The 122,562-nt window shown below is 41.0% G+C and overlaps 2 protein-coding genes across 4 annotated transcripts; both read right to left on the minus strand.

Moving 5' to 3' along the window:
* Positions 1–26,436: 26,436 nt before the first annotated feature.
* On the minus strand, positions 26,437–62,624 carry Ostgamma (oligosaccharide transferase gamma subunit). The gene is made up of 8 exons (XM_071656667.1): positions 62,484–62,624; positions 52,923–53,092; positions 51,010–51,127; positions 50,367–50,507; positions 46,619–46,759; positions 37,028–37,178; positions 36,321–36,486; positions 26,437–27,001 (listed from the first exon to the last, which is right to left on the minus strand). The coding sequence occupies exons 1-8, from the start codon at positions 62,559–62,561 to the stop codon at positions 26,986–26,988; spliced, it is 981 nt and encodes a 326-aa protein (XP_071512768.1). The 5' UTR covers positions 62,562–62,624; the 3' UTR covers positions 26,437–26,985.
* A 10,181-nt stretch (positions 62,625–72,805) lies between these two features.
* On the minus strand, positions 72,806–120,192 carry LOC139746015 (integrin beta-2-like protein). 3 transcript variants are annotated; one of them, XM_071656813.1, is made up of 10 exons: positions 117,347–120,192; positions 115,168–115,417; positions 92,113–92,205; positions 88,248–88,428; positions 82,377–82,533; positions 79,732–79,952; positions 79,053–79,244; positions 76,987–77,132; positions 76,346–76,452; positions 72,806–73,399 (listed from the first exon to the last, which is right to left on the minus strand). In XM_071656813.1, exons 3-10 carry the CDS (start codon positions 92,186–92,188, stop codon positions 73,376–73,378), a joined length of 1,104 nt encoding a protein of 367 aa, XP_071512914.1. In that variant the 5' UTR covers positions 92,189–92,205; positions 115,168–115,417; positions 117,347–120,192; the 3' UTR covers positions 72,806–73,375. The 3 variants fall into 3 exon arrangements, with proteins under 3 accessions (XP_071512914.1, XP_071512915.1, XP_071512916.1); XM_071656814.1 differs by lacking the exons at positions 115,168–115,417; positions 117,347–120,192 and adding exons at positions 92,421–92,491; positions 97,806–97,864; XM_071656815.1 differs by lacking the exons at positions 115,168–115,417; positions 117,347–120,192 and adding an exon at positions 97,806–97,846.
* Positions 120,193–122,562: the final 2,370 nt, after the last annotated feature.

The following is a 122,562-nucleotide window of genomic DNA, read 5'->3' on the forward strand; positions in this document are numbered from 1 at the left end:
ATTCTCTCTACCTTTGACTTGTATATCCTCTTCATCAATCTTTCCTCTCATTCCTTCCATGTGACCAAACCATTTCAAAACACCCTCTTCTGCTCTCTCAACCACACTCTTTTTATTACCACACATCTCCCTTACCCTTTCATTACTTAATCAAACCACCTCACACTACATATTGTCCTCAAACATATCATTTTTAATGCATCCACCCTCCTCCGCACAACCCTATCTATAGCCCATGCCTCACAACCATATACTTACTTATTTCCTGCCCTCTGAGTACCTTCTATTTTTACTGGGCTCCTGTAACACTCTGAGGGCCACCTACAACCACTGTTTGAGACCAAAGATCATACAATGTGGTGTGTATCTATGGGGGGAGGGGGTGATTCAAGGCAACTGATGAAGTGTAACGTCTTCCCTAGCATGTAGGCATGACGGGTCTTTGCATGTGATGAACTACAATTTATACATATATAAATTTATATTTATGTATATATTTTGCTTTGTTGCTGTCTCCCGCGTTTGCGAGGTAGCGCAAGGAAACAGACAAAAGAATGGCCCAACCCACCCACATACACATGTATATACATACACGTCCACACACGCAAATATACATACCTATACATCTAAACGTATACATATATGTACACACACAGACATATACATATATACAGATGTACATAATTCATACTGTCTGCCTTTATTCATTCCCATCGCCACCTCACCACACATGGAATAACAACCCCCTCCCCCCTCATGTGTGCGAGTGAACACTAGGAAAAGACAACAAAGGCCCCATTCGTTCACACTCAGTCTCTAGCTGTCATGTAATAATGCACCGAAACCACAGCTCCCTTTCCACATCCACGCCCCACACAACTTTCCATGGTTTACCCCAGACGCTTCACATGCCCTGGTTCAATCCATTGACAGCACGTCGACCCCGGTATACCACATCGTTCCAATTCACCCGATTCCTTACACGCATTTCACCCTCCTGCATGTTCAGGCCCGGATCACTCAAAATCTTTTTCACTACATCTTTCCACCTCCAATTTGGTCTCCCACTTCTCCTTGTTCCCTCCACCTCTGACACATGTATCCTCTTGGTCAATCTTTCCTCACTCTTTCTCTCCATGTAACCAAACCATTTCAAAACACCCTCTTCTACTCTCTCAACCACACTCTTTTTATTACCACACATCTCTCTTACCCTATTATTACTTACTCAATCAAACCACCTCACACCACATATTGTCCTCAAACATCTCATTTTCAGCACATCCCCCCTCCACCACACAAATCTATCCATAGCCCACGCCTCGCAACCGTACAACATGGTTGGAACCACTATTCCTTCAAACATACCCATTTTTGCTTTCCAAGATAATATTCTCGACTTCCACTTATTCTTCAAGGCTCCCAGAATTTTCGCCCCCTCCCCCACCCTATGATTCACTTCCGCTTCCATGGTTCCATCCGCTGCCAAATCCACTCCCAGATATCTAAAACACTTCACTTCCTCCAGTTGTTCTCCATTCAACCTTACCTCCCAATTGACTTGACCCTCACCCCTACTGTACCTAATAACCATGCTCTTATTCACATTTACTCTCAACTTTCTTCTTTCACACACTTTACCAAACTCTGTCACCAGCTTCTGCAGTTTCTCACCCAAATCAGCTACCAGCACTGTATCATCAGTGAACAACAACTGACTCACTTCCCAGGCTCTCTCATCCACAACAGACTGCATACTTGCCCCTCTTACCAAAACTCTTGCATTCATCTCCCTAACAACCCCATCCATAAATAAATTAAACTAAACAACCATGGAGGCATCACACACCCCTGCCACAAACCTACATTCACTGAGAACCAATCACTTTCCTCTCTTCCTAAACGTACACATACCTTACATCCTCGATAAAAACTTTTCACTGCTTCTAATAACTTGCCTCCCACACCATATATTCTTAATACCTTCCACAAAGCATCTCTATCAACTCTATCATATGCCTTCTCCAGATCCATAAATGCTACATACAAATCCATTTGCTTTTCTAAGTATTTCTCACATACATTCTTCAAAGCAAACATCTGATCCACACATCCTCTACCACTTCTGAAACCACACTGCTCTTCACCATTCTGATGCTCTGTATATCCCTTCACCCTCTCAATCAATACCTTCCCATATAATTTACCAGGAATACTCAACAAACTTATACCTCTGTAATTTGAGCTCTCACTCTTATCCCCTTTGCCTTTGTACAATGGCACTATGCAAGCATTCCGCCAATCCTCAGGCACCTCGCCATGAATCATACATACATTAAATAACTTTACCAACCAGTGAACAATAGTCACCCCCTTTTTTAATAAATTCCAGTGCAATACCATTCAAACCCGCTGCCTTGCCAGCTTTCATCTTCCGCAATGCTTTTACTACCTCCTCTCTGTTTACCAGATCATTTTCCCTAACCCTCTCACTTTGCACACCACCTCGACCAAAACACCCTATGTCTGCCACTCTATCGTCAAACACATTCAATAAACCTTCAAAATACATCACCTCCCCATTAGCCCCCTTCACTGAAGTTCCCATTTGTTCCCTTGTCTTTCACACTTTATTTAACTCCTTCCAAAACGTCTTTTTATTCTCCCTAAGATTTAATGATACTCTCTCACCCCATCTCTCATTTGCCCTCTTTTTCACCTCTTGCACATTTCTCTTGACCTCCTGCCTCTTTCTTTTATACATCTCCCACTCATTTGCATTATTTCCCTGCAAAAATCGTCCAAATGCCTCTCTTTCTCTTTCACTAATAATCTTACTTCTTCATCCCACCACTCACTACCCTTTCTAATCTGCCCACCTCACACACTTCTCATGCCACAAGTATCTTTTGTGCAAGCTATCACTGCTTCCCTAAATACATCCCATTCCTCCCCCACTCCCCTTACCTCCTTTGTTCTCACCCTTTTCCATTCTGCACTCAGTCTCTCCTGGTATTTCCTCACAGAAGTCTCCTTCCCAAGCTCGCTTACTCTCACCACTCTCTTCACCCCAACATTCTCTCTTCTGAAAACCTCTACAAATCTTCACCTTTGCCTCCACAAGATAATGATCAGACATCCCTCCAGTTGCACCTCTCAGCACATTAACATCCAAAAGTCTCTCTCGCGCGCCTATCAATTCACATGTAATCCAATAACACTCTCTAGCCATCTCTCCTACTTACATACGTATACTTATGTACATCTCTCTTTTTAAACCAGGTATTCCCAATCACCAGTCCTTTTTCAGCTTGTAGCTCTACACCATTTCCATTTACAACACTGAAGACCCCATGTACACCAATTATTCCCTTAACTGCCACATTATTCACCTTTGCATTCAAATCACCCATCACTATAACCCGGTCTCGTGCATCAAAACCACTAACATACTCATTCAGCTGCTCCCAAAACACTTGCCTCTCATGATCTTTCTTCTCATGCCCAGGTGCATATGCACCAAAAATCACCCATCTCTCTCCATCAACTTTCAGTTTTACCCATATCAATCTAGAATTTACTCTCTTACACTCTATCACATACACCACCACTCTGTTTCAATAGTGCTACTCCTTCCCTTGCTCTTGTCCCCTCACTAACCCCTGACTTTACTCCCAAGACATTCCCAAACCACTCTTCCCCTTTACCCTTGAGCTTCGTTTCACTCAAGAGTCAAAACATCCAGCTTCCTTTCCTCAAACATACTACCTATCTCTCCTTTTTTCTCATCTTGGTCACGTCCACACACATTTAGACACCCCAATCTGAGCCTTCGAGGAGGATAAGCACTCCCCGCGTGACTCCTTCTTCTGTTTCCCCTTTTAGAAAGTTAAAATACAAGGAGGGGAAGGTTTCTAGCCCCCCGCTCCCATCCCCTTTAGTCCCCTTGTACGACACATGGGGAATGCGTGGAAAGTATTCTTTCTCCCCTATCCCCAGGGATATATAATGAGTCACGCAGGGAGTGCTCATCCTCCTCGAAGGCTCAGATTGGGGTGTAGTATATTTGAGGAAAGGAACCTGGATGTTTTGGCTCTGAGTGAAATGAAGCTCAAGGGTAAAGGGGAAGAGTGGTTTGGGAATGTCTTGGGAGTAAAGTCAGGAGTTAGTGAGAGGACAAGAGCAAGGGAAGGAGCAGCACTACTCCTGAAACAGGAGCTGTGGGAGTATGTGATAGAGTGTAAGAAAGTAAATTCTAGATTGATATGGGTAAAACTGAAAGTTGATGGAGAGAGATGGGTGATTATTGGTGCATATGCACCTGGGCACCTGGGCATGAGAAGAAAGATCATGAGAGGCAAATGTTTTGGGAGCAGCTAAATCAGTGTGTCAGTGGTTTTGATGCACAAGACCGGGTTATAGTGATGGGTGATTTGAATGCAAAGGTGAGTAATGTGACAGTTGAGGGAATAATTGTTATACATGGGGTCTTCTGTGTTGTAAATGGAAATGGTGTAGAGCTTGTAGATTTAAGTGCTGAAAAAGGACTGGTGATTGGGAATACCTGGTTTAAAAAGCGAGAGATACATAAGTATACATAATGTAAGTAGGAGAGATGGCCAGAGAGTGTTATTGGATTACATGTTAATTGATAGGCGCGCGAAAGAGAGACTTTTGGATGTTAATGTGCAGAGAGGTGCAACTGGAGGGATGTCTGATCATTACCTTGTGGAGGCGAAGGTGAAGATTTGTAGGGGTTTTCAGAAAAGAAGAGAGAATGTTGGGGTGAAGAGAGTGGTGAGAGTGAGTGAGCTTGGGAAGGAGACTTGTGTGAGGAAGTACTAGGAGAGACTGTGTACAGAATGGAAAAAGGTGAGAACAAAGGAGGTAAGGGGAGTGGGGGAGGAATGGGATGTATTCAGGGTAGCAGTGATGGCTTGTGCAAAAGATGCTTGTGGCATGAGAAGCGTGGGAGGTGGGTTGATTAGAAAGGGTAGTGAGTGGTGGGATGAAGAAGTAAGATTATCAGTGAAAGAGAAGAGAGAGGCATTTGGATGATTTTTGCAGGGAAAAAATGCAAATGAGTGGGAGATGTATAAAATAAAGAGGCAGGAGGTCAAGAGAAAGGTGCAAGAGGTGAAAAAGAGGGCAAATGAGAGTTAGGGTGAGAGAGTATCATTAAATTTTAGGGAGAATAAAAAGATCCACTCCCAGATATCTAAAACACTTCACTTCCTCCAGTTTTTCTCCATTGAAACTCACCTCCCAATTGACTTGACCCTCAACCCTACTGTACCTAATAACCTTGCTCTTATTCACATTTACTCTTAACTTTCTTCTTTCACACACTTTACCAAACTCAGTCACCAGCTTCTGCAGTTTCTCACATGAATCAGCCACCAGCGCTGTATCATCAGCGAACAACAACTGACTCACTTCCCAAGCTCTCTCATCCCCAACAGACTTCATACTTGCCCCTCTTTCCAAAACTCTTGCATTCACCTCCCTAACCACCCCATCCATAAACAAATTAAACAACCATGGAGACATCACACACCCCTGCCGCAAACCTACATTCACTGAGAACCAATCACTTTCCTCTCTTCCTACACGTACACATGCCTTACATCCTCGATAAAAACTCTTCACTGCTTCTAACAACTTGCCTCCCACACCATATATTCTTAATACCTTCCACAGAGCATCTCTATCAACTCTATCATATGCCTTCTCCAGATCCATAAATGCTACATACAAATCCATTTTCTTTTCTAAGTATTTCTCACATACATTCTTCAAAGCAAACACCTGATCCACACATCCTCTACCACTTCTGAAACCACACTGCTCTTCCCCAATCTGATGCTCTGTACATGCCTTCACCCTCTCAATCAATATCCTCCCATATAATTTACCAGGAATACTCAACAAACTTATACCTCTGTAATTTGAGCACTCACTCTTATCCCCTTTGCCTTTGTACAATGGCACTATGCACGCATTCCGCCAATCCTCAGGCACCTCACCATGAGTCATTTTTTTTTTTTTTTTTTTTTTTTTTTTTATACTTTGTCGCTGTCTCCCGCGTTTGCGAGGTAGCGCAAGGAAACAGACGAAAGAAATGGCCCAACCCCCCCCCATACACATGTACATACACACGTCCACACACACAAATATACATACCTACACAGCTTTCCATGGTTTACCCCGGACGCTTCACATGCCTTGATTCAATCCACTGACAGCACGTCAACCCCTGTATACCACATCGCTCCAATTCACTCTATTCCTTGCCCTCCTTTCACCCTCCTGCATGTTCAGGCCCCGATCACACAAAATCTTTTTCACTCCATCTTTCCACCTCCAATTTGGTCTCCCTCTTCTCCTCGTTCCCTCCACCTCCGACACATATATCCTCTTGGTCAATCTTTCCTCACTCATTCTCTCCATGTGCCCAAACCATTTTAAAACACCCTCTTCTGCTCTCTCAACCACGCTCTTTTTATTTCCACACATCTCTCTTACCCTTACGTTACTTACTCGATCAAACCACCTCACACCACACATTATCCTCAAACATCTCATTTCCAGCACATCCATCCTCCTGCGCACAACTCTATCCATAGCCCACGCCTCGCAACCATACAACATTGTTGGAACTACTATTCCTTCAAACATACCCATTTTTGCTTTCCGGGATAATGTTCTCGACTTCCACACATTTTTCAAGGCTCCCAAAATTTTCGCCCCCTCCCCCACCCTATGATCCACTTCCGCTTCCATGGTTCCATCCGCTGACAGATCCACTCCCAGATATCTAAAACACTTCACTTCCTCCAGTTTTTCACCATACAAACTCACCTCCCAATTGACTTGACCCTCAACCCTACTGTACCTAATAACCTTGCTCTTATTCACATTTACTCTTAACTTTCTTCTTCCACACACTTTACCAAACTCAGTCACCAGCTTCTGCAGTTTCTCACATGAATCCGCCACCAGCGCTGTATCATCAGCGAACAACAACTGACTCACTTCCCAAGCTCTCTCATCCCCAACAGACTTCATACTTGCCCCTCTTTCCAAGACTCTTGCATTTACCTCCCTAACAACCCCATCCATAAACAAATTAAACAACCATGGAGACATCACACACCCCTGCCGCAAACCTACATTCACTGAGAACCAATCACTTTCCTCTCTTCCTACACGTACACATGCCTTACATCCTCGATAAAAACTTTTCACTGCTTCTAACAACTTGCCTCCCACACCATATATTCTTAATACCTTCCACAGAGCATCTCTATCAACTCTATCATATGCCTTCTCCAGATCCATAAATGCTACATACAAATCCATTTGCTTTTCTAAGTATTTCTCACATACATTCTTCAAAGCAAACACCTGATCCACACATCCTCTACCACTTCTGAAACCACACTGCTCTTCCCCAATCTGATGCTCTGTACATGCCTTCACCCTCTCAATCAATACCCTCCCATATAATTTACCAGGAATACTCAACAAACTTATACCTCTGTAATTTGAGCACTCACTCTTATCCCCTTTGCCTTTGTACAATGGCACTATGCACGCATTCCGCCAATCCTCAGGCACCTCACCATGAGTCATACATACATTAAATAACCTTACCAACCAGTCAACAATACAGTCACCCCCTTTTTTAATAAATTCCACTGCAATACCATCCAAACCTGCTGCCTTGCCGGCTTTCATCTTCCGCAAAGCTCTCTCTACCTCTTCTCTGTTGACCAAATCATTTTCCCTAACCCTCTCACTTTGCACACCACCTCGACCAAAACACCCTATATCTGCCACTCTATCATCAAACACATTCAACAAACCTTCAAAATACTCACTCCATCTCCTTCTCACATCACCACTACTTGTTATCACCTGGCAGCGGATGGAACCATGGAAGCGGAAGTGGATCATAGGGTAGGGGAGGGGGCGAAAATTCTGGGAGCCTTGAAGAATGTGTGGAAGTCGAGAACATTATCTCGGAAAGCGAAAATGGGTATGTTTGAAGGAATAGTGGTTCCAACAATGTTGTATGGTTGTGAGGCGTGGGCTATGGATAGAGTTGTGCGCAGGAGGATGGATGTGCTGGAAATGAGATGTTTGAGGACAATGTGTGGTGTGAGGTGGTTTGATCGAGTAAGTAACGTAAGGGTAAGAGAGATGTGTGGAAATAAAAAGAGCGTGGTTGAGAGAGCAGAAGAGGGTGTTTTGAAATGGTTCGGGCACATGGAGAGAATGAGTGAGGAAAGATTGACCAAGAGGATATATGTGTCGGAGGTGGAGGGAACGAGAAGAGGGAGACCAAATTGGAGGTGGAAAGATGGAGTGAAAAAGATTTTGGGTGATCGGGGCCTGAACATGCAGGAGGGTGAAAGGAGGGCAAGGAATAGAGTGAATTGGAGCGATGTGGTATACCGGGGTTGACGTGCTGTCAGTGGATTGAATCAAGGCATGTGAAGCGTCTGGGGTAAACCATGGAAAGCTGTGTAGGTATGTATATTTGCGTGTGTGGACGTATGTATATACATGTGTATGGGGGTGGGTTGGGCCATTTCTTTCGTCTGTTTCCTTGCGCTACCTCGCAAACGCGGGAGACAGCGAAAAAAAAAAAAAAAAAAAAAAAGATGTTTTGGAGGGAGGTAAATAAAGCGCGTAAGACAAGGGAACAAAAGGGAATTTCAGTGAAGGGGGCTAATGGGGAGGTGATAAATAGTGGTGATGTGAGAAAGAGATGGAGTGAGTATTTTGAAGGTTTGTTGAATGTGTTTGATGATAGAGTGGCAGATATAGGGTGTTTTGGTCGAGGTGGTGTGCAAAGTGAGAGGGTTAGGGAAAATTATTTGGTAATCAGAGAAGAGGTAGTAAAAGCTTTGCGGAAGAGAAAGCCGGCAAGGCAGCAGGTTTGGATGGTATTGCATTGGAATTCATTAAAAAAGAGGGTGACTGTATTGTTGACTGGTTGGTAAGGTTATTTAATGTATGTATGACTCATGGTGAGTTGCCTGAGGATTGGCGGAATGCTTGCATAGTGTGCCATTGTACAAAGGCAAAGGGGATAAGAGTGAGTGCTCAAATTACAGAGGTATAAGTTTGTTGAGTATTCCTGGGAAATTATATGGGAGGGTATTGATTGAGAGGGTAAAGGCATGTACAGAGCATCAGACTGGGGAAGAGCAGTGTGGTTTCAGAAGTGGTAGAGGATGTGTGGATCAGGTGTTCGCTTTGAAGAATGTATGTGAGAAATACTTAGAAAAGCAAATGGATTTGTATGTAGCATTTATGCATCTGGAGAAGGCATATGATAGAGTTGATAAGAGATGCTCTGTGGAAGGTATTAAGAATATATGGTGTGAGAGGCAAGTTGTTAGAAGCAGTGAAAAGTTTTTATCGAGGATGTAAGGCATGTGTACGTGTAGGAAGAGAGGAAAGTGATTGGTTCTCAGTGAATGTAGGTTTGCGGCAATGGTGTGTGATCTGTCCGTGGTTGTTTAATTTGTTTATGGATGGGGTTGTTAGGGAGGTGAATGCAAGAGTTTTGGAAAGAGGGGCAAGTATGTAGTCTGTTGTGGATGAGAGAGCTTGGGACGTGAGTCAGTTGTTGTTCGCTGATGATACAGCGCTGGTGGCTGATTCATGTAAGAAACTGCAGAAGCTGGTGACTGAGTTTGGTAAAGTGTGAGAAAGAAGAAAGTTGAGAGTAAATGTGAATAAGAGCAAGGTTATTAGGTACAGTAGGGTTGAGGGTCAAGTCAATTGGAAGGTAAGTTTGAATGGAGAAAAACTGGAGGAAGTAAAGTGTTTTAGATATCTGGGAGTGGATCTGGCAGCGGATGGAACCATGGAAGCGGAAGTGAATCATAGGGTGGGGGAGGGGGCAAAAATTCTTGGAGCCTTGAAGAATGTTTGGAAGTCGAGAACATTATCTCGGAAAGCAAAAATGGGTATGTTTGAAGGAATAATGGTTCCAACAATGTTGTATGGTTGCGAGGCGTGGGCTATGGATAGAGTTGTGCGCAGGAGGGTGGATGTGCTGGAAATGAGATGTTTGAGGACAATATGTGGTGTGAGGTGGTTTGATTGAGTAAGTAATGTAAGGGTAAGAGAGATGTGTGGAAATAAAAAGAGTGTGGTTGAGAGAGCAGAAGAGGGTGTTTTGAAATGGTTTGGCCACATGGAGAGAATGAGTGAGGAAAGATTGACCATGAGGATATATGTGTCAGAGGTGGAGGGATTGAAGTGAAGTGGGAGACCAAATTGGAGGTGGAAAGATGGAGTGAAAAAGATTTGGAGTGATCGGGCCTGAACATGCAGGAGGGCGAAAGGTGTGCAAGGAATAGTGAATTGGAACGATGTGGTATACCGGGGTCAACGTGCTGTCAATGGATTGAACCAGGGCATGTGAAGCGTCTTGGGTAAACCATGGAAAGTTGTGTGGGGCCCGGATGTGGAAAGGGAGCTGTGGTTTCGGTGCATTATTACATGACAGCTAGAGACTGAGTGTGAACAAATGGGGCCTTTGGTGTCTTTTCCTAGTGCCACCTCGCACACATGAGGGGGGAGGGGGTTGTTATTCCATGTGTGGCGAGGTGGCGATGGGAACAAATAAAGGCAGACAGTATGAATTATGTACATGTGTATATATGTATATGTCTGTGTGTGTATATATATGTGTACATTGAGATGTATAGGGTATGTATATTTGCGTGTGTGGACGTGTATGTATATACATATGTATGTGGGTGGGTTGGGCCATTCTTTCGTCGTCTGCTTCCTTGCGCTACCTCACTAACGCTGGAGACAGCGACAAAGCAAAATATATATATATATATATATATGTTATTTATTTTGCTTTGTCGCTGTCTCCCTAGTTAGCGAGGTAGCGCAAGGAAACAGACGAAATAGTGGCCCAACCCACCCACATACACATGTATATACATACACGTCCACACACGCAAATATATATACCTATACATTTCAATGTACACATATATATACACACACAGACATATACATATATACACATGTACATAATTCATACTGTGTGCCCTTATTTATTCCCATCGCCACCTTGCCACACATGGAATAACAACCCCCTCCCCCCTCATGTGTGCGAGGTAGCGCTAGGAAAAGAACAACAAGGACCCCATTCGTTCACACTCAGTCTCTAGCCGTCATGTAAAAATGCACCGAAACCACAGCTCCCTTTCCACATCCAGGCCCCACAGAACTTTCCGTGGCTTACCCCAGATGCTTCACATGCCCTGGTTCAATCCACTGACAGCACGTCGACCCCGGTATACCACATCGTTCCAATTCACTCTATTCCTTGCACGCCTTTCACCTTCCTGCATGTTCAGGCCCCGATCACTCAAAATCTTTTTCACTCCATCTTTCCTCCTCCAATTTGGTCTCACACTTCTCCTCATTCCCTCCACCTCTGACACATATATCCTCTTGGTCAATCTATCCTCACTCATTCTCTCCATGTGACCAAACCATTTCAAAACACCCTCTTCTGCTCTCTCAACCACACTCTTTTTATTCCCACACATCTCTGTTACCCTTACATAACTTATTCGATCAAACCACCTCACACCACATATTGTCCTCAACCATCTCATTTGCAGCACATCCACCCTCCTGCACACAGCTCTATCCATAGCCCACACCTCGCAACCATACAACATTGTTGGAACCACTATTCCTTCAAACATACCCATTTTTGCTTCCCGAGATAATGTTCTCGACTTCCAAACATTCTTCTAGGCTCCAAGAATTTTCGCCCCCTCCCCCACCCTATGATTCACTTCCGCTTCCATGGTTCCATCCGCTGCCAGATCCACTCCCAGATATCTAAAGCACTTCACTTCCTCCAGTTGTTCTCCATTCAAACTTACCTCCCAATTGACTTGAACCTCAACCCTACTGTACCTAATAACCTTGCTCTTATTCACATTTACTCTCAACTTTCTTCTTTCACACACTTTACCAAACTCAGTCACCAGCTTGTGCAGTTTCTCACATGAATCAGCCACCAGCGCTGTATTGTCAGCGAACAACAACTGACTCACTTCCCAAGCTCTCTCATCCACAACAGACTGCATACTTGCCCCTCTTTCCAAAACTCTTGCATTCACCTCCCTAACAACCCCATCCATAAACAAATTAAACAACCATGGAGACATCATACACCCCTGCCACAAACCTACATTCACTGAGAACCAATCACTTTCCTCTCTTCCTACACGTACACATGCCTTACGTCCTCGATAAAAACTTTTCACTGCTTCTAACAACTTGCCTCCCACACCATATATTCTTAATACCTTCCACAGAGCATCTCTATCAACTCTATCATATGCGTTCTCCAGATGCATAAATGCTACATACAAATCCATTTGCTTTTCTAAGTATTTCTCACATACATCCTTCAAAGCAAACACCTGATCCACACATCCTCTACCACTTCTGAAACCACATTGCTCTTCCCCAATCTGATGCTCTGTACATGCCTTTACCCTCTCAATCAATACCCTCCCATATAATTTACCAGGAATACTCAACAAACTTATACCTCTGTAATTTGAGCACTCACTCTTATCCCCTTTGCCTTTGTACAATGGCACTATGCAAGCATTCCGCCAATCCTCAGGCACCTCACCATGAATCATACATACATTAAATAACCTTACCAGCCAGTCAACAATAGTCACACCCTTTTTCAATAAATTCCACTGCAATACCATCCAAACCTGCTGCCTTGCTGGCTTTCATCTTCCGCAAAGCTTTTACTACCTCTTCTCTGTTTACCAAATCATTTTCCCTAACCCTCTCACTTTGCACACCACCTCGACCAAAACACCCTATATCTGCCACTCTATCATCAAACACATTCAACTAACCTTCAAAATACTCACTCCATCTCCTTCTCACATCACCACTACTTGTTATCACCTCCCCTTTAGTCCCTTTCACTGAAGTTCCCATTTGTTCCCTTGTCTTACACACTTTATTTACCTCCTTCCAAACCATTTTTTATTCTCCCTAAAATTTAATGATACTCTCTCATTTGTCCTCTTTTTCACCTCTTGCACATTTCTCTTGACCTCCTGCCTCTTTCTTTTATACATCTCCCGCTCATTTGCATTATTTCCCTGCAAAAATAGTCCAAATGCATCTCTCTTCTCTTTCACTAATAATCTTACTTTTTCATCCCACCACTCACTACCCTTTTTAATCAACCCACCTCCCACGCTTCTCATGCCACAAGCATCTTTTGCGCAAGCCATCGCTGCTTCCCTAAATACATCCCATTCCTCCCCCACTCCCCTTACCTCCTTTGTTCTCACCTTTTTCCATTCTGTGCTCAGTCTCTCCTGGTACTTCCTCACACAAGTCTCCTTCCCAAGCTCACTTACTCTCACCCCAACATTCTCTCTTTTCCCGAAAACCCCTACAAATCTTCACCTTCACCTCCACAAGATAATGATCAGACATCCCTCCAGTTGCACCTCTCAGCACATTAACATCCAAAAGTCTCTCTTTCGCGCGCCTATCAATTAACACATAATCCAATATATATATATATATATATATATATATATATATATATATATATATATATATATATATATATATATACATATATATATACATATATATATATATATATATATATATACATATATATATATTGGATTTCCAGCCTCCCGCTCCCTTCCCTTTTAGTCGCCTTCTACGACACGCAGGGAATACGTGGGAAGTATTCTTTCTCCCCTATCCCCAGGGATAATATACATATATATCTTTTTCTTTTTCTTTCAAACTATTCGCCATTTCCCGCATTAGCAAGGTAGCGTTAAGAACAGAGGACTGGGCCTTTGCGGGAATATCCTCACCTGGCCCCCTTCTCTGTTCCTTCTTTTGGAAAAAAAAAAAACGAGAGGGGAGGATTTCCAGCCCCTCGCTCCCTCCCCTTTTAGTCGCCTTCTACGACACGCAGGGAATACGTGGGAAGTATTCTTTCTCCCCTATATATATATATATATATATATATATATATATATATATATATATATATTTTTTTTTTTTTTTTTACCTCGTCGCTGTCTCCCGCGTTTGCGAGGTAGCACAAGGAAACAGACGAAAGAAATGGCCCAACCCCCCCCATACACATGTACATACGTCCACACACGCAAATATACATACCTACACAGCTTTCCATGGTTTACCCCGGACGCTTCACATGCCTTGATTCAATCCACTGACAGCACGTCAACCCCTGTATACCACATCGCTCCAATTCACTCTATTCCTTGCCCTCCTTTCACCCTCCTGCATGTTCAGGCCCCGATCACACAAAATCCTTTTCACTCCATCTTTCCACCTCCAATTTGGTCTCCCTCTTCTCCTCGTTCCCTCCACCTCCGACACATATATCCTCTTGGTCAATCTTTCCTCACTCATTCTCTCCATGTGCCCAAACCATTTCAAAACACCCTCTTCTGCTCTCTCAACCACGCTCTTTTTATTTCCACACATCTCTCTTACCCTTACGTTACTTACTCGATCAAACCACCTCACACCACACATTGTCCTCAAACATCTCATTTCCAGCACATCCATCCTCCTGCGCACAACTCTATCCATAGCCCACGCCTCGCAACCATACAACATTGTTGGAACCACTATTCCTTCAAACATACCCATTTTTGCTTTCCGAGATAATGTTCTCGACTTCCACACATTTTTCAAGGCTCCCAAAATTTTCGCCCCCTCCCCCACCCTATGATCCACTTCCGCTTCCATGGTTCCATCCGCTGACAGATCCACTCCCAGATATCTAAAACACTTCACTTCCTCCAGTTTTTCTCCATTCAAACTCACCTCCCAATTGACTTGACCCTCAACCCTACTGTACCTAATAACCTTGCTCTTATTCACATTTACTCTTAACTTTCTTCTTCCACACACTTTACCAAACTCCGTCACCAGCTTCTGCAGTTTCTCACATGAATCCGCCACCAGCGCTGTATCATCAGCGAACAACAACTGACTCACTTCCCAAGCTCTCTCATCCCCAACAGACTTCATACTTGCCCCTCTTTCCAAGACTCTTGCATTTACCTCCCTAACAACCCCATCCATAAACAAATTAAACAACCATGGAGACATCACACACCCCTGCCGCAAACCTACATTCACTGAAAACCAATCACTTTCCTCTCTTCCTACACGTACTCATGCCTTACATCCTCGATAAAAACTTTTCACTGCTTCTAACATATATATATATATATATATATATATATATATATATATATATATTTTTTTGCTTTGTCGCTGTCTCCCGCGTTTGCGAGGTAGCGCAAGGAAACAGACGAAAGAAATGGCCCAACCCACCCCCATACACATGTATATACATACGTCCACACACGCAAATATACATACCTACACAGTTTTCCATGCTTTACCCCAGACGCTTCACATGCCCTGATTCAATCCACTGACAGCACGTCAACCCCGGTATACCACATCGCTCCAATCCACTCTATTCCTTGCCCTCCTTTCACCCTCCTGCATGTTCAGGCCCCGATCACACAAAATCTTTTTCACTCCATCTTTCCACCTCCAATTTGGTCTCCCTCTTCTCCTCGTTCCCTCCAATATATATATTCATTTATTTTATTTATTTTGCTTTCTCGCTGTCTCCCGCATCTGCGAGGTAGCGCAAGGAAACAGACAAAAGAAATGGCCCATCCCACCCCCATACACATGTATATACATACACGTCCACACACGCAAATATACATACCTATACATCTCAATGTACACATATATATGCACACACAGACACATACATATATACCCATGCACACAATTCACACTGTCTGCCTTTATTCATTCCCATCGCCACCTCGCCACACATGGAATACCATCCCCCTACCCCCTCATGTGTGCGACGTAGCGCTAGGAAAAGACAACAAAGGCCCCATTCGTTCACATTCAGTCTCTAGCTGTCATGCAATAATGCCCGAAACCACAGTTCCCTTTCCACATCCAGGCCCCACACTACTTTCCCTGGTTTACCCCAGACGCTTCATATGCCCTGATTCAATCCACTGACAGCACGTCAACCCCGGTATACCACATCGATCCAATTCACTCTATTCCTTGCCCGCCTTTGACCCTCCTGCATGTTCAGACCCCAATCACTCAAAATCTTTTTCACTCCATCTTTCCACCTCCAATTTGGTCTCCCACTTCTCCTCGTTCCCTCCACCTCCGACACATATATCCTCTTGGTCAATCTTTCCTCACTCATTCTCTCCATGTGCCCAAACCATTTCAAAACACCCTCTTCTGCTCTCTCAACCACGCTCTTTTTATTTCCACACATCTCTCTTACCCTCACATTACTTACTCGATCAAACCACCTCACACCACATATTGTCCTAAAACATCTCATTTCCAGCACATCCACCCTCCTGCGCACAATCTATCCATAGCCCACGCCTCGCAACCATACAACATTGTTGGAACCACTATTCCTTCAAACATACCCATTTTTGCTTTCCACGATAATGTTCTCGACTTCCACACATTCTTCAAGGCTCCCAGGATTTTCGCCCCCTTCCCCACCCTATGATTCACTTCCGCTTCCATGGCTCCATCCGCTGCCAGATCCACTCCCAGATATCTAAAACACTTTACTTCCTCCAGTTTTTCTCCATTCAAACTTACCTCCTAATTGACTTGACCCTCAACCCTACTGTACCTAATAACCTTGCTCTTATTCACATTTACTCTTAACTTTCTTCTTTCACACACTTTACCAAACTCAGTCACCAGCTTCTGCAGTTTCTCACATGAATCAGCCACCAGCGCTGTATCATCAGCGAACAACAACTGACTCACTTCCAAAGCTCTCTCATTCACAACAGACTTCATACTTGCCCCTCTTTCCAAAACTCTTGCATTCACCTCCCTAACAACCCCATCCATGAACAAATTAAACAACCATGGAGACATCACACACCCCTGCCGCAAACCTACATTCATTGAGAACCAATCACTTTCCTCTCTTCCTACACGTACACATGCCTTACATCCTCGATAAAAACTTTTCACTGCTTCTAACAACTTGCCTCCCACACCATATATTCTTAATACCTTCCACAGAGCATCTCTATCAACTCTATCATATGCGTTCTCCAGATCCATAAATGCTACATACAAATCCATTTGCTTTTCTAAGTATTTCTCACATACATTCTTCAAAGCAAACACCTGATCCACACATCCTCTACCACTTCTGAAACCACACTGCTCTTCCCCAATCTGATGCTCTGTACATGCCTTCACCCTCTCAATCAATACCCTCCCATATAATTTACCAGGAATACTCAACAAACTTATACCTCTGTAATTTGAGCACTCACTCTTATACCCCTTCAGAGAAGAAGAGTGAATGTTGGGGTGAAGAGGGTGGTGAGAGTAAGTGAGCTTGGGAAGGAGACTGGTGTGAGGAAGTACCAGGAGAGACTGAGTACAGAATGGAAAAAGGTGAGAACAATGGAAGTAAGGGGAGTGGGGGAGAAATGGGATGTATTTAGGGAACCAGTGATGGATTGCGCAAAAGATGCTTGTGGCATGAGAAGTGTGGGAGGTGGGTTGATTATAAAGGGTAGTGAGTGGTGGGATGAAGAAGTAAGATTATTAGTGAAAGAGAAGAGAGAGGCATTTGGACGATTTTTGCAGGGAAAAAATGAAATTGAGTGGGAGATGTATAAAAGAAAGAGACAGGAGGTCAAGAGAAAGGTGCAAAAGGTGAAAAAGAGGGCAAATGAGAGTTGGGATGAGAGAGTATCATTAAATTTTAGGGAGAATAAAAAGATGTTCTGGAAGGAGGTAAATAAAGTGCGTAAGACAAGGGAGGAAATGGGAACTTCAGTGAAGGGCGCTAATGGGGAGGTGATGATAAGTGGTGGTGATGTGAGAAAGAGATGGAGTGAGTATTTTGAAGGTTTGTTGAATGTGTTTGATGATAGAGTGGCAGATATAGGGTGTTTTGGTCGAGGTGGTGTGCAAAGTGAGAGGGTTAGGGAAAATGATTTGGTAAACAGAGAGAGAGAGAAAGGTGCAAGAGAAAGGTGCAAGAGGTGAAAAAGAGGGCAAATGAGAGTTGGGGTGAGAGAGTATCATTAAATTTTAGGGAGAATAAAAAGATGTTCTGGAAGGAGGTAAATAAAGTGCGTAAGACAAGGGAGCAAATGGGAACTTCAGTGAAGGGCGCTAATGGGGAGGTGATAACAAGTAGTGGTGATGTGAGAAAGAGATGGAGTGAGTATTTTGAAGGTTTGTTGAATGTGTTTGATGATAGAGTGGCAGATATAGGGTGTTTTGGTCGAGGTTGTGTGCAAAGTGAGAGGGTTAGGGAAAATGATTTGGTAAACAGAGAGGTAGTAAAAACTTTGCGGAAGATGAAAGCCGGCAAGGCAGCAGGTTTGGATGGTATTGCAGTGGAATGTATTAAAAAAGGGGGTGACTGTATTGTTGACTGGTTGGTAAGGTTATTTAATGTATGTATCACTCATGGTGAGGTGCCTGAGGATTGGTGGAATGCGTGCATAGTGCCATTGTACAAAGGCAAAGGGGATAAGAGTGAGTGCTCAAATTACACATATATATATTTTTTTTTTTTTTTTATATACTTTGTCGCTGTCTCCCGCGTTTGCGAGGTAGCGCAAGGAAACAGACGAAAGAAATGGCCCAACCCCCCCCCCATACACATGTACATACACACGTCCACACACGCAAATATACATACCTACACAGCTTTCCATGGTTTACCCCGGACGCTTCACATGCCTTGATTCAATCCACTGACAGCACGTCAACCCCTGTATACCACATCGCTCCAATTCACTCTATTTCTTGCCCTCCTTTCACCCTCCTGCATGTTCAGGCCCCGATCACACAAAATCCTTTTCACTCCATCTTTCCACCTCCAATTTGGTCTCCCTCTTCTCCTCGTTCCCTCCACCTCCGACACATATATCCTCTTGGTCAATCTTTCCTCACTCATTCTCTCCATGTGCCCAAACCATTTCAAAACACCCTCTTCTGCTCTCTCAACCAAGCTCTTTTTATTTCCACACATCTCTCTTACCCTTACATTACTTACTCGATCAAACCACCTCACACCACACACTGTCCTCAAACATCTCATTTCCAGCACATCCACCCTCCTGCGCACAACTCTATCCATAGCCCATGCCTCGCAACCATACAACATTGTTGGAACTACTATTCCTTCAAACATACCCATTTTTGCTTTCCGAGATAATGTTCTCAACTTCCACACATTCTTCAAGGCTCCCAGGATTTTCGTCCCCTCCCCCACCCTATGATTCACTTCCGCTTCCATGGTTCCATCCGCTGCCAGATCCACTCCGAGATATCTAAAACACTTTACTTCCTCCAGTTTTTCTCCATTTAAACTTACCTCCCAATTGACTTGACCCTCAACCCTACTGTACCTAATAACCTTGCTCTTATTCACATTTACTCTTAACTTTCTTCTTTCCCACACTTTACCAACTCAGTCACCAGCTTCTGCAGTTTCTCACATGAATCAGCCACCAGCGCTGTATCATCAGCGAACAACAACTGACTCACTTCCCAAGCTCTCTCATCCACAACAGACTTCATACTTGCTCCTCTTTCCAAAACTCTTGCATTCACATCCCTAACAACCCCATCCATAAACAAATTAACAACCATGGAGACATGACACACCCCTGCCGCAAACCTACATTCACTGAGAACCAATCACTTTCCTCTCTTCCTACACGTACACATGCCTTACATCCTCGATAAAAACTTTTCACTGCTTCTAACAATTTGCCTCCCACACCATATATTCTTAATACCTTCCACAAAGCATCTCTATCAACTCTTATCATATGCCTTCTCCAGATCCATAAATGCTACATACAAATCCATTTGCTTTTCTAAGTATTTCTCACATACATTCTTCAAAGCAAACACCTGATCCACACATCCTCTACCACTTCTGAAACCACACTGCTCTTCCCCAATCTGATGCTCTGTACATGCCTTCACCCTCTCAATCAATACCCTCCCATATAATTTGCCAGGAATACTCAACAAACTTATACCTCTGTAATTTGAGCACTCACTCTTATCCCCTTTGCCTTTGTACAATGGCACTATGCACGCATTCCGCCAATCCTCAGGTACCTCACCAAGAGTCATACATACATTAAATAACCTTACCAACCAGTCAACAATACAGTCACCCACTTTTTTAATAAATTCCACTGCAATACCATCCAAACCTGCTGCCTTGGACGATTTTTGCAGGGAAAAAATGCAATTGAGTGGGAGACGTATAAAAGAAAGAGAAAGGAGGTCAAGAGAAAGGTGCAAGAGGTGAAAAAAAGGGCAAATGAGAGTTGGGGTGAGAGAGTATCATTAAATTTTAGGGAGGATAAAAAGATGTTCTGGAAGGAGGTAAATAAAGTGCATAAGACAAGGGAGCAAATGGGAACTTCAGTGAAGGGCGCAAATGGGGAGCTGATAACAAGTAGTGGTGATGTGAGAAGGAGATGGAGTGAGTATTTTGAAGGTTTGTTGAATGTGTTTGATGATAGAGTGGCAGATATAGGGTGTTTTGGTCGAGGTGGTGTGGAAAGTGCGAGGGTTAGGGAAAATGATTTGGTAAACAGAGAAGAGGTAGTAAAAGCTTTGCGGAAGATGAAAATAAATATATATATATATATTTTTTTCTTTCAAACTATTCGCCATTTCCCGCATTAGCGAGGTAGCGTTAAGAACAGAGGACTGGGCCTTTGAGGGAATACCCTCACCTGGCCCAATTCTCTGTTCCTTCTTTTGGAAAATTGAAAAAAAAAAAAAAAAAAAAACGAGAGGGGAGGATTTCCAGCCCCCCGCTCCCTCCCCTTTTAGTCGCCTTCTACGACACGCAGGGAATACGTGGGAAGTATTCTTAATCCCCTATCCCCAGGGATAATATATATATATATATATATATATATATATATATATATATATATATATATATATATATATATATTCTGCCAATCCTCAGGCACCTCACCATGAGTCATACATACATTAAATAACCTTACCAACCAGTCAACAATACAGTCACCCCCTTTTTTAATAAATTCCACTGCAATACCATCCAAACCTGCTGCCTTGCCGGCTTTCATCTTCCGCAAAGCTTTCACTACCTCTTCTCTGTTTACCAAATCATTTTCCCTAACCCTCTCACTTTGCACACCACCTCGACCAAAACACCCTATATCTGCCACTCTATCATCAAACACATTCAACAAACCTTCAAAATACTCACTCCATCTCCTTCTCACATCACCACTACTTGTTATCACCTCCCCATTTGCACCCTTCACTGAAGTTCCCATTTGCTCCCTTGTCTTACGCACTTTATTTACCTCCTTCCAGAACATCTTTTTATTCTCCCTAAAATTTAATGATACTCTCTCACCCCAACTCTCATTTGCGTGCATAGTGCCATTGTACAAAGGCAAAGGGGATAAGAGTGAGTGCTCAAATTACAGAGGTATAAGTTTGTTGAGTATTCCTGGTAAATTATATGGGAGGGTATTGATTGAGAGGGTGAAGGCATGTACAGAGCATCAGATTGGGGAAGAGCAGTGTGGTTTCAGAAGTGGTAGAGGATGTGTGGATCAGGTGTTTGCTTTGAAGAATGTATGTGAGAAATACTTAGAAAAGCAAATGGATTTGTATGAAGCATTTATGGATCTGGAGAAGGCATATGATAGAGTTGATAGAGATGCTCTGTGGAAGGTATTAAGAATATATGGTGTGGGAGGAAAGTTGTTAGAAGCAGTGAAAAGTTTTTATCGAGGATGTAAGGCATGTGTACGTGTAGGAAGAGAGGAAAGTGATTGGTTCTCAGTGAATGTAGGTTTGCGGCAGGGGTGTGTGATGTCTCCATGGTTGTTTAATTTGTTTATGGATGGGGTTGTTAGGGAGGTAAATGCAAGAGTTTTGGAAAGAGGGGCAAGTATGAAGTCTGTTGGGGATGAGAGAGCTTGGGAAGTGAGTCAGTTGTTGTTCGCTGATGATACAGCGCTGCTGGCTGATTCATGTGAGAAACTGCAGAAGTTGGTGACTGAGTTTGGTAAAGTGTGTGGAAGAAGAAAGTTAAGAGTAAATGTGAATAAGAGCAAGGTTATTAGGTACAGTAGGGTTGAGGGTCAAGTCAATTGGGAGGTGAGTTTGAATGGAGAAAAACTGGAGGAAGTGAAGTATTTTAGATATCTGGGAGTGGATCTGGCAGCGGATGGAACCATGGAAGCGGAAGTGGATCATAGGGTGGGGGAGGGGGCAAAAATTCTGGGGGCCTTGAAGAATGTGTGGAAGTCGAGAACATTATCTCGGAAAGCAAAAATGGGTATGTTTGAAGGAATAGTGGTTCCAACAATGTTGTATGGTTGCGAGGCGTGGGCTATGGATAGAGTTGTGCGCAGGAGGATGGATGTGCTGGAAATGAGATATTTGAGGACAATGTGTGGTGTGAGGTGGTTTGATCGAGTGAGTAACGTAAGGGTAAGAGAGATGTGTGGAAATAAAAAGAGCGTGGTTGAGAGAGCAGAAGAGGGTGTTTTGAAGTGGTTTGGGCACATGGAGAGGATGAGTGAGGAAAGATTGACCAAGAGGATATATGTGTCGGAGGTGGAGGGAACAAGGAGAAGAGGGAGACCAAATTGGAGGTGGAAAGATGGAGTGAAAAAGATTTTGTGTGATCGGGGCCTGAACATGCAGGAGGGTGAAAGGAGGGCAAGGAATAGAGTGAATTGGAGCGATGTGGTATACCGGGGTTGACGTGCTGTCAGTGGATTGAATCAAGGCATGTGAAGCGTCTGGGGTAAGCTATGGAAAGCTGTGTAGGTATGTATATTTGCGTGTGTGGACGTATGTATATACATGTGTATGGGGGGGGTTGGGCCATTTCTTTCGTCTGTTTCCTTGCGCTACCTCGCAAACGCGGGAGACAGCGACAAAGTATAATATATATATATATATATAATATATATATATATATATATTTTAATCTATAAAAAATGCAATCTAATCCATAGGGACCAAAGACAACTTAAGGACTAAGAAGCAAGACAAACTCATTGAACCATAATGCTTTAAGATTACATATGTTCAAAAATCCAACACCAAGTGAATATGGAATAGCTAACATACAAACTGGGATGACAGACAATAAATATAATCACAAAGCAAATTAGAGGTTATATATGACAGCTGCCTGAGCACCGTGTAGGTGGTTGCCACGACAAGAAAAGGACACCTGAACTGGTGAAGCCAGCATTTTGCCACCATGATTTCACTGTTATATTGAAAATGTTGGGTATCTTGGGTGTGGGAATTGCATTAGCTTTGTTGACTTGAGACTAGGATCAGCGAGGAAAGGGTGGCTGTGCTGCTCTTGGCATATATAAATTTATTTATTTATTTTGCTTTGTCGCTGTCTCCCGCGTTAGCGAGGTAGCACAAGGAAACAGACAAAAGAAATGGCCCAACCCACCCACATACACATGTATATACATACATATCCACACACGCAAATATACATACCTATACATCTCAACGTATACATATATATACACACACAGACAGATACACATGTACATAATTCATACTGTCTGCCCTTATTCATTCCCATCGCCACCCCGCCACACATGAAATAACACCCCCCTCCCCCAAATGTGCACAAGGTAGCGCTAGGAAATGACAACAAAGGGCACATTCGTTCACACTCAGTCTCTAGCTGTCATGTAATGATGCACCGAAACCACAGCTCCCTTTCCACATCCAGGCCCCACACAACTTTCCATGGTTTACCCCAGACGCTTCACATGCCCTGGTTCAATCCATTAACAGCACGTCGACCCCGGTATACCACATCGTTCCAATTCACTCTATTCCTTGCACGCCTTTCACCCTCCTGCATGTTCAGGCCCCAATCACTGAAAATCTTTTTCACTCCATCTTTCCACCTCCAATTTGGTCTCCCACTTCTCCTCGTTCCCTCCACCTCTGACACATATATCCTCTTGGTCAAGCTTTCCTCACTCATTCTCTCCATGTGACCAAACAATTTCAAAACACCCTCTTCTGCTCTCTCGACCACACTCTTTTTATTACCACACATCTCTCTTACCCTATTATTACTTACTCGATCAAACCATCTCACACCACATATTGTCCTCAAACATCTCATTTCCAGCACATCCACCCTCCTGCGCACAACTCTATCCATAGCCCATGCCTCGCAACCATATAACATTGTTGGAACCACTATTCCTTCAAACATACCCATTTTTGCTTTCCGAGATAATGTTCTCGACTTCCACACATTCTTCAACGCTCCCAGAACTTTCGCCCCCTCCCCCACCCTATCATTCACTTCCACTTCCATGGTTGCATCCGCTGCCAAATCCACTCCCAGATATCTAAAACACTTCACTTCCTCCAGCTTTTCTCTATTCAAACTTACCTCCCACTTGACTTGTCCCTCAACCCTACTCTACCTAATAACCTTGCTCTTATTCACATTTACTCTCAGCTTTCTTCTTTCACACACTTTACCAAACTCAGTCACCAGCTTCTGCAGTTTCTCACACAAATCAGCCACCAGTGCTGTATCATCAGCGAACAACAACTGACTCACTTCCCAAGCTCTCTCATCCACAACAGACTGCATACTTGCCCCTCTTTCCAAAACTTTATTCCCTTTGCCTTCATACAATGGCATAATAATGCAATCTGCCAATCCTCAGGCACCTCACCATAATCCATACGTGCATTGTAAATCCTGACTAACCAATCAACCACACAGTCACCCCATTTCTTACTAAATTTGACAGGAATGCCATCCATTCCGGCTGCCTTGCCAAATTTAATCCTATGTACAGCTTTCACCATCTCTTCTCTCTTCACCAAACCACATACCATCCCAACCCAGGTAGCCTACATCTGCCACCCTATCATTAAACACATTCAACAATCCTTCAAAATACTCATTCCGTCTCGTGCTCACTTCATCACTATCTATTACCACTTTCCTTTTGCCCCCTTCATGGATGATCCTATTTGTTCTCTTGATTTTTTCAGTCGTGGACAAAAGTCCATGTCAAGGCCAAGCCTTAATTGAAATATAGAGAAAATTATGAAACGGAAAAAGAAAAGACAAGGGAAAATATTTACAAATTATGGAAAGTGAAAAACCCCAACCCTCATTTGCCCTCTTTTTCAACCCCAACACATTCTTGACCTCCTAAAACTTCCTCTTCAACATCCCCCAATCATTTGCGCTCCTTCCTTGTAAGTACTGCCCAAATGCCTCACTTGTCAAGTTAATTACCTATGATTTGATTAAACTTTTATACTTACTTGTTGACATGTTATAATCCATTATAAGTAATGGTGACTGATTACAGCATGAACCAAAAGACAAAACACTGTCAACTGAAAGCAGATTAGACAAGAGATATTAGTACAATGTAATACAGTATGATGATCCTTTATTAATTACAGTGCACATCATGTTAAACATATTGTACTGATAACATTACAAGGCTTAAATTATTCCATACTTGAAATGGTGTCTGGTTACAAAAAAATGGTCTTCACCTTCATTCTTTGGTATTCGTATCAGCATGCATCACCTAAAATTATTTAATTATAAAATCTGAAGCTGAAAATATTACATGAACCTGAGCAATATAGAAACTATGAATGTTAAAATCATATAAAAATATTTTCACTCCATTATGTACATCATTTCCTTTTCAGCCACTTTCAAACATGGTGAGTTAGAAGAATCACAGTCATATTATGCACTTCTTATGATTTCAAGTGAGCTCAAGTATCTATACCATGAAAGCTGGAAATGGAGTTCATTATAATAAAGAGAAAGATAGATTACCTTTAACTACAGCACTATGAACAATCTTGCCAGTTCAGTGACTGTTGAGAGATTGTCATGAATGTTGGCTGAGGTGGGGAAGTTTGAGAGATTGTCATGAATGTTGGCTAAGGTGGGGAGGTTTGGTGGTGTATTTCACAACTAGTTGCATGAGATAGTTATGACTAAGCCAATGTTTACAGCCCATCCTTTGAACACACTAGTTACTTTTCTACTTGCATTAAGCTTGACTATATCAGTAATAATGCTCTTGGCTACAATAACTCAATGGTCCATGAAAGAACTTCAGTAAAGTTAATGGCAATTAAGGTTGCTTGAAACTACCAAAAGTTAGGTAAAAAAAGAAAAAGAAATCTGATGTATTCCTTTTATTATAGCATTTTAATTACAAAGTTGACCAGCTTACCTTTAAATTTACAAGTCACAATTTGGACAGAACAAAACTTAACTGATTTCTCAAAACTATAATAAGCTTCTGGTAAAATCAAACCTCTAAATCACACACTGATATCACACAGCAAACTGTGATATATTTGTATTCTAAGAGACTGCAATTACCTTATAAATGCTACAATAGGGTAAGCTGTCACCTTAATATCTGGAATACAGTGACTAACAGTAGTAAATATCCTCTTGAATCATGTATCCATCATTACAAAAGAAAGACTTGTAGTTATATTAGGAATATATTTACATCAGCCGTGAGTAGATGATGAATAAAAATACACTTGATCAAAATAAAACTGTCATTAATGAAAAGAGGTTCTTTTTAGATCTAAAGTGAAATGATTCAATGGCTCAGTGTAATGTCCTTACCTATATAAAATTCACACTTTAACCAGGTTAGAAACATTCTTTGAAGGAAACAGTCAGTAGGCTTCCCTTCCTTCCTCTCCCAGTATCTATTTAAAGAGAAAGCTGAAACATAAGAAAAAAATACCTTCAGAAAATCATAATAATTTCTCTGTTACATTGCCTTTTCCTACATTCAGAGCAGGGTTGTGCATGCAGATTATTCAGAAAAAAAGCAAACTAAAGTCCCTCTCCATATACATTTTTTAAGAACTACCATCAACATTTGAAAGACATACCAACCTCTTAAAATCCTACCAAGTTTTCCTTCCAACAAAAAAAATTCACAAATCATAAGTTATCTAAGAAAATGTATTTAACCTGATGATTTCATAGGTGTGAGCAGGGGCTGGAAATCCTACCCTCCAGTTTTTACTTTTCCAAAAGAGGGACCAAAGAAGGGGGCCAAGAGAGGATTTTTTCTCTAAGACTCAGTCCTCTGTTCTAAACACTACCTTGCTAATGCAGGAGATGACAAACATGTATAGAAAAAAAAAATCATATGTAATCATAAAATAATGAAATCAGTTTTTTCTTTCACTATAATAACATGGAAGTTCTGTAGATGTTTCACCACAATCACTAAAATGTGCCACCATGCATGTTATATCGTTTATTTCACCTACACCAAAATACTGACTATGGGTTATTAGTATGTTACCCAGTACAATAAATTTTTTCTTGTACCAATTAATGCCTCATTGATAATCATTTCATAACACAAAAACCATACAAGTTTGTAAAATTACCAGCAGCATTAGTTTGGCTCACTATTGCCAAGGTAAGCCAGGCATTGCCACACTCTGCATCCACTTTGGCTAGAAAACCTTCTGCTTCATCTTGGTTAACTTAGAGTGCTGAAAGAGTCAAGGTCCATAAAATTGCTCCGCACATGATCCAAAGAGAGATCATCATCGTCAAATAATTCAGGGTTACCTTCTGCCTGGTCTTCTAAATCTAGCTAAATACCGGTCAATTTCCTTCCCAGAAAACTTAAGAAAATGCACTCTCATTGGCTTGGCTGGAAGATGACTGATGGTAGGCAGAAATTACTGCACACTACCACTACAGCCACCATCTAAGCTTGGTGTACAGCCTTGAAACAAACTCACAAAACTATACATAAATATCCATCTAGAGGTGTCACGGCATGCATAAATATCCATGTGAATACTTGCCTAACATAAGAAAGAATAATTTGCAAAGTAGAAATACCTCAACAAGTACATAAGGAAATAAGAAAAATTAAGAAAGCCACGAAGTCTGGCAAATAGTAACTGTTAAATATACTTTGGATAAGTGAGGCCATCAAGTGAAATGGTTAGTAAATACAGTAAAAATAATCCTACAATGATGCAAGAAGAGATATCTTACAGTATCTGGCAGTTATGTGCCAATCGCCATTCTCTGTTCCTCACTAATGATATTGTTAATAATATAAAAGACTTTGATCCCTGGGGATAGGGGAGAAAGAATACTTCCCATGTTTTCCCTGCGTGTCGTAGAAGGCAACTAAAAGGGGAGGCAGCGGGGGGCTGGAAATCCTTCCCTCTCATTTTTTTTTTAATTTTCCAAAAGGGGAGCAGAGAAGGGGGCCATGTGAGGATATTCCCTCAAAGGCTCAGTCCTCTGTTCTTAGTGCTACCTCGCTAATGCAAGAAATGGCAAATAGTGTGAAAAAAAATAAAATAGAAGACTTGGGGATAGGGGAGAAGGAATACATCCCACACATTCCTCACGTGTCGTAGAAGGTGACTAAAGGGGATGGGAGCAGGGGGCTGGAAACCCTCCCCTCCTTGCATTTTAACTTCCTAAAAGGGGAAACAGAAGAAGGAGTCACGCAGGGAGTGCTCATCCTCCTCGAAGGCTCAGATTGGGGTGTCTAAATGTGTGTGGATGTAACCAAGATGAGAAAAAAGGAGAGATAGGTAGTATGTTTGAGGAGAGGAACCTGGATGTTTTGGCTCTGAGTGAAATGAAGCTCAAGAGTAAAGGGGAAGAGTGGTTTGGGAATGTCTTGGGAGTAAAGTCAGGGGTTAGTGTGGGGACAAGAGCAAGGGAAGGAGTAGCACTACTCCTGAAACAGGAGTGGTGGTGTATGTGATAGAGTGTAAAAAAGTAAACTCTAGATTGATATGGGTAAAACTGAAAGTTGATGGAGAGAGATGAGTGATTATTGGTGCATATGCACCTGGGCATGAGAAGAAAGATCATGAGAGGCAAGTGTTTTGGGAGCAACTGAGTGAGTGTGTTAGTAGTTTTGATGCATGAGACCAGGTTATAGTGATGGGTGATTTGAATGCAAAGGTGAGTAATGTGGCAGCTGAGGGAATAATTGGTGTACATGGGGTGTTCAGTGTTGTAAATGGAAATGGTGAAGAGCCTGTAGATTTATGTGCTGAAAAAGGACTGGTGACTGGGAATACCTGGTTTAAAAAGAGAGATATACATAAGTACACGTATGTAAGTAAGAGAGATGGCCAGAGAGCGTTATTGGATTACGTGTTAATTGACAGGCGTGTGAAAGAGAGACTTTTGGATGTTAATGTGCTGAGAGGTGCAACTGGAGGGATGTCTGATCATTATCTTGTGGAGGTGAAGGTGAAGATTTGTAGAGGTTTTCAGAAAAGAAGAGAGAATGTTGGGGTGAAAAGAGTGGTGAGAGTAAGTGAGCTTGGGAAGGAGACTTGTGTGAGGAAGGACCAGGAGAGACTGAGTACAGAATGGAAAAAGGTGAGAACAAAGGAGGTAAGGGGAGTGGGGGAGGAATGGGATGTATTTAGGGAAGCAGTGATGGTTTGTACAGAAGATGCTTGTGGCATGAGAAGCGTGGGAGGTGGGCAGATTAGAAAGGGTAGTGAGTGGTGGGATGAAGAAGTAAGATTATAAGTGAAAGAGAAGAGAAAGGCATTTGGACGATTTTTGCAGGGAAATAATGCAAATGAGTGGGAGATGTATAAAAGAAAGAGGCAGGACGTCAAGAGAAAGGTGCAAGAGGTGAAAAAGAGGGCAAATGAGAGTTGGGGTGAGAGAGTATCATCAAATTTTAGGGAGAATAAAAAGATGTTTTGGAAGGAGGTAAATAAAGTACTTAAAACAAGGGAACAAATGGGAACTTCAGTGAAGGGGGCAAGTGGGGAGGTGATAACAAGTAATGGTGATGTGAAAAGGAGATGGAGTGTGTTTTGAAGGTTTGTTGAATGCGTTTGATGATAGAGTGGCAGATATAGGGTGTTTTGGTCGAGGTGATGTGCAAAGTAAGAGGGTTAGGGAAAATGATTGGTAAACAGAGAAGAGGTAGTAAAAGCTTTGCAGAAGATGAAAGCTGGCAAGGCAGCGGGTTTGGATGGTACTGCAGTGGAATTTGTTAAAAAAGGGGGTGACTGTATTGTTGCCTGGTTGGTAAGGTTATTTCATGTATGTATGACTCATGGTGAGGTGCCTGAGGATTGGCAGAATGCTTGCATAGTGCCTGCCATTGTACAAAGGTAAAGGGGATAAAAGTGAGTGGTCAAATTACTGAGGTATAAGTTTGTTGAGTATTCCTGGGAAATTATATGGGAGGGTATTGATTGAGAGGGTGAAGGCATGTACAGAGCATCAGATTGGGGAAGAGCAGTGTGGTTTCAGAAGTGGTAGAGGGTGTGTGGATCAGGTGTTTGTTTTGAAGAATGTATGTGAGAAATACTTAGAAAAGCAAATGGATTTGTATGTAGCATTTATGGATCTGGAGAAGGCATACAATAGAGTTGATAGAGATGCTCTGTGGAAGGTATTAAGAATATATGGTGTGGGAGGCAAGTTGTTAGAAGCAGTGAAAAGTTTTTATCGAGGATGTAAGGCATGTGTACGTGTAGGAAGAGAGGAAAGTGATTGGTTCTCAGTGAATGTAGGTTTGCGCCAGAGGTGTGTGATGTCTCCATGGTTGTTTAATTTGTTTAAGGATGGGGTTGTTAGGGAGGTGAATGAAGGAGTTTTGCAAAGAGGGGCAAGTATGAAGTCTGTTGTGGATGAGAGAGCTTGGGAAGTGAGTCAGTTGTTGTTCGCTGATGATACAGCGCTGGTGGCTGATTCGTGTGAGAAACTGCAGAAGCTGGTGACTGAGTTTGGTAAAGTGGGTGAAAGAAGAAAGCTGAAACTAAATGTGAATAACAGCAAGGTTATTAGGTACAGTAGGGTTGAGGGACAAGTCAATTGGGAGGTAAGTTTGAATGGAAAAAACTGGAGGAAGTAAAGTGTTTTAGATATCTGGGAGTGGATTTGGCAGCGGATGGAACCATGGAAGCGGAAGTGAATCATAGGGTGGGGGAGGGGGCAACAGTTCTGGGAGCGTTGAAGAATGTGCGGAAGTCGAGAACATGATCTTGGAAAGCAAAAATGGGTATTTTTGAAGGAAAAGTGGTTCCAACAATGTTATATGGTTGCGAGGTGTGGGCTATAGATAGAGTTGTGCAGAAGATGGTGGATGTGCTGGAAATGAGATGTTTAAGGACAATATGTGGTGTGAGGTGGTTTGATCAAGTAAGTAATAATAGGGTAAGAGAGATGTGTGGTAATAAAAAGAGTGTGGTTGAGAGAGCAGAAGAGGGTGTGTTGAAATGGTTTGATCACATGGAGAGAATGAGTGAGGAAAGATTAACCAAGAGGATATATGTGTCAGAGGTGGAGGGAACGAGGAGAAGTGGGAGACCAAATTGGAGGTGGAAAGATGGAGAGAAAGATTTTGAGTGATCGGGGCCTGAACATGCAGGAGGGTGAAAGGCATGCAAGGAATAGAGTGAATTGGAACGATGTGGTATACCGGGGTCAACGTGCTGTCAATGGATTGAACCAGGGCATGGTGAAGGGTCTGGGGTAAACCATGGAAAGTTCTGTGGGGCCTGGATGTGGAAAGGGAGCTGTGGTTTCTGTGTATTATTACACGACAGCTAGAGACTGAATGTGAACGAAAGTGGCCTTTGTTGTCTTTTCATAGCGCGACCTCACGCACATTTGGGGGGAGGGGGTGGTTATTTTCATGTGTGGCAGGTTGGCGATGGAAATGAATAAAGGCAGACAGCATGAATTATGTACATGTGTATATATGTATATGTATTTTTTTTTTTTTTATTATACTTTGTCGCTGTCTCCCGCGTTTGCGAGGTAGCGCAAGGAAACAGACGAAAGAAATGGCCCAACCCCCCCCCATACACATGTATATACATACGTCCACACACGCAAATATACATACCTACACAGCTTTCCATGGTTTACCCCAGACGCTTCACATGCCTTGCTTCAATCCACTGACAGCACGTCAACCCCGGTATACCACATCGCTCCAATTCACTCTATCCCTTGCCCTTGCCCTATGTATATGTATTTGTGTGTATATATATGTATACGTTGAGATGTATAGGTATGTATATTTGCGTGTGTGGATGTGTATGTACATACATGTGTATGTGGGTGGGTTGGGCCATTTTTTCGTCTGTTTTTTTGTGCTACCTCGGTAACGCGGGAGACAGCGACAAAGCAAAATAAATAAATAAAAAAATAAATAGGAGACTTGGGATATCAAGGATATTAAGTACAGGTTGTACCTCCCTAATCTTGTGATCTGTGGTCTGGCAACTACTATGGTCCAGCACATTTTGAATTTGCTGCCATCAATTATTGTGGATCTACCACCAGGGCGGCACTGTTAGCAACACTAAGGTGCCAAAATGTTTACACTGCAGCTGAGCTAATTAACAGTCCTTTAATTTCTTATATTCAACTGTATTTTAGCCCTTCATCTAAGAGACTATGAGGTGCAGAAGGGGTGCTAGTGCTAATAAGCATAAGCATAAATCATTACCTATGCTTGAAAAGGTGGAGTTACAGAAAAAATCAGACAAAGGAACTTCTGTAAAGACTGTTTTCTGGCATTTTCTCTGGTCTGGCAATGGCCAGGTCCCAAGGTTGCCGGATTAAAGAGATACAACCTGTATAATAAAAGGCCAAAGCTTATCAAGCATTCACAATAAATTAATATCATTTTGATTCATTCCAATATCAAGTATCAATTTTAACAAAAGGAAGGACCAAACAATAAGTTTACATGTCAATCATACCTTTGAAAAAAGGATAGAAGTATACAATATATACTAATGAAGACTCACAAAACAGACTTTGGTTTAAGAGACATGAAAAAATATTCATTTCATAATTACAGGTTCTGGAAGCACTGAAGAATGTATGAAAAAGAGACATTGTTACCTGGAGAACAAAAATGAGTATGTATGGATGTGAAGCACAGGCTATGGAGAAGGATGTGCATGGAGGGGTGGATGTGTTGGAAGTGAAATGTTTGCAGACAATACATGGTGTGAGGTAGTTTAATCAAATAAGTAATCAAGTAAGTAATAACAGGGTAAGAATCATTATCTGGGAAGGCAAAAATGAGTCTGTATGGATATGATGCATGGGCTATAGATAAGGATGTGCAGAGAAGGGTGGATGTGTTGGAAATAAAATATTTGAAGACAATATGTGGTGTGAGGTGGTTTGATCGAGTAAGTAATAAAAGGGTAAAAGTGTGGGTGAGAGAGCTAATAAGGATGTGCTGACATGGTTTGGACATATGGAGAAAATGAGTGAGAACAGGATGATAAAAATGATATGTTTCAAAGTGGAAGGGTATAGAAATTGGAGATGCAAGGATGAGGTGAAAAAGATTTTGAGTGATCAGGGCCTGAGCATACAGGAGGGTGAGTGGCATGCAAGGGATAGAGTAAATTGGAATGATGTGGTATACAGGAGGCAATGTGCCATCAATGGACTGAACCAAGGCATGTGAAGTGGAAGGGAAAAACCATGGAAAGGTCTGTGGGGTTTGGTTTTGGATAAGAGCTGTGGTTTTAGCACATCATGCGTGGCAGCTACAAAATGGACAGGAGCAAATACATCCTTTCATTGTCTTTCCTGGCACTACCTCACTAATGTAGGAAACAGTGAACAAGTACGAAAGAAAAAATATATATACAAATAATACTGACAAAACACATATACATTGAAATGACCTGGCAAACACTAAACATCCAACATCCCAACTCTGTCTTAAACTCCAATCCTCCAGACATGCACCCATCAGAAACCGCAACCTCTGGACAAATATGAGTTTCACACTCCTGTTTACGCTTTGGACATCACTCATCACTACAACCCTTCAAATGCCAATTCAACATATCCCAAGACCCTTCGTGCCGATGATGCACTTACTACTCAACCGCCCTGCCCTTTTTTGAACACAGATGCACACACATGACAACACTTTATGACCTGTGGTCCTAACTGGTAGATGCTGCCAGCTCTCTAAGTGGAGCAGGAGCCTCATAAGGACAAAAAGGACTCCTTGGCAAAGAGAGTAAGGTATATCATAGTCATTATAAAAGTTAATATAAGAAAATCAAACATTGAAGAAAAACAGCCAAAAGATATATCCACTGCCATCTTTGAATATACTATCTAAACCAGTTGTGTGCAGCCCACCATATATAGTGTCAGTTCAGTCTTGATCACTGCCTTAATAGCTATCTTCGACATGGATTTAGAGGACATTTTAAATCCATCATTTCCTGAAAACTGCCAGTGCAAGTGCATGTATATGCAGAGCATCCAAAGTGCCAGGAAACAAATTAATATACTTGTTAACAGAGAAAGGATGAAAAGTACTGGCCAGTCCACCAAGTCCTAAGTTGCAAAAAGTTTTACCCTCACATGAAATAAGCTGATAGGAGCAACAGAAAGCATTCTAGGAAGGTGTGGGTGTAGGTAAGCAGCTGAAAACTAATGCTGCAGATATTCTATAAATAGCTGATCACCAATGCTGCAAGCTCCAACAAACTGTGAATGATTATTAATTTCTTATGCTATTCATATTAACAGTGTCTGCTTCATCTGCAAAGCACCATCATAACACCTGCAGGCCATTATTGTTAGTGAAAGAAGCTGCTATCAAGAATACATCTCCATAGGCACCACATTATAATGAACTTGTTTAATGGAATTTTTTGATTTCCAGATATTCCACCTTTTTACCTGTGTGGAAAAAATAGAAAGAACTAGGGAAGGAGCCAAGTGAGGAATTTTCCCTCTATGGCTCTGTCATCTGTTCTTGATGCTACCTCGCTCACGCGGGAATTGGCGAGTATGTGTGGAAAAAAGAATATATCTACTGTTATGGTGAACAGAGTACTTCTCCCTAATCCTAAAAATGCATAACTTTATAAACCATCATTATACCACAACACTGTAAGGTGCCATTGGGAACATGCCATCAACTTGTCAGTGGTGCTAGACACAAAAATATACCACTCCATTTTTGTTGTTTGTAATACATCGATTCAGTATCATTTACGTTAGTGTTTTTCAGTGTTTGTGTAAATGCATATCACTTCATATAAATGAAACTTTGAATAAAAAACACCTTGTAAATTGTGTTGGACATTTACTTTCCTTCTACATAACACCACTCTCCTTCCTCTAACATTCAGAAGATACCTAAGCTCTTAAATCCTTTTTGTTTTCTTCCATATGGGTGGGGTTTACATCCTGGGAGTTTCTATCATAGTCCAAAAAAAGAGCAACTTTAACCCTTTTGGAGCTAAAGAAATTTTCTTCCAGCCATTTTTTGAGTGCAAAAATATAATTTCACTTTTTTCTTGAGAATTTACTAGACTCAACCCTTCTTAGTTCGGGAAAAACACATTATCTACCAGACTGGCCAGTCCTATGTATGCAAATCAGATTAGATTACATTTCATAACTTTTTTTTTTATCTATGTGAATAAGTACAATAAATGTACCAAAAACCACTGTTTTTCTTACGAATTAAAACTTAAAATGTTTGAAGATCTGAAAAAATATATCATTTACCATAGTAGGCAATCCCACATAAGGGTAGTGTGGGTGCAGTAGGGGATGAATAACAAAGGATACTATAATTGGGGAAACACACCACAGGCTTGGTAAGTCTCTAAAAAAATGTCTACAACCACCCGTCTTGATCACTACTATGTTTCTGAAGCCTCTAAGCAGCTCCTGTGATTCATCCTTTATTGCATTGCCATCTGTGGCTAGACAACTCAACTTGTGGGAAAACTTAGTATAGACTTATATATAAATAATCCTGTGCCATAACAGAAGGTTTACATCCATAGCATCAAATGAGGTTTGGGTTCTGCAGCAAAAGGGCCACAAGTATCACTCAGAAGTTTGTGAGCTGGTTATTTCATCTTAGATTCCTAACCCAAGGTTAGAGAAATCTTAGCAGCTATATATGGCACCTTCCACAATATTCTGTCCCATAATACCAAATGATCAGAAGAGGCAAATTTTCCCTCTAAATTACAAATTAACTTACCTATATGGGTAACCATGGGCCTTGGAACGGAATATCGACAATGACAATGAGAAGAAGAGAGCTACAAGGCCGAGACCAATAATGGCATAGATGCGACGTTTTCGCACATCATCACGTTTATTTGCAGCTTCAGTCATAAGAATCATACCCAGAACAACAGCTGCATCTGAAAAAAAAAGTTTTGTGAATAACTGATAACTGCCTGTATAGTGCTAAGGAAAAGAAAAGTGAATCTTTGAATTACAGAGGTATAAGCTCGTTGAGTGTACCTGGTAAATCATAAGGAAAACTTGTGATTGGGAAGGTGCACAGAGCATGAGATTGGGTAGAAACAATACAATTTCAAGAGTGGATCAGGTGCTTATTTTGAGGAATCTGTACGACAAATATTCAAAGAAACATTAGTATCTGTATGTAGGTGTGTTGAAGATGAAATGTTTGAGTACAATATGTGGTGTGAGGTGGTTTGATTGAGTAAAATGAAAGGGTAGGAGAGAGGTGTGGCAATAAAAAGACATGTGGTTCAGAGAGATGAAGAGGGTGTGTCAACATGGTCAGGAAATACAGAGAGAATGAGTGAAGAAAGGTTAACAAGAAAATATATGTGTCAGAAGTGGAGGGAACAAAGATAACACAGAGACCAACTGGAGTTGGCAATTTTAAAAGCACTCATGACAGGCAGCAAAAAAATTTTCTTGATAACTTACTGAGCATGGCTACAATGTATGTTTCAACAATGAATTGGCCCTGTGATGATCCATGGATATAGGCAATGTTTCCAGCTTGGGTCTTCTGTAGGAATGGTGGTCCTCGAATGTGGTTCCACATTTGTCCTGATGTCATCGCAAAGGTGAAAGCCTGATGAATGATAGAAGTATATCCAACTATCAAAAACTGGCAGGCTACTATTACTCTATAAATTTTCTAATCTGTTATAACCAAATCCATTCCAAATTCCACCTGATCAATCAGGTACTTAAAAACTTGCAAATCAATCATTATCAACTCATTTCTCATGTCAAAGTCAAAGATGAACCTCTGTAACAAATAAGAGTTTTTTTAATTTTTCACTCTGTACACCAGGGTAATTTGTCAATAGGTTTGTTAATTTGTCTACATCCAGAATATTTCCAGTGTTTCTGATCTCAACTCATACCTCTAGCATCCTCATCTATTGTAACTTGAACCTTAATTGAATTACACACTGCATCTAAATATCTCATCCTCAGTCTATATACAATAAACTTACAAAATATCAAAAAAAACCTGAAATGTTATATCTATTTGCCTCGCTTATCTTAGTAAGGTAAAACCAGGAATACACAAAAACATAAGAAAACATGAAAAACAGCACATAGAAGGTAAGGTTACAACAAAGGTTTTCCTTCCTGATGGACCCTTCAGTAATGGAGAAAAGACCACAACATGGCTGGGCCTCAACTGAAATGTGAAAAACTTTGATAACCAGAAACAAGCTAGGAGGAAAAATATTAGAAGAATTTCAAAGGAAACGGAAAACCTGCCTTTCAAAAATAGACCAAGTCACAGTTGTCAGGAATGACGAGAAAGGGGTAGAGAGTTCCAAAATTTCAAGGCATAGGGAAAAGAAACATCAAATTGGCCTATCCTGGGGTTGTCTATGATAACTATCATATTCTAGCAGCTGAATGCAACTTGTTTCACCAAACACAAATAAAAAAATAGTACAAACACAACATCTCTGAAGACCGGAAGCTACGGTAAGGATATCCCTAGCACATGTATAATAAAAGTTAACAATGCTTAAATAAGAGCAACCAAAAGATGGTGGTGCAGGGTAGCTTGGCACCTCTTCACAAAAGGACAATGATAATCAAAGACTTGGGAAGGTTACTGTATGGTTCTTGAATCTCAATTAAAATGCATCAGCCAGCCTAACATGTGCTATGGTGGTTAAAGGGAGCAAATCCTTTTTGATACATCCTATTTTGAAGCATAAAATAATGTTTTAACTCCTACTTGGCAAGTACTCTTAGGGCTTAATCAGAAGGGAGAAAGAGCTTCAGAAAAAACACCAGCAGTTTCTCTTTGGGAATACAGTATAATATGTGTGCCTTCTAACAAGCTTAGAAAGTGTTTGTTTCACTTATCCTATTAAGCAGAGTCATATCAGAAAGGTAGTGTTTGGGGTTTCTCACAATATTAACAAACAGTCCACAATCTGCTTTATTAAGAGCTTACCTAAATGCAAGATTTCTAGGTACTTTTGACAATAATACACCATATGAATAAATGGCAGGAGGCAGGAGGTCAAGAGATAGGTGCAAGAGGTGAAAAAGAGGGCAAATGAGAGTTGGGGTGAGAGAGTATCATTAAATTTTAGGGAGAATAAAAAGATGTTTTGGAAGGAGGTAAATAAAGTGTGTAAGACAAGGTAACAAATGGGAACTTCAGTGAAGGGGGCTAATGGGGATGTGATAACAAGTAGTGGTGATGTGAGAAGGAGATGGAGTGAGTATTTTGAAGGTCTGTTGAATGTGTTTGATGATAGAGTGGCAGATATAGGGTGTTTTGGTCGAAGTGGTGTGCAAAGTGAGAGGGTTAGGGAAAATGATTTGGTAAACAGAGAAGAGGTAGTAAAAGCTTTGCAGATGAAACTGGCAAGGTAGCGGGTTTGGATGGTATTGCAGTGGAATTTATTAGAAAAGGGGGTGACTGTATTGTTGACTGGTTGGTAAGGTTATTTAATGGATGTATGATTCATGGTGAGGTACCTGAGGATTGGCAGAATGCTTGCATAGTGCCATTGTACAAAGGCAAAGGGGACAAAGGTGAGTGCTCAAATTACAGAGGTATAAGTTTGTTAAGCCTCTCATGATCTTTCTTCATGCCCAGGTGCATATGCACCAATAATCACCCATCTCTCTCCATCAACTTTCAGTTTTACCCATATCAATCTAGAATTTACTTTCTTACACTCTATCACATACTCCCACCACTCCTGTTTCAGGAGTAGTGCTACTCCTTCCCTTGCTCTTGTCCTCTTGCTAACCCCTGGCTTTACTCCAAAGACATTTCCAAACCACTCTTCCCCTTTACCCTTGAGCTTCGTTTCACTCAGAGCCAAAACATACAGGTTCCTTTCCTCAAACATACTACCTATCTCTCCTTTTTTCTCATCTTGGTTACATCCACAAACATTTAGACACCCCAATCTGAGCCTTCAAGGAGGATGAGCACTCCCCGCGTGACTCCTTCTTCTGTTTCCCCTTTTAGAAAGTTAAAATACAAGGAGGAGAGGGTTTCTAGCCCCCCGCTCCCGTCCAATTTAGTCGCCTTCTACGACACGTGAGGAATGCGTGGGAAGTATTCTTTCTCCCCTATCCCTAGGGATACTTAGAAAAGCAAATGGATTTGTATGTAGCATTTATGGATCTGAAGAAGGCATATGATAGAGTTAATAGACATGCTCTGTGGAAGGTATTAAGAATATATGGTGGGGGAGGCAAGTTGTTAGAAGCAGTGAAATGTTTTTATTGAGGATGTAAGGCATGTGTACATGTAGGAAGAGAGGAAAGTGATTGGTTCTCAGTGAATGTGGGTTTGTTGCAGGAGTGTGTGATGTCTCCATGGTTGTTTAATTTGTTTATGGATGGAGTTGTTAGGGAGGTGAATGCAAGAGTTTTGGAAAGAGGGGCAAGTATGCAGTCTGTTGTGGATGAGAGAGCTTGGGAAGTGAGTCAGTTGTTGTTCGCTCATGATACAGTGCTGGTGGCTGATTCATGTGAGAAACTGCAGAAGCTGGTGACTGAGTTTGGTAAAGTGTAAGAAAGAAGAAAGTTGAGAGTAAATGTGAATAAGAGCAAGGTTATTCGGTACAGTAGGGTTGAGGGTCAAGTAAACTGGAAGGTAAGTTTGAATGGGGAAAAAGTGGAGGAAGTGAAGTGTTTTAGATATCTGGGAGTGGATTTGGCAGTGGATGGAACCATGGAAGCGGAAGTGAATCATAGGGTGGGGGAGGGGGCAAAAATTCTGGGAGCCTTGAAGAATGTGTGGAAGTCAAGAACATTATCTCGGAAAGCAAAAATGGGTATGTTTGAAGGAATAGTGGTTCCAACAATGTTGTATGGTTGTGAGGCATGGGCTATGGATAGAGTTGTGCGCAGGAGGGTGGATGTGATGGAAATGAGATGTTTGAGGACAATATGTGGTGTGAGGAGGTTTGATCGAGTAAGTAATAATAGGGTAAGAGAGATGTGTGGTAATAAAAAGAGTGTGGTTATGAGAGCAGAAGAGGGGGTTTTGAAATGGTTTGGTCAAATGGAGAGAATGAGTGAGGAAAGATTGACCAAGAGGATATATGTGTCTGAGGTGGAGGGAACGAGGAGAAGTGGGAGACCAAATTGGAGGTGGAAAGATGGAGTGAAAAAGATTTTGAGTGATCGGGGCCTGAACATGCAGGAGGGTGAAAGGCATGCAAGGAATAGAGTGAATTGGAATGATGTGGTATACTGGGGTCGACGTTCTGTCAATGGATTGAATCAGGGCATTGTGAAGCGTCTGGGGTAAACCATAGAACGTTCTGCGGGGCCTGGATGTGGAAAGGGAGCTGTGGTTTCGGTGCATTATTACATGACAGCTAGAGACTGAGTGTGAACGAATGGGGCCTTTGTTGTCTTTCCTAGCACTACCTTGCACACATGAGGGGGGAAGGGGTTGGTTATTTCATGTGTGGCGAGGTGGCGATGGGAATGAATAAAAGCAGACAGTATGAATCATGTATATGTGTATATATGTATGTGTCTGTGTGTATATATATGTATACATTGAGATGTATAGGTATGTATATTTGCGTGTGTGGACGTGTATGTATATGCATGTGTATGTGGGTGGGTTGGGCCATTCTTTTGTCTGTTTCCTTGCGCTACCTCGCGAACACGGGAGACAGCGACAAAGCAAAATAAAGTTTGTTGAGTATTCCTGGGAAATTATATGGGAGGGTATTGATTGAGAGGGTGAAGGCATGTACAGAGCATCAGATTGGGGAAGAGCAGTGTGGTTTCAGAAGTGGTAGAGGATGTGTGAATCAGGTGTTTGCTTTGAAGAATGTATGTGAGAAATACTTAGAAAAGCAAATGGATTTGTATGTAGCATTTATGGATCTAGAGAAGGCATATGATAGAGTTGATAGAGATGCTCTGTGGAAGGTATTAAGAATATATGGTGTGGGTGGCAAGTTGTTAGAAGCAGTGAAAAGTTTTTATCGAGGATGTAAGGCATGTGTACGTGTAGGAAGAGAGGGAAGTGATTGGTTCTCAGTGAATGTAGGTTTGTGGCAGGGGTGAATGATGTCTCCATGGTTGTTTAATTTGTTTATGGATGGGGTTGTTAGGGAGGTGAATGCAAGAGTTTTGAAAAGAGGGGCAAGTATATAGTCTATTGTGGATGTGAGAGCTTGGGAAGTGAGTCAGTTGTTGTTCGCTGATGATACAGCGCTGGTGGCTGATTCATGTGGCAAACTGCAGAAGCTGGTGACTGAATTTGGTAAAGCGTGTGAAAGAAGAAAGTTGAGAGTAAATGTGAATAAGAGCAAGGTTATTAGGTACAGTAGGGTTGAGGGTTAAGTCAATTGGGAGGTAAGTTTAAATGGAGAAAAACTAGAGGAAGTGAAGTGTTTTAGATATCTGGGAGTGGATTTGGCAGCGGATGGAACCATGGAAGCAGAAGTGAATCATAGGGTGGGTGAGGGGGCAAAAATTCTGGGAGCCTTGAAGAATGTGTGAAAGTCGAGAACATTATCTCGGAAAGCAAAAATGGGTATGTTTGAAGGAACAGTGGTTCCAACAATGTTGTATGGTTGCGAGGCGTGGGCTATAGATAGAGTTGTGCAGAGGAAGGTGGATGTGCTGGAAATGATATGTTTGAGGACAATATGTGGTGTGAGGTGGTTTGATCGAGTAAGTAATAATAGGGTAAGAGAGATGTGTGGTAATAAAAAGAGTGTGGTTGAGAGAGCAGAAGAGGGTGTTTTGAAATGGTTTGGTCAAATGAAGAGAATGAGTGAGGAAAGATTGACCAAGAGGATATATGTGTCTGAGGTGGAGGGAACGAGGAGAAGTGGGAGACCAAATTGGAGGTGGAAAGATGGAGTGAAAAAGATTTTGAGTGATTGAAGCCTGAACATGCAGGAGGGTGAAAGGCGTGCAAGGAACAGAGTGAATTGGAATGATGTGGTATACTGGGGTCGACGTTCTGTCAATGGATTGAACCAGGGCATGTGAAGCATCTGGGGTAAACCATGGAAAGTTGTGTGGGGCCTGGATGTGGAAAGGGAGCTGTGGTTTCGGTGCATTATTACATGACAGCTAGAGACTGAGTGTGAACGAATGGGGCTTTTGTTGTCTTTCCTAGCGCTACCTCGTACACATGAGGGGGAGGGGATTGGTTATTCCATGTGTGGCGAGGTGGCGATGGGAATGAATAAAGGCAGACAGTATGAATCATGTATATGTGTATATATGTATGTGTCTGTGTGTGTATATATATTTATACATAAAGATGTATAGGTATGTATATTTGCGTGTGTGGACGTGTATGTATATACATGTGTATGTGGGTGGGTTGGGCCATTCTTTCGTCTGTTTCCTTGCGCTACCTCGCTAACATGGGAGACAGCAACAAAGCAAAATAAAGTTTGTTGAGTATTCCTGGGAAATTATATGGGAGGGTATTGATTGAGAGGGTGAAGGCATGTACAGAGCATCAGATTGGGGAAGAGCAGTGTGGTTTCAGAAGTGGTAGAGGATGTGTGGATCAGGTGTTTCCTTTGAAAAATGTATGTGAGAAATACTTAGAAAAGAAAATGGATTTGTATGTAGCATTTATGGATCTAGAGAAGGCATATGATAGAGCTGATAGAGATGCTCTGAGGAAGGTATTAAGAATATATAGTGTGGGAGGTAGGTTGTTAGAAGCAGTGAAAAGTTTTTATCGAGGATGTAAGGCATGTGTACGTGTAGGAAGAGAGGAAAGTGAATGTAGGTTTGTGGCAGGGGTGTGTGATGTCTCCATGGTTGTTTAATTTGTTTATGGATGGGTTGTTAGGGAGGTGAATGCAAGAGTTTTGGAAAGAGGGGCAAGTATATAGTCTGTTGTGGATGTGAGAGCTTGGGGAGTGAGTGAGTTGTTGTTCGCTCATGATACAGCGCTTTTGGATGATTCATATGACAAACTGCAGAAGTTGGTGACTGAGTTTGGTAAAGTGTGTGAAAGAAGAAAGCTGAGACTAAATGTGAATAAGAGCAAGGTTATTAGGTATAGTAGGGTTGAGGGTTAAGTCAATTGGGAGGTAAGTTTGAATGGAGAAAAACTAGAGGAAGTGATGTGTTTTAGATATCTGGGAGTGGATTTGGCAGCGGATGGAACCATGGGAGAGGAAGTGAATCATAGGGTGGGGGAGGGGGCAAAAATTCTGGGAGCCTTGAAGAATGTGTGAAAGTCGAGAACATTATCTCGGAAAGCAAAAATGGGTATGTTTGAAGGAATAGTGGTTCCAACAATGTTGCATGGTTGCGAGGCATGAGCTATGGATAGAGTTGTGCAGAGGAGGGTGGATGTGCTGGAAATGAGATGTTTGAGGACAATATGTGGTGTGAGGTGGTTTGATCGAGTAAGTAATAATAGGGTAAGAGAGATGTGTGGTAATAAAAAGAGTGTGGTTGAGAGAGCAGAAGAGGGTGTTTTGAAATGGTTTGGTCACATGGAGAGAATGAGTGAGGAAAGATTGACCAAGAGGATATATGTGTCAGAGGTGGAGGGAACAAGGGAAAGTGGGAGACCAAATTGGAGGTGGAAAGATGAAGTGAAAAAGATTTTGAGTGATCAGGGCCTGAATATGCAGAGAGGGTGAAAGGCATGCAAGGAATAGAGTGAATTGGGAACGATGTGGTATAGCCAGGGTCGACGTGCTGTCAATGGATTGATCAGGGGCATGTGAAGCGTCTGGGGTAAACCATGAAAAGTTCTGTGAGGCCTGGATGTGGGAAAGGGAGCTGTGGTTTCGGTGCATTATTACATGACAGCTAGAGAGTGAGTGTGAACAAATGGGCCTTTGTTGTCTTTCCTAGCACTACCTCGCAAACATGAGGGGGAGGGGTTGTTATTTTCCATGTGTGGCGAGGTGGCGATGGGATGTATATACATGTGTATGTGGGTGGGTTGGGCCATTCTTTCGTCTGTTTCCTTGCGCTACCTCGCTAACATGGGAGACAGCAACAAAGCAAAATAAAGTTTGTTGAGTATTCCTGGGAAATTATATGGGAGGGTATTGATTGAGAGGGTGAAGGCATGTACAGAGCATCAGATTGGGGAAGAGCAGTGTGGTTTCAGAAGTGGTAGAGGATGTGTGGATCAGGTGTTTCCTTTGAAAAATGTATGTGAGAAATACTTAGAAAAGAAAATGGATTTGTATGTAGCATTTATGGATCTAGAGAAGGCATATGATAGAGCTGATAGAGATGCTCTGAGGAAGGTATTAAGAATATATAGTGTGGGAGGTAGGTTGTTAGAAGCAGTGAAAAGTTTTTATCGAGGATGTAAGGCATGTGTACGTGTAGGAAGAGAGGAAAGTGAATGTAGGTTTGTGGCAGGGGTGTGTGATGTCTCCATGGTTGTTTAATTTGTTTATGGATGGGTTGTTAGGGAGGTGAATGCAAGAGTTTTGGAAAGAGGGGCAAGTATATAGTCTGTTGTGGATGTGAGAGCTTGGGGAGTGAGTGAGTTGTTGTTCGCTCATGATACAGCGCTTTTGGATGATTCATATGACAAACTGCAGAAGTTGGTGACTGAGTTTGGTAAAGTGTGTGAAAGAAGAAAGCTGAGACTAAATGTGAATAAGAGCAAGGTTATTAGGTATAGTAGGGTTGAGGGTTAAGTCAATTGGGAGGTAAGTTTGAATGGAGAAAAACTAGAGGAAGTGATGTGTTTTAGATATCTGGGAGTGGATTTGGCAGCGGATGGAACCATGGGAGAGGAAGTGAATCATAGGGTGGGGGAGGGGGCAAAAATTCTGGGAGCCTTGAAGAATGTGTGAAAGTCGAGAACATTATCTCGGAAAGCAAAAATGGGTATGTTTGAAGGAATAGTGGTTCCAACAATGTTGCATGGTTGCGAGGCATGAGCTATGGATAGAGTTGTGCAGAGGAGGGTGGATGTGCTGGAAATGAGATGTTTGAGGACAATATGTGGTGTGAGGTGGTTTGATCGAGTAAGTAATAATAGGGTAAGAGAGATGTGTGGTAATAAAAAGAGTGTGGTTGAGAGAGCAGAAGAGGATGTTTTGAAATGGTTTGGTCACATGGAGAGAATGAGTGAGGAAAGATTGACCAAGAGGATATATGTGTCAGAGGTGGAGGGAACAAGGGAAAGTGGGAGACCAAATTGGAGGTGGAAAGATGAAGTGAAAAAGATTTTGAGTGATCAGGGCCTGAATATGCAGGAGGGTGAAAGGCATGCAAGGAATAGAGTGAATTGGAACGATGTGGTATACCAGGGTCGACGTGCTGTCAATGGATTGAATCAGGGCATGTGAAGCGTCTGGGGTAAACCATGAAAAGTTCTGTGAGGCCTGGATGTGGAAAGGGAGCTGTGGTTTCGGTGCATTATTACATGACAGCTAGAGAGTGAGTGTGAACAAATGGGGCCTTTGTTGTCTTTCCTAGCACTACCTCGCAAACATGAGGGGGGAGGAGGTTGTTATTCCATGTGTGGCGAGGTGGCGATGGGAATGAATAAAGGCAGACAGTATGAATTATGTACATGTGTATATATGTATATGTCTGTGTGTATATATATGTATGCGTTGAGATGTATAGGTATGTATATTTGCGTGTGCAACGTATGTATATATATGTGTATATGGGTGAGTTGGGCCATTCTTTCGTCTGTTTCCTTGCACTACTTTGCTAACGCGGGAGACAGTGACAAAGCAAAATAAATAAATAAATAAATGAATATATGGTGTTTAAAAAGTAATTATTTCTAAATCCCAAATTCTGTATTTCTTCTGAAGCTACTATGTACATGATTTGGCACGTACATGTGCAAGCACCTGTCTGTGCACACACATCTTACTCTCATCATATTCATCCTCTTCATTACATCACATATATAATTACCAACCAGTTTATAACTACTCCCTAGGTAATTTCTTCATCTTAATCAACTTCTTCATCTTAATTAACTTCAAATATCCACATCCTGTCATATACATCAATACTGTTACAATCAACCAAGGCTCTGATCTTAATGAAAATACTAACCAGTGCTCCTAAAGCCCATGTTGTCTTATTGTAGAGGAAGTCAAGGTTGTTCTTGCGAAGATATAAAAGGCCAACAACCAGTGCTAACAATACAACCAGTGCTAGCAGCCCAGAGTAGTTGGGTGGACGGAACACTCGGATCTGAAAGAAGCATGTATCTTATTTTTTTTTTTTACACTGGAGGTTCCAGTCAAGGAAAGGTCTCCATTCCAATCACAGTTAGAAACAGTCATTTAAATATGGAATATATCATATGTGGTTGTAGGCATTAGTAACGGTGTTACAGCTGTCATAACGAGGAAAATAAAAGAAGTCTAAGAAATCTATCATGGTCAGACACTGCCTCCACTTTTGCTAGAAAACATTTTCCTTCCTCATCTTTAGCAACTTTTGATGCTGAAAGAATCAGTTTCTATAAACTCACTCTCCACAAGATCTGAAGAAATATCATCAATCTATCTATCTATATCTCTGATGCCTGTTCCCAGCCAGAACTCCCTCAAGGGGTTGGCTATGGCAATAGTCTCTCCAAAACCAGTGAACTCAAGTGCCACTTCCCAGCCTTTTGTGCCTCACCCTTAACAGGCCACTGGCAGAGGGCAACTCTAGTGCAGTGTTTGCAGAGGCTTCTACCTAATGTTCCTACTGACTACTATTACCTTATGCTCCTACCATTCCTACCTACTACATCTAAAGTTTTTAACTAATGCTCCTGCCTTAATGTTCCTACCTACTACTTTTACCTACTGCTACTACCATTTTGCCTAAAGACAGGGTTAGTGAATAGTGCTCACTACAGGAAAATCTAGAGTTACAAAGAATGAGCTGTGTGAGTTAAGTGCTGTCAAAAGTTATGTATGACAAGAAGAGATTGTATGTTTTAGAATAGAACATAAGTAATCTGCATATGGATGAGGCAGAAACAAAAGACAGCTACCTAGGTCAGAGGAGTGCAACTTTACAAACACTGAAGTGCTGGCTCACTGCAAAGCCATCACAAACCCTCCCAGTACCCAGGGAAGTAGTACTGGTAATATACCTACCTGATTCAAGATCATTTATCTGGTCCACTAAATCCAGCTAAAAGTCTTTTAACTCAATTTTCCTTTAGAAAAAAATCTCATGCAAATGTACTCTCACTGCCTCTTGGGAGAAATTATCAGTACACAACCTTGATTCTGAAGTGTAAAACTTAATGCACAAATATTTGTCTACAGGCATTACCTAGCACATGTAAATATCCATCTGGAGGCATTATAGAGTTAATCAACCTCCTTACCTGAGTTCCTGATCCTATTCTAACACATTTGACCACATCTTTACTTCTGAGCCAATCCTGCACCCATTGGGTCGACCACAATTTTATTGCTGTTACTTCTAATCTGGCATGCTCACCATCTCTCCCCTTCAAAATGCCAACTCTAGCATTCTGGGAAAGTGCAACATTTGTCTCTACAAAGTCTTTTAAATCACTTTCCCTTAGATGGGTACTGCATCTCTGATCAAGATGCCTTGTTCTATGCTGAATGCATAGCAGAGGTTATCTAGGATGGGATGGAGGATTACTACTTTTAAATAATTTTCCCACCTGTCATTTTTTAGCACTTCTGCTCTGATGCCTGTTGCATATGAAAGAGTGCATACAAGGCAATGAAACTCTTTCCTTCATATGAAACCCAATTCACTTTCATATGTGCTCGACATCACTGCAAAGCTGTTCTATGTGGTCAAGTACATGTAATTAAAAGAACTTTTTCTCCTACAACCAAATCTTTCTGGTCCTTGACCAAAAACATTAACTCCTGTAATTCAACCTATCCTCCTCTCTTCCAACCTGATAAATCTATTGCTAACTCTCTGGTGCCTTATTTTCCTCTAACTCAGCTTTGGATGATTCAGCTTTTAATCCTCCTTCTGAACCTATGCCATAAATTCTCCTCACATGGTCTTCCTAGTAATCTTCCAGCTTCATGTGGACAAGGTGCCTGGTTCAGATGGCATATCTCTTCGAGGTCTAAGGGTGTGTGCCTATGCGCTGGTACCTATTTTTACTTACCTATTTTGTCTTTCTAAAAACTAAATGCTTCCTTCAACTTAGAAGCACATCCTGGTGAAGCCCAGCCCAAAGAAAGGAGACCATTCTAACCCCTTCAACCATCACCCCTTGCACACACTTGTCTATGTCCAAAATCTCTGAAATTCTCATAATTTCTAACTTTCTCAAACACTCAGAATTCCATTACCTTCTTTCTGATCAACAGTATGGATTTGCAGTGCTAAGTCCACTAGTGATCTTTCTTATGTGACTCACCTATGATCCTCCTCTCTCAGGGATTTTGGTGAAAACTTCTGTTGTAGCCCTCAACATCTCCACAGCATTTGACAGTGTGGCATAAGTCTTTGCTTTCTCTACTTCTCTCTGTTCTCCAGTGCACAGTTTCCTCCCTGGTCACTCAACTGCAGGCATCACAGATGGAGTAACTTCTCCTACCTATCCTATCAATAGTGGTGTTCCTCAGGGTTCTGTTATATCACCTACTCTCTTCTCTCTCTCTTCTATTTGTTCTTAAGCTGATGTTTTCTCTTTCAATAATTCAACTCACTTTCCCTCCCCTCCTCCTTCTAACACTCATTCTCCCTCCCATACTGAAAATATTTTCTTTTTCAGTTTGGACCTGTGCAGCATCAAGAGGGAAAACAGTAACCCCATTAGATTCAATACTGCTAAAATGCAATCTCTCTCTCTCTCTCTCTCTCTCTCTCTCTCTCTCTCTCTCTCTTACAACACCACAACTCAAAACTGTAATAACATAAACATGCTGGGCATAAACTTATCCTTCATTCTATCATGGAAAACCCACATAATCAGCATCACAAAGTCTACTACCAAACTGCTAGAAGTATTACATAGGTGCCATAATTGTTAGATTTGTATCAACTTCATATCTATAAGGAGGAAGTTTCCTTTACCCAAGAATGGAATACTGCTCCTCCTCCACCTCTCTATAAACTATAGTGGGACGAAAAACCTGTCTCTTTAATTCTCCTGGCAATCACCTCTCTCCAACCTTCCCTTTCTGTGCACTTGTGATGTTTCTGCTCTCTCTCTATTCTACAGGTATCATTATGGCCACTGTTCTTGTGAGCTGCATGCCTGTCAACTGCCATCAGTTAGATTTTTACCCATTGCATGTGTTTGGCTGCTGCTTCCCACAGATTCTGTGTGAAGACCAGCCACTTGAGGACTGGCTGTTATATCTCTATCTTCCCTGAAACACCTAAGGTATGGAATTCCCTTTCTTCTTTTGTCTCTCCTCGCTATATAACCTTCCTTCCTTTAGTCAGATTTACAAAAATATGCGGAACCCTGATCAATTTCTACTTTCTTTTTCTCTTACTTTTTTATTTCATCCAAGATAGCCTTGACTGGGGCATGTTCTGCCCATGACATGTCAATCACAAAAAAAAGGAAAAAAGTAAACTTCAATACTTTGTGAAACTACTTTCAAAGAACTGCTTGTATCATACCACTATCTACAGCAGTCTGGGTTGGCTATACGTTGTTCTAGTCATGTAACAAATATCTGGCAAATAAACCATGAACTATATGAAAGTTGAAAAGCCCACCCAATTCACTGTTGTAAAGTACAGAATAAATGCCTGACTACAAATGCATCTACATATTCATACATGTAACCTATATATATGTAAATGAATAGCACACAAAATACAAACTTGGATCACTTACCTGGATGTCAGTTCTCTCAGCAACCCAGCGAGCTATGTTTTCAGCAGCAAAACCAACTCGCTGAATATCCAGGGTATCAACTTTTTTTGGTTTTCCTTTTGCAGGGAAGTGCATAAATACTGGAGCAGAGTTGAGCCGAAGCTGAAAGACGTTTGAGGCTTCAGCAGAGAATTAAAGGTAATCATTCTTTGATAAAAAATGTGTTCAGTGCACAAAGGCATCTGCTACATAAAGAGAAACTAATGTATTTTCCTTTTGAATTCTTTATCAAAATAATGTATTTGGAAAAAAACATTTAAATCACCTTTTATCACTATGCAAACAATGTACAAGCCAAGGACTACAGACGCAAAGCCTCAAGTAGTGAGTTACTGGCAAAGCCTCTAACTCTTAACATTTGAGAAGTTATGTAATAGTACAAAACCTACAAAAAGGAAAAGCTTTACCATCCAAAAAGGTTCTTCGGCCAAGAATTTTCAATTTCCCCAATCAAAAGGCTTAATCAATGTAGTAACTAGTATCCACTCAATTTCATAAAGCATGTTTCCACTTGCCTCAGTGACTTACTGAAAGTTATAACCAAAATAAATATACTTTTGCAAATTGCCTGAAACAATGTGCACCTGTCATTCTTTCATCTCACCTGCTGGAAAACATCTGGGCCTTCATCAAAGTCTACAAGGGTAAAGAACAACTTGTTAGAGTATCCCTGAGAGTACCGCCAAGAGTTGGCGACCAACTGGAACTCATCATGTGCATGTCTGCAAGAACAAAAAAGCATTAAAGTACCCATGAACATCTTATCCCACCTGTTCTAATCTACAGCTATCAATTCTAATTTGAATGTTTATCATTAGCAAATAACAATATTATTTATATTATATATTATACTTGATCGCCATTTCCTTCATCAATGAAGTAGAGCCAGGAAACGGACAAAGAATGACCCAACAACATATAAAATAAACGCCCACACATATACAAATACATATGCATATCAACATATAAACATATATGTAAATATTCATACACAAACATATATACACATATACATCAAATACTTGCTTGCCTTCAATCCATTCCCAATGCCAATCTGCCCCACAGGAAACAGCATCGCTACCCCCCACTTCAGCAAGGTAGCACCAGGAAAACTGACAAAAAAGGCCACATTCATTCACACTCAGTCTCTCTATAACATATTATGCAGCAAAACCACAGCTCCCTATCCACTTCCAGGCCCCCACAGACCTTTCCAGACATTTCACACGCCCTCATTCAGTCCATTGACAGCACGTCAACCCAGGTATACCACATTGTTCCAATTCACTCTATTCTTTGCATGCTTCTCACCCTCCAGTATGTTCAGGCCCTGATTGTTCATAATCTTTTCCACTCCATTTTTCCACCTCTAATTTGGTCTCCTGCTTTTCCTTGTTCCCTTCACCTCTGACACATGTATCCTCTTTGTCAACTTTTCCTCATACATTCTCTACATGTCTAAACCATTTCAACACACTCTCTTCTGCTCTCTCAGCTACACTCTTTTTATCATCACACATATCTCTTACCCTTTCATTACTTACTCGATCAAACCACCTCATGCCACATAGTCCTCAAACATTTCATTTTCAACACATCCACACTCCTCTGTACAACCCTATCTATAGCTCATAACTCATAACCATATAATATTGTTGCAACTACTATTCCTTCAAACACGCCCATTTTTGCTTTCCAAGATAACGTCCTCTATTTCCACACATTCTTCATCCCCCTGAAACTTCACCCAATACCTCACCCTATGACTCACTTTCAATTCTGTAGTTCCATTCACTGCCAAGTCCACTCCCAGATATCTAAAACACTTCACTTTCTCCAATTTTTCTCTACTCAAACTTACATCCCAACTAACTTGTCCCTCAACCCTACTGAACCTAATAATCTTGCATTTACTCACATCTGCTGATACTCATTCAAACCTTGCTTCTATTCACATTTACCTGTCTGTTGATACTCATTCAAACAGACCAAACTCCCTGCACAGCAATACAACGTAGTCATCCACATGTAAACTGCATGAGACATCCTTTGGTACTGCTCTGACAATATTTCAAGTGAGACAGAAAATTCTGAGAGTTAGTTTGAATGGGGAAGGCCTGAAGGAAGTGGAGTGCTTTATGTACCTAGGAGTGGACATGTAAATGAATGGAAAAACTGAGGCTGAAGGAGATAAACATCTACCAAAAAGTTCTGGAAGGTGATTTTGCATGATAACACTGAGGTTTAAACCAACTACTCAGAATAAAAATATAAATATTTTTGAAAAAATCTGACCAACATACCACTTACTTTTGCCATACAACCATTTCCATGAGTGACCAGAACTAATCAATCTAACACTCCCCATCAAACCTGCCTTAATACTAAATGCCTCAGTTGTTTTCCTAATTTTCTGTAATATCCATGTTAGCACTATCATGAAGAGAACGTAAAAGTAAAAGACAAATATTTCTACCTACATTTACAATTATTACCTGCACAAGAAAAATTACATACCTGCATATACCACACTGTCTAGAAGGAGCTAGTGCAGTAAACATAACAATCATGGAGTAGTTGCGAGGAGTGCCTTTAACATATTGTCGGAACTTTTCCCCATTGAAACGCAGAACTGGCTTTTTCAAACCTGCATCTGACAACTGCTGGACACGTTCTGACAGAGTGAGCTGAGGATTCAAGAAAAGGATCAACTAAAACATGAGCAAGCTCATAAAACAAAACAGACTATTATGAAGAAGAAGGCAAGGAAGGGTTTCAGCATAAGATGAATGTGATTATGGACATTATATCAGTACGGTATATGATGCAAAGGCTAATTTCACATTTCCATCTTACAATTTAACAAAAAACACTGCAGTTGCTGACCTCCTCATCATAGCAAATTGAATACTGTATTTTAAATGTTAAATAAGTTATGATGATATTACTCTGAGCACTATATGTGTATAAAAAATAAACTCCCAGGATCTATGGGATATACTTCTAGAAATGAAAATCAAATTCCTGTATGTCTGCAAAAGAAACAAGCTAACGCTGTATATATTCTATGATAATGACAGCTGAAAAAAGAAGGGGAACTCGTAAAAAGCCATTTCTTATTGTAGAAAAAGCTGTAAGCATGAGAAATGAGAGCAAACCCTGCTCTCTTTAGCAATCATAAACAAAATGCCAATTCCACCAGTTGTTCCCCTGTACAAGATCAACTTGAGTACGTCAGTGCTCTTGCCTCCATATCCTAATATATCTTTTTTGGCTCATACACCTCCTCAGCAGATTCATGGTGGTCTGCACACCCTTATATCAAGAACGTTGCTGATAGTGAAGATGGGGAATGGATACATGTGCAAAATATCTTTGTACATTCACACATAACTGCAGAACTGAAGTATATATTTCCATTGTGAATGAATGACAAAAAAAGCAAGAAAATGTTTACTACATAAGACCTCTATGAACTGTGGTAATTTTAATTTCTCCTTTTTGGAGAAGAAAAGACTGCAAAAATGGGATGGACAATAAAAGTATACCCTAGAGACTTCTCATGCACCCGCTGGAAACACTAAGTGTACCCCCAAGGAGTACATGCACAATCAGACAACCCTGCTCTATGGGAACAAAGCTTGTGTAACAAGATCAAATATAAATATATCAACCTCATAAAATTTCTTCATTCCATCTAACCCTAAACCACTACACTACAGGAAGTACACGAGTACAAAAGGGAAGGGATCAGAGCAAAAGAAAAAGAAGCTTACTCTGTCCTCCTCGGCATGAAATGGCTTTTCACAAGTTCTTGCTTTCTTTCTAACAAGAGATGGCCAATGAGTAAGGGTAAGGATGGCATAACTACAGATATGTTGGGAAACATTTAAATTTACTGCACAAATAAAATGGCGGGCTGCAGAATTAGAAAAGACCCTCAAGTACCACATAAAGGATTGCCCTAATCCAGTCTCTAGAAAGTCAAAAAGGTGTTGGAGGGGCTCTAAAAGTCAAACCACCTTGAAGTATTACATTTCACCCACTCTACCACTCGACAATTTATTCTCTTTCCATTCCATGTCAAACCAAAGCTGTCAGACGTCCCCTCATTTCTTCATTCCATCAAGTCACACCACAAGCTCCTGTCAAATTGCTCATTTCGACAGCCTTGATTCTTGACCTTAATGACTCATTCCATGCCCATGTTTCGGCTGCAAAATTCAGGGTCAGGGAACTATGCTTTGCCTTCATCCTTTCTTCCATACTTACACCTCTACCCTTCATTATTCTATTAAAGGACCCAACGACTCTTCTACCCTGTACTGCTCTTTCCCTTAACTCTCCTTCCATGTCAACAAGCTTACCCGAGATAGCTCCTAAAACTTCATTTCTGTTGCCTTTCCAGTCTTTCTATCCCTTTAACTATTAATCAACATATATTTTTCAAGTGCATATGCACCTGGGCATGAGAAGAAAGATCATGAGAGGCAAGTGTTTTGGGAGCAGCTGAATGAGTGTGTTAGTGGTTTTGATGCACAAGACCGGGTTATAGTGATGGGTGATTTGAATGCAAAGGTGAGTAATGTGGCAGTTGAGGGAATAATTAGTATGCATGGAACGTTCAGTGTTGCAAATGGAAATGGTGAAGAGCTTGTAGATTTTTTTTTTTTTTTTTTTTTTTGCTTTGTCGCTGTCTCCCGCGTTTGCGAGGTAGCGCAAGGAAACAGACGAAAGAAATGGCCCAACCCACCCCCATACACATGTATATACATACGTCCACACACACAAAATATACATACCTACACAGCTTTCCATGGTTTACCCCAGACGCTTCACATGCCCCGATATAATCCACTGACAGCACGTCAACCCCGGTATACCACATCGCTCCAATTCACTCTATTCCTTGCCCTCCTTTCACCCTCCTGCATGTTCAGGCCCCGATCACACAAAATCTTTTTCACTTCATCTTTCCACCTCCAATTTGGTCTCCCTCTTCTCCTCATTCCCTCCACCTCCGACACATATATCCTCTTGGTCAATCTTTCCTCACTCATTCTCTCCATGTGCCCAAACCATTTCAAAACACCCTCTTCTGCTCTCTCAACCACGCTCTTTTTATTTCCACACATCTCTCTTACCCTTACGTTACTTACTCGATCAAACCACCTCACACCACACATTGTCCTCAAACATCTCATTTCCAGCACATCCATCCTCCTGCGCACAACTCTATCCATAGCCCACGCCTCGCAACCATACAACATTGTTGGAACCACTATTCCTTCAAACATACCCATTTTTGCTTTCCGAGATAATGTTCTCGACTTCCACACATTCTTCAAGGCTCCCAGAATTTTCGCCCCCTCCCCCACCCTATGATCCACTTCCGCTTTCATGGTTCCATCCGCTGCCAGATCCACTCCCAGATATCTAAAACACTTCACTTCCCCCAGTTTTTCTCCATTCAAACTCACCCCCCAATTGACTTGACCCTCAACCCTACTGTACCTAATAACCTTGCTCTTATTCACATTTACTCTTAACTTTCTTCTTTCACACACTTTACCAAACTCAGTCACCAGCTTCTGCAGTTTCTCACATGAATCAGCCACCAGCGCTGTATCATCAGCGAACAACAACTGACTCAATTCCCAAGCTCTCTCATCCCCAACAGACTTCATACTTGCCCCTCTTTCCAAAACTCTTGCATTCACCTCCCTAACAACCCCATCCATAAACAAATTAAACAACCATGGAGACATCACACACCCCTGCCGCAAACCTACATTCAATGAGAACCAATCACTTTCCTCTCTTCCTACACGTACACATGCCTTACATCCTCGATAAAAACTTTTCACTGCTTCTAACAACTTGCCTCCCACACAATATATTCTTAATACCTTCCACAGAGCATCTCTATCAACTCTATCATATGCCTTCTCCAGATCCATAAATGCTACATACAAATCCATTTGCTTTTCTAAGTATTTCTCACATACATTCTTCAAAGCAAACACCTGATCCACACATCCTCTACCACTTCTGAAACCACACTGCTCTTCCCCAATCTGATGCTCTGTACATGCCTTCACCCTCTCAATCAATACCCTCCCATGTAATTTACCAGGAATACTCAACAAACTTATACCTCTGTAATTTGAGCACTCACACTTATCCCCTTTGCCTTTGTACAATGGCACTATGCACGCATTCCGCCAATCCTCAGGCACTTCACCGTGAGTCATACATACATTAAATAACCTTACCAACCAGTCAACAATACAGTCACCCCCTTTTTTAATAAATTCCACTGCAATACCATCCAAACCTGCTGCCTTGCCGGCTTTCATCTTCCGCAAAGCTTTTACTACCTCTTCTCTGTTTACCAAATCATTTTCCCTAACCCTCTCACTTTACACACCACCTCGACCAAAACACCCTATATCTGCCACTCTATCATCAAACACATTCAACAAACCTTCAAAATACTCACGCCATCTCCTTCTCACATCACCACTACTTGTTATCACCTCCCCATTTGCGCCCTTCACTGAAGTTCCCATTTGCTCCCTTGTCTTACGCACTTTATTTACCTCCTTCCAGAACATCTTTTTATTCTCCCTAAAATTTAATGATACTCTCTCACCCCAACTCTCATTTGCCCTTTTTTTCACCTCTTGCACCTTTCTCTTGACCTCCTGTCTCTTTCTTTTATACGTCTCCCACTCAACTGCATTTTTTCCTTGCAAAAATCGTCCAAATGCCTCTCTCTTCTCTTTCACTAATACTCTTACTTCTTCATCCCACCACTCACTACCCTTTCTAATCAACCCACCTCCCACTCTTCTCATGCCACAAGCATCTTTTGCGCAATCCATCACTGATTCCCTAAATACATCCCATTCCTCCCCCACTCCCCTTACTTCCATTGTTCTCACCTTTTTCCATTCTGTACTCAGTCTCTCCTGGTACTTCCTCACACAAGAGCGTTATTGGATTACGTGTTAATTGATAGACGCACGAAAGAGCTTGTAGATTTATGTGCTGAAAAAGGACTGGTGATTGGGAATACCTGGTTTAAAAAGCGAGATATACACAAGTATACGTATGTAAGTAGGAGGGATGGCCAGAGAGCGTTATTGGATTACGTGTTAATTGATAGACGCACGAAAGAGAGACTTTTGGATGTTAATGTGCTGAGAGGTGCAACTGGAGGGATGTCTGATCATTATCTTGTGGAGGCGAAGGTGAAGATTTGTGGAGGTTTTCAGAAAAGAAGAGAGAATGTTGGGGTGAAGAGAGTGGTGAGAGTGAGTGAGCTTGGGAAGGAGACTTGTGTGAGGAAGTACCAGGAGAGACTGAGTACAGAATGGAAAAAGGTGAGAACAAAGGAGGTAAGGGGAGTGGGGGAGGAATGGGATGTATTTAGGGAAGCAGTGATGGCTCACGCAAAAGATGCTTGTGGCATGAGAAGCGTGGGAGGTGGGTTGATTAGAAAAGGTAGTGAGTGGTGGGATGAAGAAGTAAGATTATTAGTGAAAGAGAAGAGAGAGGCATTTGGACGATTTTTAGAGGGAAAAAATGCAAATGAGTGGGAGAGGTATAAAAGAAAGAGGCAGGAGGTCAAGAGAAAGGTGCAAGAGGTGAAAAAGAGGGCAAATGAGAGTTGGGGTGAGAGAGTATCATTAAATTTCAGGGAGAATAAAAAGATGTTTTGGAAGGAGGTAAATAAAGTGCGTAAGACAAGGGAGCAAATGGGAACTTCAGTGAAGGGGGCTAATGGGGAGGTGATAAAAAGTAGTGGTGATGTGAGAAGGAGATGGAGTGAGTATTTTGAAGATTTGTTGAATGTGTTTGATGATAGAGTGGCAGATATAGGGTGTTTTGGTCGAGGTGGTGTGCAAAGTGAGAGGGTTAGGGAAAATGATTTGGTAAATAGAGAAGAGGTAGTAAAAGCTTTACGGAAGATGAAAGCCGGCAAGGCAGCAGGTTTGGACGGTATTGCACTGGAATTTATTAAAAAAAGGGGGTGACTGTATTGTTGACTGGTTGGTAAGGTTATTTAATGTGTGTATGATTCATGATGAGGTGCCTGAGGATTGGCAGAATGCGTGCATAGTGCCATTGTACAAAGGCAAAGGGGATAAGAGTGAGTGCTCAAATTACAGAGGTATAAGTCTGTTGAGTATTCCTGGTAAATTATATGGGAGGGTATTGATTGAGAGGGTGAAGGCATGTACAGAGCATCAGATTGGGGAAGAGCAGTGTGGTTTCAGAAGTGGTAGAGGATGTTTGCTTTGAAGAGTGTGAGAAATACTTAGATAAACTAATGGATTTGTATGTAGCATTTATGGATCTCAAGAAGGAATATGATAGAGTTGATAGAGATGCTCTGTGGAAGGTATTAAGAATATATGGTGTGGGAGGCAAGTTGTTAGAAGCAGTGAAAAGTTTTTATCGAGGATGTAAGGCATGTGTACGTGTAGGAAGAGAGGAAAGTGATTGGTTCTCAGTGAATGTAGGTTTGTGGCAGGGGTGTGTGATGTCTCCATGGTTGTTTAATCTGTTTATGGAAGGGGTTGTTAGGGAGGTGAATGCAAGAGTTTTGGAAAGAGGGGCAAGTATGCAGTCTGTTGAGGATGAGAGAGCTTGGGAAGTGAGTCAGTTGTTGTTCGCTGATGATACAGTGCTGGTGGCTGATTGATGTAAGAAACTGCAGAAGCTGGTGACTCAGTTTGGTAAAGTGTGTGAAAGAAGAAAGTTAAGAGTAAATGTGAATAAGAGCAAGGTTATTAGGTACAGTAGGGTTGAGGGTCAAGTCAATTGGGAGGTAAGTTTGAATGGAGAAAAACTGGAGGAAGTAAAGTGTTTTAGATATCTGGGAGTGGATCTGGCAGCGGATGGAACCATGAAAGCGGAAGTGAATCATAGGGTGGGGAGGGGGCGAAAATCCTGGGAGCCTTGAAGAATGTTTGGAAGTCGAGAACATTATCTCGGGAAGCAAAAATGGGTATGTTTGAAGGAATAGTGGTTCCAACAATGTTGTATGGTTGCGAGGCGTGGGCTATGGATAGAGTTGTGTGCAGGAGGGTGGATGTACTGGAAATGAGATGTTTGAGGACAATATGTGGTGTGAGGTGGTTTGATCGAATAAGTAATGTAAGGGTAAGAGAGATGTGTGGAAATAAAAAGAGTGTGGTTGAGATCGCAGAAGAGGGTGTTTTGAAATGGTCTGGTCACATGGAGAGAATGAGTGAGGAAAGATTGACCAAGAGGATATATGTGTCAGAGGTGGAGGGAACGAGGAGAAGTGGGAGACCAAACTGAAGGTGGAAAGATGGAGTGAAAAAGATTTGGAGTGATCAGGGCCTGAACATACAGGAGGGTGAAAGGCGTGCAAGGAATAGAGTGAATTGGAACGATGTGGTATACCGGGGTCGACGTGCTGTCAATGGATTGAACCAGGGCATGTGAAGCGTCTGGGGTAAACCAAGGAAAGTTGTGTGGGGCCTGGATGTGGAAAGGGAGCTGTGGTTTCGGTGCATTATTACATGACAGCTAGAGTGTGAACGAATGGGGCCTTTGGTGTCTTTTCCTAGCGCTACCTCGCACACATGAGGGGGGAGGGGGTTGTTATTCCATGTGTGGCGAGGTGGCGATGGGAACAAATAAAGGCAGACAGTATGAATTATGTACATGTGTATATATGTATATGTCTGTGTGTGTATATATATGTGTACATTGAGATGTATAGGTATGTATATTTGCGTGTGTGGACGTGTATGTTTATACATGTGCATGTGGGCAGGTTGGGCCTTTCTTTCGTCTGTTTCCTTGCGCTACCTCGCTAACGCGGGAGACAGCGACAAAGCAAAATAAATAAAAATAAATATATTACTACCATTCGATATAATAATTTACAAGAAGGATGCACATTTTCTAAGATTATGATCTATGCTCTACTTGAATGGAATCATTGTTGTCACTGTAAAGATCAATTTAAGAGAGGACTTTCTGATTTTTCAATACAAAACAAATCATTCGTGGAAGGGTTATGAGGGTGAAGGAAAATGAGGGGTTAATGACGGATGTAAAATACTATCATCAAAATATTCAAAAAGTTTCTTATGTCTTCTTGGTTCAGATATTATTGAAGTTTCATCATCAAAACATGCACTCCAAAGCACTGTGATTTGTACGAAAGGTAAACTGTGAGTTCAGATGTCTAGAGAGATTTAAGAACGGAAGACAACCCCTGCAATATACCTGCAAAACTTAAATTCAGTTGGATTCAAACATTATGATGCATGGTGGTATTACCAGGAATGCACTAATGTTAAAAGACAATAGTCATTTCTAAACTCTGCAGGCAAGTTTACTAACTCAAGAACCACATAAAGCTCTACAAATTAAAAAAAAACACCAGGTGAATATTTTTGCAACTACCTAAGACAAGTCACTTTTTTAATGTCTTCATGCAAACACAAGGTCATTAGAAAATTATTTCAGAATGCTATGACAATCCCTCCTGAAAATTTACTAACGGAAATAACTGAAAGTGTTATAACTGCATTACTTACATACTCAACTGATCATTGTGAGTGATTTTTACCTAACTATTTCCCTCTACTTCAAAACCCTGCCCACTTAATGAAAATTCAGAATCAATAAGGAAGAAGTGTCACACCTAACATGCCACACCCTATATGCACATTACACGTTGTACAGATTACATTAGTACCAGGAAGTCATTTTATCATTTTTATTTTTCCCAAGCTTCTATCTTCTAACTCATTTACCCATATGCCGTTCCAAACATCCACTAGTTTGTGATAGAAATTGTCAGAACTGATCATAAACCATCATTTGCTATCAGGAAAACGATTTCAATAAAACCTATCAGGAAAACAATTTCAATAAAACCTATCAGGAAAACAATTTCAATAAAACCTAACAAAATTTGCTGGAAGCCAGAAATGGTAATAACAGCAACAATAATTCTCAAATTTACGTTCCGTAAGTGTTTTCATATATATTTTCTACACTCTACACTTGCATTGCTGAACGATATCACTTCATATATATAGCTAGGAAGGCATATCACTTTCAAGCTAATAAGATGCAAAGCTAAAAATTTATTTCATCTTATAATTCTAACCATAGCATTTTTTATAGACTAATACATATAGCAGAATAAAGGGTTACTTATCAATATGAATCCACAAATATGACTTTTGTCAATAACCGTAAGTTCAAATTGCCAAACCCTTACAATAATCAATACAACTCTACCAAGTCAATACATCCTATGCCATAGCATTTACCAAAGCTTTTACTTACTCTACATAGTTATCTATAGGAACTTTGCATCATTTATCAAAAAATCTCATGACGTGCAATTTAGAGGTGTAAGTGTCAATAGCTATCATCCTACACAATACTTCCGTCATAATAATAATTCTCAAATTTATGTTCCGCAAGTGTTTTCATATATATTTTCTACACTCTACACATGCATTGCTGACCGATATCACTTCATATATAAAGCTAGGAAGGCATATCACTTTCAAGCTAATAAGATGCAAAGCTAAAAATTTATTTCATCATAATTCTAACCATAGCATTTTTTATAGGCTAATACATATAGCAGAATAAAGGGTTACTTATCAATATAAATCCACAAATATGACTTTTGTCAATAATCGTAAGTTCAAACTGCCACAACCTTACAATAATCAATACAACTCTACCAAGTCAATCCATCCTATGCCATAGCATTTACCAAAGCTTTTACTTACTCTACGTGGTTATCTATAGGAACTTTGCATCATCTATCAAAAAATCTCATGATGTGCAGTTTAGAGGTATAAGTCTCAAAAGCTATCATCCTACACAATATTTCCGTCATATAAACCATCCTACACGTGTATCAACATTAGTGTTGACAGTTTGGAAGCATATAAACAAGTGGGGTGTCATTTTATGACACTCCTTTAATCAACGTATTACTTCCGCAAAGTAAATTTAATCGAGATATGCATCTCCTGATACCTCATAACAATCACCTACCTCTTTTTTACATTGAACTGCACTAAAAGCAACTATAAAGACCAAACATGTGAAAATTATTGTCCTCGTACAACTCATATTGCTCTTGTTTACATTTACAGTATAGGAGAAATAATGGGAACGGCCTGACTGCTATGGGAATAGTTGAACCTATATTCGATACCGAATCCTGCCAAAAATAGATGCGTCTTTGTTTATAAAATCTTAAAAAAAATTGTTAGAGAAAGTAACTCACCATAAAATTTCTTTTTAAATAAAGCTTCAACAATTTCTGAAATATATTAAATCACATGATAACAAGTGCTTTGTATTCTGCATCAATATCTTCATATCAATCTCATTCATAATGAATGTTATGTCGTCTATAGCTTACCCGGTATCGTAGGCTGTCGAGCGCTGATTGGCTGTCAAGAGTGAACCACCTGTAGGTTGAATAGCTTAGTAAACCTGACAGTGGGAAATCTGATCGATATGAATAAAGGAAAAGCAAACGAATTTTTCTCATATAAATCAGAGAATAGTAAGGTATATTCAATTGATGGTCATTGAACATGACAGTCCTGACCTGTCAGCTAATTGGAATAACCTCAAAAGTATGCACACTCACCAGATTATATATATTAAAAAGAAACTATCTCCATCACCTTTGTCTATCATAAACTTAATATATGTTCATTAAGAATAACATATCATTCCTTGGATCCATATCATTTACCTAAGCACGTGCTCTTTTTAGTTACACAAAAGGAATCAATATCTCAATTGCCTCTTAATTGCCTCTCTCCCACGTCCCTTCCCAATCATCTTCGTCAGCAGCAATTATTCAGCTGGAGCTCATGCCATGACGGTAATGACAGTCATCTGACGGGGAGGACCTGGTTACTTTCCAGGCTTTGATGATGGTTGGGTAATGAGGAAAACCATAAAACAAGAGAGTACAACGAAAGAACACAATACAACTTAAAAAACACAATTTCTTTTGTCTTCTTAGTAAACTGGATGATAGATATGATGGCTATCATTCGTCAGCTTCTTATAAAACTGATTATAGGTGTTACAGGTTTAAGTGTGGTTTGGTTCAGGTGTATTTAGCAAAATACATATACAAATGTGCATCTATCCATAACGTGGAGAGCACATGAAATATATAGCAAATACTTATTTCAAATGTGGTCCTCCCACTGCACTTGAAATGGCTGTTGGCACAGTGTACAATAGAATAGTAAGAAAGTGTAGTTATACAAAAGCAATAGATATAGAAGAGAATAACTTCACTGTTATCAAAGAAGTGAGCACACACCAAAATGGCGATCATTTTGGAACATAAGTGAGCATGCGATTTTTGATAACATAAAACAGCTGAAAGCTATAATGAAGGGAGTTTTGGTCCAATGAAACAATTGATATATTTTTGTAACATTAAAATATAACAGATTGCAATAATGAAAAAAAACATGTTTTGAGAAGAATCGGCCAAGTTTGTTTCATTGGTCGCCAGTTGAAGTGCAGACACATTTATCTTACCTTGCGAGGGCCTAACGGCTTTGAAATGATTGAAAATATATGTATTTCATTAATAAATTTATTTACGTTTGTTGCATAGATCTGGGGGGGAGGGAATCCCCCACCAAAGGATTCTCTCCTGTTACTCAGGGATGGATTTATGTTTGCTAGTTTGTACACCCAATAATTGTGAATGATTTCTTATTACTTTAAGACATCTGAAGCGGTGTTAACTTGTGTTTCTTCATTTGCAGATACCATTGTACTCGACTGAACATAAGCCTCAATGCAACTGGTCTCATATCTTTAGAAAATAATTGAAGTCACTCTCGCTCATCCTGTGTAAGGCAGCTAAGCAATGGCTACCTTGACACCACGTATTTGCAAACTTCCTGGTGACCATTACCCCCCTAACAACCCCCAACAAGCTGAATGAGGAACATATGAATATGTTATCAAAGTTCCATAGATGTCTCCTTGCATCCGGCAGACCAGAGGCTGGGGAGGCGTTACTTCAGCACATGCAACTCCAGAAGCAGCTAGTATATATAGATTGTAAAGGCAGATCATTAATAAATCGGGTATATGACAGTGTATAAGACAGTATATGACAAGTGTGTGTTCTGTGTCATTAGTCAGTAGCTTTGGTCACGATATGGCAAACGTATGTAATGATGGAGCAAATGCCCCGAACATCTCTGATCACCCATACTTGATGTGCTATCACATTGTCAGGATAAACGTAACTTTTCCCTCATTATTCACAGTAGGTTACACAAAAAAGATTCCCTTGGGACTCATCCCTTTTATCGATTACATGAATTTCCCACTTCTTCAAGCCGCACTGGAAGCATTTAAAAGACAGGAGGGCCATTGCTCGCTCTGTCATGTTGGTAATAAATGACACTTATTTCTTTCATATTTGAAACATGCCACTGATCATTCCACTGCCGCAGCTTTCAGACAGTCAAGATGGCTTGCAGCATTCTTCTTAAGGTGGCAGCAAAGTCAAGTGTTAATCTCGGTCGGCCTGCTGTACATTATTAGAAACTTCAATCCGGGGGAGAGGATACTTTTTTTGGGAGACTTTACATACCTACCCTACTGGGTTGATCATATCAAGATGAGTTGCTCTTGCCTTACCTGTGCAGCAGTCATACTTAGATTTCACAAGCCTTCCCCTGGTGAGTTGATCAAAGTTACCCAGCCCATGGAGAAATTAAACATTGACTTTAAAGGTTGTTTATCTTAAGTAACAAACAATAATTACCAGTTTACTGTTAATGATGTGTTATCAGAGTTTCCTTTTGATTTTTATGGAGACATGATGTCAACAGCCATCTTCAGATATAACTGCCAACTGTTTGCTGTTTTTGGTATGCCTTCCTGCAGTCTGGCTAGGCAACTTCCTTAATGTCTAAAGAGTTCCTTCGTAACCGGGGCATCACCTCCAGCTGAACTACTGGTTCTAACCCAAGAGGAAATGCCTGGTAATATGATTTAGTGGCGTCGAAAGGAAATTCGTATCACTTGCTCTAAAGTCTAAGGGAAATGATATCTACTTAGTGGAAGGTTAACCATGATACTGCACCATGCTCCATGCTCTGTTTGGCAACTAACACCATATGAAAGACTCTTTACTTATCAGCCACATGCATATCCATGATTTGGTCAAAGGGGGATGGGGACCCATGATGAACTGTCAAGGGGAAGATGATCATGGGGTCAAGATTGGTATGTAAAATCATATTGCACCTTAGAGATCTTGTTGGCTTTTAAGCTTTTTGTATGTTAATTTTCAATTATTAATAACCATAAAATCCTCATAAAATTGATTACAGTACTTATACAGAACTAAGTTTATCATGAAACTAACAAACAATGTTGAATGAAAAATATGTTTATGGTATTTGACAACACTAAACAGCAATAATCGAAGAAGTTTTATTCAACCATTCAAATTATGGTGAATTACAGATGACTGCAGGGAAAGTAAATTTCATTATCATTTTGTCATTGTTTCGGATAAGTGGTGACTCTAACAAAGATGTTTCAACAGTCACTAGTGTAAATCACTGAAACAATCAAATCCTTTTTAGACATACATATATTTTTCCTTTTGAGGGATTAAAAGTACATAAATCAGTTATGATTCCTTTTCAGGGATTAAAGGTATATTAATCAGTATTATTTTTCTTTTTATTATTATTATTATTATTTTGCTTTGTCGCTGTCTCCCGCGTTTGCGAGGTAGCGCAAGGAAACAGATGAAAGAAATGGCCCAACCAACCCCCATATACATGTATATACATACACGTCCACACACGCAAATATACATACCCATACTATCTCAATGTACACTTATATATACACACACAGACACATACATATATACACATGCACACAATTCACACTGTCTGCCTCTATTCATTCCCATCGCCACCTCGCCACACATGGAATAACATCCCCCTCCCCCCTCATGTGTGTGAGGTAGCGCCAGGAAAAGACAACAAAGGCCCCATTCGTTCACATTCAGTCTCTAGCTGTCATGCAATAATGCCCGAAACCACAGCTCCCTTTCCACATCCAGGCCCCACACAACTTTCCATGGTTTACCCCAGACACTTCACATGCCCTGATTCAATCCATTGACAGCACGTCAACCCCAGTATACCACATCGATCCAATTCACTCTATTCCTTGCCCGCCTTTCACCCTCCTGAATGTTCAGGCCCCGATCACTCAAAATCTTTTTCACTCCATCTTTCCACCTCCAATTTGGTCTCCCACTTCTCCTCACTCCCTCCACCTCTGACACATATATCCTCTTGGTCAATCTTTCCTCACTCATTCTCTCCATGTGCCCAAACCATTTCAAAACACTTTCTTCTGCTCTCTCAACCACGCTCTTTTTATTTCCACACATCTCTCTTACTCCTACATTACTTACTCGATCAAACCACCTCACACCACATATTGTCCTCAAACATCTCATTTCCAGCACATCCACCCTCCAGCGCACAACTCTATCCATAGCCCATGTCTCGCAACCATACAACATTGTTGGAACCACTATTCCTTCAAACATAGCCATTTTTGCTTTCTGAGATAATGTTCTCAACTTCCACACATTCTTCAAGGCTCCCAGAATTTTTGCCCCCTCCCCCACCCTATGATTCACTTCCGCTTCCATGGTTCCATCTGCTGCCAGATCCACTCCCAGATATCTAAAACACCCCACTTCCTCCAGTTTTTCTCCTTTCAAACTTACCTCCCAATTGACTTGACCCTCAACCCTACTGTACCTAATAACCTTGCTCTTATTCACATTTACTCTTAACTTTCTTCTTTCACACACTTTACCAAACTCAGTCACCAGCTTCTGCAGTTTCTCACATGAATCAGCCACCAGCGCTGTATCATCAGCGAACAACAACTGACTCACTTCCCAAGCTCTCTCACCCCCAACAGACTTCATACTTGCCCCTCTTTCCAAAACTCTTGCATTCACCTCCCTAACAACCCCATCCATAAACAAATTAAACAACCATGGAGACATCACACACCCCTGCCGCAAACCTACATTCACTGAGAACTAATCACTTTCCTCTCTTCCTACACGTACACATTCCTTACACCCTCGATAAAAACTTTTCACTGCTTCTAACAACTTACCTCCCACACCATATATTCTTAGTACCTTCCACAGAGCATCTCTATCAACTCTATCATATGCCTTCTCCAGATCCATAAATGCTACATACAAATCCATTTGCTTTTCTAAGTATTTCTCACATACATTCTTCAAAGCAAACACCTGATCCACACATCCTTTACCACTTCTGAAACCACACTGCTCTTCCCCAATCTGATGCTCTGTACATGCCTTCACCCTGTCAATCAATATCCTCCCACATAATTTCCCAGGAATACTCAACAAACTTATACCTCTGTAATTTGAGCACTCACTCTTATCCCCTTTGCCTTTGTACAATGGCACTATGCACGCATTCCGCCAATCCTCAGGCACCTCACCATGAATCATACATACATTAAACAACCTTACCAACCAGTCAACAATACAGTCACCCCTTTTTTAATAAATTCCACTGCAATACCATCCAAACCTGCTGCCTTGCCAGCTTTCATTATTTTTTTAGTTTATTTTATACTGTATGGCTCATGGTGAGGGGGGCAACTGCCCATATCCTGCCCTTGAATATGCCCATTAACAGTGCTAATCTGGCTAGACATCTCTGGCAAAGTGCTTGTGAAAAAAAAGCAAGCTTGTTAGAATGATTAATAACTATTAGCAAACCAAATTGAACTTACCGATGCTAATCCAGAGAAATGCTCTCATCAGACAGTCAGATGGTGAAAAGAACATGATGTTAGCATATGACTTGAGTTCCTTGTGGTGAGATATCTCCAGAATTATAGTGGACCTGACATTGGAGAGTCACCACCTAATGTTTATGACCTACATAAAACATTACTAAAAGATATTTCTGCCAGGGGACACTGGTACTCAACGAACTTACCACCAGCTTACCACCTATGCCCATCTGGATGTGAATAAGTCCCTCCGGAACAACTTGGAGATTATTCTGGTTGAACTTTAAAAGTGGGATGGATGTGACTGAAATCAGTGTACTGCATTTTACATATTGTCAGCAGTGATAATCAGAGATGCTTTAGTTGAAGGAATATTCATGTTACTGGGAAATGTACTTATGTTACTCTACTGGTCTCTGTAATCAACAGTTATAGATGATTTCTTAATCATGTAGGGCTGTGCTAACTTGTGCTTGCTCTGTTACAGATACCAATGTAACCTAGTGAGTTAAGCCTCAGTGCAGAAGGCTAATCTCTACCTACAACCAACACTGTCATCTCATGAGTATGAATCAAACAAGTTAGAATTCTCTAAGACCTGGAGGACTTGCATCACAAACTTTGGCAATGCCTTCTCCCTCCTACAGCAGAACCATAGGACCTTCAGAACATCCCTTTCCTTCTGCAGCACAACTATGGGATCTTGGCAGGGTCTTCTTCCTTATGTAGCAAAGGTAACACTTCACCACTGCTTGCTAACTTGTGCTTGTTCTGTTACAGATACCAATGTAAGCTAGTGCGTTAAGCCTCAGTGCAGAAGGCTAATCTCTAACTACAACCAACACTGTCATCTCTTGAGTATGAATCAAACAAGTTAGAATTCTGTAGGACCTGGAGCACTTGCATCACAAACTTTGGCAATGCCTTCTCCCTCCTACAGCAGAATCATAGGACCTCCAGAACATCCCTTTCCTTCTGCAGCACAACTATGGGATCTTGGCAGGGTCTTCTTCCTTATGTAGTAAAGGTAACACTTCACCTCTTGTCATGCTCCTGTACCACCTCAAAATAAGATAATGGAGCCAATGAAATCCTTGACAATTCGGCTACTACATCTAGTTTGGCAAATCTTCCTTCTGTGGTGCAGGCTAAGCTAAATTTCAAAAATGAAGATAGACTGACTAGTCCAATTCACGGTGAACAAAGTGCGTGATGATTACAATATCCATCCAATAAATTTGAACTTAGGACAGCACTAACTAAAGGCAAAGCTACATTTTCAGGAGATGATGGTATCACCTATGAAATCTTATGGCTCCAACACAGTATACACATCATTGCCCTTCTTGCACTGTATAACATGAGCACTGTGACAGGAGGTCTATCTCCCTCCTAGGTGAGCAGCCCTATCATTCCAATACACAAACCAAGCAACCTGATGCCTTTAGACTTATATCCATGCTAAGTTGTTTATGTAAAACTTTTGAAGAATGGTACTCAGTTGTCTTCTATGTAAAACTAAAGAGCATCATTCTCCTATTCTATGTGTTTTTTTTTTTTGCACAAAAAGAGTAAATATCACCGCCATTCTAATGCTCCAGAAAGAGTAAAATTAGACCACCTTTCTTGACTGCTAAAGATACTGACAGTTGACATGTAACCTTTTATGAACTTGCTAGAATAGACCTAAGAGGCTGGCTGTTGCACTGCATGGGTAGCTGTCCCATTTCAAAGGCAAAGAAGTGAAATCAAAGAACTTGACCTTGGTACTCCATAGAGCAGTGTACTTAGAAACACTTGCTCAATGTCCCAATTAACACCTTTTCTCAGTTCATGCCCAAAAATACCAGACACTATATACATAGTTATGCTTATGACATCACAATCAAAACCTCTGAATGTGATAATACACTCACTATACTCAACCACGTATCAGATACCTGTGAAAAGTTAAGGTGTGCCATCTCTGCAAACAAAACCAAAATCCTCAAAAGAGAAGGGTGTCATCAGGGAGGTTTAGTTGAATAAATAACGGGTCATAGATTGATTACTTAAAAAGGTATTGGTATCTTAGACTAGGAGTATCAAGATTTAGAGCTTTTATACCTAGACTTAACTAATGTAGAGAGAGGCTTAGACCACTAGGAACTGTAGCTGGCCCCAAATCCTCAGTCTGTGGCTAATGTCAGAATATTGATTATGCTGTACCTCTGCTTGCTCTAATACCTGAAAGAAGGCTTGGATGGCTTGTGAAAATACAGTATAAAGCTATGAGAATCATTCTTGACTGCCCTAAAACAACAGATATTCCAAACATAAGAACAGAGCTTGGTCTTCCTAATTAGTATTAGATATAGAATAACTGCAATCAATTCTATTACTTGGGATCGGGCTGCTCAGGCAAACACATCCCAATCCATATTACAAAGCCTTCCATACCTTCCTATATGGGAAACATCCATCCAGATGGGTCACAACAACTGCTAATGAGCTTGAAATGTATGGTATTTATGAGACAACGGTTGCACTATCCTGCCCCAAGAGAAAAACATTCTTAAGTAGTGGTGAGACTCGAACCAATCTCAAAATATTTTTTACCTGGAACTTATATTCGGATTCCCATCTCTTTAGAAGATAATAGTATTTTCGAATGTGTTTGATGCATTAATAATCATTCAAGAGATAAAATATGTAATCGTTAACAATTATTTTCCGTCGTAAAGTCTCATCGCAAGGGGTTCCCCTTGCATAGGCCACCTTTGCAACATTCCAATAATTCATCGCATAGTCATACCAGCCAACCAATTAGCGTCGACCTGCGTCACATTACCATGTTCTTGAATACGATGATGCAAAGCTTCGTTGCCTTTGCAAAGTCAACTGCCCATCGTATGGTTCTTGAATATGGGCCATAATCTCCCATAGATGGACCTGTACAATGGACCACTGCTGCAGCTGGTAGTTCTATCTTTTAAACACAGACTCATATTGCTTAGAAGAACCTGGGACTGAGGGTCAACAACTTGGGTTTCCTCACTCCAAATGGAACTATTTGCTATGCCCTTAGTATTTTCATACCATATGAATATCATGTATGGGGGATTGTCAGTATGTTCAGAAGGAGAGCTCTAAGTGTATTGCTTTTAACTTTTTTTAGAATATGTTTTTGAAGTATAATATGCTTCTCCTTATCCTTCAAGCATTCACAGAGGACTTAAGGTATGTCTTGAAAGTGTCGTTTCACTTAACCCTCACAGGGTCTTCCAGGAATGTAACATTAGTCGCTACCATCAAGACATTACTACATAATGTGGTTTTCTGTTACATTTGTTGCCAACTTTCATAAAAAAAAGGATGTGAATAAGTAATATTTGTTTTATAAAAGAAGGGCGATAAAGAGTTTAGATGAAAGTGCAGCATATGTAGAGATGCAGTCATGTGTGAATGAGGTGTTTGCAATGTTTGAAGAAAGACTTATACAGACTACAAATTAAAAGTTGGATACAAGGTCGTGGAATACAAGAATAAATATGGAATTACATAATGGACAGATGAGAGTAAAAATGCCATGGAAGACAAAAAAAGGTATATGGTAGACTGCTTGAAAGGAATGTAACAGTGGAAAGGAGGGAAGAATATAAGCTATGTAAGCAAAATGTTAAGAGGCTGACAGAAGAAAGCAAAGAAAAGATAGATGAAGATTCTGGAAGAGAGTTCAAGTGAAAAGTATAAAGAAAATAAGAAATTGTACTTGAAGGAGGCAACAAAGAAAAGAGGTGGATGGAAGAGTGGAAATAAAAATATGAAAAGTAAAGAAGGGAAGTCGCTGAATCAAAAGGGGGATATGAAAGGAGAATGGAAAGAGTATATTGAAGAACTGATGGATGTGGAAGAAGGTTAGATACCAGTCATCATATGAATAGATATCATGGATGGAACAAATAGGATACAATTGCAGGGACCTATAATAAGAAGGGAGGTAGAAAGGTCAATAATAAGGATGAAGCTATGAAAGGAACCTGGAATGGTAGTGAGGAGAAAGTGAGACAGAGTGGATGTATATGATTATGTAAATTAGCATACCAGCAGAATGTTGTGACTGAGGCTTGGGCAAAAGCTGTGTTCCTCCATTCAAAAGAAAGGGTGTTAAGGGCACCTTCAAGCAAATTTAGGTAGAGACCACACTTTAAAAGGGAACAAGTCTATCAAATATACCAAGAAAAGTTTATGCATGAGTGTTGATTGACAGAATGATGGGGGTTTGAGATTTGTTGCCACACGTTCAAGGCTAAATTATGTTTAGGAATCCTATTAGTCCTTAAAATTTAAGAGCAGTTTTTCTCATTCTTCATAATCACTAATAGACTCCTATTAGGAAAAAATACAATGGTAAAATGATTTCATGGACAGTATTTGTATAAATTTCCTAAACTATATTAAGAAATCTCAGCAGCCAAAGGCAGTCTTACTAAATAAAGGCATGGTAATAATGTATAAATGAGTATATTTCTGGAAAGAATAAATGACAAGTGTATCTTACTGGGAATATATAAATGTTATACTGTGGACTATCATCATTAGAAAATTTTCATTTAGTTTATCCATCACATGAAAAATTAGGATTCTACTCCTTATTTTACATGGACCACATATGTTACTTTCTCTTTCAATTATTGCCACCACTCTTTTCCCAAAAAATTAAGATATCAATGAACTGAAAGCACTGGATAGGAGAGCTGGATTTTTCTGTAACTCACCAATTTGTGGGTTCACTTTTCTCAAATGGGTCAAAGATTTTACCTCTCAGTTATTGCCACCACTCTTTTCCCAAAATTTTAGAGATCAATGAGATGAAAGCACACAACAATAGAGCTGAGCTTCCTTTATACTCTCACCAGTTGGTGGGATCACTGCTTCCTCTGTAGGAAAAATGTTTTTCATAAAATCAAAATTCATTTTAGGGATTTTATCTCAAGGTGAAAGAAGCACAGAATGAGAGGTGATCATTGCAGCCATTATTACTTGGCTGTCAGTTTCTTGAGAGCTCACCAAGGTCAGTCAATCTCAGGTGGGCATGCCTGGGGGATGGTAAATACATATGTTAATATACTGATTTAACACTTATTTCTATGAAAATGGCATAGCTATAGCAAAAATCAATAAGGATAGGATGAGTTATGTTAACAAATCTATAGTAAAATATCATAAATATCCAAATGGCTGCAGAGTAGTACAGTCTCCACAAAAAGGAAAAATCTGATGATAATCAATTAAAATGAGGCTTTAATGTACCAGGTTTTATTTGCAAAGCAAATCCTATTGCTTAATCATGGTGGGGATATTGTACATCTCACAGCACAGGACAGTCTTAGCAATCCTCATAGTTAAACTCTGGTACTGAAAGTGGGAGGATGCAACTTTTGCACACCGCTCTTGTCCAAGCGATATTTTTGGTAATTCTGTTTTGTGTCGTATTTTCCCTATACCTGTAACAAGTAGTGGTGAAGTGAGAAGGAGATGGAGTGAGTATTTTGAAGGTCTGCAGAATGTGTTTGATGATAGAGTGACAGATATAGGGTGTTTTGGTCAAGGTGGTGTGCAAAGTGAGAGGGTGAGTTAGAATAGTCGGGTAAATGGAGAAGAGGCAGTGAAAGCTTTGCCGAAGATGAAAGCCGGTGGGTTTGGATGGTATTGCGGTGGAATTTATTAAAAAAGCGGGCGATTGTGTTGTTGATTGGTTGGTAAGGATATTCAGTGTATGTATAGTTTATAGTGAAGTGCCTGAGGATTGGCAGAATACATGAATAGTGCCACTGTACAAAGGCAAAGGGGATAAAGATGAGTGTTCAAATTACAGAGGTACAAGTTTGTTGAGTATTCCTGGGAAATTCTATGGGAGAGTATTGATTGAGAGGATAAAGGCATATACAGAGCATCAGACTGGGGAAGAGCAGTGTGGTTTCAGAAGTGGGAGAGGATGTGTGGATCAGGTGTTTGCTTTGAAGAATGTGTGAGAAATACTTAGAAAAACAAATGGATTTGTATGTAGCATTTATGGATCTGGAGAAGGCATATGATAGGGTTGATAGAGATACTTTGTGGAAGGTATTAAGAGTATATGGTGTGGGAGGTAAGTTGCTAGAAGCAGTGAAAAGTTTTTACCAAGGATGTAAGGCATGTGTATGGGTAGGAAGAAAGGAAAATGATTGGTTCCTAATGAATTTCGGTTTGTGGCGGGTGCGGGATGTCTCCATGGTTGTTTAATTTGTTTATGGATGGGATGGTTAGGGAGGTTAATGCAAGAGTTTTGGAGAGAGGGGCAAGTATGCAGTCTGTTGTGGATGAGAGGGCTTGGAAGTGAGTCAGCTGTTGTTTGCTGATGATACAGCACTGGTGGCTGATTCGGGTGAGAAACTAGAAGTTGGTGACTGAGTTTGGTAAAGTGTGAGAAAGAACAAAGCTGAGAGTAAATGTGAATAAGAGCAAGTTTATTAGGTTCAGTAAGGTTGAGGGACAAGTTAATTGGAATGTAAATTTGAATGGAGAAAAAGGTGAGAAAGTGAAGTGTTTTCGATATCTGGGAGTGGACTTAGCAGCAGATGGAGCCATGGAAGCGGAAGTGAGCCACTTTCTCCTTTCACCCACTTTTCCAAACTCAGTCACCAACTTCTGCAGTTTCTCCCTCAAATCAGCCACCAGAGCTGTATCATCATCAAACAACAAATGACTCACTTTCCAGGCCCTTTCATCCCCAACAGACTGCATAATCACCCCTCTCTCCAAAACTTGCATTTACCTTCCAAACCACCCTATCCAAAAACAAATTAAACAACCATGGGGATATCACACACCCCTGCCACAGACCAACCTTCACTGGGAACCAATCACTCTTCTCTCTTCCTACTCGTATGCATGCCTTACACCCATGAAAACTTCTCACTGCTTCTAGCAGCTTACCTCCCACACCATATACTCTTGTGACCTTCCACTCAGCATCTCTATCAACCCTACCATACACCTCCAGATCCATAAATGCTACATACAAATCCATCCGTTTTCCTATGTCTTTCTCTTACATATTCTTTAAAGCAAACACCTGATCTACACATCCTCGACCACTACTGAAACCACAATGCACCTCCCCAAACAGATGCTCTGTACATGCCTTCATCCTTTCAATTAATACCTTCCCATATAATTTTCCAGGAATACTCAACAAACTTCTGTAGTCTGAATACTCACTATCCACATCCAGGCCCCAAATAACTTTCCATGGTTTACCTGAAACACTTCACATGCCCTGGTTCAGTCCACTGACGGCACGTATACCACATCATTCCAATTCATTCTATTCCAAGTATGCCTTTCACCCTCCTGCATGATCAAGCTCTGATTGTTCAAAATCTTTTTCACTCTGTTCTTCTACCTCCAATTTGGTCTCTTGTTTCTCAATTTTCCCACCACTTCTCACACATATATTCTCTTTGTCAACCTTCTTCACTCATCCTGTCCATATGTCCAAACCATTTCAACACACCATTGTCTGCTCTCTCTACCACAATCTTTTTAAGAGAAAATATGAAAATAACGGTGTATCCTTCCAAACCTAGGCACTTTGAAAATCAAATCGTCCATACCAGACATTTTGAAAACATGCTGGTATCTGGCTCCTGTTCAGATTACTGGTTAAAAAAAACCATTCCTGGTCATGAACAATTTACCTGAGTGCTGTGATTAAAGGTGCATGATTTTTCTTACCATATCCAGAATACACCCTATACCTGGACCAAATGATATTGGTTTGGAAACATGTAGATTTTTTCCCAAAACCTGGAATATATCCCTTGCACACTAGTTAGTCTGGGTTTCTAGTGATACAAAATACAGACCACTTGCAAGAATGTATACCTAAACCTGTCCAATAAAATTCAGATAAATTATAGTACAGAAGGAAAACATTACTATTTTTAGTGTAAAAAGTTAAAAAATGCATAAATAACCCCTGGATATACTTAGGTACTTACTGAATTCCTTTCCACAAGGACAGCGTAGGCATTAGATCCTTGTGGAATATATGAGTACTTCAGAATGCAACCAGAGTTAACCATCACACACGTTGTCATGGATGGTCCTGCACCAATATTCAAACAAGGTGTAAGTAAGCTGTTAGGGCAATCTAAGCAAGTAAAATACAAAATACTCGCTTATGTTTTAACATTATCTGTTTGTATCTAAATGGTACATGCAAAACTGCCCACAATTTCACTTTACTGACACCTCTCATTCTAATTCTTTTCGTCAACTTTTAGACTATCATCACACTACACTATTACAAGTTTTGTTGCTTCACATTAAATCAAGACATTTATGCAGACATCATGGACATTATGACTGATATGGAAAAATTAATGTACAATCATTCCAAGCTAGGTTTGGTAAATCATTAAGTCCTCAATCTCATAAGAAGCACCAAGTCTGAGTATAACATGATCAAAAGAACTGTTAGACTTAAAGATCTGAACCTTGAATGAATGGGATGCAAAGCAGTGTTTCCTTCAGTGAAGATGTCACCTGTGGTACATCATGTTGCACTGGAATACATAGTGATCGTTAAACCCAAATCATGTAAACACAGGTCCATAAAATTAGCTTCAATGATACTTACTAAGGTTATCCACAACAGTGACAGTAATCTGACACTGGTCACACTTGGAGAGCTCGCGATTCCAAGCCTTACAAAGGACACATGACTTCAGCTTCTCACAGACTCCTGCAGCATATACTGTCTCCTCACAATACATTCCCTTGTATCTGTGAGACATCATGACTTACTATATGTGTGAAAAAGTAGTGGTATTTGCAAAGCTAACAAAGTAATTTGGTACAAAACTGGAAATAGGATAATGTAGAATCGAATTTCATGACCATAAAAATGTCAGAAATTGAAATAGTGACAGAATGGAAAATTTGGTTGGAGTGCTGGAAAGTGAGGATGTTCAATTCATGGATGGGGTGGTGAGGAAGGTAAGTGCAAGAATGCAAGTCTTGGAGAGAGGGAAGAGTATGAGTAGAGGATGAGAAGGCCTGGGAAGTGAGTCAGTTGTTTGCTGATGATACAGCACTGGTGGCTGATTCAAGTAAGAAACTGCAGAAGCAGATGACAGAGTTTGGAAGAATGTGTGACATGAGGAAGCCAAGAGAAAATGTGAATAACAGCAAAGTTATTAGGTTTAGCTGAGTTGAGGGACAGGTTAGTTGGGGGTGTGATTCTGAATGGAGTGGACATGGCAGTGAATGGAACCATGGAAACGGAAGTGAGTCATAGGGTGGGTGAAGAGGCAAAGGTCTTGGAGTGCTGAAGAATATGTGAGAAGAGAGAACATTATATGGGTGGGCAAAAATGGGTGTGCTTGAAGGTATAGTAGTCCCAACAATATTATATGGATGCGAGGCACAGGCTATAGATAAAAATGTGCAGAAGAGGAAGGATATGTTGGAAATGAAAACTTTGAGGAGGTAATATAGTGTGAGGTGGTTTGATCGAGGAAGAGAGAGGCATGGTAATAAAAATAGTTTGGTTGAGAGAGCTGAAGAGGGTGCACTGAAAAGGTTTGGACATATGGAGAGAATGAGTGAGGAAAGGTTGACAAAAAGGATATATGTGTAAAGAGTGGAAGGAATGAGAACAGGAAGACCAAATTGGAGATGGGAGGATAGAGTGAAAAGCCTGCCTAGGAGAGAGTGAATTGGAACAATGTGGTATACAGGGGTCAACATACTGTCATTGGACTGAATCAGATTATGTGATGTGTCTGGAGTAAACCACAGAAAAGTCTGTAGGACATGATAGTGGATAAGGAGCTGTGGTTTCGGTGTACTGCACATGACAGCTAGAGAATGGATGTGAGCAGATGCAGCCTTTCTTTTTCTATTCTTGGCACTACCTCAGTAATGTGAGAAACAGCAATCAAGTATAAAAAAAATTGATTATTTACATCAGCTAAATGGCATGTTGATGCTGTCTAAAAATTAAGCAAAAAAATATTCAAACCTTATTCAATAACTAATCAAATTTTCCAAGACAACAGAAACCATACTTTTAGCAACATCTGAAATACTAAATGCTATATATCATTTAACTCTAATCATCATAGACATTTAAACCTTAGCATACTGCTAAAACCTTTTTATTTTTATTGCTACCTCACATTTAATGCAAGTGCATTCCCAGTGACTCCTACATGAGATTTTCCCTTTGATTAATGTTCTGCATTGGAGAACTGACTCTTCCCTAAATGGCATATTTAAAATCACTCCTCAAAGTCTTCATCAGTAAATGAGACAGCTGTTTTTTTCATCTGAACCACACATGATCTTGTTTATTTACACTGTTCAGTAAGGCAAAGGCCTAGGTGAAGAAAGCATGCTGTCTTTCCACCATGATTATCTCTAATATTTCTCCATGCTAATTAGAAGTGGGGTGAAATCTAGCATCTATAACTGTCTCTGTTCAGTAAAGGAAGCATAATTATCCTTTAAACACTGGTAGCAAATAGCAGCTGTTGTAAGATTCACCTGTGCTAAGTGCCTACAACTGTTGTGAAAATAGTCCAGAGAGGTTTATGGAGAACAATAAAAACTTGACAAACAAGGAGTTCATACAGAATTGTGTGACATGGTAATGCTACTTACACAGTACAACACATATGTACAAAAAACAGAATTACTTACCCGTCATGACATTCGCATCTTCCACACTTGCAGTTCCCTTGGTTGGAACATACGATATCATTCCCTGGTTTGATACAAGTTTGGATATTTGTGGGACAACTGCAGACTTCTCCAATATACCCAGGCCGACACACACACCCTCCACAACGACACTGACCACGACTTGGTCCTCCACAGGGCATTCCATCAAACCTACAACCACAACAATCATGATAATTTTGCTGTAAGTTTGTGAAAAGTTCTAAGATACTGCCATATTCTGTAATGTAATGGGGGAAAATTCCTTCACAATATCAAGAGGTAAATGGAATGAAACGAAAAACCCCTGAAAGGTAAATGAAAAGAAAAACTTATGAAAGGTAAACACTAATAAAAGTGATGACATGACTTACCAGTAAAGTAGTAGTAAACTGTATGAAACATGGACAAGAAAGAGAAATGTACATATTCAGAGGAGTTCAAGAAAGCAAACATAATTAGAAAATAAAGAGGCAGGTCCATGTGTGAAAGTCTACATGCAAGCAAGATATATGGCTGACAGATTTCCACAGCATTGGAAAGAACTTAAGGAACACTTTGTCAGGTATGGTTAGGTCATTACCTTTAATTCAACAAAGATTAATACATGTGGTGATTTCTCCAGATCAAAAAGCACATTTGCAGTTACAAAGAAACTTACGATTCACATGTGTGATCACTACAGTGGCAGGTACTCCCATAGTATTCAGGATCACACTGACAGTGACCACAAAAGCACTCTCCATGCCCACTACAGATTTGGCCTTCATTATCCCTGCAGCTATCCACCCCAGTAGGGCATGCATCATCTTCAATTTCAGTTTCTACAAACTGTGCACCATTTCCTCTCGGCACTGAACCATGGTCTCTGAGTCCTTGTGCCTGAGAAGTAAACAAATATAAACTTATGTCTTTGCAAATTGAAACAACTAAAATGCACCATATTTTCTTGCCTCTGATTTGGAGAATAATCTTTGGCACTGTATAACTAAAGAACGCTTAATATGAAGATTTTAACTCTCACTCATTTCCATATGGGACATGACTTTCATATGTTTGCCCATCTCATGAGGAAGATAAAATTTGTGATTTTAAATATGATGCTTTCAAAAGTGTGCCACTGGAGTTACAATGGTAAACATAAGCTACCAAGAGCCATAATTCATTCATTCATATACAGATGATCCCCGACTTATGATGATTCAACTCAATTTTTCAACTATACAATGGTGCCATAGTAATACGCATTCAGAAGAAGCTGTACTTCGAATCTTGAATTTTGATCTTATCCTGAGCCAGCAATATGTAGTACGATACTCTCTCATAATGCTGCACAGCAGCAGTGAGCTGCAGTTTCCAGTCAGCCAAGTGATCATGAGTGTAAATAACCATATCACATGCATTAAATGTATTTTCGACTTGATATTTTCAACTTATGATGGGTATATCAGAACGTAACCCCATCGTAAGTCAGGGATCATCTGTAATGGGAAAATGACAGTGGCCTTGAAACACTATATGGGAGGTCTACCACCACCTGGGATTACCCAAATGTGACTTATACCCCAAAACCAGTACTGTTATATCTTACTTATTTTCCTACCAATGAAATTCTACCAACCTCTGATGTATATACAGTCACCTGCCAAGCTTTGGTCACCAATTCCAGAGAAAGTCGGCTACATAACTTTGGGTAAGTGATGGTTAAGGCTAAAATCATGCTTTCCACATTCTCAAAGCTGTTCTTGGAGCCAGACCATTCAGTGAAGATGCCTAGCTACCTGCCAACATTAAACACCTCCAAAATGAAACAAAGGTTCTCTCCATTTAAATTCATACACCAGCTAACCAGTCTCCCTACCTTGCTAAACTGAATACCCTTAATTTCACACACATTAACTTGCATCTTCCTTGTATCACACACCTCCCAAGACTTGAAAACCACTTCTGCAGTTTCTCACTCAAATCTGCCATCAGAGCTGTAACCTCAGCAAACAGTAACTGCCTTACCTCTTAGGTTCCCCACCTCTAACAGACTGCAGACCTACCCCTCTCTCTAAGAGGCTTGAATGAGGAGATATCAGAATAGCTGGGTGAAAAATAGCAATAGGTGAGAGCAATGAAACATGGGGAGTGGGAAGGAATGATAAGTATTCAGGAAAGCAGAGCTTACATGTCTAAGAGAATTATTCGGAACATGGAAAGAAAGATCCGGGCAGGGGAGAAAAAGTACACAGTGGTGGGATGAGAAAGAAAAGTTGTTAATGAATGAGAAGAGAAAATTGTATTGGTATTTCCAGAAGAGAGGAAATGTAAGTTATGTGGAGATGCACAACAGAAAGTGGCACAGGGTAAAGAGGAAGGAGCAGGGGCTGATCAAGGGGCAAATGAAGTAAGTTAAAGAGTATTGACAAAATTCAGAGAGAATAAGAAAATTTTTGGAAGAAGGTTAAATGTGAGACATGAACAAAAGAACAAATAGGAGAATATAGGCAAGTGGTTACAGATCAGGAAGAGAAGATGAGCGAGCATTTAGAGGGAATGTTGAATGTGTTCGATGATAGGGTGGTAGATAAATGGGGTTTAGGTAGGGAAAGAAAGCACAGTGAGAGAGTCGTGACATGTGGTTTTGTGAAAAGAGAGAAGGCGGTTAAAACCTTGTGCATTATGAAATGTGGCATGGCATCTGGAGTGGACTGAAGTGCAGTGGAATTTCTCAAGAAAGGAAGTGACTGTATTTTTGATAGGTTAGTGACAATTCTTAATGTATGGTTCATGGTGAGATGCCTGAGTGTAAAGGCAAGGGGGACAAAAGAGAAGGTTCTAATAACAAAGGTATGTACATTGAGTGTATCTGGTAAGTTGTACAGGAGAGCAGTGGTTGAGGTCATGGCATGCACTGTACAATCAAATTACGGTAGTGAATAAATATATCAAACTGAAGATATCAAGACTATAGTTTCTGCAGTGTTTACCTTCCATACCATCTACAGAATGCCAGGGGGCCCCTATCTCTGATGAAATGTTTGACAAAAATAAAGTACTTTTATTTCAAAATACAGTTGTACTGGTGCCTTTGGTTGATGATGCAGAAAATATTGCCTAATGAAGAGTTGGTGAATGGATTAATCTTTATAAAAGTATAACTGAAGTAGATAGTAAGTTCAGTGAAAGTTTGGGAAGACAGTGAAGAAGCTATAAATGAGGGTGTATGTGTGGGCAAGTGTGTAAATTTAAGAATCAAAAATATTCATTCATGAAACTGGGAGAAAGTCTATGCTCTAATTCCAACAAGTTTGGTCTAACCTGAAAACCATGCTGTTTTGTAAAAGCTCGAAACTCTGTCCATAGGGAGGAAAGATTAGCACTTAACCATGCTAAATCTATCCCCTCAGCCGGTTCTTCACGTCTAATTTCATGTGCTGATTTCCGACAGTTCGACCTCTGCTGCCTCTTTTCTTGCCTGTTGACAAAGTTTCAGTGTCAGACATCATAATAGTAAAAAAAGAACTATCAGATTAAGGCAATGCTGGATTTGACAATAAGCTGGTTACAATAGTATTTCTCTGACATATTTCATTTAAAGAACTGTTGATATGATATCAACCATTTTGATGAATAATTAACGTCCAGAGAGGGTGCCTTAAAAAGTGTATATCGTTCCCTACATCTCTTTCATGCATCAATTCCTGTAGCTTATTTCCCACTAAGTACTTCTCATACAAAGGTACTTTTTTGCTGTTTCATCCTCATCTTGAACTCATTTGGTTTGAATCTCATCATCCATTCATCAGACCAACTTTGAAGCTGGTCCAGTTTCCATATCTCTCTCACCATCTTGGCACCATCCACAAACATGTTTAATTATGAGTCTAGTCAGCCCTATGGCATTCCCCTCATAATATAAGCTCATTGAGAATTTGCCTCATATCTATGTCCTTTGTTCCCTTCCACAGAGGTTCCAAGGATATACAGCAAAAGAAAAGAAGGGAAGAGATACTGAAGTCCTGTCACTGTACTGCCAGTAAAGCATGTGGGAGATGATTACTGAAGGGGGCGAGGCATAGACAAGATCCTGTAAAAAGTAGAATTTAGTGTCATTAACCACAACAGTGTAGTTAGTGTTGTGGGATAATTCTTGCTTGAAAGGCTGACATTCTCCTCACCTTGTTCTCTCTCTCAAGAAAGATTTTCTGGTCAGATGTTTTATGAAGTTAATGGAATAATTGCAAGCTTCTGTACTAGCTACCTCATACAAAATGTGGCCATTACCAAGATGTCTAGCCAGCAGGTTTTTAACCACAGCACCAAATACATCAAGTAGATAATTAGGCTGCACATTTGTATCACTACCAGTTACGACTATCATCCATAAAAGAATATGTCTTACAATCACATTAACTCATTTTTTTTTCCAAACTGTGTTTTTTGGCAGGTAAGTACTGCTTGAGTCCTACACACCCTTGAATCAAATCTAGGATTTCTCCTGTATCTGCTCTTCAAACAGGTGAAAATGGATGTTACTGCATTCAATGTATTACTCATGGCTGGAAGAAAACTGTCTGAAAAATGAATCATTCTCAGTATCAAAACTGTCTGAAAAATGAATCATTCTCAGTATCAAGAAAAACACCTTTACTTGACATCACTTTAGCAGATACTGATGTGAATGAGTGTTTCTGTTGATGAGTAATCCTTTGTTAGCTTGGTAAATAGAAAGTCAACTCTCATGGTTTTTGGACACAAAGTGCATACCAGTTAATCTACCCTCTTGGGATCTTCATATGCAGATACACATATGAAGTTTGTATTTATGTTAAATGTTGGTTTTAATGCATACTACTAGCTTCCATAAGTGTTATTTATAATGTTGGTGGCTAGGCCTCTCACTGTCTGACACATCGGTCCAGCTTTGTCTCAGTTCATGCACAATTGTTTCCACATTATCTGTTTTCACATTTTAGAAAATTTAGAGAAAATATAAGTGAGTGGTTATTTAGAAACTGTAAATCTTTGCATGCACACATTAAAAAATATTTTTCTTCATTACATGATTTCATGTAGCAATATAGTATTTACATTTTCATAAATATATATTTATTAAAAATTCAAGATCAACTTAAGGCTCTCTATCTCAATTAGAGAGTATTTTAATGAAAAAGATTTAAACATGTTTGGTGCTACGGTGAAGTACACCACAACTGCACCCTGAGTGGGTGGAAGAGTCATCTAGCTGAAGATTCTGAGAGTTACACAATAATTTGATCCAGGTATTCAAAATTATCAAAAGCTTTATTCATTTGATCCAAGAAGCTACTGTACTGAAAACAGCATCACTGATATGCTTAAGAACAGACTTGATTATACTTCACTTCATCTACGACTGACATTATTTGCACCTTGGTTATGTAAAAAGTCACCTGTATATCAATCTCCAAATTTTTTATCTCATCCATCACCACAAAAGGTCCCTATAGTCTATTGCTATTAGAATTCCTTTACATCATCTTTTTTGGTCTCTGCCATCAACATGCATACAATACAATTCACTAACCATCTTATATTCCTCCTTGTGTAGTTTTCATAAGGATAAATCACTTACATTTCCTATATCTGTATTATTTGTTATTTTGCTGAGTCATCAATTCCCTAGGTATATAATACAGGAATACTTTGAAAATGTCCGGTTACTAATACCATGTTAGACCCCACTAGTAGTTTGAATTCCACTACTGGTGTCAGGACCAAACAGATCTGGAGTGAATGGCTGATCCAAGATCAAATCCCATGTGATGATCAGGGGTTTAGATGATTGCTGGGTGCTGATGGCAGCACTCCTGGATCCTGGTGTACGTAGCTCACTTTCTCCTTGATTAGATTCATCTTCACATATACTAACAAGTCTTTTTCTAATACCAAAGTCTTTATCAGGTTCACTGTTTATCATCAAACAGGCTATCACCTAGATTATTAAAGTCCTCATTGATATGAACCAAATATACTAGGCTCATAAATAATCACAACATAAGGATTAGGAAATCTCATAATTCTCAGGGTTGTAAATTTCAGTTTAAATGCTTTTATTATAAACAGAGGGTTAGGTGTCTGGGGCACAGATAACACACCAAACATCACATAGATGGTTAAAAATCGTTTCAGGAAAACCAATGTTTGACAACTAGGAAATGTGTATGGCAGATGAGAATAACTGTATTTTCAAACAAGGCTATACTGTATGATCTGAGCACTTCATGCTAGTCCTGCTATATGACAAAATTTTGTGAAAGATAGGTAGGTAGGTACTTTCTGTTCTGTTTCCCTTCTTACCTAGGAATCTTCTCATTCTGTATCCTCATACCTTTAGCTATTTATCTATCTTGTTAAACTCACACTCTTTTCATACCTGTTTCTGGATTATCTGCTCTGAGTTCCCAGTCTTTTGAGTGTCCCTGTCAAGTCTGTCTGACACTGCTCTGTATGAATATACTAGGGGTAGGTAGATACGTGCTGTCATAATTGATGACTTTTATGTACTTCATAAACATCAAGTAGGAGCAAGATTTTTTCTGGAAGAATAAATGATGCCTAAGACCCTTAAATAACATACTACCACTAATACATCCCTGCACCTTTGGTCATATAGCAACAAAAGAGAATAAGCTTTGCATTCTAGATGAAAAAAAGAGTAAATCTGACCTTCTACAGCCCACAGAATTTTCTGGTGAGTTTTTGATTAAGATATTCTTTATAGTGTATCTATTGCTGAAGGCCACATTTACATTAAAGGATTTAAGCAACCTGGACTATCAGAGGCAGTCTTCCCTCCACAGTACCCACCTAAAGGCATAAATATGCTAATGTACATTTAGTTGAATTATTTCTAACAATATCTGTAAAGCTCTAGTTCTAAAATGTTGGGCTTGCATGTTTGTGCATGTAAAATTGAAGTACGTAAATTCTGCAATCTACAAATAATAGCAGACTAAAATAGAAAATAAAAAAACTGCAGGTCATTTCTTATGTGGGTAGAGAAAACTTGGAAATAGTCTCATACTATTCTGATAATAAGAGATATTTCTGTATGGAAAAGAAATATCTTTGTCCCTCTAAATCTCATTTCTCATTTTCTTTTCCTAACCTAAACATACAAGAGGAAATACAATCAAGTAAACCTTCAAGGAACTGATCAAATTCTTCAAGAGTACTGACCAGTAGAGGGAGTTCTATAATGACAGCATAGACCAATGCCATAGACAGCTCTGTGAACTCTAAAATGAAGAGGCCAAGTAGCAAACAAGGAGAATAATCACAACGGAGATATGCTTAATTATGAAACATCATAAAGCAAAAGAGCTCAGGGGTATAGTACATAGGATATAAAGGACAATGCAACTAGTCATCATTTGACAGATGCTGGAGAGCATGGAATGAGTACTGCAAGGTAAAGAAGGTGGGACACAGAAATTTTGAAAAGAGCATTGTAGACAAAGTAACAATAATCTAAAACTTTCCCCTATGTTCATCTTGGGCAGATTTTCAGTTAAGGATCAGCTTATTATGGTAGGGGATGTGGAAGGAAGAATTCTTGAGGAGGATGAGGTAATGTGTGAAGACTTAAATGACAAATCTTTAGGAGACAATATTGCACCAGCATTACTGCAGTGGAAATGGAAAGAAGTCTTTGAAGGCTGAGAGAAAATTATATTATCTATCTATCTATCTAGATCTCTGATGTCCATTCCCTCCAGGAACTCCCATCAAGGGGTTGGCCACTTATCCCTGTCTTTACATGCCTCTCTCATATACAATGTTACATGCATTCTTATACAATCAACAAGCTATAAAACAACTTGACTGACATAAGACCCATGGTTCTGAAGAAGACTCCCGATACATGCTTGAAGGAATGTACAGAAGCACTTGTTAAGCCACTTAAACACTGCACAGTGTTCAATAGGTCACTACATGATGATATGGAGGAGGGCAAATGTTTTGCCTTTATCTTAGAAAGGTGATCTCGAAATAACACTAAACTACATGGTTTGTAAAACAATGGAAAAGTTAACCAGAAACCAGATATATAACAAGTTGCAGAAAAGTCACCTAACTGAGAGGTAATAGTTTCTGGGAAAGGAAGTCACACATAACTAATCGTCTATATCAGACAGGGATGGGTAGCCTGTGTTTCCTTGAAATGCTAAAACGTGCTGTGACATTGTACCTCAATGGAGATTGATAAAGAAGCCAGAGCTAGTGGCAGACTCCTTCAGTGGATAAGTATTACCTCATTGGAAGGGAGCACAGGATATAGGTAGGAAGCATATCCTCAAGTGAGCTGGGATCACAAGTGGCTTGCTGCAGAGCTTGATCTTGGACTTAGACTCACTGCTATCTTTGATGCATGCTTTCCTGCATATTTGCATATTTGCAGGTAATGGTGAAATCATGAGACAAATAAGGAGAAGTGATTGCCTCAATTTACAGGAAGCCCTGGACAAACTCCAAAGTTGGCCAGATAAATGAAGGATCAGATCCAATCCAGGCAAGCATAATGTAAAGAGGATGAGGCTGAATGAAAGAACACCTTGGTGTGATTATTAACAAGTGGGAAATGAATAACAAAAATTTGTTGCCAGAGCTGTAAACAAGGCAAACTGTCTGCTGGCATGTATAAGAATCACATTCAAGTACATGAATAAAGATATGTTTGGTAAACTATTCCTTACATATATTAAACCAAAAATGGATTACGCCTTTTAATCTGGTCACCATACAAAAGCACAAAGATCTAACTAAGGTGGTAAAGAGAATAGCAATAAGATGGTATCTGAATTAAGAAGAATGAGCTACAATGTGTGGTTGAGGCTACAAAGCTGTCCACCAGGAGGAAATGGGAGACAATACTGAAAGTTAGTAGTTCCTAAAGAGATGCAGTACCAGAGTGACTAGAACTCATCATGAATAGAAGCTGGGCAAAAGGATAGTTAAGTAGGATTTATAAAAGTACTGATCTAGTGTAAGGGTGATGGATGTTGGAATATACAAAGGTATTGATGGATGTTGGAATATACAAAGGTATAAGAAGTTTCTTGATGGCAGAGAAAGTTTAGGATATGGGGCCTCATGAGTGAAGAATGCTCTTCCTTTCCAGTATAAATATGTAATTACAGTACACACCTTCTCTCAAGCCTTGATATCCTTCGCTCCTCCCTCATTCTTTTCCTCTCTTCCCGTGTTAATGAGTGCCTATCATCCCCATTATCTGCACGGCCTGTATATCTTCTTCTTCCAGGTCTGGGGTTTCCATGGTAACTGTGTGCAGGACGGTCAAGGCTATGTTGATTTCTAGGCTGTAATTCTGTAACAAAAGAATAACAAGAAAGGTAATATAAATCCAAAATTCTTGGCTGACCAATGACCTAATTCAGCAGCCTGGGCTTAGCCAGGTCCATGAGGGTAATAGGCCCCCAAAGACTACTCCCAGTGTACTGTCATCTAAATATAAAAACCATTTGTAGAACCTGACAGTTTATCCTCTTTCAGTTTACATGGACTTCAGTGCTTTCAACCTCTCAGTTCAAATACACATCTTTAACCCATGTCTCCTCTGATACAGTGAAACTAAAGTCCACAGCAATATAAGCACTTCTGTTTTCTTCACTTTACACACTAAGTTGACTGTCATGTGAGGCCAAAGTCTCCATTTAAAGCTACATACACACACATCCAATCACATATCATTTGTTTGGCATCTTTAATCTGAAAAATGCTCAGCCCAAGCCAGTTTTCTCAATTCACTCATCCATTTCTTTTATGGTCCATATCCTCTCCTTGTATCTTAACTATACTAATGATCAGAATGAAGTTTGTCAGATTCATGGTGATTCTAGCAGTGAGAAATGAGAAGACTCAAAGGATTTGGAGATAGTACAGGTCTGAGCAACATAATGATGGTTGAAAGGATTATAATTATCATCCTCCTGTCCAACATGCTGTCCTAATACATGATTCTGGGATGAATGAAAAGGTTTTTAGCCTTAAGAAGCTGAAAAAATGGGAAAACCAGGGTACAATCTTAGGACTACACTCCTCCAAAATGTGAGGAGGGATGTCATTTAGTTTATTCATCATGCTTGTATTCAGAAAGAGAAATGCTTTACGGACTGTATGAAAAGAGATTAAAAGGAGGGGCTTGAGATTAGTGGAAGGTGGACTGAGGCTTGTAAAAATGTCAGTATTCCAAAGTGGAATTAAAGGAGAAAGAGTGCCAAAAATACGACATTTCTTTTTCATGAGGAGAGACAGCTATAGTATTTCCTGTCTGGAAAAAACAGTTGCTCCATTTATACATGGGATTAATTTGTCCTTGTATGGAGTACTGCTCTCACATCTGGGATGGTTCTAGCTCAGCATCTTTATTTGACAGAGTTGAGTTGAAAGTGATCCACTTTATAAACTGTCCCATGCTAACTTCCAAACTTGACCCCCTTGCCCTACATTGCAATGTTGGTTCACTTTCCCTCTTCTATAGTTATTACACTGGTTTTTGCTCCCAATAGCTGACTGCTTGTGTGCCCCCACCACTATGCCACCACTAGCTGAACAACCCAATACCCAGCAAGCTGCCGCATCATGAGTATTGTGCGGCCATCAGCATATCAGTTCTTTTTTCCCTCCATGTCAAAGCTCTGGAACTCTCTATCTTCTCATGTCTTTTCCAATAACTAAGACCTGGCTAAACAACCTAATACCCAGCAAGCTGCTGCATCATGAGTATTGTGTGGCCATCAGCATATCAATGCTTTTTTCCCTCCACGTTAAAGCTCTGAAACTCTCTATCTTCTCATGTCTTTCCAAATAACTAAGACCCAGCACAATTCAAAAGACAAGGTTTTCATTTTCTCAAAAATTTGTAAATACTTTCCCTTGTCTTTTCTTTTTTCATTTCAAAATTCTCTCTATATTTCAATTAAGGCTTGGCCTTGTTGTGGACTTTTGTCCATGATTAGAGCCTTCAGCATAAAAAAATATCAAAGATACTTTGGGCTATAGACCAGAAAAGTATATCAGAAAGAGAAATGCTTTACGGACTGTATGAAAAGAGATTAAAAGGAGGGGCTTGAGATTAGTGGAAGGTGGACTGAGGCTTGTAAAAATGTCAGTATTCCAAAGTGGAATTAAAGGAGAAAGAGTGCCAAAAATATGACATTTCTTTTTCATGAGGAGAGACAGCTATAGTATTTCCTGTCTGGAAAAAACAGTTGCTCCATTTATACAAGGGATTAATTTGTCCTTGTATGGAGTACTGCTCTCACATCTGGGATGGTTCTAGCTCAGCATCTTTATTTGACAGAGTTGAGTTGAAAGTGATCCACTTTATAAACTGTCCCATGCTAACTTCCAAACTTGACCCCCTTGCCCTACATTGCAATGTTGGTTCACTTTCCCTCTTCTATAGTTATTACACTGGTTTTTGCTCCCAATAGCTGACTGCTTGTGTGCCCCCACCACTATGCCACCACTAGCTGAACAACCCAATACCCAGCAAGCTGCCGCATCATGAGTATTGTGCGGCCATCAGCATATCAGTTCTTTTTTCCCTCCATGTCAAAGCTCTGGAACTCTCTATCTTCTCATGTCTTTTCCAATAACTAAGACCTGGCTAAACAACCTAATACCCAGCAAGCTGCTGCATCATGAGTATTGTGTGGCCATCAGCATATCAATGCTTTTTTCCCTCCACGTTAAAGCTCTGGAACTCTCTATCTTCTCATGTCTTTCCAAATAACTAAGACCTAGCACAATTCAAAAGACAACGTTTTCATTTTCTCAAAAATTTGTAAATACTTTCCCTTGTCTTTTCTTTTTTCATTTCATAATTCTCTCTATATTTCAATTAAGGCTTGGCCTTGTTGTGGACTTTTGTCCATGATTAGAGCCTTCAGCATAAAAAAATATCAAAGATACTTTGGGCTATAGACCAGAAAAGTATATCAGTGGATGGAGAGTTGTTATCACACTTCTTCCAGATAAAAGAATTATTCACGTCATGAATAACATATCCACTGATTTCACCAGTAGATGAATGCAAGTCAGAGGATAATCATGTCAGGTTCACTGCCTGAAGGTCTCAGAACAGTAACGGTTAAATCATTGGCTAGAAGAAGAGGTAGTTTTAGAGGAAGAGGGAATATATGCCTACATCCTCACAACACTCCTTTATACCTTTAGCACATATAAATGCACAGATGGAAGAAAGGCATTATTCTTTCCCTGGTATGTGAAAAAAAAGTTAGTCCAGTCAGAGATACCTATGTGCAAGTGGTAATGATTTGAGAGGCAGCTGGGGGTATAAGGTACAGTTAGCAAGGAGATATTCACAATAGTGTGGTTAGATGAACCAACTGGGGATAAGATTTTGTAGGTAATGCATATGGTAAGGGGTTGGAAGTGAAAATGAGATCCAGTGTTGGGAGAATGATATCCAGAGTTGGGAGAGTGGCTATAAAAGTTTGGGATATTGTAGTTTATGATAATTTGTTCCTGATCATCAAAAATGGAATAATTCCTTCATTTGGTACTATTTGGATACTTTTTTCTTTACTCAATTTCACATTTTTCTTACATTTACCTTTCCCAACATAGTGAAAAAGAACATTTTATTTTCATTAAGATGGACAGAATCTAATTTCATACAACAAAAGAACCTGCATCAGAACTGCAGTATTTAAAACCTTCCCTGCTAAACTCTGCTCAACTTCCCCTCCCTGGTTCCTAAGGAGCTTGTGTGACACATGGAGTGACAACCATGTCGATGGGCAGGTCCACACAGTTGCCATCCTCAGACATCACAGGAAAAACCTTGTATTTTCACTGGTCATTGAATCATTTGGACTAAATAGGTGTGACACATTTCAAGAGATTATTGATATGTAGACACTTGAGCACACAAAAATCAAAGGCCAATGTAAAGTATGATGCACATAAAATGAAAGTATCAATCTCATCGCACTAATTCTTAAGAATGTTACAGTAACCTTACCTTTTCCAAGACTACTGCAGATGATGATGAGCAAAATAACTGCTGCAACACACCACCTCCAGGAGGCTGTCATCATGCACTGCTGTTGTTAGCCTGTGAAGGTGAATGGCTGTTACTTTTGGAACAATGATTAGCACAGACATGCTCAGCACTGCAAAGCCAGGATATATCTGCCGCCCACATTATGATAATATAGATTAGTGTACTAAATATGAACTCCATTCAGTACCATGGATAATGGAATGTTTAATTAGACTTTGTACAATGTTATGTTTCAAAAATAAGAAAATCAGTATGCAAGTTGATACCTCAAAAAAAAAGTGTGATTGCTGGTAAAGTTTCTCCAGCTGTTGCACTTCAGGTCCACAGTTTCATAATTCTTTCTAAGCAATAAATATCTTGAATCAAGTACCAAAGCATAATTGTTATGCTATCAAAACTGAGTCTTTACTATCTAACTATATCTCGGACACCTGTTTCCAACTGGAACTCCCGCAAGGGAGTGGCCACAGCAATAGTCTCCATAACTAATAAACTCCAGTGCTGCTTCTTAGCCTTTAGTGCCTCATCCTTAACAGGCCACTGGCAGAGGGCAACTCTGATGCAGCGTTTGCTAAGGCTCCTACCTAATGTTCCTACTGACTGACCTAATGCTCCCACCTAATGTTCCTACCTACGACTTCTACCTAATGTTTCTATAACTAATGCCCCTGCCTAAATGTTCCTACCAACTGCTTCTATCTATCATATCTACTGAAGGAAAGAAGTGCATAGTGGTATTCATGACATATAATCTTCCTACAAATTTAAAAGAAACAGAACAAACACAGTGATAAAACTGAAGGAACAATCAGGACAACCTTTATATTTTCAAACCTGATAAAACTGAAGGAACAATCAGGACAACCTTTGTATTTTCAAACCAAGCTGATCAGGTCAATAGTGAACAGCTCTCCAAATAATGCTAAGACAGAGCGACCAGAGGCCATGATATGAAATTAAGCAAAACCACATATTACACAAGATGTTCAAAAGAAGTACTTTTATAGTAAAAGAGTAGCAGATAAAATGGGATACTTTGAATAATAGAATTGTGAGGACACACAGCACACAAGTTTAGAAAATTGTATGAAAGCAAAGAAAGTTCAAAAGATGGGGCCCTAAAAAGCATAAAACTCCCTTCCCAAGCAGTAAGAATATGTAATTACAAACAGCTAATCACACACATGCAGAAGCAACCAATCAAGAGCACAAGACTTTTTACCAAGGTTCAGACTAACAATAGCTTGGCAGGCCTTTCTATACAAGTAAGGGGTAGGAGTAGTTTATAGGGAACATCTCACTGTGGCAGACTGAGGAGTTAAATAGCAATGGAAGTGAAAAGACCAAATATTTCATATCGAATGATGAGAAATTTGCCAAGTTTACTAAACTAAAATTTCAAATAAATGTATATATCAACAACGCCTATGTAACCAGATACTGTGAATAATAACAATCTCTGCCATCTGCTTTGCCACCAGCTGGCTTTAGAATTGCTGTGTGGGTAGATTCTAACTTGAACGAGTAGGATAAAACGTTGAATTTTGACAATTACAAAAACAATTCAAGACTTTTAAACTTGTACGAACCAAGGCAAGAGAACTTAAACCTGCCAATTAGACCATGCTGGGACAAGCCAGTTATCAAACACACACAATCCAGGCTAGGCAAAAAAATTTCATTTGAGTTCAAATTGGAAATGGATTCAGATAAAGGAAAAAGTATCATGACTAAGCAGTTGAGACTAAATCCAGGGAAGAGGAAGAAATAAAGAATACATCATCTCAGACCACAGGGCTAGGGAAAGCACTTTCAAGTCTACAGAAACAAGATCACTGCTTAACACATAAGAGGAAATAAAGAAACTGAAGAATCAAATCAATGATACTAAAATATTATTAAGTGGGAGAGTAAATCAAAGATTTGAAAAATACATCTAAAGAGTGTGATCACATTAAAAAATCATTTGAGGTGATTCAGAAGGAATGTAACCAGAGGAAAGAAGGTCCAATGAACGAAAAGCAAAATGAGTTGGTCAGATGGGTCAATTCTGGATGTCCTAGAGACTATTCAACGTTATGAAATGCCCATAAAACAGAATACAGAGATTACCATGGTTGTTTAATTTGTTTATGAATGGGGTTGTTAGGGAGGTGAATGCAAGAGTTTTGGAAAGAGGGGCAAGTATGCAGTCTGTTGTGGATGAGAGAGCTTGGGAAGTGAGTCAGTTGTTGTTCGTTGATGATACAGCACTGGTGGCTGATTCATGTGAGAAACTGCAGAAGCTGGTGACTGAGATTGGTAAAGTGTGTGAAAGAAGAAAGTTGAGAGTAAATGTGAATAAGAGCAAGGTTATCAGGTACAGTAGGGTTGAGGATCAAGTCAATTGGGAGGTAAGTTTGAATGGAGAAAAACTGGTGGAAGTAAAGTGTTTTAGATATCTGGGAGTGGATCTGGCAGCAGATGGTACCATGGAAGCGGAAGTGAATCATAGGGTGGGGGAGGGGGCGAAAATTCTGGGAGCCTTGAAGAATGTTTGGAAGTCGAGAACATTATCTCGGAAAGCAAAAATGGGTACGTTTGAAGGAATAGTGGTTCCAATAATGTTGTATGGTTGCGAGGCATGGGCTATTGATAGAGTTGTGCACAGGAGGGTGGATGTGCTGGAAATGAGATGTTTGAGGACAATGTGTGGTGTGAGGTGGTTTGATCGAGTAAGTAATAATAAGGTAAGAGAGATGTGTGGAAATAAAAAGAGTGTGGTTGAGAGAGCAGAAGAGGGTGTTTTGAAATGGTTTGGTCACATGGAGAGAATGAGTGAGGAAAGATTGACCAAGAGGATATATGTGTCTGAGGTGGAGGGAACAAGGAGAAGTGGGAGACCAAATTGGAGGTGGAAAGATGAGTGAAAAAGATTTTGAGTGATCGGGGCCTGAACATGCAGGAGGGCGAAAGGCGTGCAAGGAATAGAGTGAATTGGAATGATGTGGTACACCGGGGTCGACGTGCTGTCAATGGATTGAACCAGGGCATGTGAAGCATCTGGGGTAAACCATGGAAAGTTGTGTGGGGCCTGGATGTGCAAAGGGAGCTGTGGTTTCGGTGCATTATTACATGACAGCTAGAGACTGAGTGCGCTACCTCGCACACATGAGGGGGGAGGGGGTTGTTATTCCATGTGTGGCGAGGTGGCGATGGGAATAAATAAAGGCAGACAGTATGAATTATGTACATGTGTATATATGTATATGTCTGTGTGTGTATATATATGTATACATTGAGATGTATAAGTATGTATACCAAATTGCGTGTGTGGATGTGTATGTATATACATGTATACGTGGGTGGGTTGGGCCATTCTTTCGTCTGTTTCCTTGCGCTACCTCGCTAACGCGGGAGACAGCGACAAAGCAAAATAAATAAATAAATATACCAATAACAGTGGAAGGGAAGGGGAAGCAGGAGCAATTTTTGGATATATTTAACATAATTAGAGCATAAAGTGAGATATAATGAAACAGAGGACTAAGAAAAATGAAATGAAGGGACATATGGAAAATGTGACGCTTTACTGAGAATGATATGTACTGGTAGACAGAACAACTAAGAAAATTCATGGTCTACTAGAAGGAAAGCTTAAAATAATGCACAGTATACAGGGTCTATATATGTTGGCAAAAATGGTGATTTCTCAGAAAACCTGAGACATGGAGGCCACAGATTCTGCAATGATGAGTTTTAAAGACAAGCAGATGGAGCCAAAATTTGTAGAGATTAATCAAGCAGAAGGCTGATAGGCATTAATCATTGTTAATTTTTGGATTGAAGGAGGGAATGCTGATCAAACCCCTTAAAGGCCAAAGACATGCCAAGGACAATTTCTTTGCCAAAAGAAGGAGGAAAATTGGTGAATAAAGTCAAGAAATAAAAAGAATACCAGTAATGCAACACTTAATTTTGATTCATTTAGCTATGAGGTACTCGGGGAAGCTAAGAAAATTCCAGACAAGAAAGAGTCAGAAGGGTGCTCAGAGAGAAAAGTTGTAAAGACATGCAAAGAGTTGAATGACGAGGTCTCAGTATTTTCATGGCAGAAAATACTATTCCTAACACCAGTGAGATGGGATGGGAAGGAGTCTGGAAACGAACTCTATCTCATGGGTGCCTTTCACCCTCCTGCATGTTCAGTCCCAAGCACTCAAAATCTTTTTCACTCCAAACATAAATGGTACTAAAGGGCTATGATTCATATATGGCTCATATTCTTAAAGATATTTCTCCCTAAGTGGTTAATGCAGATACACTACACATGCTGCTTGGAATGTTCAAGATGCAGATGGAGAAAGGCAAAGTACTAAGGGAGTAAAAGTGGGCAAATAATCATACCTATTCTTAAGAATAGAGACTAATGTTGTGCTGAACTACACACCACTCTCTTTGTTGCCTGTAGTCTGTAAAATACTGTTAAAGATAAAGAGAACGCCATTGTGAAGGAGAAACTTTCTGATTTTAAGAAAGATGAATTTGGGGAAAGGTCATGTGCAACAAATCTCTTAAACCTCTATGAGAATATAAACTTTGCCCTAGAAAAAAAGAAAAGGATGGGTTTATTGTCTGCATCAGTAATGCTAGAAAGCATCTGATATGGTGCCACATAGGAGGATGGAGAGAAGATGGGTTTTTAGACGAATGAGGACTCCAGTCATTAATAAAAATAATCACCTTAGTGGGGAGGGATAAAGGGTACATCCAATATAATCTTTTTTGGTTTGGACTGGGGTGAATTGTGGCATGGCACAGGACTGTCATGGGACAACTGCTCATCTCAATCTAAATATTTGGTTCTCTAGAAGAAATGAACTTGTATCTTAAGTATGTGAATAAAGCTAAGGTCATGTGGGAAGTAAATCTTGTATCAACTTCAAAGGGACCAACACAAACTCTAAAGCTGACATAATACATGATTTTATACATTCAGCCTAAATGGAAAGTAATGATGATGGGATACAGTAAATGAAGGGCGGAATACATGTTATCACAGGAAATAGAGTGTAGAAATCTTGTGTGAGAGGCACTTGGAAGTTGCCATTATGCCACACCAGAGTTCCATTTTGGGAGAAATAATATGAGACGATTTGTCTTCTAACATACATTAAGATCACATCAAATATATGGATGAAGAAATATTCATTCAACTGTTCACATCCTACAAGAGAATAAAATTAGATTGTGATTTTCAAACTTGGTCAAAGCACACAGAAACACCAGAGAAAGATCAAAAGTGGCAACAGATATACCTAAATCAATAATGGGTTACTGTGAAAGGTTGGAGGCGATTTCTATTTTTTTTTTTTGTCTAAAGTGTAAAAAAGGGGTAAGGGGTGACCTGATCACGTCAGCGTCCACTTCTGTGACCTGGGACATAGAAATCAACTACAAGAATAAGCAAGAAATTAACATAAAGACACACTTTTTTCTTATTATTAACGAGCAGGGTCAATGGAATAAAGAAAATTATATTGTCCTGGAAATGAGGACAGCTGCACAAATGTTCAAAAAGATGTTGTAAGACAGTAACTACGACAATGGTCCAGAGATGGAACCTCGCAAGAGCAGAACTCCCTCCTGTATGAAAAGGCAATTACACACACAGGCAGAGATATGAGAGTGGCAAAGCTTCTGTCAGGTTCTCAAGGTTATCCAACCCTATAATCTTCACGTCTGTGGCCGACGACCCAAGTGGTCAGACGTGACGTCATTCAGTAAATATAGGATGTGATGTACCACACACACTCACACACACACACATATATATATATATATATATATATATATATATATATATATATATATATATATATATATACATATATATATATATTTTTTTTTTTTTTTTTTATACTTTGTCGCTGTCTCCCGCGTTTGCGAGGTAGCGCAAGGAAACAGACGAAAGAAATGGCCCAACCCACCCCCCCTTACACATGTACATACACACGTCCACACACGCAAATATACATACCTACACAGCTTTCCTTGGTTTACCCCGGACGCTTCACATGCCTTGATTCAATCCACTGACAGCACGTCAACCCCTGTATACCACATCGCTCCAATTCACTCTATTCCTTGCCCTCCTTTCACCCTCCTGCATGTTCAGGCCCCTATCACACAAAATCCTTTTCACTCCATCTTTCCACCTCCAATTTGGTCTCCCTCTTCTCCTCGTTCCCTCCACCTCCGACACATATATCCTCTTGGTCAATCTTTCCTCGTTCATTCTCTCCATGTGCCCAAACCATTTCAAAACACCCTCTTCTGCTCTCTCAACCACGCTCTTTTTATTTCCACACATCTCTCTTACCCTTACGTTACTTACTCGATCAAACCACCTCACACCACACATTGTCCTCAAACATCTCATTTCCAGCACATCCATCCTCCTGCGCACAACTCTATCCATAGCCCACGCCTCGCAACCATACAACATTGTTGGAACTACTATTCCTTCAAACATACCCATTTTTGCTTTCCGGGATAATGTTCTCGACTTCCACACATTTTTCAAGGCTCCCAAAATTTTCGCCCCCTCCCCCACCCTATGATCCACTTCCGCTTCCATGGTTCCATCCGCTGACAGATCCACTCCCAGATATCTAAAACACTTCACTTCCTCAAGTTTTTCTCCATTCAAACTCACCTCCCAATTGACTTGACCCTCAACCCTACTGTACCTAATAACCTTGCTCTTATTCACATTTACTCTTAACTTTCTTCTTTCACACACTTTACCAAACTCCGTCACCAGCTTCTGCAGTTTCTCACATGAATCCGCCACCAGCGCTGTATCATCAGCGAACAACAACTGACTCACTTCCCAAGCTCTCTCATCCCCAACAGACTTCATATATATATATATATATATATATATATATATATATATATATATATATATATATATATATATATATATTGTTGACTGGTTGGTAAGGTTATTTAATGTATGTATGACTCAGGGTGAGGTGCCTGAGGATTGGCGGAATGCTTGCATAGTGCCATTGTACAAAGGCAAAGGGGATAAGAGTGAGTGCTCAAATTACAGAGGTATAAGTTTGTTGAGTATTCCTGGTAAATTATATGGGAAGGTATTGATTGAGAGGGTGAAGGCTTGTACAGAGCATCAGATTGGGGAAGAGCAGTGTGGTTTCAGAAGTGGTAGAGGATGTGTGGATCAGGTGTTTGCTTTGAAGAATGTATGTGAGAAATACTTAGAAAAGCAAATGGATTTGTATGTAGCATTTATGGATCTGGAGAAGGCATATGATAGAGTTGATAGAGATGCTCTGTGGAAGGTATTAAGAATATATGGTGAGGGAGGAAAGTTGTTAGAAGCAGTGAAAAGTTTTATCGAGGATGTAAGGCATGTGTACGTGTAGGAAGAGAGGAAAGTGATTGGTTCTCAGTGAATGTAGGTTTGCGGCAGGGGTGTGTGATGTCTCCATGGTTGTTTAATTTGTTTATGGATGGGGTTGTTAGGGAGGTGAATGCAAGAGTTTTGGAAAGAGGGGCAAGTATGAAGTCTGTTGGGGATGAGAGAGCTTGGGAAGTGAGTCAGTTGTTGTTCGCTGATGATACAGCGCTGGTGGCTGATTCATGTGAGAAACTGCAGAAGCTGGTGACTGAGTTTGGTAAAGTGTGTGAAAGAAGAAAGTTAAGAGTAAATGTGAATAAGAGCAAGGTTATTAGGTACAGTAGGGTTGAGGGTCAAGTCAATTGGGAGGTGAGTTTGAATGGAGAAAAACTGGAGGAAGTGAAGTGTTTTAGATATCTGGGAGTGGATCTGTCAGCGGATGGAACCATGGAAGCGGAAGTGGATCATAGGGTGGGGGAGGGGGCGAAAATTTTGGGAGCCTTGAAAAATGTGTGGAAGTCGAGAACATTATCCCGGAAAGCAAAAATGGGTATGTTTGAAGGAATAGTGGTTCCAACAATGTTGTATGGTTGCGAGGCGTGGGCTATGGATAGAGTTGTGCGCAGGAGGATGGATGTGCTGGAAATGAGATGTTTGAGGACAATGTGTGGTGTGAGGTGGTTTGATCGAGTAAGTAACGTAAGGGTAAGAGAGATGTGTGGAAATAAAAAGAGCGTGGTTGAGAGAGCAGAAGAGGGTGTTTTGAAATGGTTTGGGCACATGGAGAGAATGAGTGAGGAAAGATTGACCAAGAGGATATATGTGTCGGAGGTGGAGGGAACGATGAGAAGAGGGAGACCAAATTGGAGGTGGAAAGATGGAGTGAAAAGGATTTTGTGTGATCGGGGCCTGAACATGCAGGAGGGTGAAAGGAGGGCAAGAAATAGAGTGAATTGGAGCGATGTGGTATACAGGGGTTGACGTGCTGTCAGTGGATTGAATTAAGACATGTGAAGCGTCCGGGGTAAACCATGGAAAGCTGTGTAGGTATGTATATTTGCGTGTGTGGACGTGTGTATGTACATGTGTATGGGGGGGGGTTGGGCCATTTCTTTCGTCTGTTTCCTTGCGCTACCTCGCAAACGCGGGAGTCAGCGACAAAGTATAAAAAAAAAAAAATATATATATATATATATATATATATATTTATATATATATATATATATATATATATATATATATATATATATATATATATATATATATATATATATATACACACACACACACACTCATACACGCACATATACATACATATTCATATAAATATCAACATATACACATACACAGCCATATACATATATACCCATGTATGTACATATTTATACTTGCTTGCCTTCATCCATTCTCGGCGCCACCCTGCCCCACAGAAAACAGGATCACCATTCCCTACGTAAGTGAGGTAGCGCCAGGAAAACACACGAAAAAGGCCACATTCGTTTACGCTCAGTCTCTAGCTGTCAAGTGTAATGCACCGAAACCACAACTCCCTATCTACATCCAAGCCCCACAGACCTTTCCATGGTTTACCCTAGACATTTCACATGCCCTGGGTCAGTCAATTGAAAGCAAGTCGACCCTAGTACAACACATCGTTCCAATTCAATCTATTCCTTGCACGCCTCTCACCCTCATGCATGTTCAGACCCCGATCGCTCAAAATCTTTTTCAATCCACCCTTCCACCTCCAATTTGGTCTACCGCTTCTCTTTGTTCCCTCCAGTTCTGAAACATATATCCTCTTTGTCAACCTTTCCTCACTCATTCTCTTCATTTGTCCAAACCATTTTAGCACAACCTCTTCTGCCCCATCAATCTCGCTATTTTCATTACCACACATCTCTCTCTTATCCTTTCATTATTTACTCGACCAAACCACCTCACACCATATTGTCCTCAAACATTTAACTTCCAATACATGCACCCTCCTCCGTACAACCCTATCTATAGCCTATGCCTCGCAACCATATAACATTCTATTCCTTTAAGCATACCCATTTTCGCTCTCCAAGATATCGTTCTCTCTTTCCACACATTCTTCATCGCTCCCAGAACCTTCGCCCTCCCCCCTCCCCCACCTTATGACTCACTTCCACTTCCATGGTTCCATTCGCTGCTAAATAAACTTCCAGATACCTGAAACACTTCACTTCTTCGATTTCTTTTCCAATCGAATTCACATCCCAACTTACTTGTCCCTCAAAACCTTGCTGAACCTAATAACCTTGCTCTTATTCACATTTGCTCTCAACTTTCTCCTTTCACACACTTTTCCAAACTGAGTCACCAACTTTTGCAGTTTCTCACTTAAATCAGCCACCAGTGCTGTACCATCGGCGAACAACTTATCCCCAACAGACTGCATGCATACCCGCCTCTTGCATTTACCTTCCTAACCACCCCATCCATAAACAAATTATAGGGAATCTTCCTTCACCAAAAATGAATTCTATTTCAACAAAGTGGAGTAGAGGACTATTTGCATCAGTGAGCCGAAGGTGGAGCGTTAGCCTTAGGTGGAGACCTGCTCTTGACTCTCTAATAGACTGCCTCCATGTCAGCCTGTACTACGGCTTTTAAGAGGGTTGGTGTCGAGAACACAGGGGGCGCAATCTGTGACTTTTCGTGGCTGAGGGAGCTTGGAAAAACTGGCTCATCTTGTTGTCAAGTGGCCATATGGTGGACAGAGTACCCTACATCCGACCTGTTTTGATCAACGAGTTAGTGATAACCAGGGGTGGGAGCACTCAGGTCATCGTGAATCATGTAACGAGTTTATAACTGTCATGAAAAATGCAGCATAATATTCAGGGTGATATGTTTGGCATGGTCGTGCCGCGAGCGTAACAAGTTTAAAACTGCTGACTCTCGCAATCCCTTATCTATCTATCACTAATGCACTAGCCTGAAAAGAACATGATATATATATATATATATATATATATATATATATATATATATATATATATATATATATATATATATATATATGTGTGTGTGTGTGTGTGTGTGTGTGTGTGTGTGTGATTACTTAATGGTCTATTACGAGGAGTTTTACATTCTTGTTGCAGCATTCTATACATTTACCATGTCTTTACTCCTATGTATGTATGTACACACACACACACACACACACACACACACACACAATGCCCTATAGCCTATGCCAGATACCCACTTTATCGACCAATCCCTGGGAGAGGAGGAATAGCTGGGTGGACTGAGGATCGGCTACTGCGACCAGGAGCCAAACGTATAAGGGTTTGATCCCAGGCAGTCCGTGTATGCGTGACGGTCAGTGACGCTACCTGCTACACCACGGAGGTCCATGAATATAATTGTGTGTTACCGGACTCCCCCTGCCATCAGTTACCTCAGGTGAGGCTGCATCATCATCAGTAGACGAAAAAAAGGGTTTCTTGTCATAGAACTTCTCGCTTCAAAGGGGTCCTGTCGTAATGGAATGGCTCCAAAATAAGCACATTATAATAGGAGGGTCCTGTGTAGGTGTGTGGGAAAAGGCCAAGGTCGGCTTGGCACCTCACTTAGTGAAGATACGGGTATAAGCAAGAGAGCTGGTTGTACCGTGAAGACGAAGGTATAGTGCAGAGAAAAGCGAACCAGCGGCCGGCCTTGAACCTAACTCTGTAAACATTAGGGTATGTACAGATAAGGGTTTTGATGTAATGAAGAGGAGTATAATGAACAGAGAATTATCATAGCTTAGTTGATTAATGTTATGGTGAGTGAGGATGATGGGGTAATTAACGGTGATGAAATTGTAGTAAAGATGAGCATATGGTAAAGATAAGAGGCGGTGGAGATGCATGTTAGAGGTGACTTTGAAGGTGAAGTAGTACATTAACGAAGACGAGTGTTTAGTGAGGAAGGCCCTCTGTTTATGCCGTCTGCATTAACCATGTCTTCAGTTTCATTCATTCACTACTCTTACACTACAAAATAACTTTACTTCTTTTTTCTTTACTTTTTTTTTTCTTAATTTTGTCATGTCCTCTTGTTGCTCCATCCTTACATCAGCGTCCACGTCATCGACGTTTTGAAAAATGTGAAGGTTGTGATCACGTCACCCTTCACTCACCTCTCTTCCAAGGTGGGTAAATTCAAAGCCTCTGACTTTCACTTGTTACTCAGATCTCTTAATTCTAGCACCATTTCTGCCGCCTTCCTCTGGACCTTTTCAATTAGCTCTTTGTGCTTCTTTCGATGCGGTGACCAAACTTGAGAAGTATATTCTAGTTTTAGCCTTATGTAGGATATATTTCCTTCATACTTGAGATATGCTTTGATATTTACCAGTAGACAGTCCGTCTCCTTACCTATTCTCCTTATGTGGGACTTGGGCGATAGGCTAGCGACCGTGCCGACTCCAAAGTCCTTTTCACACAGAGAATTCTGAAGCTTATTTTCCTCCATTTCTAAAATCACCTCCCCATTCCACCAGACTGATGCTGGGAGCTATAGTGTCTTCCACTATGAAAACACCTTTGACCTTGTCATTCAGTTACTCACATATACAACTAGTTAATTAATTGTCTCTGAATCCCTTAGCCTGAGTCGCTGATCCTTAGCTGGCAAAATGACTCTTGATGAGTTTATGTAAAAGTCTTAGATGTTTTCGATTTTCTCATGCCTTGTCCACAATATTCTTTTCAAAGAGTTGCTTTGTTTACACTTTCGTGTGCTGGTCTTATACTCCTTGTAAATGATGTCTGGCTGCAAAACCGTATGTATATTCTTGACTAGGCATCCTCATTATGTCTGTTCTCACCTCTGCTTTTTCCAATGTCCTCGTTTACCGGGCAGTTAACGTGCGTGTGTATGCGTTCAAAGTTCAAGGCAGGCCCTGACCCTAGCGTTGTGAAGACAAAGATATTGTGAAAGCAAGAGTGCAATGACCCAAGCGGCAGGCCTTGAACATAGCTCTGTGAAGATGGAGACTATAATGAGAACAGAGTTATGAAATGTAGTTTCAAGGCCGGCTGAGTCTAGCTTAGCGAAGGAGAGGTTACTGTCAAGACGAAAGTTCGAGGAGTATAGTGAGCCAAAACGATCTCATCTCGGTAGAGTGACTTAGTAAAATGTAAAGATATTTGGAGGTAAACTATCGTGAAGATAAACCATTCGTAAAACCCTTCAAACCACCCTAAATCACTTGTGTCTTTACTATTCATTCCCTAAGAAAGACTCGCAACAGAACGAAGCAAAATATCCCAGTCTCACCTTCGAATCCAACCACTCCACCACAACTCTACGCATTGACATCTCACAACACACCCTACTAAATTTCAACCAGCCGCAGACTCCCGTCCCGCACATTACTAGCGGCAGTAGACTAACAAAAGGGTCAAAAAGTATTTGACACTGTCTCCCAACACATCCTTACACAAAAGATACTTGACCCAGTCCTTTACAGCAATGAAAAAGATTGCTTGTCCAATTTCACAGATGGCACCCATGTCAGTTATCCATTCAATAATGCCGCGCCTGAGGTGATGAGCGGAGTCATTTCGTTGCGTGAGGTTTCCTGCTCCCAAAAGATTTTGAGCGATCGGTACCTGAACATGCAGGAGGGTGAAAGGCGTGCACGGAATAGGGTGAGTTGGAACGATGTGGTATACTGGGGTCAACGTGCCGTCAATGGACTGAACCAGAGCATGTGAAACGTCCGGGGTAAACCATGGAAAGGTCTGTGGGGTCTGGGTGTGGGATAGGGAGCTTAGGGAACTGTGGTTTCGGTGCATTACACATGACAGCTCGTATATGGATGTAAGCGGATGTGGCCTTTCTTCGTCTGGTTCCTGGCGCTCCCTCGCTGACGCAGGGGTGGCGATGCTGTTTCCCGTGGGGTGGGGTGGCGCCAGAAATTGATGAGGGCGATAATTCTGTGAATGCGTGAGGGGAAAATCTCAACTTTGGAAAGAGATATGTCACAAAGTGTCAGTTTGTATGGTGAATTGTTTACTGTGGGCGAGTTTAGATAACCAAATATATAGTTCAATTAGTATAATCGAATCATGGTTGCGGGTAATCGGTCCACAGTCAACACAGGTGTTCATCATCCTCATGGAGTTGGTTAATAAATTGGTTACCTGACTTACATTGAGAAAATGGCCTTGATTAGGACACTGACGTGTATGGTGATAATTCTCAGCTGTGTGCAAGACACTTGTACGAAGAACTTATCCCCATCTCTGATGTATCGATGTGAAATCCAGGTGTCAGTAGATCAAAACAAGCCAACAGCAAGCTCACTGAAGGCGGAATTTGACCGCTAGATAGAGTGTGGGAAGGTATGCGGTCAGAAGAATGAAGGATCAGAGATCGGACGCAGTGAGAAGCAATGCAGAGAGATAGTGTGAATGGTGACGCTGCTCCCCCACCTGACCAATGATCATCATGCGCGAGATGGGATTTAGTAAGGCCGTGCGCATTAGCCTAGCCAACACAGACCTGGTGAACCATCCTATCCGGCTTCTTCCCAACCCATTTTGACATCTCCCAGAGCCTCGGGAACCCGCCAAACAAACAAGATAAGACTATGGACACACGGGAAGCCAGCATGACTCAACTCCAACAAATGCAACACGTACACAAGTCCTCGGTAAACTATTTTAAGCTAAATGAAGTCGGTCTGGCGTCCACCCACGACCACCGCCACTTAGCGTACATAAAGGCAGGCTGGAAGACGTTATTGAATGTGCCTTATTCATTTTTAGATAGCTAATCCACCCGCCACTAAAATCGGAATAAACTATGATAAAAAAAAGAATCACCACCAAGCCATCAGTTGTGGCTGGTGTGTGATAGTCTGGCCAAGGATGTCAGTCAATGGTTTAATTACGGGGTTGGTAAGGGGTAATTGTGGGGAACGCCATAGGATGGGGCATCTCACTCAAAGTTCTGTACAGTAAAGTACAGACTACGAGGAGTATGTTTATATAGTCCACTGCAACTCCATGATAACAATTTCCTCTCACACCCGTCTTTTCAAATCAACCAAATTGGTGAGGAATGGGATGTTAGTTTCATTTTTTTGCTTGGAAGTTTCGTGAGGCATGAAGCCATCATCACAACCTGCCTGACGCCCCGCGTCTGTCTTAGTGCGTCGACGGCCGCTGTCATCCCCGGCCGGAGGTGTGGAGGGCGCTCGGGGGGGATTGTGGGGACCTGGTGGGGGAAGTAGGGTTCAGTACGTCCAGGAATATGATTTTTTTTGCTCAGGACGAGAGCAAGACCTGCGCTTCCTTTCACTTCTGTTGCTTTCGTAGTTAATTACAGTACAGCAGACATATAACCATTGCTAAAGTTGAACAGGTTAGACTTAACAAAGTAAACATAACCAATGCTAATGTTGAACAGGTTAGACTTGACAAAGTAAACATTTAAGTGAACAACGCTTAGTGTTCTTATGTGTTCTATATCATCCTGGAAAAGAATCGTGTCCATGAAAACAAGTAGGGCTATACGGGATGGTTGGTGGTTGGCCAGTGGGGTCCGGGCGGGTTCTGGGGACAGGATGCGACCGACTTTCGTCCCCAGTGGATCAGATTGCTAAGTGACGAGTCAGACAAGGTGTATTGGACGGGTAATGCCAACAGAACGAGTGTGTTAGGCGCGGGGGAGAAAGAATGAGTGGATATCCGTTCTGCAGAGGGGGGGGGATATTGAAGGGGGGAGGCCACCTCCTGGTCCCAGACCGTCATATGTCAGCCTTTATAAGAAAACAGGAAATGCCGCTCGTGACACCCTAACTTTTCTTTCTTCTTTTTTTCCGCAGGCATGTTCCTGGGCCCCCTCTACAGCTCGTGATCTGGTAGGGGTAGTTTAATAGGTGGAGAGGTACATAAAAGACTTAGCTATGGACTCTCAGATGGTCAGTGCCGGCCCTGCGCACGGATATATAAATTCAGACAACAGACGTTCCACACTTGCAAGTGTTTGCCAGATATCTTAAGGGGGGGCTTAGCTAATTATGCCCTTACTTCATACCACATATTAACACCTCGGGCCTCGGTGCCTGGAGGACACATTAGGTCTCTTCTTCATTCTCTTCAATTCTGGATTAATTTTGCGAGGAGCCAGCTCCTTGTTCATGAGCTTCGTGTTTTACCGAGGCCATTAGAGTGGGTAAGAGTTAACAATCTAGCATGTATAAATCACCTATAACCTCTTATCAGCTTCATTCACAACTAGGCAGATTGTAACGTCACTCTGTATTAATACTGGTCGTAGGGTCGCAATGATGGTGATATACATGATGTCAGGCAGTTGTGAAAATAGAGGTTTGCATGAGAAGGCGAAGCTCATATCAACAAGACCCCAATGTAAAATCTGTCATTAGATTTTACTTCATAAAAATTACCTGTGTGTGAAATACGCATTGTGATATGTGATGTTGAGCATACAAACTAAAAATTGCGTCTTATAATTAAGAAAAATATTTCGTTAGTAGTAAAGCAATTTCACATCTGTTTAGAAGAAAAACAATTTTACATTATATCAAATATAAAATGTTCTTTTTAAGTGCATCAATACTATTATTTTTGATATCGAAAATATAACAAATAAAACTTGGCGTTCAGTTGTTATTTGTCTGTGAACAAACCCTGGTCAAATTGTGTTATGCAAAAGTGACTTCGTAAACACTAATGATAACATGTAAATTCTAAAATCGAACCAAAGTTTGTTTCTACATTCACCCCATCTTATTTCTACGTAATTAATGCAATTGTACTTTAGATCTTTTCTTGCAGGTACGAATCAACATTGACCGTGTCAGGGGCTGTGTTTACCAGATCCATCCCATGGAATTGTGAATGGATTAATGATGACGGATAAACAATGTAAACAGAGTAAGATAGGAATAGCCCAGCTTACAGCCTATCACTTGACATAATCCTGCGGTTACCCAAGGCAGGGGTGAAGGTACCAGTGGTGGTAAGAGTCTAGACACGAAGGTCACCAGACGTAAACCACACGCCTTAGCAACAAAAACAACTCATTCCTAGGAAAAGCGACAGCCTAGCCGTTCATCATAATGCAGCTGGCAACACACACGAGATCTGCTGTAATTACTCCCAGCGACTTAGAACGAATGAAGAAACTGGACATGTTCATCAACAGCATTCAATGTCAAGATTTTTTCTGTCCATAATTTCAGAATTGTAATTACTACAGTAACAGCAGAAAGTTTAGATTGAACAAAATAGGCTTCAGGTATCTGGAGCAAGCTTAGGATAGGGTTGATAGAAATGCCTTGTGGAAGGTCTAATGAATATATGGTGTAGGAGGAAAGCTACTGGATGCGCGAGTAAGAAGAATGAAGAGTAAGTGGTTCTCTAGGCGGTCGGTTTGCAGCTGGGGTGTGTGGTCACCATGGTTGTTCAATTTGTTTGGGGATAGGGTGGTGAGGGAGGTAAATGCAAAAGTCTCGGAGAAAGGGGCGAGTATGCACAGTGTGTTTGGATTCTTAGAGGAGGGGCGAGTAAGCACAGTATGTCTCGGAGTGAAGGGAGCCTGGTGGCAGAATCGAGTGAGAAACTGTAGAAGTTGGTGTCTGAGTTTGGAAGTGGGTAAAAGAAGGAAGTTGTGAGTAAATGGGAGTAAAAAGCAAGGTTGAGATTAGCAGGATTGAGGGACAAGTAAGCTGGGATGTGAGTTTGAACGGAGAAAACATGGAGTAAGTGAAGTGTTCTAGATACCTAAACATGGATATGGCAGTGTATGGTTCCATGGAAGTGAGGCATAGGATGGGTGAAGGGGTAAGGGTTCTGGGAGCAGTGAAGAATATGTGGAAAGGAAGGTTCTTATCTAGGACGAAAAAGGGCATGTTTGAAGGTATAGTAGTCCCTACGATGTAGCATGAAAGCAAGGCATGAGGATGTGCAGAGGAGGATGGATGTGATGGAAATAAAATGTTTGAGGACATGTGGTGTGAGGTGATTTGATCGAGTAAGTAATAATCGGGTAAGAGATGTGTGATAAGAAGAAGAATGATTGATATAGATGAAGAGGGTGCGCTGAAATAGTTTAGACATATGGAAAGAATGAGTGAGGGGAAGTTGACAAAGAGAATACATGTGTCAGATGTAGAGGGGATAAGGAGAAAGGAGAGACCAAACTGGAGGTGGCAGGATGGAGTGAAAGAGATTTTGAGTGTTTTGGGGTCAAAATATGAAAGTGGATGAAAGACGTGCACAGAACAAAGGGAACTGGAGCGATATGGTATAAAGGGGGCGACGTGCTGTCAACGCACCGAATCAGGGCATATGAAGCTCCTTCGGGAAACCGCAGAAAGGTATGTGGAGGCTGGTTTTGCTTAGCTGTGGTTTCAGTGCATTTACTCATGACAGCTGGAGATTGGATGTGAGCGAATGAAGCCTTTCTTTGTCTGTTCCTGGCATTACTATGATTACATGGGAAAGGACGAACAAGAAGGAAACAAAATATATATCTGCATGGAAAATGCAGCTTGGAGCAAACTGACTGTACCTCTGACAAAAAAAAAAAAAAAAATAGTGTGTATATGTTTAAAGTTATCAGTCACGTTTTTCTTGGTCCACTTAATTGTCAAGTATTTCCTCAGTTCTGATGACTATACGACCAAGAAAGATAAGTGATGACCTTGGACTGAGCTCAGCTTGTGAGCAAGTGTTGCCCTAACATCTGTCCAATGAAATGAAAATAAAACAAAACCCGGCAAGGAGAGGTAGTCTGATGACAGAATATGTGACATGCCGCGACCTTGAAGGTATGTAAACATACGTAGGGCATCACTGCCATAAAACGTACATAAAAAAAAAAAAGAAAACAGACAACTTGTATACAGTGACAGGCTCTCATGCAAGCACAAGCGAGTGCAAGTGCCCTTCATTATGACCGAGCCAGGGAACCAGACACCAGTTCAAGGGAACGCGGATATCGCCCGGTGTGACCAGCGTTGCTACGCTTCACCCACACTCTCTGATCCATAACTATCTATTACAATGACTGGAAAGTACAGTATTTACTGATGCAACAGGAACCTCTGGAATCTCCTGTTCTTGGAGTAGACTGTTCTTTATGACGGAGTTGTAACCATGTAGGAAAATCTGTTTATGCACGTCACTTGGGATGCGTCTGAGACCTTGTGTTGACATGTGGCTCTCTCATTCTAAAAGCTCCTGAGGCCAAACCTTACTTAGTTCATCTTTAAACTCTTCAAATCTGACGTTTAAATGTGTTCTAAATTGCTAAATGACAATGAAATACCAAAGACCAAAAAGGCTGTAAAATTGGATCTCTCGCTGTCCTTCTTTTACCGTCAGTTTCTGATTTAAAAACATGGGTGTGGGAGGAGGCCAATAGAAGCCATTTGGGTTAAAACTCCTAGCGCTGTGTTGCCAACAGAGAACATTTTCTTTTTTTTTTTCTCACGGGCAGGTCCCTGCAAAGCTCGGTGCTTCCTGCATCCATACTTTGATTGCCACTGGTCCAATCTGCTCATACTCTGGGGACACACAGACCTACATACATTCCGCAGCTTTTGCTGAATCACTAGACTCAAGGTTGAACCATCGTCTTAACAACGCAATTGGGCAAAGAAACTTCGAAGATGAATTGCGTTTGGGTGAAATAATTGAAATCAATGATTACAGACCAAGAACTCGTGTTTATGGATGAAAACCACAACTTAACAACGGGATATGTTGGATCATAATTAGAAAAGATGGTGTGGAGGTGAGAGGGATTTAAAGGTTAACTTTTTAACAGGATATGACCAAATAAGTATCAATGTATGTACTTAAACTACTTAAGAGAGAAGGTATTTAAGTAACTGTAAGATATGGCCAAAAAGTATGAATGTACGAAACTAGACTAATAAAGAGACAATCATTTAATCGTGAGAGACTACACATGAAGCAAAACTGATGGGGATTATTGTATCGTAATAAAAAAGTTAAAAAAAATGTATAAGACAAACATAAAAAACTATACTGGCTAAAATTATAAGAGATAATGTGTGGGTGAAAACTGGGGTATTATGATATTTTCGGAATTAGAGATGTACAATGCAAGTACTACCCTAAAAGACTGTATAAGTTAGACCAAACTGGCAGACATGAAAAGGAAGACTACCTGAAGATATGCAACCCATTTCCCTAACGCCTTTTTAGGCTAGGGGAGGTTGGGGGAGACCAGATCAAGTTTGTATCTCTGAGTTACACACGTAAACTAACTCAAGATAATTTTGCCCTGTAAACCACAGGAGATAGGACGTATATCGAGATAATTCGAAGAGGACGAATGGATTCAAAGTGGAACAGAACGTTACGATTAGAACGATAAAAGACAATATATGAAATATGGAGACAACCCAAAATGTGTTAGATTAGAAAGATAAAAGACATTATATGAAATATGGCGACAACCCAAAATATAAGTCCCAAAACTTGAAGAATGTATAAGACGAAATGAACTCGATTATACAAGGAATGCAAGAAGTAAAAGCTACTAGCAAATGTATGGACCAAGTGGGTGAAAGTGTATGGACCAATTCAATATATATATATATATATATATATATATATATATATATATATATATATATATTTGCTTTGTCGCTGTCTCCCGCGTTTGCGAGGTAGCGCAAGGAAACAGACGAAAGAAATGGCCCAACCCACCCCCATACACATGTATATACATACGTCCACACACGCAAATATACATACCTACACAGCTTTCCATGGTTTACCCCAGACGCTTCACATGCCTTGATTCAATCCACTGACAGCACGTCAACCCCGGTATACCACATCGCTCCAATTCACTCTATTCCTTGCCCTCCTTTCACCCTCCTGCATGTTCAGGCCCCGATCACACAAAATCTTTTTCACTCCATCTTTCCACCTCCAATTTGGTCTCCCTCTTCTCCTCGTTCCCTCCACCTCCGACACATATATCCTCTTGGTCAATCTTTCCTCACTCATTCTCTCCATGTGCCCAAACCATTTCAAAACACCCTCTTCTGCTCTCTCAACTACGCTCTTTTTATTTCCACACATCTCTCTTACCCTTACGTTACTTACTCGATCAAACCACCTCACACCACACATTGTCCTCAAACATCTCATTTCCAGCACATCCATCCTCCTGCGCACAACTCTATCCATAGCCCACGCCTCGCAACCATACAACATTGTTGGAACCACTATTCCTTCAAACATACCCATTTTTGCTTTCCGAGATAATGTTCTCGACTTCCACACATTCTTCAAGGCTCCCAGAATTTTCGCCCTCCTCCCCCACCCTATGATCCACTTCCGCTTCCATGGTTCCATCCGCTGCCAGATCCACTCCCAGATATCTAAAACACTTCACTTCCTCCAGTTTTTCTCCATTCAAACTCACCTCCCAATTGACTTGACCCTCAACCCTACTGTACCTAATAACCTTGCTCTTATTCACATTTACTCTTAACTTTCTTCTTTCACACACTTTACCAAACTCAGTCACCAGCTTCTGCAGTTTCTCACATGAATCAGCCACCAGCGCTGTATCATCAGCGAACAACAACTGACTCACTTCCCAAGCTCTCTCATCCCCAAAAGACTTCATACTTGCCCCTCTTTCCAAAACTCTTGCATTCACCTCCCTAACAACCCCATCCATAAACAGATTAAACAACCATGGAGACATCACACACCCCTGCCGCAAACCTACATTCACTGAGAACCAATCACTTTCCTCTCTTCCTACACGTACACATGCCTTACATCCTCGATAAAAACTTTTCACTGCTTCTAACAACTTGCCTCCCACACCATATATTCTTAATACCTTCCACAGAGCATCTCTATCAACTCTATCATATGCCTTCTCCAGATCCATAAATGCTACATACAAATCCATTTGCTTTTCTAAGTATTTCTCACATACATTCTTCAAAGCAAACACCTGATCCACACATCCTCTACCACTTCTGAAACCACACTGCTCTTCCCCAATCTGATGCTCTGTACATGCCTTCACCCTCTCAATCAATACCCTCCCATATAATTTACCAGGAATACTCATCAAACTTATACCTCTGTAATTTGAGCACTCACTCTTATCCCCTTTGCCTTTGCACAATGGCACTATGCACGCATTCCGCCAATCCTCAGGCACCTCACCATGAGTCATACATACATTAAATAACCTTACCAACCAGTCAACAATACAGTCACCCCCTTTTTTAATAAATTCCATTGCAATACCATCCAAACCTGCTGCCTTGCCGGCTTTCATCTTCCGCAAAGCTTTTACTACCTCTTCTCTGTTTACCAAATCATTTTCCCTAACCCTCTCACTTTGCACACCACCTCGACCAAAACACCCTATATCTGCCACTCTATCATCAAACATATTCAACAAACCTTCAAAATACTCACTCCATCTCCTTCTCACATCACCACTACTTGTTATCACCTCCCCATTTGCGCCCTTCACTTGAATGGTTGAACCAAAACATAAGAATACATGGGCTAAACACAGTAGAGTATGTATGTAGCAAAACCAGAATAATATATATATTGTAACCCAACGCGTTTTAAATGTGATACATGATGCTTATATATGCATGCATTTGGGCAGTGACTTGGTCAAAACTAAATAAACATGTGGATCAAAATTCTTGCAAAAATCATGCGTATGTGGGTTGGAATATGTGCATCAGATTATATCACTTAAAAAAAATGGAAAAATAAAGTGTATGGATCCATTCTAAGACGTGAAGGTAACATCTGTCAAAAAATGTTATGTATTAAATGCTAGCGAGAGGTCAGCTGACCGCCAGTATACCCAAATGTAGGTTAGATGGTTACAACGGTCCCGGTATGTGACAACCAAAGGACACATGGAACCTAACTGCTTAAGTCGGGATACACACACACACACACACACACACACACACACCTGAAAGACGACGATAAATATAGAAACCAGACCTATGAATGCACGATCAATTGGTCTTATATATCACTACAATTGCAAAGGTAAAAAACTTAGTCGTAAAAATGTAACATTTTGGAGGATAAAACTGTATAAACTGTCGATACAACAAATGCGAAACGTAGACTTAAAACAATGGGTTGGTTGTGATGATAATAACCACTGAGGAAAAAAATATATATTCGACAAAGATGAAAAAGAAACCAAAATAACAGGAAAAAATAAGTAAAACAATTGAACTCGTGTAAAGCGAGCGTAGGGGATAATAATGTAGCTGGGATACGCTATATAGTGATAACGTGGGGTACCAGGATCTGTTACTGAGATTAGACACTGAAGTAAGTTATATATAGTTAAAACTTCACGAGGAAATCGTTGCGAAGTCAGAGCGAACTCGTGTGTAGTGACCAATGCGATATGATATTCCGCTATGAACCTAAGCGGAGCAAATGCAGGCTTGGAGCGGAGGGGGTCTTTCTCCTCCTACACCCGCAGTCTCCATGAAGATTGTGACAGATATAGATAAATTATCTCCTTCCACGCATCCCTCTTACCTCCTCTTTGCTTCCAGCGCCGATACTCCTGGCGACTTCCAGCGCCGACGCTCCTGGACGCGATGTTCCAGCGACTTCCAGTGGCTCAGGGTGAATAAGAGTGGTTCGTGAAGTGGGCCGTGGTCTCTGCTACGCCAGCGGTCTTCTCTGAGTGTGTGTACCTTGACTGGTACATGTGACCGTGGACGGACGCTCGTCTGGCAGCGCGGTGTGACAAGGGGAGAGACTGAGGGGTCACCACTGTCCACTGCTGTAAGACATTTTTACCGCCAGCGATTCAAGTCACACAGTTATTTCTAATGTCAAAGTCGTGGGGGGGATAAAATGTATGGCAGTTTGACACTAATGGCCGTGCTAGCTTTGCTGTCACGTCTGAGCGTATTCGAATAGGGTGGAAATTCACGTTTCAAAGATGTGTGCATGAAGACGGAGGAAGAAGCCATTAACCAAGGAACTACAGCAGTCAAGGACATGATAGTGAAAACTCTCAAAATGAATATGCATGAATAATGAGGAAGGAGGTTGCCGCTGTGAGCGAAGACCACTGGAACTCATCAGCTGTGAACGAAGTTTCGTGGAAATGCCTAGCTAAAGTAGCGCTCAGTCCATCTCCAAGACAGAGCCTTGTTTCAGCTGCCTATTTCCTAAAGTTTTAGGAAATAATACGTGCAAATATGAAAAAAGAAAAATACAGTTTCTTCTTCAACTTAGAATATATTTATTCTCATGTTTTTTTGGTGTTGAATGATTTAGATTGCTGTTAGAATATGATATTATACTCCTACAGTCAAAGAAAACATGTGAATAATTCAGACAAGTATGACAGGTAAAACCTATCATATATATTCATATCTATTAATAAAGTTATGATTAATAAAGTAAGGATCAATAATGCGTTAGTGAGCAGTGTGACAGACGCTAGGCTAATACAAACGAAAGAAGTTATAAACTTCTTGAACAATTGGCAACCGTAGCCTATTTAACGGTGGATTATCATCGGTCAACCACACAACCGACGTGTATGTTTGGTTGATGATGGTCTGTGGGAGAGCCATGGAGAAAGATGGTGTTGTGTTGGAGGGTAGTATGTTGATGGTGGTGTAGTGTTGTGTTGGAGGGCAGCATGTTGAAGTGATGGTGGTGTGGTGTTGTGTTGGAGGGTAGCATGTTGAAGTGATGGTGTTGTGGTGTTGTGTTAGAGGGTAGCATGTTGAAGTGATGATGGTGTAGTGTTGTGTTGGAGGATAGCATGTTGAAGTGATGGTGTTGTGTTGGAGGGTAGCATGTTGAAGTGATGGTGGTGTGGTGTTGGAGGGTAGCATGTTGAAGTGATGGTGGTGTTGTGTTGGAGGGTAGCATGTTGAAGTGATGGTGGTGTGGTGTTGGAGGGTAGCATGTTGAAGTGATGGTGGTGTTGTGTTGGAGGGTAGCATGTTGAAGTGATAATGGTGTGGTGATGTGTTGGAGGGTAGCATGTTGAAGTGATGATGGTCGTGTGTTGGAGGGTAGCATGTTGAAGTGATGGTGGTGTGGTGATGTGTTGGAGGGTAGCATGTTGAAGTGATGATGGTGGTGGTGTGTTGGAGGGTAGCATGTTGAAGTGATGATGGTGGTGGTGTGTTGGAGGGTAGCATGTTGAAGTAATGATGGTGATGTAGTGTTGTGTTGGAGGATAGCATGTTGAAGTGATGATGGTGTAGTGTTGTGTTGGAGGGTAGCATGTTGAAGTGATGATGGTGTAGTGTTGTGTTGGAGGGTAGCATGTTGAAGTGATGATGGTGGTGTTGTGTTGGAGGGTAGCATGTTGAAGTGATGATGGTGTAGTGTTGTGTTGGAGGGTAGCATGTTGAAGTGATGATGGTGGTGTTGTGTTGGAGGGTAGCATGTTGAAGTGATGATGGTGTAGTGTTGTGTTGGAGGGTAGCATGTTGAAGTGATGATGGTGGTGGTGTGTTGGAGGGTAGCATGTTGAAGTGATGATGATGGTCGTGTGTTGGAGGGTAGCATGTTGAAGTAATGATGGTGATGTAGTGTTGTGTTGGAGGGTAGCATGTTGAAGTGATGATGGTGGGGTGTTGTGTTGGAGGGTAGCATGTTGAAGTAATGATGGTAACTCAAGGGACATGGGTGACTGAGTATGGCAAACAGAGCAAAACAACTCCAGCAAGGTATTACTTACAAGTTCTTCAGCCTCGGGAAAGGTGCAGTAGCGATCCCAGGGTTTGGAACCCCTGACAGTGTGTTGAACTGTGTGATGTTCCTGATGGTGAAGTTAGTATCTGCTGTGGTAGATGATGGTGGCGATGGTGATGGAGCTCCTGGTGATGGTGGAGATGGTAGCTGTGCAGAATGTTGTGATGGTGTTCCTGGTCGTCATGGTGACGATGGATATGGTTTCTCTCGATCGCTTCATATGCCCTGGTTCAACCCAATGACAGCACGTCGTCCCCTGTATACCACCAAATCGTTCCAATTTGTTCTATCCCTGCAAGTTTGGATTCCGAACCTTCAAAGCTTCTTTCATTCCATTCTTCTACCTTCTTCCCCGCTTTCTCCCTCTCCCTTGTTCCTTCCACTTCTTACATGTCGGATCCTCTTCGTCAACCACTTTACACTCATCCTCTCCGCTGGTCTAAACCATTTCACCAAACCCCTTTCAGCTCCTGTGTACATCCTCTAAAAACTTGTTTTGCACCCTTGGCTACGGTACGCCCTTCGACCATCACTTGTGTGGTTGGTACCTCTGTCTCTCGCGTGCGCGCGTGTGTGTGTGTGTGTGTGTGTGTGTGTGTGTGTTTAAGTAATATGATGTTTTCTCTGCAGCCACGTATCGTATCTGATAGTTAATAAACAGGAACACATGATGTGTTTTCACGAAAGCCTCTAAATAGCAAGTTGTACTAATGACGACAACGAATCGTGATGCAATGACATTAACCCACATCATCATAAAGTGTAGATGATGGAAAGTATATACAAGTCTTGCAATATGAAGACCACACGCCCAAGGAACACATGATATTTGTGTATGGCAATAACGATGTGATACGAAGCAGGGAATAAGTCGACGAGACGAGGTATATTTCTTTCGTATGATAAACATGATAAGGTTAGTATGTCCTCGAGGGTGTGATGTGGTAGGGAAATTCATGCGAGACAATGTTAGTGTTAAGCACAGAAATTTACCAAAAGGAAGTTATCTGAATACAATGTATCGATATGTTCGTGGAACCGGTTCGACCTGCAGTGAGTTGAGCTTCGTAGCGCACGCGTGAACCGCTACATTCATTTCGAGTCATCCTAGCTACGTTCGACGAGATGAAAGCCATGCTAAACAAGCTGAACTATATCCTAGCAACAGGGGAAATCCTACATAACTATTGATAGAATTAAAAGTGATTAACTTCTTTAACCAGCCTGGCACATGACTGGTCAACACTTATATCTATTACTCTTTCAATCTCTCGGTGGCCAGAAGGGATTATTACCCTAGCGTTACTGTGAACGCTGCTGTGGTGGTTCATCTGTATCGTGAGGCATAATGTGGTTCATGGACCACAGTCTGCACGTAGGGCCAATGTCAAATGGTATACGAGTCACGTTTTTCACTCACGTCTGATGTTCGGAAGGCAAAGGCGACAGGCTTTTCCTTGTCACTTTGCTTCCACATGATCCCTCACTGCCTAACTGGCCTCACCAGCGTGGATAATCGGTCTTTGACGGAGGTAGTAAACAAGGCACTGGTGGTTTGAGGTTAATATCTTACTAGCCTTGTCAAACGCTGACGACGCCCATGGTTGATAGTTCTGCCTTCACTTGTATGAGGCCCAGAAAAGACTTCATTTGAGCTACGTCTTGCGGAGCTGAAGTTTTCTTTCTGCTCTCCACTTTTAGCAGGATCCCTGTGTAGTAAACCCGTGGCGTCAGTAGGGTGGCGTCCAAGGTAAAAACAAGTGACGAAGGAAGCACACTTCTCTTTCCCTCAGAAGCAGAGATCTCCGAAGCCTTTGAGGCATCAACTCCAGATTCTTCGAGTGTTCCCTCGCCATCTAGTATGGCGCCCCGCGATCACCACTCATCCAGGCAGACGCCAGTTCCAGGAACACCGTGTAAGACTTGCTCTACAGCCCTCTGGAATATCGATGGTCGAGAGACTATATATGGCAGACGTGTGAGCCTCTTGAATCCCATGTAGTGTTCACAGAGGGAGTCTACAGTTCTCGTCCACTTCCATCGGATGATAAACGTTTGAGTTGAGTCTTGCTTGCTGAATTTTGCTCCTGCCAGCTTGGCAAGCAAATGGCCTTTGATAAACTCCATCAAGGTGAAATGACATCTTTAAAGCCAGCATTCATAAAGTCCGTCATAGCTATGAGAGTGTTTCGAAGCCTCACTAGACAATGCGAAAGAATATGATCATAATTTTTTCTTTTTACAAAAGCAGTAGACTGCCTGGTAGTGCTTGCTGTGTCAACTGGTCTGATTCCTTGACGACCAGTATGGGAGAACCTAGAGTTATTTTTCCCTTTCGTTGAGATCGCAAGACCAGCAATATGCTGTATGTCCACTTCTGTGATTGCCTGTCGACACATGTAATCGACAGTCGAACGAAAATGGTCAATCTGGCTTAGGCCATCTCAAGTAGAATGATACATGAAATATGGCTTATCCAGCACGTCTTGTACTTTCTCATCGGGTAACTTCAAGACGAAGAGAGTGAAAACTATAGGTCTGTAGATGATGTTGGCTGATTGACATGTTCAAGAACTCTTCTATGTCCTCAGCGTTCACCAAACAAAGCAAGAAAATAATAGAACCCGTAAAGTAAGGACAGAGGTGTTTGCTCAGCATCAGATCAAGCCATTCTCATGAAGAGATTCGGGTCGAAATCATCTTCGAATCATCATGGTTCTATTGGTGAAGCTGCCGCCCCTCTCCCAGAGGGAGGGCGTGGGAGATAGCGTCGCTGACAGCTGAAACTTTGACTAGCATGACTTCAAAGTCTGCACTGTACACATGCCTGTAGATGGCAGAGCATCACGTCTGTGCCATCTCACCAGACAGGTTACGATGGCTTCCTCCTGGATGGTGGAGGTAAGAGAACTGCCAGACAGCTTCCTCTGTGCCCTAGACAGGTCATCGTTTGGACTTCTGTGATGCTGAGTTACAGTGTAAGTGGCTAAAGCCAGTAGGTGCCTCAAGCCAGTAGGAGTTCTGGCGGGCAAGTACGTATGACATAACTAACGCAAGGGTTCGAATCGTGATCCGATACGCTTCATCAGCGGTTAGCCCTCAATGGCTGCTGCTTCACTTCGTATATGAGGATACGCTTCGAGGGAATACATCTCAACCCAAACCACGTCATTAGCTGGTTAGTTACTTGGACTTTAGATTGATAAACACCCAACGGCAATGGATAATCTTAAACACCAGGTTCAAGGGTTCACAATCAGGTTCAAGTGTTCACAACAATTTTTGGGACAGTACACACACTCACGCCACACACATGTATTATCCTTTCATCAACCACATAATGACCCTCAAAGGGTCTCTGAAATGACCTATTCTGCCCACCAGACACGTTCACCCTGCCATGTCAATCCAGACACACACACACACACACACACACACACACCCACTATGTCGAGGGCATATAGATAAGACACGATCAACACACTTTCAGATAACCTTCGACTTGTATCATAAACCTCGCGCCGTACACTTGTTCACACTTCAACCTCCTCTTCCATTTCAAACAATTCCTTCCCCCACTCTCTCCCACCTCTTCCCTCTCTCCTCTAACCACCCAGTTAAGAAAAGGAACACGCACCTAAGTTGAGATTTTGCCTTTGGATGGCTTAGCGCGTAGCGCCCCGCAACGCAGAAAAATTTGGGGGAGAAGTCAAGTGTTCGGTGTGAGATGAAGTGTGTGTGTGTGTGTGTGTGTGTGTGTGTGTGTGTGTGTGTCTGTGGACTGAAAGCTAAAAGCACACGTGAAGGAAGGAGAAGACAGCTACCTGGGCCAAGGAGGGAAACTAGAAGGACACTGACCTACCTACACATACCAACGTGGAAATATTGCCAGAATTACACGGCTGGCTCGTAGGCCTCACCGCACATCTGGACCACTGAATTAAAATTTTCCCTTCGCCGCCACGCATCTCACATGGCAGTCAATCCAAGATTCATCAGGGACTGTCTTCAACCAGAGACTCAGGTTTCCTTTGAATGTTTGTGGAGTTGCTCCCCCCGGCAGGGCAACTCTCACCTTGCAGGACACTGCAGTACTTTGGACTGACATGCAGGAGGGTGAGAGGCGTGCATGGGACAGAGTGAATTAGAACGTTAGGGTAAACAAGTGGCGACCCACTGTCTGTGGACTGAACCAGGGCATGTGAAACGTCCGGGGGTAAACCATAGAAAGGTCTGTGGGGCCTGGATGTGGGTAGGGAGCTGTGGCTTAGGTGCATTACACATGACAGCCAGAGAATGGATGTGAGCGAATGCGACCTATTTCTCTCTGTTCCTGGCGTCACCTCACTAACGTGGGAAGCGGCGATCAAGTACTATAATATACTCATACCTGATTGCCGTTCCCCGCTTCAGCGAGGTAGCGCCAGAAAAACACAAAAAATGCCACCTTCGATCACACTCATTCTCTAGCTGTCATGTGTGATGTACCGAAACCACAGCTCCCTGTCCACATCCAGGCACCACAGGCCATTCCATGGTTTACCCCGGACGTTTCACATGCCCTGGCTCAGTCCAAGGACTAGGTATGATTTCAAACTTGATCATTCGTTTATCTACTTTTCTGAGATGCTTTATGAATGAAGACATTACCTGTTATGAACGTTGAATCTCGACCATGCACTCATCGTTACGCGTCTCTACCACGACTGCGAAGTTGGAGGTCTTTCAAACTCTCGAGGTAATCTAAGTGTTCTCGATCATCAGATTTGACTGAAGAAGATTTTAATTTTTTTTTTCAGATTTTCTCTTGTTTGCTTCTGTTTGCTTGACGGGAGACCGTCTAGCACAACAGAAACCAATTTTGTCTCTTATCTGTATTACATCTTTATCAGTAACGTTCGACCTGTCTCGTTGAGACAATTCGCATTATCATACCGTTCACCATTATCTATCTCGAAGCTATCGTCTCAAACTCTTTGAAGGGAAATAGACAGTTGAGAGATAGGTAGATAAACAGACCGACCGACCGATAGATAAACATATGAATAGATAGAGAACCTACGACGATATACAGCCACAGGGGCATGACAGACCCCTTGCTAGCGAGTAGCGTTCACCACAGTTCCTGCTTGATAGGCCTGTTTCGCAGCGCTGCATGCCTATTGGTTAGCCCGTTCCAGAGAGAGAGAGAGAGAGAGAGAG

Source organism: Panulirus ornatus, chromosome 63 (assembly GCF_036320965.1).
Source record: "Panulirus ornatus isolate Po-2019 chromosome 63, ASM3632096v1, whole genome shotgun sequence".
Taxonomy (NCBI): domain Eukaryota; kingdom Metazoa; phylum Arthropoda; class Malacostraca; order Decapoda; family Palinuridae; genus Panulirus; species Panulirus ornatus.

What these genes read in the sequence shown, in the direction of transcription:
- Ostgamma (XM_071656667.1), bottom strand. Translation starts at nt 62,561, where the DNA reads ATGAGTTGTACGAGGACAATAATTTTCACATGTTTGGTCTTTATAGTT. An exon ending in CAGTTCAATGTAAAAAAGAG is followed by an intron (nt 53,093 to 62,483) that starts GTAGGTGATTGT and finishes TTGAATCCTCAG; the next exon opens with CTCACTCTGTCAGAACGTGT. An exon ending in CTGAGAGAACTGACATCCAG is followed by an intron (nt 46,760 to 50,366) that starts GTAAGTGATCCA and finishes TGCTTCTTTCAG; the next exon opens with ATCCGAGTGTTCCGTCCACC.
- LOC139746015 (XM_071656813.1), bottom strand. Translation starts at nt 92,188, where the DNA reads ATGATGACAGCCTCCTGGAGGTGGTGTGTTGCAGCAGTTATTTTGCTC. An exon ending in CTGCAGTAGTCTTGGAAAAG is followed by an intron (nt 88,429 to 92,112) that starts GTAAGGTTACTG and finishes CTTTTGTTACAG; the next exon opens with AATTACAGCCTAGAAATCAA. An exon ending in CACTGTTGTGGATAACCTTA is followed by an intron (nt 76,453 to 76,986) that starts GTAAGTATCATT and finishes ATATTGGTGCAG; the next exon opens with GACCATCCATGACAACGTGT.